This window comes from Eleutherodactylus coqui, chromosome 1, assembly GCF_035609145.1.
Source record: "Eleutherodactylus coqui strain aEleCoq1 chromosome 1, aEleCoq1.hap1, whole genome shotgun sequence".
Lineage (NCBI taxonomy): Eukaryota > Metazoa > Chordata > Amphibia > Anura > Eleutherodactylidae > Eleutherodactylus > Eleutherodactylus coqui.
Genome location: NC_089837.1, coordinates 482,755,650 through 482,899,828, shown reverse-complemented (window position 1 = coordinate 482,899,828; position 144,179 = coordinate 482,755,650). Strand labels below are relative to the sequence as shown.

General features: G+C 44.3%; 1 protein-coding gene across 1 annotated transcript; it reads left to right on the top strand.

The window, feature by feature from the left end:
* The first annotated feature begins 29,001 nt into the window (after positions 1-29,001).
* CACNB3 (calcium voltage-gated channel auxiliary subunit beta 3) lies at positions 29,002-116,806 on the top strand. Its single transcript, XM_066594064.1, has 13 exons — positions 29,002-29,128; positions 75,806-75,928; positions 84,040-84,162; positions 86,897-87,012; positions 87,096-87,169; positions 91,379-91,398; positions 98,780-98,860; positions 106,389-106,447; positions 108,928-109,037; positions 110,306-110,457; positions 112,184-112,279; positions 115,912-116,070; positions 116,296-116,806. The coding sequence occupies exons 1-13, from the start codon at positions 29,084-29,086 to the stop codon at positions 116,608-116,610; spliced, it is 1,473 nt and encodes a 490-aa protein (XP_066450161.1). The 5' UTR covers positions 29,002-29,083; the 3' UTR covers positions 116,611-116,806.
* Positions 116,807-144,179: the final 27,373 nt, after the last annotated feature.

Here is a 144,179-nt window from a genome sequence, read left to right as displayed (position 1 = left end):
CCTGCAATTCATCCAGAAATGTGTTAAAAGAGGCAGGTCTCACTCACACCCATTCATGAATTCATGTATGGGTGTGAGTGACACCTGCCTCTGATTGGCTCAGGCTGAGCCAATCAGGGGCAGGTCTGAGTCACACCCCCTTCACACCCACTGCAGGCCGGCCGCGCTGAACTCCGGCTGCCGGGAGCAGGTGAGTATGTATATATTTTTTTATTTTAACACTTTTCTGGATGAATTGCAGGGAAGGGCTTATATATTTAAGCCCTTCCCGACAATTCATCCCGCCCTCGCCCGCAGCGCATTGCTTTCAATGGAGTCGGCTGTATTGCCGGTTCCATTGAATGCAATGCGCTGGACAGCTCCGGCCTGTTTCTAATGAAACGCGGCTAGGAGCAGATTTTTGGGCGATTTTTGGGCATCGGTCACGCGATTTGCGGATGCGCATCCGTCATGCGATCCGCAAATCGCGCGTAAAAACGCCCCTGTGACTAAGGCCTTACGCTGAAGATAGTTCTTAATGACATTGGCTGGATGTTTGGGGTTGTTGTTCTGCTGCAGAACAAATTTGAAACCAATGAGACGCCTTCTATTTTTGAAAGAAAATGCTTACTTATACATTTTTGCGCAGTACTGTACGTCTATAGGACAATGCTCTGATGTAAGATTACCTGCAGGATAAAGGTGTGCATACACCCGCAATAGCTGTTGGCTAAATGATGTTTCAGCCAACAGCTATTTAACCCAACTTCTCCATGCACGTGAATGCTAGGGTGGGGATGAGTTTTCATTGGGGAGAGAAGAAAGAGCCTACCGGGCAACTCTGGAGTTTATCTCGTGAATCTAGTGTTGAAATTCAATATGCCCCATCCTTCTTTCGCAGACCTCATCTGTCAGGAAAAGAGTTGGGAGGCCACCATACAGATCAGATAGTGAGTCAGTGCTGCTGAAATTGGCAGGTTCGTTAGGCTTTTCACTAATATGTATATGAGGGCCTTAAGATAAGGTGACCAGCTTTTCCCAGGGTCAAAGCGGGACAAAGGGGTGTGGTCAGGGGAGGGCTTATCACAATGTATGATTTTACCTCCATCATTATAAAATGTATAGGGCCATTTCAAAAAATACGGAGCAAGTTCTGCAGCATTTCTGCATCCAAAAAACAGTCGAAATCTGTTCCATTGGTGCGGATTTTGACTGGAAATCAGCCACGTACCTGCAGCTGATTTCATACTACGTGGCACTCCCCCTCACCTCCTCTGTAGACTTCCCGCTGTCAGTGCTCCCCGGCTTACGGTTCCCAGCGACCTATAGTGGCCTCACCTGACCAGCGGCGCCAAACCTGACCAGACCTCTGGGAACTGGAAGCTGGGGAGAGCTGACAGTGGGAAGCCTACAGAGGAGGTGAGGGGGGAGCGCTGCATAGTATAAAACCAGCTGCAGGTACGTGGCTGATTTTCACTCAAAATCCACACCAATGGTACAGGATGCAGAAATGCTGCAGAATTTGCAGCGGAAACTTCTGCTGTGGACATACTGCAGCATTTCCCCCACATGTAAATATACTGTAAGTCAGCTTGAGGTATGCTGCCTCAAGTGGCCTCAGTAGTAACAGTGCCCCCTATACTGGCCCACAGTGGCCTTAGTAGTTATAGTGACCCCCACAGTGGCCCCAGTGGTAACACTATTACTACTGGGGCTGATATAGAGAACACTATTACTAATAGTGTCCTCTATATTGACCCCAATAGTAACAGTGACCCTCACAGTAGCCTCAGTAATAATAGAGCCCTCCCTTAAACTCACATACTTACCTCCTCCTGTTCTGCCGAGCGCTGCCACTCCTCTTCACAGCAGCGCCTCTTCCACTCTCCTCCAGCGGAACTAAGGAGAAGAGGTCAGGGGAGACGGGGGAGGCTGTCAGTGTGTGCATCCAGCCGCGGCACCACAAAGTGATTACCGGCTAGGGAGCCACAGCACCCCGGCTTGTAATCACCTTTTTGGTAACCCGGCGTCTCGAAAGCGGGACAAATGGCTGTCCCGCTGAGGTCCCTGGCAGAGAGCGGGACTCAGGGTCCCAAAGCGAGACTGTCCCGCTTAAATCGGGACATCTGGTCACCTTACTTAAGAAACACAAAGGTACAGTTAATGCCCACAGCAGTAGATCCCTACAGCATGGATCTGTAATATGGATGTAAATATGGGCCCTTATGCCTCCGCTCTCACTTGTTAGCAATTGTGGGTCAGAAAGAGCCCGCTTTCAAAATGTATATTATCTCTGTATTTGGCTCGTGTTTTGTGGACAGCAATACAGTAATATGGAGCTAATGCAAACCTGTGTATCTATGCACATGGCCGTATTTTTCCCGGACTTTTTTTTATTTTTATGGAGCATGACCTATTTTTCTTGTATTCATCCCTGTTTTGGTATTCTTTTCGGTTGGGTAAATATTGATCAGTATCTGTCTAGCATAAAATATATGGAGGCAAATACCAATCAAACAGTAATGAAATACGGATGACATACGGCTGTAATGTCATCTGTAAGGCTGTTTTCACATCTGCACTAAAACCTCAGTTCCAGATCTGGCACAAAATACCGGAAGAAAAAGCTGCACTTTTTTTATCTGGCAGCATGCCAGACAGCTGAACGGAAACCAAACTTACCCCATTATAGTCAATGGGGTCTAGTCTGCACTGCTCGATTCTGTCAAGGGATTACCCTTTCCTTCTCCCTGAACCGAGCTGGAAAATGGAACCTCCAACGCAGATGTGAAAGCAGCCTAACATGTCCCTAAGGCTTCTTTACACGAGTACATAAACGGCGTCCTTCTTTCGCCCGACCGATATACGCAATCATCTGAGCCATTGGTTTCCAATGCATCCATCCACATGGGCGAATATATACGGCGCATAAAAACATTGCACCGTGAAAAATGGGACATACGCGACCGAAATACAAGCCGATACATATATGCTGGGCAAAAAGATAGTTCTGGAACTATCTTTTGCCTGATATATGTCGGTGGCTCCCATAGACTCCTATGGGAGCTGGACAAAGAAAGGGAGGGGGAGGCATTTTTGTAGCGTCCAACACTGCGAAAAGCTTACAGGTGCCCCTACATAGGCATTGGAAAGCATCCCGAGGAGTGAGGGTTTTCTGGGTGCAACGTATGGTTTTGCTTAAAAACTACACTCACCGTGGTGTGAAGGGGCGAGAAAACGCTGTCTGTGATCGCGGAAATCAGATCGCGCTCTGATTTACATTGAGAAGGCTGATACAGAAGTATAAGTTACTAGAATAGAAAAGTCAACTTTTTCAATGCAATTTAAAATAGGTTTTAATTCTCCGCCGGTTACAACTTTTAACCATTTCGATAAATTAGCAAAAAAATCAATGCACCCCTTTAATGTAGGCAGAAAGAAATCTGTTCTGAAATCCTCTTTACATAACGATCAGTGTCAGTCATAAGCAGCTTAATTAACTGGCTTCTCATACTGTGCAGCTGCAAAGCAGTAATTTATGGCAAGCTTCAATTAGGTTTTATTTTTTATTGTTGCTGCCAGTACTGCATACAAATAAGTTGTCACTGGAAATTGTTACATTTGTGATTTGCAATCAGAATTTGCAACCTAGCATCGCTTCAGGAATAACTTAACTTCATGTCTTCGGCTCCTTCTTTTTTCTGTGTAAGAAAATCGGCTTTGCCCTTTTGAAGGGAAAGTCGCGCAATTATACTTCAGATTTGGTTTCATGACAATTACAAATGTCAAATATTTATTTGGAAACCTGAGAAACTAACTTTTGAAAAAGGCCAGCTTCACACGGGAGAAAAAAATCGCGCAGTATTTGTGCGCTGCGAGACGCACAAATCGCGCACACCTATGAACCCCATTCTTTTGAAGCGATGTGGGAAACAAATCGAGGCATGTCCTATCTTTGGGTGTGCCCTTGCATCGCCCATTGTTTCCAATGGGGTTGCACCATGTGCTAGGTGCATATAAGTACGATGCAATGCAAAGTTTTCCATTGAAAACCATCGCTACCTCCCCGAACTGATACAAGAATATGAATATATCGGTACACTTTCTTCATGGAGCAAAGGGGCGGGAGGGGGGCGCTGTGGAAGACTTTAGCTGTCCTGCTGTAAGACAATGCTCAGGCTTTTTTTTACATTGCGTTTGGCTTATTCCGGTGCAACGTTCAGTCCTCCATGCAGAAAACTGCATGGGGATGTAAAGTGGGCCTGGATCTGGAGATCTCATGGTCTCCCTCCACATTTTCACCCCTATGGTGCCATCCAAGTTCCATCCTGGTTTCTCTCCCTTTGCAGTTTTCGGCATAAAAAATGAAAACCAGGACACAATCAGCACTGGAGATTGAAAATACAATGTAAAAAACAGCATTACTACTCTGAAATAAAAACGGGTATATCCAAAGTTAACAGCCCATTGTGGTAGAATAAGAAGGTATCACAGTGCCGACAATGCCTGGTTTCAGATGCTGGTCTGATGTGACATCATAATGTTATCCCTGGACCACATGATGCTCCGGGCGGTCCATGCCCTGTGCCATTCAGCGCTAAATATCCAGGGATTGACATCTCCCTTTGGTTCCAGTGCCGATAGGCTGGCTGAGCTGTCTTTCAGCCCAGTTAGCCTATAAGGTTCTCTGTGAGGGTATTTTAACTGGCTCCTTTGTACAAAGGATGCCTGTTACAGTCTATATCTTTCTGGCTTGTTTTCTGTAGACCTGTGCTCAGTAATTTTATACAAAGCGGTTCTGTATCCAAAGGTCTAGTGCTATTTTTCCCAGGATTCCATGTCTAGTAATCTCGGAATCTGTGGCTTGGCGTTCCGTGGTTTCTGTATATTGTTAATCTCACATTTGAACTCGGCTTCTCTCCAGCAGCAGGGTCGCCCATTTCAGGGCGGGTGCTCTGCTTGAGTGATCAGTCCGATTTGCGTGATTCAAGATTCGTATAACAGTACCTTGTCCACATAGTCACAGTTCTTGGTTGTAGACTGTTTTAGTCTCCTATGTCTGACTAAAGATATCCAGAATTGATCACTTGTGGTTGCACCGACAAGTCTAATCGTATATGACAGAGGACTTATTGGACAATTTACACTGACCATTTTGGGAAAGTATTACTTTGTGCTTATGTCTTTAATACTCCTCCAGAATAAATGATACCACCAATGCCCTTCACTTGACATGTTTCCCTGGCATATCCGAGCAGTATCTGCATATAGTGGAAACTTCTGAGTCTGCTGAAAATCAAATGCATTCCTGAATATTTCAGATGTTATTTTGACTCTATCTCTGTCTTTATCAAGCTGAAAAGTTACCTCTTCAAAGCCATCTGCCTTCCCATCGCTGCTATTTCCATGAGAACACTCTGTAATTCTGTCTCCTTGTAGTTATCATTGCCCTTGTTTTCTCGGCACCACAGAAATTCTTCAGTTTGCTGCTGTTGACCATTAAATGTCACCAACCAGAAAACATTGAGCATTGTGATATAACCTAATTCAAGGGCTTTAATATGTGGAATGCAGATTTTACTGATATGTTGGCTTAGAGTTGGCTGTGACCGATGGCTGGGTGCTTTTCGTTATCCAAGGGAACCATCTGTATATTTTGAAGAGTATCATTTTGCTATATGGACAAGGCGGGGTATAGCCAAATGGTGAACTTGATATTGTAGGTGAAATATTATACCTTAATATAGTGCAATAACATATTCTAGCATTTCCACTCATCAGCAGAGAAGGTGAAAACAGAAGGTATTTGAAAGGACATATTTTCCAATGACTCACCATTTACGTAAATGTTTTAAGCACACGTGATAGCCAGGGTGGGTCAAGCTTTCTTATTGCATGAGGCCGGGCTTACATGAGCGAAAGATTACCGCATATTATGCATGCGCTGTATGCTTGTGTGATACGCGGTAATTTGCAGGCAATCAAATACATTGCCTTATACCGTTTCCTCCAATTTGTGTGTAAGAATTGCGTAATATGTGATCGCCAAACCCCCCCCCCCCCTCCCGCAGTATGTTGTATTTTGTGGCATATTACCACGAGAGAGTCAATTGTTCTCTATGGGCACATAGTCCATGCCGCCCATACACATTGTTCTCATACGGCCGTGTGAGCCTGGCCTAAGGGCTTCTTAACATAACCGTATTTGCGAACGCAAAATTTACACATACAATTAGCAGAGAATAAAACCCATTGATTTCAATGGGTTCATTTGCATTACTGTATTTTCAGTGTGCATTTCGCACGTGCACAAAAAAGTAGGGCCTGCTCTATTTTCCTGCATATTTGTGCACCAAGGACCCCATAGAAGTCCATAGGAGGTAGGCAAATGCTCACTCAATAATCACGCAATTGTGCAATCGCCTTATTTATCCAGCAGCATGCATATTTGAGTTTGCAGAACATGCATGTTATGTCTTCTATATAACTAGACACCGTTATGTCGTATAATATTATAATGTACTTTGATATGCCATCAATGGTGGCCACCTACTCTATCTACTGTAGACATGCAGTACACAGAAGGGCCTGCAGAGGGATGCAAACAGGACTTCTGTTGCTAGAGAGAGGTAAAGAAAGGGTTAAGACCTGTGGGTGTGGCAGGATCTAATATAAAAGGAGCAGATCCTGCTACACTTAAGGCCCTTTTACATGGGACGATTATCGTTCTGGTTGATCAAAACCCTGCGCTCCCGTGAAGTTTTGAACAATAATCGTCCATGTAAAAGCATGCAGAAACAATGACTGGACGAGAATCAACACTCGTCCCATGTAAAAGGGCCTTTGGAAGAGAGCTATAGCCCCGTGAGGCTGGGAATACTGGCTGCCAGCCAGAGTGAGAGGCTATAGGAGCAGCCATCAGGACTGTGAGCCTGAGATCCAGCGCGGACCAGAATTTGCATGCTATGTCTGTACATGTGGCTTCTATTTCACTATACACTGTTAAGTCGTATAATATTATAATTGTACTTTGATATGCCATCAATGGTGGCCACCTACTCGATCTACTGTAGACGTGCAGTACACAGAAGGGCCTGTAGAGGGCTGCAAACAGGACTTCTAATGCTAGTCTGTCAGAGGAGGACGCCCTCCAGACACCCCGGGCAGTGTTAATGCTGTACAAGTTCGCTCTGTATATAAAATAAATGCTGGCAGGCACCAGAGTTAAGAAAAAAGACAAATCTGTGGAGTATTTCTGCATGTGGTGCCCATTTCCCGGACAGAGAGGCCGGAGATTCAGAAGCGAGTAAACCCCCTCGCCACACTATCTATAGTCGTGGCATGGAGATATCGTCTGGTGGACTGGGTGGCGCATAATAAATCATTGGAGTATGGAATGGTCTGGAAACCCTTTGATTTCTAATTCAGCAGTGTTTGTAAACTGCCCAAAGCCTCAAATACACACAAAGATTCATGGCTGATCCAGAGATCTTTCCCTTGTTTACCTGAAGATGGGATCCTGCTCCCCTATCCTGTACATAGCACACACAGGTGAGATCCTGCTCCCCTATCTCTTTCCTGTACACAGCACACACAGAAGATGAGATCCTGCTCCCCTATCTCTCTGCTGTACATAGCACACACAGATGAGATCCTGCTCCCCTATCTCTCTCCTGTACATAGCACACACATAAGACCAGATCCTGCTCCCCTATCTCTCTCCTGTACATAGCACACACAGGTGAGATCCTGCTCCCCTATCTCTCTCCTGTACATAGCACACACAGAAGATGAGATCCTGCTCCCCTATCTCTCTCCTGTACATAGCACACACAGGTGAGATCCTGCTTCACTATCTCTCTTCTGTACATAACACACATAAGACGAGATGCTGCTCCTCTATCTCTCCCCTGTACATAGCACACACAGAAGAGGAGATCCTGCTCCCCTATCTCTCTCCTCTACATAGTACACACAGAAGAGGAGATCCTGCTCCTCTATCTCTCTCCTCTACATAGCACACACAGAAGATGAGATCCTGCTCCCCTATCTCTCTGCTGTACATAGCACACACAGAAGATGAGATCCAGCTCCCCTATCTCTCTGCTGTACATAGCACACACAGGTGAGATCCTGCTCCCCTATCTCTCTGCTGTACATAGCACACACAGAAGATAAGATCCTGCTCCCCTATCTCTCTGCTGTACATAGCACACACAGAAGATGAGATCCTGCTCCCCTATCTCTCTGCTGTACATAGCACACACAGGTGAGATCCTGCTCCCCTATCTCTCTCCTGTACATAGCACACACAGGTGAGATCCTGCTCCCCTATCTCTCTACTGTACATACACACAGAAGATGATATCCTGCTCCCCTACGTCTCTCCTGTACATAATACACAGAGAAGATGAGATCCAGCTCCTCTATCTCTCTCCTCTACATAGCACACACATAAGACCAGATCCTGCTCCTCTATCTCTCTCCTGTACATAGCACACACAGATGAGATCCTGTCCCCCTATCTCTCTCCTGTACATAACACACAGAGAAGATGAGATCCTGCTCCTCTATCTCTCTCCTCTACATAGCACACACATAAGACGAGATGCTGCTCCCCTATCTCTCTTCTGTACATAGCATACACAGAAGAGGAGATCCTGCTCCTCTATCTCTCTCCTCTACATAGCACACACAGAAGATGAGATCCTGCTCCCCTATCTCTCTCCTGTACATAGCACACACAGAAGATGAGATCCTGCTCCCCTATCTCTCTCCTGTACATAGCACACACAGGTGAGATCCTGCTCCCCTATCTCTCTCCTGTACATAGCACACACAGGTGAGATCCTGCTCCCCTATCTCTCTCCTGTACATAGCACACACAGGTGAGATCCTGCTCCCCTATCTCTCTCCTGTACATAGCACACACAGAAGATGAGATCCTGCTCCACTATCTCTCTCCTGTACATAGCACACACAGAAGATGAAATCCTGCTCCCCTATCTCTCTGCTGTACACAGCACACACAGGTGAGATCCTGCTCCCCTATCTCTCTGCTGTACATAGCACACAGAGAAGATGAGATCCTGCTCCTCTATCTCTCTCCTCTACATAGCACACACATAAGACGAGATGCTGCTCCCCTATCTCTCTCCTGTACATAGCATACACAGAAGAGGAGATCCTGCTCCTCTATCTCTCTCCTCTACATAGCACACACAGATGATGAGATCCTGCTCCCCTATCTCTCTGCTGTACATAGCACACACAGGTGAGATCCTGCTCCCCTATCTCTCTCCTCTACATAGCACACACAGAAGATGAGATCCTGCTCCCCTATTCTGTACATAGCACACACAGGTGAGATCCTGCTTCCCTATCTCTCTGCTGTACATAGCACACACAGGTGAGATCCAACTCCCCTATCTCTCTGCTGTACATAGCACACACAGGTGAGATCCTGCTCCCCCCTCTCTCTCTCTCCTGTATATAGCACACACAGAAGAGGAGATCCTGCTCCCCTATCTCTCTCCTGTACATAGCACACACAGAAGATGAGATCCTGCTCCCCTATCTCTCTGCTGTACAGAGCACACACAGATGAGATCCTGCTCCCCTATCTCTCTCCTCTACATAGCCCATACAGAAGATGAGATCCTGCTTTCCTATCCTGTACATAGCACACACAGGTGAGATCCTGCTTCCCTATCTCTCTCCTGTACATAGCCCACACAGAAGATGAGATCCTGCTCCCCTATCTCTCTCCTGTACATAGCACACACAGGTGAGATCCTGCTTCCCTATCTCTCTCCTGTACATAGCCCACACAGAAGATGAGATCCTGCTCCCCTATCTCTATCTCTCATACACTGAAGTCAACTATGTTATTCTGCCCAGACAAAATGCTGGAATCGAATTGAAAACTGCTAAACAGAAACCAAAGCTTGCCGTTTCAGTCTCCATTTTACTATTACCAGCCTATGATATCATCCAGGCTACCATCTGTATGTCCTCTTCAGCCGTCCAGACGAAGTCCTTTGATGGAAACCCGGAACAGTGTTCTCAACTGTATGTAAATGAAGCCTACATAAAGACTAAGAGGATTTTTCTAGCTCTACATGAAAAACAAATATCCAGTGATCCCACTTTTGCAATAAATCTTGTTATAATAAGGGGGTTTTCAAAATTAAAATCAGCGGGGGCAATGGGGGATGAACTGTGCAAAAAAAAACATACTACATACTCGCCCCCACTGCTATGCTGCTCCCTTGCCACCTCTAGTCTTCTGTTTCCTATGGCGGCAGTGGTCACATAGGATGTTTCCCCACGTGACTGCTGAAGTCAATAGGAGGCTGAACAGGGAAGCCATCAGTGACATGCCGTAAATGGGTCTGGGGCTTCTACAGTGTCAGACGCGGTGGCGCCAGAGAGCCAGTCCAGGGCCACAGTGAGTATATTGATTTTATATAGTTTTCGGTAAGGTGGCCCAAAACTATATTAAAAAAAAGTAACTTGGAAAACATCTTAAGAATAAAGTTATATGAGGAATAGCACCGTGTGTGGCCATTAGATGACTTGTATCCTCCATTTTTCACCAGTATTCCCCTCTGTAGGATGCATCTCTAATTCTCAGTTCTTCCTGCACTGGTGGATATAAACTTAGCTGCTATGTTGGCTGCATATGTTGAACACACATGAGAACAGAATCTTTCTTCATCTCTCTCTCTCTAGCACACCGTCCTAAGTAGCAGTATCATGTAAGACATGATAGAGAAGTACTGAGCAGTGTTGATGTGATTTCAGTAGCTGTGAGAAAGTAAAAACCATTAGCTGCAGCAGAGTGTCTGTGTGAACCTCTGCTTCTCTCCTACTCAGCAGAAGCTTTCTCTTCTCCCTCCTTTCACCATAGACTTTTGTGGGTAACATAAGACAAAACCCATCTTCATTTCCTGTAATCCAACTCAGTGTCTGTGTTACTAAAGACAGACTTCACTTGACAATCAGTGCTTGCCTGTGCACATTTATTCTGGCTCCTCCTCATTGATGATGATGATGGTTATACTTCTAGTCTGCAGGTGTTTTTGGTCTAGTAGGTGGCTCCGGTCTTGTTTCACTGTCAGATAAATCTTTTTGGTGTTAAGGATGTCTGGGGTGTTGTAGCATCTATCGCCTGACTAATTGCTATCTCTGCATCAGTATTTCTTTTGGTTCATTGCGTACATCTGTACCGTATATATTGTTAATTATTATAGCAAACATTATCCCTGTTTCCAACTAGGAAGTGTCAGGGTCACCCTCATCAGGGCGAGTGTTCCGCTTTTAAATAGGGTCTCATTACATTAGTAGGTCAGGGTAGATTTCCCATTCCTGCCAGTATTGTGTTCTCTGCGTTAGTATATTGTGTGTATATTTGTGTTTTTTTTTAACATCAAATTATGACCAATCCGTAAGAGGTGTTTTGGGTCCAGTTCAGACACAACAGTAACGATGGAGATCAACTCTAACTCAATGCATGTTACAAATGTATAAGACGAATTTTGGGGGCGGGAAAGTTTGGGATTGATGAGTCTAATAAACATGTCTCAAAAATATTGATAAGAACATATTAGTGGAGGAATAGTGCCATCTACTGTTTAACTTGCAAAGTGTTCACAGTAAGGGAGCGCAATGTTCCTCTGAAGTCACACGTAGTCATTACCGTGTAGCAGTGTCCCCCTTTCACTATTTACTCTATAGGCCATAACTGATCAGTAGTGAATTCTGGAGTTACTAAACCCCAGACATGAGGAGTGGGCCTACTTGGATACTATTCACATCATCCTGCAGAAGTTTTTTCTCCTGTACAAACCAGTGATTGACAAGTGACGCTTTTTTTTCTTCAAGAGGTTCTTCAGAAGCTGCAGTATCTATTATACAATACCGTGCCCAAGCTGCTGCAGAACACAAGATACAGCTGCTACAGGCTTACTTTATGGAAAGTGTTTCATATCCATCACCTTATATCTTTATTCAAAAAGATGTTCCTTCACAGATTTGCTGCACATTATAAATGAATAAAGTTGACCCCCCCTCAGGGGCGTAACTATAGAGGGTGCAGGGGATGCGGTTGCACCCGGGCCCAGGAGCCTTAGGGGCCCATAAGGCCTCTCCTCTCCATATAGGGAGCCCAGTACTATGAGTAAAGCATTATAGTTGGGGGCCCTGTTACAGGTTTTGCATTGGGGCCCAGAAGCTTCAAGTTATGCCTCTGTGCAGCATGGTTTAGGTATGGGTACGGGTACAGATACAGATAGAGGGGGGGCCCCAGCTCACCTTTTGCATCAGGGCCCCTGAGCCTTTAGTTACGCCCCTGTCCCCCCTATAAATAATTGAGAATATTAAGTTACATTAACACTTCCAAAAGCTTTATTTTATGCGTCTGTTGATGCGGCTGTTTAAAGAATAACTAAACTCTTTTTAATGTATTGAATTGGCGATTCTAAGCATTTTTGCAATAGGTTTTATTAACCTATTCTGTACATTTTTTTTTACAAAACCCCTCTTAAGCTATGCAGCTAAGTGAAGATGGAGCTGAGAAATCCGTCTTCTGCTAGCTACTGTAACTGTGTAGCAGAAGAGGGTGCTCCAGCTGTGCTTGCACTGTTCTCCCTAGTGCAGGCACAGCTGTTCCCATATAACGGTGTATTAATAAATGTCAACTTTATGTGATATTGATTTTTAACCCTACTTGGTCCTTGTTTGTATTCAAGATAGGTCCCTTAGCAATGATGTTACTCCTCTCCAGTCTCAGTGGCTCAGTTCCCAGGCGCTGTGTAAGGAGAAGCCATACTTTGCTGCTGATGGCTTCTCCCCTTCACATCGCTTGTTCCCCAATGGACCCGATGCATTAACAGAGACTCAGTACATCAAGTGTCCAGTATTGTATATCATTACCTAATGCACTGAGACCTTGACAGCGCATCAGGCCTGGCGGGAAATGGGCACTATGAAGGGGAGAAGCCATCTGCAACACAGAACGGCTTCTCATTGCGCAGCGCCCAAGGACAGAACCACTGAGGCCAGAGAGGAATAAAACCAGTGCTGTTTTCACACAGCAGACAGCGCCTGTTCAAAAACAGTATGTGGGGCCCCTGGCTTCCAGTAGTTCATCAATGAGCACCCCTCTATGTCTCTCTAACAATCCACAAGTGACTGTGAACCATGAGATTCACTGGTTTCGTCCGCCCGCGCACAAACGGGTTTTGCTGCGGAATCCACGGCGAGCGTCTGTACCGCGGATTTGCAGCAAATACTGTCCATAGCATGCTATGGAAAAAAACGCTTTTACTTGCACACTGGCGCAAATCAATTGCGGTTTCCGCAAGTGGAGGAAAAATCGTAACATGCTCCATTTTTGTGTGGATTCTGCACAGACGGCTTCCATTAAAGTCAATGGAAGCCATCCACCCTGCAGCCCGTTCGCAATTAACATTGTGGACAGGTCGTGAATTCCACGTCATCGCCTAGCAACGGCACGGAAAAAAAAAGAGAAAAAAATCTGTATTGCGCATGTCCGACAGCAAGCTGTCAGAGTTATCTGCAGTACAGATGAAGAAGTGAAAATACAGGTACGCGCGAACGCCGCTGCTGTCAGGGTTGGATTCCGTTGCGGGCTCCTGCATGCGGATTCCGTCTCTGCCATGTGCAGGCGGCCTTAGTCCCTTAGATGCAATCTAATAGACAGTTTAAGGTACCAGTGGACTCCTTAAATCCTGAGTCCTTGGGTAACAGCACAGGTTGCACATATCGTATTTCTGCCCTTGCATAATATGGTGTCCAGTGAAACATTACATTTTTCTTGTCTTGATTCATACAGAATCTTGTAAGACAGTGAAGTCATGCAGAAGTCTAAGACAACACTAATATAGTGAAGGTGCATCCTCTATACTCGACTCCACCTAGAAACGGGCAAAAATAACCATAGGGTGAAGATGAATGATAAATCTTAAAATGTAACCTTTAGGCCTCATGCCCACGGCTGGGTCAGATTCCGACTGTGAAGTCCTGCAGCGGAGTCAGACCCTGTGCCCCCGGCATTGACCCCCACGTACCTGTCAGTTGTCTTCTCTCTTTGCTCTGCGGTTGTGCCAGCTGGTGCGCCCGCTGCACATGCGTAGTGCAGAGAGTCGCTCAGGCAATGACGCAGATCCACCGCGACTCACAGCGGGACGGATGGCTTCCATTGACTGCAATGGAAGCCGTCTGTATGTGCCTCGCACTAGAATAAGACATGCTGCGATTTTCCCCCACAAGCGGAAAATCGCTGTTGATTTCCGCTCGTGGGAATGGAAAAGCGTTTTCCATAGTGTGTCCTATGCGGACTATTTGCTGCGGGATCCGGAGGCAAATGCTCACTCCGGATCCCGCAGTGCAAATACGGCCGTGGGCATTGGGCCTAAATCTGAGTGCATTATAATAAGTGATCCATATACTGTGTAAGTAACATAAACTTCCACAATGTTGCAGTCTTAAACCATACAGGACCTTGTAGACATATATAGGACGAATGTACGATAGCAAAGGAAATAGAGAATCAACAATAAGATATGTCACAAGACATGGAGCAGTCTTACTACAAAAGTGGAGGTTCTCAGGACAAATGCTGCAATAACGTTTTGGTCACCGTAGTTTCAATGTTCAGATACAGGGGGTGGACAAAAATATGGAAACACCATACAAAATGCATAGGATTTTAATCATTAGCACTGAGCTGCCCTTTTGACCCTTGCTTGGCTGAGAGCTTTCCCGACAAATTTTTGTTTACTTCACCTCTTGCCCTGCTCTGGATGGTTTTGGGAGCCAGCTGGTAACAGTAGCTGAGTGGCTCAAACCTTTGACCAATGGAACCTTGTTGCTTGAGCAGATGTTCCCTTCTGCCCGGCAGGATCTGTATCATATTACCTCCACTTAAATTACATGGGATTATAAATCATATTTCAATAAGATATGTAGAGACGGATTTTAAGGCATGCATTTCGTACTGTGTTTCCATATTTTTGTCCACCCCCTGTAGGTAGTCAATGCAGGGCTATAACAGGTAGAAATATATTTAAAAAAAACTGTGATGTGTACACACACTTACCCTATAACGCCCTAAATGTTAGACAACTCTAAGGTCCAAATACAAACGGTGCCACTGTTCTAAAGGTCTACCCCGTCCAAGGTCTGACCCTAGTTAAGTCACTCTAAGGCCGGCTAGACACGGGCGGTTCAGATTCCGCATGCAGAATCCGACCCTGTGCCAAGTCGGCATCCGTGCGTAGCTGCTTTTTCTTTCACCAACTGTACTACGGGTGATCCGCGGCTAGCCGTCAGAAATGCGCAGTACCATTTTTTAAATGTTGTTTTTTCTAAATCCTGGCTTCTCCCGTGTCGTTGCTAGGTGAGGACGTGGAATCTGCGACCTTTTCGTAATGTTATTGTGGAAGGGCTGCAAATTTGATGGCTTCCATTGAGTTCAATGAAAACCGTCTGTGGGGAATCCGCACTGAAATGGAGCATGCTGCGATTTCTCCTCCTCCGAGAACCTTTCCCACAATGCTCCTGACCTGGGGAAGAGGCAGGAACCGCTAAGGGCCCTTTTACACAGAATGATTATTGCTTAGTTAATTACTGCATTGTGTGAAACTAATGCACTAATTAACTTTAAGGCTTATTTAGACACAACGATTATCACTCAAAAGCCATCTTTTGAGCGATAACTATTGCGTCTAAACGCGCTATCATGCACTTTGCGTGCACTAATCGTTCATCGCTGATTTTTAGCATGCTAAAGATCAGCGATGAGCCTTATCAGTGCCGCGCACTGAGTTTTCAGTGAGACACCGCTGTTAGCATTCTTTCAGCTAGTATCCCTCTTGGACTTCTTAGCGGGCTAAAAGCTCCAAGAACAAAGCAGCTGTTTGCATATACAAAGCAGCTGCTGTTCTTGAAACTGTCAGTGCTATCCCACTCTGCCTTCATTTAACTCTTAAGTAGCTAATTAGCTACTTAAGAGTTGATGCAAAGATGATCGCTCAAAACTGTCACTCAAACTGTCGTTTGCACGATTTTTGAGCAATCATCTTTCAGTGTAAATGGGGCTTAAATGATAATTGTTCAATGTAAACAAGGCCAACGACGAATGATGATTCGTTAGCTTATCTTCTTTGTTCAGTTTATGCAGGCATAAGAACCTATCGATAATTGTCCCGTGTAAACAGGCAGTCGTTCATCAATGACTCCATCTTTACTCTGAATAGAGGTGGGTGGCCAGAAGAGATCTCTAATGCGCTGCGCCTACAGTCACTGAACAATTATCGATCCTATCTGAAAGCACAGGGACAACTTTCAGGGACTTAAGCGCTCGATAGTCGTCCAGTGTAAAAGTACCCTAACGCCTGTGGGAGCCATGTGTATGACAGTCTTATTGTTTTGAAGTTGTGGGCTGTAAGCCTGAGAGGAAAGATGCTAGATATATTAGCGAGTGGCCAGACGGCCAGGTTTGTTTTTATGTTCTGGCACTGAACTGTGTTTCTTGGCGTACGTATTTCTGCTATGAAAAGATGAATAAAAGCTAGTACAGACCAGTTCTTACCAAAGTCCATGGCATTCGAAGTGAATTTCAATGCCTAACAACCATGGATCCCATTGAGCTGACCTCACCTAAGTTGTCACAAGATATAGCAAGGACCAAATGACGATTTGCCGTGTTATGAACATTTGTTTGCTGCTACGAATATTCATCCACAGTTTGCGCAATGAGGCCACTCTAGTACAAAATGAATGAGCAACTTACTACATAAATTATATACCGTGTTTCCCTGAAAATAAGACAGTGTCTTATATTAATTTTTGTAAAAAAGTAAAACCTTTTTGAACATGTATAGCTGCCTGGACACTATTTAAATTGACTTTTTTAATTAACTGTTAGCAGGGCTTAATTTTGGAGTAGGGCTTATATTTCAAGCATCCTCAAAAAGCCTGAAAAATCATTTTGCATCCTCAAAAATTCTGGAAAATCATGCTATGTCTTATTTTCAGGGAAACAGGGTATGCACACTAAGCTAATACCATAATACACCTTGCCAGGTAACGGTGGAGATCCCTGCCACTTAGCTATTGTTGTTTGTACTATTTATGCCCACTTTTAACTAAACACCCCAAAAGTCCATTTTAATACTAGATTGGAATGCAACAAAACAGGAAAAGTAACAAGGGGGTGAATACTTCTGCAGGGCAGTGTATCCATTAGTAAACACATATTACTGCCTGTCCGGTTACTAAAACGTATCTCTACTGAAAAACTTAAAGTGCCTCTCTGGGGATAAAATATTGATGACGTATTCTTGCGATAGGTCATCAGTATCAGACTAGTGGGGTCCAATTCCTGGCAGCACCACATATCAGATGTATGAAGGGATGCTGCTTCTTCATTGTATACCACACATAGCGAAGTGCCTGGTATAACCGCTCAATCCCATGAATGTGACTGAGCTGTAGAAAGGCCAAGTGATAGATGCAGTGACATGGGTGTAAGACATCTCTCGTGTGGTTGACATGGGCACTATTATGTGGCTGACAATGTTACGATGGTTTCACATCTGTGTTTGAACCTCTGGATTATACTAGAAGAAAAAGTGCTGCATGCTGTGCTATCTCTTCCGTCCAAAAGCTGGGCGGTTAGCAGGCGGACACCATTATAGTCAATGGGGTCCATCTGTCACTGTTCAGTTCTGTCCAGTGACGGAAACGGTCGGCCGCCGAGAGACCACATTGCGAACCTGCGCTGGATCATGGAGAAGACCCGAGAGTATCAAAAGGACGTGTACACGTGTTTCATCGACTACAGCAAGGCATTTGATTGTATTGAACATGACAAGCTTTGGAAGTGTCTGAAGCAAATGGGCGTCCCAGAACATATTGAACAGCTTATAAGGTCGCTTTACAACAAGCAACAGTCAGGACAGCTTATGGAGACACGGATTGGTTCGGAATCGAGAAAGGCGTACGGCAAGGCTGCATTCTATCACCAGTCCTTTTCCATCAGTACACAGAAGCGATCATGAGGCGATGCAATCTGGATGAATCAGAAATCGGAGTCAAAATCGGTGGCAGAAATGTCAACAACTTTCAATATGCAGATGACACCACCCTGCTTGAGGAAAGTGAAAGAGACCTGGAATACCTTATCCAACGAGTGCAAAAAGAAAGAATGCATGGGGCTGTACCTCAACAGCAAAAAAACGAAAGTCATGAGAACGGTAAGCAATGGTACAGTGAACATAAAAATGAACGAAGAAGTCGAGTCAGTCCAAGATTTCATCTTCCTTGGATGCAAAATCGATTGCAATGGGCAATCTGAACCTGAGATCAGGAGACGGATTACAACTGGTAGGAATACAAAGCAAAGAATGGAGAAGATCTGGAAAAGCAAGGATATTAGCATTGCAACAGAAACCAGACTGGTCAATGCAATCGTCTTTCCCATAACAACGTATGTGCGTTTGAACTCTGGTGCTGGAGGAGAATGCTGCGGATACCTTGGACTGTCATGACAACAAACAAGGTAGTGTTAGATCGCGTCAAGCCGAAAATATCACTAGAGGGCAAAATCATCAAACAGTGGCTCTCTACTTTTGGCCACGTGATGAGTGCTAACTCACTGGAAACAGTACTGATGCTTGGCAAGGTCAGTGGGAAGAGAAGATCAGGATGACAAAGAACAAGATGGCCAGATGCAATCAAGGCCACCACCAACATGTCAATCGCAGAACTGAAAGAAGCCATGAAAGACAGAAATGTGTGGAGAACATTGATCTATGGAGTGAATGAGGGCCGGATGCCACTGAACGGATAATCATCATCATCATGATTTACTAAATCATTGTTTTGACAATTCCGGTAGAAATGTAGCTATAGTTGTCTGTTTTTACTACGAAAAATCTGCTTCCTGACACAGAGCCAGTGTATTTTCATACAACCACCACTAGGGGGAGCTCAGTGCATAGAGATTTGTATAGCATCCATTCAGCTTAGGCTCATCACACCAGCGTTAGGTCGGTTGCATACGAACGGGTCGGATTCTGCATGCAGTAGCCCACAGCGGAATCTGACCCTGTGCCTGACTGGTGTCTGTGCGTGCCTGTCACTTGTCGTCTTTTTCCGTACTGCGGATGGTCCGGATGTCTCGCTGTTGGACATGCGCAGTACAGTTTTTTTTTTTTAATCCCTGCTTTTTCTGTGCCATCACGAGGCGATGGCGCTGAATCTGCGTCTTTCCGCAATGTCAATTGCGGAATGGCTGCAGGTCGGTTGGCTTCCATTGACTTCAATGAGTGAAGTTATCGATGAATAGCTAAGCGCTGCCTGTAATTGGCTGAGCGCTCAGCCAATCAACACAGGCCTTTCAGGAGGTGGGGATTTTTAAATCCCCGCCTGCTGAAAGTGCTGGACAGCAGTGCAGGGGAGCCAGCCATGGGACGCGTCTGAGCAGCGGAGAGGTAAAGATTTTTTTTTTTTTTTTTAACCAGCTAGGGATGATTTTCAGGGACAGGCTTATATTTCAAGCCCTTCCGCGAAAATCATGTTGCAGGGGTTGCACAAAACCATTGCTTTCAATGGGGCCGGCAGCAGCGCCGACCCCATTGAAAGCAATGGGATAGCATCCTGGATTTCTGCCACAGCTGTGGCAGAGGCTTCCTTCATCCCCGCAGTCCCCACGGGGATGAAGGAAACTCCTGCCACAGCTGTAACAGAAGTAAGCGGTATTCTCCCTATGTTTTCAATGGGGCTAGCGCTGCTGCCGCTGGCCCCATTGAAAACACTGGCGATATTGCAGCGTTTTTCTTGCGCTGCGAGGCGAGTGTTTTCACTGGCTCTCGCAGCGCGAGGGGGAAAAAAAAGTCAGTGGGTGGGAGCCTTTAGGCCGGTTTCACATAGGCTACAAAATTGGGCAAGATTTGTGTGTTGCGAGACGCACAAATATGAGCCCCATTTCTTTTGAATGGGGTCATATACATAAACCTAAGGCCAATTTCACACGGATGATTCATGGCCCAATATCGTGCTCACCAACATGTGAATTCCCTGTGTATGTGAGGCGTTTTTATATCAAAACCGCCTCACATCACTTTGGAGAAGAAGCGATCCTCCACTGTGGGTGTCAGCCGTGGCGGAGGATTGCGGAGCTTCCCCCATTGTTCTTAATGGGAGACCTCGCATCGCATACACCTAGCACATGGTGCAATGTTGCTGCCGGCCCCATTGAAAGCAATAGGAAATGCGATGCAAAAGCAAGCTCAAAAATACCTGTAGAACATGTGGCGATTTGTTTTGTGCAAGATTTCTGCGTTGCGAGATGTACAAATCTTGCATGAATATGAACCCCATTCTTTTGAATGGAATCATATACATGAGCGATGTTCTATCTTTTCCCGTTCCTCGGAACGTGTCGCTCACTGTTTTCAATGGGACAGTAAAACACATCGCACACCGAGTGCGACGTGAGGTTTCCCATTGATACCAATGGAAAACAGTTACCAATCCTTTAACGCGACTGAACTCCGCACCAGAGGAGCGCCAAGTTTCTCAGCCTGATATTGTGCTTGCCCATGTATAGATAGCCTCAGTGAAAACAGATTAGCACTCATAAGCACCACTTATGGATTTTAAGGGTTCACAAGTACACTGACACTCCTGTAAATTCAGCTCTGTATGAGTCTTCTCTGTGGAGACTACTATGTAACAGCTCATCTTGATACAATGAATCCAGCTGATCCATGAGGCAGCTCCAAGAACAGACCTCCAACTCCTCTGACAGCTCACTGCTTCCCTGTACTTACAGAAGCTGTCACAGAGGCAGAACTTTGACACTTGTACCCAGAGGCGTAACTTGAAGCTCCTGGGCCCTGATGCAAACTTGTAACAGGGCCCCCAACTATAATGCTTTACTCATAGTACTGGGTTCCCTATATGGAGAAGAGAGGCCTTATGGGCCCCCTAAGGCTCCTGGGCCCGGGTGCAACCGCATCCCCTGCATCCTCTATAGTTACGCCCCTGCTTGTACTTGTGAGCACTAGATATGGTGACGCTTTTTAACATACATTTACCTTAGCATGGAAAGCCTGTAATAGTAGAATGGATTAATTTGCTTTTTAGGTGACATATAACATAAAAAGAAGTAAAAAAAAATATATTCTACTGTAGGTATGTCTAACAGCCACTAGGGGGTAGTATATCTCAGCTGATGTCAGACACTAGCTGGCTTATGTGCTACACTTTCACAAATTTCCTTGAGCATCATTATACAATACATCTAATACAATACCTAAATATTAGTTCACATAGTGGTGCCATACAGCGCACGAACAACCGTGCCAGATGATATTGCTATACAGTGCTCACATATCAGCGGCAGCAACCATCAATGTCCACAGCCACAAGCTAATACACAAATTAGGGCACATATATGAGGTTAGGGCTGGTTCACACTAGCGTTACTGATTTCCGTTTCTCTGTTCCATTTTGAGGGTGGAAACGCAAATAAAAAAGGATTAAATGTTGCTGGTCTTCCCCATTGATTTCAATGGGTTTAAAGAAAAAAAAACATCAATTTTTCCGTTTGTTTTCGCTACGTTTCATTTCCATTTTTAAAACAGAACAAGTAGCGCAGAGTTGGAACGGAATCAAACGGAAACATTTCCTTGTTATGTGAAAACTCATCGATGAGTTCGTACACATTTCCTTAAAGAATGCAGCATGCTGTATTTTTGTGCGCATTTTGAACTTATTGGGTTAAATAGTCATTTCAATCGGGGTGTGCTTGTCAAATAAAGATGTCCTCCGAGCGCAAAACGTACAGTTAAATACGCCGATAAGCACACAATAAAGACTTGTTCAGGGCTCCTAGTGGATGGGTGAAAACTGAAAAAAAAAGCCCTATTACTGCAATACCCCTTTAAGTACAGCGGAGGTGCTGTTGTAGTCTGAGGATATTTTACATGGCACGGCTCAATCCATTGGTTATACTGACAAGAATCCTGAACATGGAGGGGTGTATCTTGACAATTATGTGCTGCTGACAATGTGGCAATCCTCTGGGAATGGTCGGCCATACTTCCAGCGCCTTGTCACAAACCAATACTATTTTACGTTGGTTTAAGATTTAGTACGATTGGACTGGCCTGCCAGACCTGAACCCCAACTGCACATCTTTGGAACGAAAGGTCAGGAAGGATGAACAGTAGAGATGAGCGAGTATACTCGCTAAGGCACATTACTCGAGCGAGTAGTGCCTCAGCCGAGTATCTCCCCGCTCGTTTCTAAAGATTCGGAGGCCGGCGGGGGGCGGGGAGGAACGGAGGGGAGATCTCTCTCTCCCTCTCTCCCCCCCACAACTCACCTGTCACCCGCGCCGGCCCCCGAATCTTTAGAGACGAGCGGGGAGATACTCGGCTAAGGCATTACTCGCTCGAGCAATGTGCCTTACGAGTATACTCGCTCATCTCTAATGAACAGCGTCCATCTTCTTTCAGAGAACTCGCCAGATGTTTGCAGGATGAATGAAGGGAAATACCAACTGAAGTGTATCAGACATTAGTAGAAGGTATGCCATGGCGAGTGTCCAAATGAGCCTCACTAAGTATTACCATATGTAAAAAAATGCTACTTTTGATTCTTGCTCAGGCGTCCAATTCCTTTTGGTAGGATGGTGCGAGTAGCTACATCTATACGGATGTAGGTATCATTCATAGTCCCCTTCACACTATATTATAGCATTAGAGTAAGTCGTTTGCTCTAAGCTATAATTTTTGGGGACTTCCCCTTTGGTAAGTTTCCCTCCCTTGTGATGTATCTGGCGATATGATTTTAGGTTCCGATACATGTATTATTCCCATCTACGATTATTACTATGATTGAGCCTCTTTAGCCGGATCGTTAATTCAGTGTGTGTGTGCCCGGCGATCCGCTCCACGGGGTGCTGATGACGGCGTCTTTATTGCTTTATTAAATATGTGACTCATTGCAGTGTTTTATGATTGCAGATTAAACATTAGAAGCAGCATAAAATACTACACCGTACACCACCCACTCCTGCCATACTGGAACGCTCAGCACAATGCATATCCGTTTCTTATCTGCACAGAAGTAGGTCAGACAGTTGCTGTACAAGATGAAGTGGTCACGGATATTTCCTGCAGACTCATTACAGTAATAGGTACTACAGATGCAGCCTGGTTGGCTCCCACGAGACCCTCGGATAGTCTGTGCCATGCGAAGTTGTGCCCCTTCTTTCCGGCATCGCCACAATATTAACAGGATGACGCTGCCTGTCTCTCCAGAGCAAACAAAAGCTAAGACCTCCTCTTACCATACCGTAGGAGAACATAAACCACAGGACAGTATTCTAGAAATGATTTCAGGGCTGAACATATAGCTTTAACCCCTTCCCACCCCAGGACATAAATGTCTGTCCTGGCTGGGAATGGGCTTCCGCGAAAAGACAAACTTACGTTCTATGTGAGCTCAGAAGCTGAGCGCCATCTGCGGAGGAAGACGGCTGTGATTGACAATTGGCCTCCCACTGCAACAGCAGGGATCGGTGAGCACACTGATCCCCGCTGTTAATGTTGTTCGCGGCATGTAAAGGGTTCACAGATGCAGGGCGCTCCGTCCGGGACGTCATTGGCCCACCGCTATGTTATCACGGGCCAATGAGCTAAATCGGAATCTGCCTCGTTGGGGGAGGGGTTGCCTTCCTCTGGACAAGTGGTTCCCAAACTTTTTCAGCCGTGGAGCCCTTTTTGAAGCAAAAGTTTCTCGTGGAGCCCCATAGAGAGTGTGGTCTGGGGAGGGGTTAGGGGTGTGGCTTATCACAACATATGATTTTTACTAACTCCGTCGCTATAAAAAGGACAGGGACGTTTAAAAAAAAAAAAAAAAAAACCGAGGAATGCTGGATGGACTATTGATATACATTATATTTAACATTAACATGCTGCGGAATTAAATCCCGCACCACAGGCCAATATCCGTACGGGTTTTGTGCAGATTTTTTTTACAGTGTTGATGAGATTTTCAAAATGTCATCTACTTTGCTGCTACAGCTGCTGTGAATTCCGCAGCAAATCTGCACCATGTCGTATTGTGACCCCTTATATTGTTGGCTCCAGTAGTAATGGTGACCCCTATTACGGCCTCAGTAGTAATAGTGACCCCTATTTTGGCCCCAGTAGTAAAAGCGTCCCTAATATTGGCCCCAGTAGTAAAAGCATCCCCTTTAGTAATAGCGTCCCCTATAGTGGCCCCGGTAGTATTAGCGTCCCTCATATTGACCCCGGTAGCAATATTGACTCCCACAGTGGCCTTAGTAGAAATAGTGTCCCCCACAGTGGCCTCAACAGTAACAGAGTCCCCCACAGTGGCCCCGGTAGTAATAGTGACCCCCACAGTGGCTCCGGTACTTATAGTGGCCCGCACAGTGGCTCCGGTAGTAATAGTGACCCCTACAGTGGCTCTGGAAGTAATAGTGACCCCCACAGTGGCTTCAGTAGTAATAGTGACCCCCACAGTGGCCCCAGTAGTTATATTAACCCCTCAGTAATATTACCCCCTCAGTAATAACCCCACAGTAGCTACAGTAATAATAGCTCCCCAACCCATATACTTACCTTCTCCTTGCAGTCAGCGCTGCTCTTCCTCTGCTCAGCGCTGATCCTAGGTGCACACTGACGTCAGTGTGCGCGCCTGGAACGTTTCCTCCCTTGTCCTCTCCCACGGAACTAAGGAGGAGAGGACTCAGGGGAGGAGGATCCCGGGTGCACACTGACGTCAGAGTGAGCATCGGGATCAACATCACAGCGTGATCACAGTCGGGGAGCTGCGGCAGCTCCGCCGGCAATCACTATAGTGGTGAACCGCTGTCGGTGCTCAACACGGAGACCCTCGGTCAGAGCCCCTGACTGTCCCTCGCGGAGCCCAGTTTAGAAACCGCTGCTCTAGATCAACAGAGGGGGGGGGGAGGGGTGAGAAACAGGCTTAACTAGATGGGCATTGTCTTTATTCAGCCTAACATACTATGTTACTATGGCAGCCAGACAATGGCATCCGAGTCTGCCATGGTCTGTGATCTTATTGAGTAGCGATAATGCATTGCAGTACAGAAGTACTGCAATGTATTATCAGTGCAAGGATAACATTGCAGATTAATGCATTGCAGTACAGAAGTACAGCAATATATTATCACTGCAATCATAGCATTGCAGGTTCATGTCCCTACAGTGAAAAAAAATAATAAACTAAACTTTTTCCAATTTCGTTGCATAAAAATGTAAAAAATTAAAAAAAACACACATTTTGTATTGTTGCATCCTTAAAGACCCAAACAAAGTGAACGTACTTTTTATCCTGCATGTCAAATGTTATAAAAAGAAGCAAAAAAAAAAACGGAGCCAGAATGCTTTTTTGTGCATTTTGCCTTTCAAAAAAAAACACAATAAAAGCCCAAAATGGTACCAAAAAAAACTACAGCTCACCACGCAAAAAACAAGTCCTCAAAAGGCCGTGTCAATGGAAAAAACATTATGACTTTTGAAAAGTGAAGATGAAAATCTCCCAAAAATTGTTGCATCCTAAGGGCGCATTCAGACGACCGTATATCGGCTGGGTTTTCAGCCTGGCCGATATACGGCGTCCCTCTCTGCAGGGGGAGGAGGCTGGAAGAGTCGGGAGCAATGGACTGAGCTCCCGCCCCTCGCCACTATTTGCCATGGGAGGGGCAGGGTGGGGCTAAGTTCAGGGATGTAGCTCCGCCCCTCCCATGGCAAATAGTGGCTTAGCTCCATCCCCATCCCATTGCAAACTGCTTGGAGGGGAGGAGAGAGACAGAGAGCCGGTGAGGGAAGGTGGAGACAGCTCAGATGCAAACATATATCGGCTGGCCGTGAAAACGCCGTCCAATATACGCTCGTGTAAATAAGCCCTAATACAGTATGAGTGAATGGAGTATGTGTGTATGATGGGGGGGCAGATCACCGCGGGAACTTCTGATGTCACTTTTTCTGGCTAACATTTTCCGTTCTCCAGTTTCCAGTGCGACAAATTTATGAAATGTCGCCTTGTGATGTTATATTTGTCACGTCTTTCGATATGTCTGTGATGTGGCTCACAGAAATGAGAGCCCGAAAATGTCCCATCTGATAAACTGCGGGGCAGGGGCGGTGCCCACAGACCCTGGTAGTATGCAGAGGTATGGAGTCACTTTGTACATCGCCCGGTGACTGGAGGGGAATCGCGATAATGTTTGCGACTTTTAAAAAAGTTGCAATTTTAAAATTGGTCTAAAATCCTCGCGCCACTCAAGCCCCGCCTCCTTTCCGAGATACTTTTGTAAAGAGGAGTGAGAAGCCTAACATCTAGAGGTGAGCGAGCACTGCCCTTAGTGAGTACGCCCGCTCATCTCTAGTAACATCTAGAGGTGAGCGAGCACTGCCCTTAGTGAGTACGCCCGCTCATCTCTAGTAACATCTAGAGGTGAGCGAGCACTGCCCTTAGTGAGTACGCCCGCTCATCTCTAGTAACATCTAGAGGTGAGCGAGCATTGCCCTTAGTGAGTACGCCCGCTCATCTCTAGTAACATCTAGAGGTGAGCGAGCATTGCCCTTAGTGAGTACGCCCGCTCATCTCTAGTAACATCTAGAGGTGAGCGAGCACTGCCCTTAGTGAGTACGCCCGCTCATCTCTAGTAACATCTAGAGATGAGCGAGCACTGCCCTTAGTGAGTACGCCCGCTCATCTCTAGTAACATCTAGAGGTGAGTGAGCACTGCCCTTAGTGAGTACGCCCGCTCATCTCTAGTAACATCTAGAGGTGAGCGAGCATTGCCCTTAGTGAGTACGCCCGCTCATCTCTAGTAACATCTAGAGATGAGTGAGCACTGCCCTTAGTGAGTACGCCCGCTCATCTCTAGTAACATCTAGAGGTGAGCGAGCATTGCCCTTAGTGAGTACGCCCGCTCATCTCTAGTAACATCTAGAGATGAGCGAGCACTGCCCTTAGTGAGTACGCCCGCTCATCTCTAGTAACATCTAGAGGTGAGCGAGCATTGCCCTTAGTGAGTACGCCCGCTCATCTCTAGTAACATCTAGAGATGAGCGAGCACTGCCCTTAGTGAGTACGCCCGCTCATCTCTAGTAACATCTAGAGGTGAGTGAGCACTGCCCTTAGTGAGTACGCCCGCTCATCTCTAGTAACATCTAGAGGTGAGCGAGCATTGCCCTTAGTGAGTACGCCCGCTCATCTCTAGTAACATCTAGAGATGAGCGAGCACTGCCCTTAGTGAGTACGCCCGCTCATCTCTAGTAACATCTATTCTTTATGGCGCAAATTAACTGTAAATTAGTCTTAACTGATTTGTAACAAAAAAGGGGAAACATGTCAGAATATTGGTGCAGCACCCGCAATAAATGTGTCCCAATGTGTATACATGTATATACTGGCCATGTGAGGCAGTGTTTATACATATATGTGGTGCAGATGTACATGCATGTCTTAATGAATTGATGAAATATATTCACATTTATATGTGTAGTGATGACATGATACAGGTGTGCAGTCATGACATGAAGCAGTGTATACAGGTGTGTAATAATTACATGATGCAGTAGACACATGTACTGATGACATGACACAGGTATGCAGTCATGACATAATACGGGTGTGTAGTGATGACATGAAGCAGTGTATACAGGTGTGCACTGATGACATGATGCAGTAGACGCATGTAGTGATGCAGTGTATACAGGTGTGCAGTGCTGACATGATGCAGTAGACGCATGTAGTGGTACAGTGTATACAGGTGTGCAGTGATGATATGATACAAGTATATAGGGCTGATATGATGCAGTGTACATGGGTGTGCAGTGATGACATGATACAAGTATGTAGTGTTGACATCATGCAGTGACACATGTGACGCGGTGTATACAGGTGTGCAGTGAGACATGCAGTGCTGACATAATGCAGTGATACAGGTATACAGTGATGACATGATGCAGTGTCACATGTAGTGATGCGGTGTATATAGGTGTGCAGTGAGACATGCAGTGATGACATGATGCAGTGATACAGGTATACAGTGATGACATGATTCAGTGTCACATGTAGTGGTACAGTGTATACAGGTGTGCAGTGATGACATGATACAAGTATGTAGTGATGACATGATGCAGTGCATACAGGTGTGCAGCGCTGACATGATGCAGTGACACGTGCAGTGATGACATAATGCAATGCCACATACAGTGATGACATGATGCAGTGCATACACAGGTGTGCAGCGATGACATGATACAGGTTCACAGTGATGATATGATACAAGTATGTAGTGATGACATGATGCAGTGCATACAGGTGTGCAGAGCTGACATGATGCAGTGACACGTGTAGTGATGACATAATGCAGTGCCACATACAGTGATGACATGATGCAGTGATACATGTAGTGATGCGGTGTATACAGGTGTGCAGCGCTGACATGATGCAAGTATGTAGTGCTGACATGATGCAGTGACACGTAGTGATGCAGCGTATACAGGTGTGCAGTGATGACATGATACAAGTATGTAGTGCTGACACGATGCAGTGTATACAGGTGTGCAGCGCTGACATGATGCAGTGACACATGTAGTGATGCAGTGTATACAGGTGTGCAGTGATAACATGATACAAGTATGCAGTGCTGACACGATGCAGTGTACCCCCCGGTTCCTGGCACGGTGTGTCCCCATGGCTCCAGCAGCATGGTGGGCAGGTGCTTCCCTCCTGCAGCCTCCGCCCGCTCCCAGCTGTAGCCCCAGTGCTCCGGGGACGTGCCGCCGCCAATCAGAGGAGGCGCCCTCCGTGTGTGTGGTGGGTGGGGGCCATTGTTCCCTCGCCTGACTGTTAGCACGGAGAAGCAGCCCGGCTTCCTTATTCCTCCATCCAGGGTGGGACCAGCCAGTCAGCGCGGCCAGCAGCGCTCCATCCCCGGCTCTGTCAGCCAGCAGACCTGCCGTCCGGCGGGCGCTCTCAGCCTGGAGCCCCCATGTACGACGACCTGTATATCCATGGCTTCGAGGACTCGGAGGTGGTGAGTGCAGCACTTCTCCATGCTATGTCCGCCCCTCCTGCCACATGCAACAGATGCCGGCTGTCCCCACACTGCGGAGGACTCCGTGCCGTCCGCTACACGGGACACAGAGCATACAGCACTCGGGCCATAGAAGGAAATCTGTTGCCCATAGCAACCAATCACAACGCTGCTAGCATTGTACTTCAGCACTAGAAAGGAAAGCTGCGCTGTGATTGGCTACTATGTCTCACTGCTGAGGTAGCATGAAAGCAGTGCTGTAAATGGTTGCTATGGGCAACAGACAGGTTTTCCTATAGACAGCTCACATATATATATATATATATATATATATATATATATATATATATATATATAGGTTAATGTCGGCTTCACACGAGCCTATGTGTATTTGCATGAGCGCTGCATGTTTTGTGTACTGTACACGTGCAAAACCATACGCACCGATGCTCGCGGTCATTGAAATGGCTAATTAGTCTAATGAGTTCAAGATGTCGTCTCATTCCAGCGCAATGCTGCGTTTCACGGATCTCCTAGCGTGTTGTGCGCATTTGTGCATCTTCTTTTACTTCCTGTTTGGTGTGCAGGAACATGGAGTATGCTGTGTTTTGCGTGACTGAAATGTGCAGAAATTCGTGTGCTCAGTGCGTTTTTGCGTGCGCAGAAATCCGCCCGTGTGAAGTCGGCCTTAGTGTGAAGAGATGTACAAGTGATTGTTTAGTGATGTCACCGCAGATGTCATATTGGGGCGTATCCCTATGCAGAGCCTAAACTCATCACGATCCCATGTACGTGCGAGTAGGGCGCAATTTTTTTCCCCCGCTTGCATAGGGGCAAGTGGGCGATTCTTCAACAGAATCACCCCAAAATAGGTTGTGCTGCAACACTGTGAGAGAAACCGTACATACAAATGCACCCATTTTCCCGTGCAATTGCTGTGCATCTCGCAACACACAAAAATCACGTGAGGAAATCATCCGTGTTTATGAGATTTCCCCGCATGATTTCTGAGTGTTGCGGGATGTGCGGGAAAAGATCCCAACGTTTCTGATTGGTTCATTTACACGTGCTGTTTTTTTCTCTCACAGTGATACAGGAAATACACTGCAGCACAACCTCCAACAGAATCGCCCATTTTTCCCTGCGGGAAAAAAAAAAAAAAAAAAAATTGACCCGCGCTCGCATGTACATGCGAGTTTCATACAACTATGCTGCATTTTTGCTCCCATAGGAAATAATAGGTGATTTTCATATGTGTCTTTCACGCGTGTGAAAAACACAAGTGCAGCGATCCGATTTTATCTCAAGACGCATCGCACTGGCATAAAAATCATGTGTTTCTCTGTGCGAGGACGGGTCCGTGGGTTTCCGGTTGCGAGGGCGGGTCCGTGGGTTTCCGGTTGCGAGGGCGGGTCCGTGGGTTTCCGGTTGCGAGGGCGGGTCCGTGGGTTGCCCGGTCGCGAGGGCGGGTCCGTGGGTTGCCCGGTCGCGAGGGCGGGTCCGTGGGTTGCCCGGTCGCGAGGGCGGGTCCGTGGGTTGCCCGGTCGCGAGGGCGGGTCCGTGGGTTGCCCGGTCGCGAGGGCGGGTCCGTGGGTTGCCCGGTCGCGAGGGCGGGTCCGTGGGTTGCCCGGTCGCGAGGGCGGGTCCGTGGGTTGCCCGGTCGCGAGGGCGGGTCCAGGGCTTTCCTGGAGTCCTGGCAGCCCATTAAGCTCATGGTGCAGCTGCAGTGATTACTGACAGGGATGAAGGGTTAGGGTGAGGGGTAAGTGTAACAGTTAGCCTACTGTTATAATATAAGGCTAAGTGTCACACTTACCCCTCACCCTAACCCTCCATCCCTGTGAAAAATTGGCGAATGCTGTTTTTGCTATGCCTCCCCAATGACAGTGACATATAGGGCTATTTTTTTTAAGCTTTTTTGGATGTTTTTTTCCATTTCTAGTTTTGATATGGGTAAAAAACTAAAAAGCAATGATCTTTTTTATTTTAAAATTTATTTTTTAAATTAGTATATTTACGCTAAAATGAAGTAGGCTAATGGGTTCCTCATTTTGTTTCAGACGGGTTGATAAATAGTTTTTGGATTATAGGGCGCATGTGGTAATGGTTTTGGTTGGCATTGGGTCATTTTCTTTTTTATGTATATATTTTTATTTTATTCTGTAATTTTTTTATACTTATTTTGCAACTTTTGTTTTTTAACATCTATGTACCCCATGACATCATATAAGACCTCCTAGGGGTCATTCACCATTGGTCTACTTGAAAAAAAGTCAATCTACATAGCCCCATATGCTATAATAGGGCTGTGTATCCTCAACTCTGCCTTGGTTGTATGTGATATATATGACTGTAGAGCAGTAGCAGATGTTGGCATACCACCCTATAGCATGGGACCTTGCCATACAGAAATGGCATGTCTGAAGCAGTGCCACCAGATGGTTGGATTTGTGAAGCTATTTAATTCCTTGCTTAATTGGGAGAAATATATGAAACTGCACATGTGCTTCATGTTTCATGTAGGGTTGCATCATTGCATAATATAAAGGGGGTGGGGGGGGCTAGAGCTACCGCCATGTCATTGGTCTACATATTGTCATTCGTCGTGTCATTGGTCTACATTACAGTTTAGGAGGATCCTCCCATGACTTTAATTACATCTGGTACATTTATGTTGAATTCTTTTATAAGCTGAGTCGCAGTTCTGAACTTATTATTCTAGATAGTCTACATTTCCCATTGGGCAACCTGGTCTGATTAACACATTCCCATGGGTATCGGTGAAAATCCAGGCAACCCATACCATTTGTAGGTTAAAGGGGTTGTACCAAAATCGACATTTATCACCTATCCAAAGGAAAGGTGATAAAACTCTGATTGTGCTGATGTCATTGCTGAGACCCCTGCCGATCACAAGAACAGGGGTCCCGTATCCACCTCTTCTTCTCACAGTGAGGAGGAGATTGAATGGAGTGGTGGTCAAGCATGCAGCGCCATTATTTATCTTCGATGCAACTTCCGGAGATAGCTCAGCACTTTTCTGCTGTTGCTGTCTGCCCCATTGAAATGAGTGGTGTGGCGCTGCACATGTCCGGCAGCTGCGCCATTCAATCTCCACATCATTGCAGGTGGGTGCAGCGAGCCTGCAGTAAGGAGAAGAGGACGAGACGGGATCTGGTGAGATCCCCACAATCAGGTTTTTTTTATCTATCCTATGGCTAAGTGATTAAAGTCAATTTTGGTACAACCCCTTTAGGACACCATTATAGTTGCCTTGGAACTATCTAATAGTCTCAATTAGAAAACTAATCTTTAAAAAGGGGGTACCCTTATCAATAAGTGTAAGGTGTAGGTTACATGCTGCATAGCCCCATGTAAGTCTTGGGGGGATTGTTGACCTGTAAAGACCAGAACTCCACCCATACCCTGAGAATTGTTAGGGATTTAGAATGTGGACCCACTGGACTAACTAACTACCCAGATCTGGTATGGCTAGCAGCTGACCCCAGTGAATGGGGGTAGGGAAGCAGGGAAATCCCGGATGGGTAACTTGCCCTAAGGTAAGCTGAAAGAAGGGAAGGTCACTGCCTAGAAGCAGGGTGATCGCCCAGATAAGAACGGCCTCGCACAGGAACCTTGGTGCTAACTATCCCTGACAAGACACAGGGACACTGAAGAGAACATAGGACACATAGTACAGAACTGACTTGCCAAGGAAAGGGGAGCGTTGCACAGACTGGACAGAAATGGGCAGAGACATACAAAGGCAAAAGTATAAAGCAATGGACATACAAAATAAACAGATGCAGGAAAGGGTAGAGGATAAAACCGACAAGAGGTCAGAAACAGGCGACCTAGAAATGCAGAGTGTGAGAGACAAAACACACAACAACTCTGAGGCAAGGAGGAAGTGCCACAACCCAGCTTAAATAAAGGAGTAATGGCTATTAACCCCACAGGTGAGCTGAGAGCCAGAGAACTGATTAACCCTCTCAGTGATGGATGAAAACAGACATACAGGATCCATACACACAGGGAGAGCAGAGGGATGCCTGCAGCTGCCTGAAACCGCAAGGGAGCAGCAGACACGAGTGGCAGACCTTATAAGAATTGAGTCATGGCTTACCTATCATATCGTTGCTCCGTCACTGGCTGAGATTTGTAGCTGTTTGATGGAGTCCTTATACTGCAGAGCTTCTTAAAGGGGTTGCCCTTTGAAATAGTGTTATCCTTTAACTAAATGATAGGGGACAACTATGTGAAAGGTAGGGGTCCAACCGCTGGGACCCCCACTGTTTACAAGAACAGGGATACCAAAGGTCCTGAATGAATGGTCAATGAATTGGTGGTCACATTTGTTCACTGTTTCGCTGTTCATTTCAATGGGGCTGTTGGAGATAGCGGAGTGCTTGAACTTGGCTATCTATCTTCCAAACTCCCATTAAAATGAATGCAGTGATTTGTGCTCATTTTCAACTTCCTCCATATTTCCTGACCCAATTTTTTAAGTTCATCCCAAAGATGTTCAGGTGGGGGATTCGGTGCAGACCAGTCCAATCGTGGAACATCCATATCCTCGAACCAATGTAAAACAGCGTTGGATTTGTGACAAGGTGCGTTGTCTTGTTGGAAGTATGGCCGACCATTGCCAGAGTATTAGCACATTGCTGGCAGCACATTATTGTCTAGGATGTCAAGGTACACCTCCATGTTCATGGTTCTTGCCATGTGGATCAAGACCATGCCACGTAACACTTCCCCAGACCATAAGGCGTTGCCCAGGTGTCCTCCACACCCAGCTACATCCATCGGATCTGAAGATGGAATAGTGTGATTTGTCACTCCATAGAATGTTCTTCCATTGCTCAACTGTCCAATAACAATGCTTCTTGCATCATTGTAGATGGTTGGAGGCATCTTCTTTCAGAGAACCTGCTAGATGTTTGCAGGATGAATGGAGGGAAATACCAGCTGAAGACGTATCAGACATTAGTAGAAAGTATATCACGGAGTGTGTCTGATGTCATTGGGACCAAACGAGCCCCACTAAGTATTAAGACATGTAAATATTTACTACTTTTGATTCTTGCTCAGGGGTACAATTACTTTTCGTGGGACGGTGTATATTGCTGTGTGGCAGCATTTTCTATACTTATTCTTTATTATCACAGGGCTCATGAAGGGGCAGATGAGATTTGTTCTTACCCCTCTTGTAGAGAGATCACATGAATATGTATTTTCCCAGGATATATGTGTGTGTATGTGTATATGTATGTATGTGTATATATATATATATATATATATATATCATCAGATATAAATCCATACCTACAGTCCATCATCATGGCACACACTACACTGTTTTGTGTTACTACTACTGAGTATAGTGACAAGGGTACTTTACGTCCTCTACAATATATGAAATGTTGCATCAGTTCTATGACTGTTTCTTATGGTCCTTATGTCACATACGTACTCAGCCGATCATCTCCCGGTGTATTAACACAATGATGTTGGGTGGTTTTTGGCAACGGACAGTGTTGCATATTTTTTGGCTTATTTCCTCCCTCTGACTCAGTGCCATAGGGGACTGAACTGAATGATCTATGAGTACGGTAATGAAGAGAGTATAGGTTGTTCTTTGGTAGAAGACTATGCTGTTTGCAATAGAGATGCAGTCTTCCCGTTTCTAGAACAGCCCATCGTAGAGGATTGTAGAAATCCGCATGCATTATATAGATAAAAGCACATGTTATATTTTTCGTTTATATAAAGCACATATGTTCCACAGCACATTTATGGTTTAAAGGGATTTTCTGGGCATTAAAAAAAATTGTATGGGAAGTAATGGGCCATCAATTAAAAAAAAAGCTATACTCACAAGTTGGATATCCCCTTTTCTCCTGGTCCAGCGCAGGAGTCCCCATCCCCTGGAAGAAGCAGCAGTGGTCATGTGGTGTTCATTGCACCCGTCAAAATGTTATGCTGCCCAAAAACCTTAAATAACTGTTGAGCAATTACTCATTTGGCCAACATGTATTTCTCCCAACTATCACACAGCATGAAACCCAACTTGCCCAATTCTTCTATTCTCCGACATCTTACATTGGATTGGGTGGCCCATGTACGCCTAAGAATATGGATAGTTTCCTCTGAAATCAGCGAGTTTGGCCAACTTTCATTCATTTAATGTGTGTGACCCCTTTTATAGACTCCAGAAGTGAACCCTAAAAATGTAGTAACAGGACTACAAAAGTTAGGAATTAAAGGGGTTTTCCAGAACATCAAAAATAATTAAGGCTTAAAACGGTATAAAATAAGGCAAAAAGTATACTAACCTGCTCCAGCGGCTCCCTGTCCAGTGCTGAAGCCTCAGTCCCCTCCCATTCGAACTCAGAAGAAGGCACAGGGTAGTCATGTGCTGTTCATTGGCTGAGCGGTCACAGCCACAATCGCAAGCTTCAGCTGCCATGGACGAATCACCGCTGAAGCCCGTAATTGGCTGAGCAGTTATGTGCACAATGAATGGCACATGACCACCCGATGGCTTCTTCTGGCTTCCTAGTTTTGGGAACCAGGGCGCCAGCTCTGGACGGGTTGCTTCTGGAGTCGGTGAGTATGCGGGCTTTCTTTATAATATACCATTTTAAGCCTTTATATTTAAGTCCCAGAAAACCCCTTCATCCCTGCAATACTACATCTTCCAGGACAGATGGAAGATGGTAACTTTTTGTATTTCAAACATATAGAGAACTATAGGATCAGCGTTATTGGTGTCCCTCTGGCTGAAGAAGTAAGAGACTGGAGGGCTGGACATAGGGGGTTATTTACAACTACTGTATAACATTAGACAGTGCAAACATAGGGCTCTTTCCCACTAGCACATTTCGTCCGGCTGTTTTCGCGGCCCGGCCAATATGCACTGTGATCTGATGCATTGGATTCCAATGCATCTGATCACATGGGCGTATTTACGAGATGTAAAAACGCCCGGCCAAGCCAATATAGCACCGGGCATTTTTACGTCGGGCCCAAAACCTAGTCCTGGAACTACGTCAGCCCATGGCAGTGGCTGTAGGTGGGAGGGAGTTTAGCAGCGTGGCTGCTAAACTACCTCCCTCTGTTCTCCTCCCCCATGCAGGCTCACCTCTGTTCCTCCCCACTCGTTCTGTGCAATGGGAGGGGGCAGGACGTGGGTGGAACTAAGGGCCCATCTTCTCCCCACCCATAGCTATCAATGGGAGGAGGCGGGGCGGACCGTCGCTTAGCTTCGCCCGCCCCATCCCATTGCACAGAACAAGTGGGAAGGAACAGAGGTGAGCCTGCGATAAGGAGGAAGGGGAAATGGGCGATGGCCTGGTAAGCTTGGCGCATTTGGGACGGTTTCACCAGGCCATCTAAATGGGCGCACAAACGTTTGATTGGTGTGCCCATTCACCAGATTTTCTACTTCTAACTTAAAAATTGCGGACGATATGTGCTCGTGGGAATAAAGTCTCAGGGTGGCTTCACGTGGACATATTCGAGAATAGAACCCATTAATCTTAATGGGTTCATTCTCATTTTTGTTTTTGTGAGCGCAAAAAAAACCAAAACACAGCACGTTCTATTTTAGAGCGCATTTGCGCACTTAAGGCCCCACCTGCGTAATTTCTTATTACCCTGGGCAATTTTGCGCGAAAAACACATCTGGAACTAATTAGGCTAAATAGCCTTTTAAATTGGGGTGCGGCTCTGTCCCGCGAGCATGTGAAATGTCCCTATCCGTGCAAAAAGTACAGTAATATGTGCAAAAACGCGCACAACAGTGCGATGTTCACAGTGCAAATACGTTGCGCTATTGTGTGCGTTTTTGCGCCTCCTCCCATGTGAACCCGCCCTTAGAATAGACAGTAGCTCTGCTGAATGATACATTTGTTGACTTTTAAGACTGTCTAGTCTCAGTTTAGACACCTTTTAGGCGTATTTGCGTATGAAAATTTTGCGCACACAATATGCAACAAATAAAACGTATTGATTTCAATGGGTTTATTTACAAGAGCGTATTTTACCTGCGCATTACGCTCTATTTTCCTGCAGAATTGTGCAAGAAAAAAAACACGTTTTGAACTCCCTAAACTTACTAAAACGTATCAATCGCTGGGAGCATCGGCGCCTGTTTTTTGCATGTGCGAAAAGTACAGTAAAATATACCGATGCGCACGCATATACACAACACCCTTTTCAGAAAGAATGCGTGCAAATGTGCTTAAGCTGGTGTGAATCTGGCTTAATCGATGCCAAAAAGTGAACCAAAATTTTGGTGTAGTTTGCCACAATTGTAATTTTTGATGCAAGTTAGGCCACACTCCATTTTTGCAAATAAATCCACCTTTGTCGGACATAGGGAAAAAAAGTGTTTAAAGACATACTAAGCATGGAGGAAAGCATGTTTTGAGAGGGTTTTTGTGCAATTTGCCCTAGAAAAATTTAAAAATGTAACCCTTTCCAATCCACTGTCTGACCTGTGAAGACATTATGATTTAAGGCTGTACAGCTCCGATGTTGGAAGACGTCCGTCAGGGTTCTCTTACTGAATATTGCCAGCCTCTCTGCTGTCGGAGCCTATCCAACGTGTCACCTCATGTAGTACTGGCTTTAGCCAGCAGATAGCGCCGTTGTATAACGGCAGCAAAAGAGTAAGCCCCCTAGGAAAACCAGCATACAAATTGGATTGGAAAGGGTTAAAAAAAAGTATAGTAGCCCAAATTAGGCTGATAGATGGGCTCACCGTGGAGAATTGCAGCAAACCACGGCATGCCGCTATTTGATTCTCCGCTCGTGGACAGGGGGGCTGTGCTTTCCATATCACCGCTATGGAAAGCGTGCACTGCGTTACTCGCGGCCGGATTATCGCCGTGAGTACCGCAATGCACGATCGCTCGTGGACAGGAGCCCTAACTGTTTTTCTATTTGGTTGTTTTTTATGGCTCCTGTGGTTCTTTTTGCGGCAGATTTGTCACATTTTTTAGATTGGGATTGGTAATTAACCCTTTGTTTTATTTGATAGAATACTAATTATTCACACCCAGATACTTTACCCTACATAGCTGAAGATTAGAGCATAGAGAAGGCTTTTCCAGGGGAAGGGCTCTACTACTTCAACCTGGTGGGATTTCTTTCCCTTTGAAGGGGGGGCTATATAAGGTGTACATTTTTTTTCCTCTTTAGTAACCTGTTTTCACTTAGATTAATACTATATACAGTACAGTGTAAAAGTTTTAAGGAGGTGTGGGGAAGAAACTTTTTCCAAGTGCTGTAGCCGTTCTTCTGCCCCAGTTGTTACTCCTTGCATTGATTGTCTTGTAACGACTGTTCTAGCCCTTCTAACACTTAAGGTGTCGGCACAAGATGGTGTTGAGTGGTTGGTTCTTCCTGCTGTGTACAGAAATGAGGATAGACTACACTTGCGTCACGGCAGCCGTTTCCCTGGAGTCTTTACTTTTCTTGATGTCACAGCTCAATATATTTTTGTTTGTCTTTACCGCTTGTCATGAGAAAACAGGTCTGGCGGAAGCAACAGCCTTTAATTTTGTAATGGTCATTACGCCTCTCCCCACGCCTGATGTACAGCAATGGGGACGGAGGTAGTAGACTTCAGTGAATCCTCTGACTAATCAGTTTGGCTGCTTGTACCTCGGCTAATCCCTGGCAGAATTCAATTCTATGTGATTAACGGGGAGCAAAACATTGTTACATGGGAATTATTCTGACACAGTCCACCAGGTGTTGTAATACGTCTTCGTTCAGACCCCAAGATTATAGATTTCCCTAAAGGGGAATTATGGGCCAAAGTTAAAGAGAAACTTCAGAAAGTTTATGGGACAATTGATGCTTTAAATAAGGACATTATTATATGCCTATAAGACCAGCATTATCTGTGAGCTGTCCATTTAAGTGGTTATCCCTTCATTAAAGGGCCACTCCAATTACATTTTTTAAAAATTCATTATGTGACTATTCCCCCAGTACATATAAATCAGCTAGTATTACTTTGGTTAGTTATTCCTTTCTATTTGAAACTCCTGGCCACCTTCTCAGGTGATCTCAATTCTGAGCAGCTCGGATTTACTTGGGTTTATGCTATCTCAAACTAGTCAATTTCTCAGTCAACATAACTCCTGTGATGGACCCTACTACGGATGCCCTGCAGAGGGGAACACAGATACACCTATCTCATTTACTGATAATGATCACACAGCGCCTGTCACACAGTTATATGAAGGAGATCACAGCTCATCCTCCTGATGTTCTACTTATAGTCTGTAGCTTATTTAGGTGAATATAGAATACAGATGATAATGGCAGTGTCCTTGCAGGCAGAGATGGTACAGTCTCTAGCTTCTCATGTAATGCTGTGTGATGCATCATGGAATTGATAGCACAGAACAGTGAAAGCAACATCAAGATGGTGCGTGATAAGCATCAGACCAGAGGCTGCACTGCATGGAAGTGACTTCAATATAAAGAGGAGATCTCCAGAGTGTTACAGGCAATCAGGTCAGGGGGCGACAATGAAAAAATGTGTTTTTATCAACATGGCCCTTTCATCAACAATAGCTCCTCCCTATAAAGCCATCAATTATCTGAATCTAGGAGTTTATTCCTGTTTAGAAGGCTTATTACTCGTTGGCATGCTGTGCACCTTGTATTATGTGGTCATTCCTTGTTAGTGGGGGTCAGTCATTCCTTCCGCACCCATTTTTAATAGGCCCATACAGTCGCATAAAAAACTCTTTTTGTAGTAGTGGTCTCAAACTGTTGTAGTTTTGCAGCAGGCGGAGGACCATGGATTAACAACGACTGCTCTAGAACAACATCCCAGTATGATGGGTCATACCGTAGGACTGTCATAGGATGCCGTCTTCCCAACAATCTGTGTAACCAATATCTGCTCTATAAGAACTGACCTGGTTCACGGTAAGAGTGGCTGTAACCTGGCCGATAGTCGCTCAAAAGAGTGAATGCAGGTAATCGTTGTCCTGTGTAAACATGTCGCCTGACAGGGCAACCGCTCACTTGTTGTAGCCAAGTGACTATCAGCCCATGTAAGCAGGCAGTCGTTAATGGAGGTGGGTGGCCAAAGGGATCTTCGAGGCGCAACGGCTATCGAAGATAGTTTAACCCATTAAGGACCAGCCGCGGTAAATATACGGCGCCTGGTCCTGGGCTTAGTGCACCGCCGATAGTAAAATTACGGCGGTGCTTTAAGCCTCCTGGCTCTGCAATCAATCAGACGCAGGAATGGGTTATCAGCTGTTCTTCACAGCTGATAACCGGGAGCAGAAGGCAGGAGGGGTTTTTAACTCTTCCTGCCTTTCCTTCCCCGATACACGGCGCTCAATGAGCACTGTGTACTAGAAAGTGAAAGCAGAACTGTAGCTTTCACTCTGGGAGCCCGGGGGTCATGTGACCTCCGAGGTTCCCTGCTACAGCAGAGCTGGAGGGTCAAACTAGATCCTGATTAGCTCTGCCAGTGACTAATGTCACTACAGGGGTTGTTTTCCCCTGTAACTAGGGCTCCTATGGACGCCCCAGAGGTCTTATATGACGTAATGGGGGACATAGATAGTAAACAACATGATTACATACACAAATAAAACAATATTCCAGAAGCAAACAACAATACATACATAAGAAAGAAAATAACCCAAAGCAGACGCCAACAAAAACTGTCGCCATATGAGCCCTGTAAACCAAAACCATACATCCTGTATATCAAAGCGTCCAAAATAAATAGAGGAACCCGTTCCCATATTTTATTTTAGCATAAATATACTAAATTAAAGAAAATAACTATAAATGTTAAAAAAAACCAAAACATTTATTTTACCATTTTACCCTCAATAAAACTAAAAAAACGGGGGGAAAAGTCAGTGAAAAAGATATTTAAAAAATCATCCTATATGTCATGGAAAAAATAATAATTTTGGTAGCTAAAGGAAACAAAATAGGGCAGTGAAACCACCACATGGGTGAAATCCCTAAAAAGGGTCTGGTCTTTAAGGTACAAAATAGCTTGGTACTTAAGGGGTTAAAGCCATCCTAAGTATTGCTATTGTGAAGACACAATTGACGCTAGTTCAACACTGGCTATTGCTGTGTAAGGCCTGCTTCACACGGGCGACAAAGTCGCGCGATTTTGTAGCGTTGCTACAATGCTACAAATCGCATGTATGTGAAGCCCATGGTTCCCTATGGGTTCCTTCACACATGCGATATTTTGTAGCATGCTACACAACCACACACAAACCTCGCAGGTCCAGCGATATGCCCGCGACACACGAGGTTTTGTAGCCCATGTTTCTCTATGGAGCCTTCCTCTCTGTTGCATCACATTGCACGAAAACGCGGTTTGCATGCGATGCAACTTTAACAGTAGCAGATGCTACAAAGTCGCGTGATTTCGTAGCGTCACATGCGACTTTGTAGCGCTACAAAATCGCGGTATTGCTGCGAGAAAATCGCAGTGATGCGGTGTCACCCGTGTGAAGGAGGCCTAAAGGTAAGGTAAAGTCCCTTGGTGCAAGCACGGAGTCATGACTGACTGCATGGGTGACGTCACATCGTGACATTTTCTAGGCAGACTGTTTTTGTGGGGTGGTTTGCCATTGCCTTTTAACCCCCAGCAAGCTGGGTGCTCATTTTACCAACCTCTGAAGGATTTGAACCTGCAACCTTCAGGTCGTGAGCGAGAGCTTAGGAACGCATTTCTGCTGCCTTACACTCTGCACCACACACAAGCCCATGATTGTCATATGCAATGCAAAAAATCAGCTGAAATACTGGACTGATGTACCATTTGGCATTCTGGGCCAAAAATTGGCCCATTGTTTATGGGTTGCAATCCCCCGTGTTGATACAACCCTATCTGGCTTCCCATTCCTTCACTGTCCACGCTAAAAGTCTATGGCGTTGTCCATGCATTGATCGCATCTCAGTAGTCTGGCGCGCACTCCCATAGAGGACAGTGTGTTCTCCTGACTGCAGAGATTAGTTGATTGTACTTCGGATTTCACCATTTGTAATGCAAGGGGCGAAATTTGGGGCAACTCCACACCAAATTCCGTAGCAAAATCAGAACTTTTAGGTGCGACTTTTGCTGCTCTAGATTTTCCGCCGTCTCGGTTCCAGGTTACTATGCATCTATCCAATGGGTAATCAGGACCGTTGAACTCTGGACTACTTCTTTGGAGCTGTTCCTGATCTGATAAGGTTTAAGCTCCCTATTACAATGCATTGTTACCTTGTGCCACAGAACATGATGTGACAATCAATACGTATCCTTGATATGTTAAGGCCCATTTAGACGCAACGTTTATTGTCTTTGAAGCGATAACCGTTGCGTCTAAATGCATGGACATTGTGCAGTTTTCGTGCATGATTCGATCCTCGCTTAATTCTAGTTTTCTTGAATTGAGGAGTGAACTCTTATCAGCGGTGCATGGGTGTTATCACAGTCGGCAGCACTGATAAGATTCTTTCAGATCAGTCCCCGCTGGTAGTTCACAGCGGGACGCGAGCTGTAAGCGCGGAGAACAATACAACTGTTTGCTCATGCAGAACAGCTGTATTGTTCTCGTAGTGGTCGCGGGGGTGTCCCGCTCTGCCCGCATAGCCCTTAAGTAGCTACTTAGCTACTATACTCTATGCAAAGATGATCGCTCAAAACTGTAACTTAAACTTTCATTTACATGGGGTATTACATGTTGAAATGGGCTCCTTTTGTTTAGACACAATATATTAACATTTGGCAATCTATAGCTAATATCCTGGTAACATTTTTCTAAAATACCAATCACCATTCCTTGTGCTGCCCAACAATACATAATTGTATTTATGCAGATAATGTTATCAAATAGACGATGTTTACTACGGCAAATGTTTCCCTTCCGCGGGTACAAGTAGCAAATCTAGTAATTAGCAATATATTCAAGAGGAAGCTAATTGGTATTTAATAGTATTAAATGCTGATTCTATTAGGTTGAACAGATTTGTGGCTATGTAGAATTCCTTTAAAAAAAAAAGAGGTTCCCCCCCCCCCCAAAAAAAAAAATAAATCTTGGTTCCGTTAATTTTTTTAAATCATTTCTTAACCCCTTAGTGACCGGGCCAGATTTTGGAAATTTGACATGTCACTTTAGCATAGAACAACTTTTGCATATCTAAAATAATTCTGCCATTGTTTTTTTTCCCCCCATATTAGGTGGTAAAACTAGACTGATAGAATTGGTGTATATTTATGAAAAGCACCATAATTACAGAGAATTTTTTTTAAAATTATTATTTTCATATTTTCATCTGCAATATGTCAGATATGTGCAAAAATACTATAGAAATAGTTTTGTGCGTTGCAAGATCTTGCACAGAAATAGAACTCATTATTTGCAATGGGTGTATTCACATGAGCGAAATATTTTTTTCTCAGTGATGCTGCAAAATAGAATAATTGCAGCATAGCCTATTTTTGGATGCGTTATTGTCCATTATTTTCTATGGGAGCAAAAGAAAAAGGCATGCAGATGCAATTTTCCTACAAGTGTGATGTGATTTTTTTTTTAAAAACATTTTTTTCTTTTTTCCTATTGAAATAACGTATATCAATTGCAGGGAAAACCGCAGGTTTGCAAGTGACATATTGGTCTGAATTTCTTGGACCAATATCGTGCTCACCTGTGTACATGCAGCCTCAGGCTGGATTCAGACGAATGTATATCGGCTGGGTTTTCGATATGTCGTCTCTCTCTGCAGGGGGGAGCCTGGAAGAGCCAGGAGCAGTGCTCTGATCTCCCGCCACCTCTCTGCCTCCTTTTCGCCCCTCTGCACTATTTGCAATGGGGAGAGGCGGGACAGGGACCGGGCTAATTCTCGAAACTTAGCCCTGCCCCCATCCTGCCTCCTTTCATTGCAAATAGTGCAGAGGGGCGGAGAGGGGGTGGAGAGGAGGCAGAGAGGGGGCAGGAGCTCAGTTATTTCTCCTGGCTCTTCCATCCTCCCCCCCCCCCCCCCTGCAGATGAGGACACCGTATATCGGCTCGGCGTGAAAACCGAGCCGATATACAGTCGTCTGAATCCACCCTCAGAATTACTAAACTTCCTGAATAGAATCCCTCATAAGAGCACACTTTTGCAGGTCAGGCATTGTCTTAAGGACACCTGATGGAACTAATCAAGGGCTTCATAGTTGCATCAGGTGTGCTTGAGATAAACCTGGACTGGTTAAGGCTTTGCTAGACAGTGTAATTGCATCTAAGTTAAATGTAAATTCCGCAAATGAACCTGATTTGCAATTGGGGGGGGGGGGGTTGAATAATTCTGATTGCTGAATTCTATAGCCATTATGCTGATAGTTTGTTGGATGAGGCCTCTCATTAATATATACAGAAGCCGGTAAAGACATATGCGCTCACATCTTCTAGTCGGAAGCCTTGTGACTGTGTCTTTTTAAGACCGTTTAAGTAATGATTTCTGGGTCTCCGATTAAAACAATCGCCACAGAGCAGCACAATCCATGCTATAATGTGCTTGCCGGAGACAACTGAAGGTACGTTGGTTGCAAGTAAGCGTTTTCTAAAAAAGTGACTGCTACATTATGTTGCTGGAGCAGACGAGAGTTTGGCATCGCTAATGAGCTGTTTATGGAAATCTGTGCACGTCCCTTATACATTGGAGTGATTATGTTTTGGAAATTTGTGAGAATGCTGCAAAGCTATGGAACGTTCAGACTGCCCTCAAATGCTGCATTAGGGTGGATTCAGCGTTGAGTCCCAGCTCTTAGCTCCGCCCCGTCCCGCCCTTCCCATTGCATATAGTGGCGAGGGGCGGGGAAGGGGCGGGAGCTCATTTTTTTTTTTCTTCACTTATTGCTATTATTCCAAACATCTAAATCGCCAAACTGAACTCCAGTGCCTTTTTTTTGTGGACCTGCGCCACCGTCGCTCTCCAGCCAACTTCAGATTACCACATTCTTATTTATAAAGGACGCCAGGAAGTGCCAAAACTACATCTCCCACAATGCCCCATTGCCAGTAACCGACAAGTGCGCATTCACGACTGTACAAATCGTGTCGTCACTGACCAGTAAAACAGTGGAGTGTACAGGACGGAACCATTGGATACCCATGGAGAACTAGGGGGGTGGCACTGGTAAAGCGATAACTCTGCAGCTTTGTAAAACAAGTTATAACATCATATAGCAAATGTACGTAATCACCTTATAATGCAGGTAACCTTCACTTTCGAATTACGGTAATACCCCTTTAAGCTCTCGTTACACACAAGGTATTTAAATCAGGTTTTCTGTCAGTAAAAGGCGCAAAATATGTTTTAGTTTTTTTTACTCCATGCATGGCACTTTTTAAAAAGTGGGTGTGGCTTAGTGGAAGGGCATTGGCCAAACATGTTTACCTTCATTTATATCAGTAAGGCCTCATGCACTCGGGCGGATTATTGATGTGGAATCTGAAGTGGGCGTCCGCCTCCGGGTTCTGCAGCAATAACCCTCCACACAAAGCTATGGAAAAATGATTCTTCATGCATACGAGCGGAAACCAATTTCGGTTTCCGCTTGGGGATGAAAAATCGAAGCAGGCTCCATTTTCATGTGGTTCCCGCACGGACGGCTTCCGTTGAAGTCAGTGGAAGCCGTCCAATCTGTGGCCCATTCGCAATTGACATTGCAGACGGGCCGCAGATTCCATAGGAAAAGCAGGCGTTTAAAAAGATAGTAAAATCTGTATTGCGCATGTCTGACAGTGAGCCGTGTGGACGATCTGCAGTACAGAGAAGCCAGAAGAAAACAGGTCTGCGCGGTGAAGAAGATGACAGGCACACAGGGTCACCCGCCATGGTCAGGGCCGCATTCCTTGTGGGATTCCACAGGCGGATCCGGACCTGCCGTGTGCATTTGGCTAAACATCTGGCTCTAATTATAGCACATGTCTGTGCCAGTCCATAATTGCCATAGATTTGACGTCTAGTGCCCGAACTGAATCATAGAATGGTTGAGTTGGAAGGAACCTCCAGGGTCATCAGGTCCAACCCCCTGCTCAGTGCAGGATTCACTAAATCATCCCAGACAGATAATGTAATGTGTAATTGCATCTAAATTGCATGAGATTTGTTTGTAAAGTTTACAAAGAAACCTGATTTGCTATTAGCGGATTATTTAATTCATAGGTTTTTTGTAGCAGTTTTTGCTACAATTTTTTTAGCCAAACCCAGAAATGGATCCTACTACAGTACTAGTGGGGTGCCTAGGTACGCACGGCGCGGGCCTCCCTGATCTTCACCCACGCCACTGTCCCTTCCTGGAGATAGCCCTGATGGTGGACACGTCCAGGCCACCAACTCTGACCCTACACTTCCTAGGACAGGACAGGCAGGGACCGCCGTATCTATGCAAAAGACTACCACCCACTAGCACCGACAGGCAAGGCAGATGACAAAAACCAACATGAACAATACAAACAGGACAGAGGCAGATGGTAAAGCCTGGCTGACAACAGCGATTTCTAGCAGACAAGCTGACAGAAACAGGGTACAAACAAAGGCAGACTGGCTAGCACATTGAGGGCAAGGCACAAGGTACCAGGGCCAGACTACCAGCAGGTCAGAGTAGCTGGGCTACACAGCGGACACTGAAAAGTACACAAAGTACAGGACCGACACTCAGCAGGTCAGAGCCACTAGACTACCCAGAGGACACTGCAAACTGAACAATAATACAAGGTACTACACCTACAGTGAAAATGTGTTGTGTGAAGGTACCCTGGGTTCACAAGGGGCTGAATTGCTGCTTCATTGACAGTAGTAGCAAAGTGGACGAGATTTTCAAAATCTCATTCAAATGCTGCGGAAATAACCGCACAAAACCTGCGTGGAAAATTCAAATCTGCAGCATGTCAATTGTATCATCAGACAGACTTGCGCATCTTAATAAATCTGTTGGTCTTCGCTCCAGGGCACGTTGGACTTAGAGTAGCTATCCACTTGTAAGTTATGGTTGCCTAAACTCAGGTTAAGTCCTCATCAATAGTCGATCTGCTGGAGTCCGTTGCACGGGACCTCCACCAATTAGCTGTTCACTGAGCTGGTGTGCTCAAGCACTGAGCTGATGTTTACAGGAAGCAGACCGCTCTGTTCTCACTGCAGTGGCCAGGCTTGGTATTACAGGCAAAAGTTCCCATTCACTTCAATGAGAACTTGACCTGCAATGCCAAGCCTGGTCATTGCAGTGGGAATGGAGCTATGTGCTTCCTGTAGACGTCAGCTCAGTGCACAAGCTCACCAGCCCTAGCTGATTGGCGGGGGTTCCTGACTATGGATCTGCGCTTATCTACTACTGAGTGTAGCCCGTCAGTAGTTTACAACTGGATAACCCCTTTAAACTAGTGTATAAAATGCCGGTCTGAATCAATTTCCGCATGTAAGTCTTCAGCTCTTGTTTTTCCTATGTAGCACTCTGTCTTCATTAAATTTTCATCATTGGATCGCCAATGGCTAAATGAATGTGTTTTTGTACCATGTGCTCATCTATTCCATCTTACCCGCTTCTGTTTACCTGTCACCATTATAAATTACTCCTCAAACTCCGCCGCAACATTCCCCGAAATCACGATGTAATAACATGGGGAGTGGAACCAGAAGCGTGAAGCCTGTTAGAATGAGCACAAGTATTTCTTTTTACTATGGAAAAGACCATTTCCAGCACTCTCTTTGCTAGGGGGTCTCACACGGACTAATTCTAATTGCGGAATCGGCGATGGACGTCCGCAAGCGGAAGAAAAATCACAGAATGCTCTATTTTGCCGCAGAATCTACGCCAACAGCCTCCATTGAAGTCAATGGAGACTCTTCAATCCGCAGCCCATATGCAATTGACATTGAGTATGGACTGCGGGTACCTGCGTCATCACTAAGTGACGACACAAGAAAGACCAAAAATGAAAAAAAAAAGGTCATCCGCAATACAGAAAAATCAGGTGCGCAGGGTCAGCGGCTGAGCTCACTGACGGAGTTTGTTCCATGCGGAATCCAATCCGTTCGTGTGAGCCCGGCCTTAGGCTGACTTCACACGGGTGGGTGCGATATCGGGCCGTGATTCACGGCATGGGGAGACCTTGCACCGCGTGCACCTAGCACGTGGTGTGATGCTGAAGCCGACTCCATTGAACACAATGGCCTATGTGATGTGAGGGAACGCCCAAGATAGGACACATGCTGTGATGAGGGAAACCATCGCTCATGTGTATGACCCCATTCAAAAGATTTGTGCGTTTGGCAATGCACAAATCTTGCGCGATTTTTACGGCCGTACAATGAGCATGTTTATTTCAATATTTCGATTCGGAGCCCCCCCCCCTTTTTTTTTTTTTTTTTTTTTTTAAACACGGGACAATTGGGTGCTTAAACATCCGGCATTAATCCCAGCGATTTTCAGTCCAGTGCCTTCACTCAGAAGCGATGTTCGCTCAGTGAATGGAGGCGGAGCGGGCCGGAGATCACGGTTATTTTTCACTGTGTATTGCATATGCAAATTTTGCACGAGAAATACTTAGCGCAAATGCATTTGTGTGAATAAGCCCTTATGGCAATGTAAACAAGCCATTCACTTTTTCACTGGCACTATTTAATGTACCATATAATGTACTGAAAAACGTAAAAAAAATTCCAAGTGGAGTAAAATGAAAAAAACCCGACATTCCATCATCTTTGAGTGCGTCTTGTTTCTGCGGCGCACAAACTGTAACAAAAACGACTTGATAAGTTTATTCTATGGGTCAGTGCGATTACTACGATACCAAACTTGTATAGGTTTTTTTACTACCGTATACTACCCTTTTTTTTTTTTTCAAAGACATTTAATTTTTTTTCAATTATTTTCTGCGGTCATCTTGCGCGCACAATAACTTTTCTATTTTTTCATCGACATAGTTGAGCAAGGGCTCCTTTTTTTCTTTGCGGGATGTCCTGTAGTTTCCGTTAGTACAAATTTGGAATACATACGACTTTTTGATCACTTTTCATTGCACTTTTTCTGGGAGACAGGGTAACTGAAAAGGTGCATTTTTGTCGTTCTTTATTTTTTTTTTCGGATGTCATTTGCACTACTTTGATAGATCGGACTTTTACGGGCGCATCGATTTTGATTTTTTTATTATAGATATGGCAAAAGGGGGGTAATTTAAACTTTTATAACTTTTTTTTTTTTTTTACAATTGAATAAAACTTATTGATCTTTTTTTTTTTTTTACTTTTCTTTTAAGTCCCCCTGGGGGACTACAACATGCGATGCTTTGATTGCATTCTGAGAGGCAGCCTATCAAGCAACCCCACGGGAATGGCTTGTAAGGCAGCCTGGAACCTTTCAGAAGGCCCCTGGCAGCCATGACAGCTGCATGGCTCCCCCAATTTCACCGTGGATTCACAGCGGTGTTAAAAAGGGTTAATAGCCGCGATCTGCCGTACGGACCATTGCAGCTATTGCCCGAGGGTGTCAGCTGTAATAAACAGCTGACGCCCGCGCTGTATGAAGAGAGGTCGCCCCGCGACCTCTCTTCATACATACCCCGACGCTCCAGGATGTAAATGTAAGTCCTGGAGCGGTAGGGGGTTAAACAATGACCCCTTAGTAGAACCAGGAAACATTCAAGTAAGCCTTGTGGAATGTCCACAGCACGACCACACAGAAATTCCACGAGCTTTCCGCAGCGGAAAGGCCTGTTGTCTACTGCCAAAACCGCAGCGGAAACGTCAATACAATTGAGATGTCGCGGATTTGAATTCCGCACCGCATTTCAGTTTCCACAAGGCTTGTCCACAGTGAACTGTCAGCAGCATGCGAACAAGATTTTTGCAAATCTCATCCACTTTGCTGCTTAGTCTCAGGTTTAAAAATGGCCTTAACTAGCCAACGCTGTCACTGGCCCTATTCGTAAAGGGACCCATAGTCGCATGTAAGCTTTCTCCTATCACCTGTAACAAGAAAAAAAGTCAGCACTACGACCAAATTAATTAACTGTGAAAGTGCACGCAAGCCGTGGCTGCATCAAATATACCGGTAGTGACAGAAACACTTTCCTCGGCACTCACAATTATTTAATATCTGAATAAAATTGCACAACTCTTGTTTATACTAAGTACATACAAATGCAATGTTCTTAGTGCACCTTTTGATCAAAACATCATGGCCCATCTGCCACATCCAGGCAAACCTTATTAGATGGGTTCCTATGGATGGTTTGGACTTTACAGTTATGCAATTCCTTGAAGATTGTACTGATTCATACTGTAGATTTACAACATAGCATCATTTACTATGTTGGACTTTACTGCACAGTAGATGGTCCTGAGTGCCACTGTGCAGGGCATAAACCACATGGACCCCGAATCCTCTGCTCAGGACTCGAATCTGGGAGCTCCCATACTCCAGGCGGCATCTCTTCTGATTGAGCTATCAGTCCTCTGGATAGCGCCCATGCAAAACCTTGCTCCTAGTTCCATGCTCCTGTGTTTCCCTGACTGGCTCCACCCTGTGTTTTCCCTAATTATTCTTCCTATATAAACCTAGCCCTGTCCCTCTGTCCTTGCACGATTATTGTACTTCCAGTCTCTCGTCCAGCTCATCCACTTGTCTGCTCTTTTTACAAAAGACAATTGCTCCTGTGTACTGAGCTTCCCCTGACTATGCTACCTGCCTGCTCCTCTGTACTACAACACATACTACCTGTGTACCGACCTCTGGCTTGCCTGACTATGCTACCTGCCTGCTCCTCTGTACCTCAACTGATACTACCCATGTACTGACCTCTGGCTTGACTGACTACGCTACCTGCCCGTACCGATTACAACTAGGCGCTCTGAACCAGAACCTGATTGCTAAACCTCGGTTCTTATGAATTGGTGGGGGTTCCAGAGGTTGTACTGCCACTGATCATGCTACAACGTATATTCTAGTGGGAATAACCCTTTAAATTGACACATTGTACACACTGATATATGTGAGATATGGGGTAGATATGAGATATGAGATAGATGGATAGAATTAGAATATTATAAGGTGTGATACAGCAGCTTATGTAACGGAGCATGTTTTTTATTTAATTGGTTGGCTGACATTATCACGGCTGCTAGCATCCAAAGCCGGGAAACAGGCAGCAAGGGTGGAAGGGAAACACATTGACTGAAATCATGTCAGCTATTGCTATGGAAACTCTCCAAGGCACAGAAATGAGAAAGCTGATTATCCTTACTTAAGATATCTTCTCATTTAGTCTTCCCTCTCAGACAAGGAAGGAAAAGGTCCAAGGAGCGCTGAGAGTGATACAATGTATCTTCATAATTCATCTCTCACACAACATACTATGCATTGATTATTTCTAGAGCCCCTTAGAGTAAGAGATAAGCAATAACATAGGTCACATTTATGGGGTGGACGCTTCTCAGGACCACTGTCCCTAGTGTAAGGTCCTTCAGACCCCCAGTCTTTTAATTCATGTTACAGTAGATGTCATCAAAGAATGATTAGTTCGTAGTCTATGTGATGAAACTCTACTTAAAAATGGAGCACTCGCCCTGATGGGTGTGACCCCATATCAGGAACCTAGGATGAACCTGACTCTCCCTAGTTGGAAAACAGGGAATGCTTACTACAACAAATTAACATTGTATATAGTATAGATGTTAAACAAGCACTTTGTGAACCAGATGTAACACCAATGCAGAATAAACAATAAGTAAGGAGATGGATTTGTCCATGTGCTGTCCAATGTGAGTTGCACCTGAAAATCTTGGGCACAACTCGCATTCGACATTGGGACTAGGGCCTTTGTCTATGTTCACATTTGCATTGGAGGCTGCGTAATTACATTTATTAGATTTGATAGGGAGAATAACACTGCATGCATTGCTACTCTTCTTGTAACACTATGATGGAACCCTGATGGACCCCATTATAAGTAGATCCTGCATTGTTTGTGACTTCTATTATAAATGGAAGTGATGATTCAAATGTAATCAGAGCCTTAAGTCCCATTTACACAGGACAAATGTCGGGCAAACAATGCCTGTCCCTGTATCTCCGCGCTCCCGTGCTCCTGCACGGGAGCTAGCAGAGCTGGCTCGCACATAGAGCGGCCAGCAGGAGGGCGGGCAGTGCAGGAGATTTCTGTCTTCTCGCTCCTCCCCATTGACATAACACAGCCGCCGTTCACTACTGCTGTTTAAATTGCAGGATGAGCGATGAGCTTCATCGCTGATCTTTTATGCTGCATAAAGCTTATCGCGCTTCGTTCAGCTTAAACAGCCGCCGTTCAGTAGTGAACAGCGGCTGTGTTATGTGAATGGAGGGGGGCGGGGGAGCGAGAGGAGAGAGATCTCCTGCACTGCCCCGCCCCCCTGCTAGCCGCTCCGTGAACCAGCCTGTTCTGTTAGCTGCCGTGCGGGAGCGCGGAGACACAGGGACGAGGGGAGCGCGGAGACACAGGGACGAGTGTCGCGCATCGTTTGCCCGACATTCGTCCCGTATAAAAGGACCTTAAAAGTGAACCTGAGTTTTCAACAGGTTTTCTAAACAATAACAAGTTCTCCTCCTCACCCTCTAATTTGCTGCTATTTGCACCCTGCTTTATGTTTCTAGGTTCTGTTTTTCAGGTAATTTCCCCCATTTTCATGCTGTCCCACTGTTTGCAATCCACTTTCAGGCAAGCCTAACAGCAGTTCACTGTTTTGCACTTCCTTTCCTTTACTTGCCATGCTCTGTTGTCCTGTTTCTGGAAAACTCAGCAGGGAGGCAGTATGTGAATGCCCACCTCTCTACTTTCCAAGGACAATTCTGTCATTCATAGACATTGTGGCTAGATGGTTTGTGAACCCAACACAAACGTACTGTAACAGCAGGAGAGGCAGAAAATGTGATGATTACAGACCCTGGGGGAAATTTACTAAGCATGGCATTTTCAATGTCGGTCTTAGTATAATTTTCCCCAGGGGGCAGGATGCATCTAATACATGAAGAGGCACATCTTGACCTACACAGAAATGTACACCAGGTCCGACCTGGCATACATTTATGGCATAATTTACACCAGTTTACATACATATGAAAGTCTGCATGGTCACGCCCCTTCTTGACAAACTCTGCCCACTTTTGCTAAAAGTGGCAAGGCTGGCGAAAAAAGCCTAAAAGTTGCATGTGTTTGTGCAAATCCCACCTGCACAAAAACGTGCAATTTTTTTATGCCAGAAACTAGTGTACAAAACATTTTACATGACTCACTGTGTCTACAAATCTATCAGCTTGTGAGTGAAGGGAGTGCGCCTGTGAAGATAGCCCCTCCCCCACATCCTAGCATCCCAGTAACCACAGAAGCTCAGTGCCTAACAACAAGCAGTGGCTTGCAGAGGAGCCTGAAGGGAGACTCCTAGTGGCAGCCACTTCAAACTTGATTTACAGTAGTAAAGCAACAACATTTTTAATAGAAGTATATTACAAGATTGATAAGACACACAGGCTCATACATGAGTATGGGTTGTCTAAAAAGATAGCGCCCCTTTAATTGTGTTCATACCTCAAATAATAAAAATAACCATATAAATACAGTATGCTAAATGAACATGAATACACATTTAACCTGAATCTATTTCATTCATCACCATTTGTTGTTGTTGTTCTACTTTTTATTTATTTTAGTTGCCTGCAAAAGTATGTATCAACACAGCAATGTAAGGAAATAAGTTAATTAATTTTTAGTTTAGACACTGTCTTTAGGACTTACGGATGGAAAAACCTAGTGATTGCAAGATCTTTAAGCTTCATGAAAATGCCTGTAGATAAGTAGCCTGATAAACAGCAAGTAAATGTTTAATGTAATTTTCTCCCCTAATAAGGGAGGGGATGGGAAAGATGAAAGAGCAAGAGACATTTAGCTGTCAGGCCTTTCCTCTTCGGTTGGAAGTGAGCTGGCAGCAGTGGAGGGCAGAGGCCTCGCTGGGAGCGGAGGATGTGGTATGCACTAATGTTAGCGGGAGCTCATGAATAATAAATAGCACACAATGTTTGTGCGCTTCCCATGCTACTGTCAGGACGTTCATAATTACACCCTTGGCACATACCTTCTAATGGGCTGAGGAAGAATTAATGGACTACACGGATGGGGCTTACAAATATGATACATGCACAATATTCCATATGCAATATGTCTCACAATACACCAACCATACAGCTTTCATTGGTCTTGTTAATGTACAATTTCCCTAACGATGGGTAAAGAACACACTAAGTTATGTACCACTTTACTGTATTTTACAGCAGTGGCTAGATATTACTAATTACATAATTTAAGCATCTTTCATTGTTTTCTTAAGTCTCGCCACCCCTCCCCCATTTCCTTTAATGGGGAATAACCATAATCAAAGCCTTCAGAGGACACCATCCCCAAAAAGGCATTCCACTCTGCTTTTTGGGCCACTCGTAAAGCTGCTTGTGACGGCTGTTTTTGGCATCTATACTGGAATTCACGTTGCACTTGAACAATGGATTCACACTTGGCAAACTCGGGCACACAAAACTATTTCTCCTGTGATATCGCTATTTTGCTATAAACTGTCATCCACAAGGAACGGCGCTGCGGTATGGCGGTAAATGGAACTTACTGGTATGTTATAAAAAACTTTGAACCTTCCTCTTTGCAGTAATGTGCAAATTCTGTACCTGTTTTTTGTAGTTTGTCTGTAGTTTAAATCCCCTTTTAAATCAGCTTTATTCCCTAATAACCCTATAGATCAACTGCCCCCTAGGGCAGACCTTTTTTGTCCCCAAACCGGAGGGTCGCTTTAAGGCTCTGTTCACATGTGCATCGGAACCTCCGGTGAAAATCCAGCACAGCATCCCAAACAAAATAACGCTACATATTGTGCTATTTTGTCCAGTATTATGCCGGGCGGCATACTTGATGCACCCTACTATAGTCAATGGGGTTTGTTGGATGCCGCTTGCATCCTGGGTAGAGATGAGCGAACGTACTCGTTTAGGGTGATTTCGCAATCGAGCACCGCTTATTTCGAGTAACTGACTACTCGGGCGAAAAGATTCGGGGGGCGCCGGGGGTGAGCGGGGAGTTGCAGAGGGGAGGGGGGGGGTGAGAGCTCCCCCCTGTTTCCCACTGCTACCCCCCCCCCCCCCCCCCCGCTCCACCACGCCGCCCCCCGAATCTTTTCGACCGAGTAATCAGTTACTCGAAAAAAGCGGTGCTCGATTGCGAAATCGCCCTAAACGAGTACGCTCGCTCATCTCTAATCCTGAGTCCAGCACTTGGATAACTTTCGTTCTTCGGCTCATATGACGGAACTTAGAAAAAAACGGAAAAGGCGAGCACAGATGCGGTACTGAACGAACCCGCAGAAAGGATCGTTCTTCTCTCATCAGCTCCTGGCACTTACAATAATTTGCCGCCCTTCCTTACTTATCATTGACAGTACTGTTCTAAAATCCTTGCAAAAACAAGCGTGACCTAAAGAGCAATTTGCCGCGATCCCGTCGTCCGTCGTGCGGAATACATATACATTTTCACGCTTTCCTAAATGGCCCTTAACATCATTAATAGGCTCTCCGGCCATGCAATCTGCATATGATTGCGGTCTTGATGTGACGTCTTCTGTAGACATTCACGTACTCTAAGCTAATTAAGGATGACCCAGCAAACCTACTGCTTCCCGGAACGTACGTTCATGACATTAGAGGAGCAAAGCCGCAGACACGGATGAATTCTAACTCCTTTTGCTTCTTGTATCTCCATTTACAAGAAGCTTTTCCTCTATAAGGAACATCCAAAAATCAGGCGGCAGAAAGAAGCAAGTAAAGAAATCCCAGCACGAGTGCAAGAAGGAGCCTACATCTCTGCTTACAATTTCCTAATTACTGCTTCTCTGACTACCCTCTTTCTTGCTGCCCACGCAAGCGGTGTAGTATACAGTCAGCATGGTGTGGTGCCAATTACCAGAGCCTCACAGACTGCCGCGGGCACTCCATCAATGTAAACATTCAGTTACCCAATCACTTGAGGTTGAGATGCTACATATGGACAGAATAAATGCCAGGCCTCTAACAATCTGTTCAGCGGAGTGACACACGGAGGATTGTGTCACTGCCTCGCTTTTGTCGCCTGCAAATAATTAGTCATGTGACAGTCCTCTGCTCATTCCCTCGGAGAGCCATGGGGGATCTCTCCGAGGTTGCAGATGTAGCTGCTTCTTCTTGAGTAATATATGGGTGGGGATTAGCGTTCTCGTGAATTTTTCATGTTCATCTCTTTTAACTAATTAGTGCCTCTTCAGCTTTAGAGTCCTCCTTAAAGGGGTTGTCCCGCGCCGAAACGTTTTTTGTTTTTTTTTCAATAGCCCCCCCCCCCCCCCCGTTCGGCGCGAGACAAACCCGATGCAGGGGTTAAAAAAGAAAACCGGATAGTGCTTACCTGAATCCCCGCGCTCTGGTGACTTCTTACTTACCTTGTGAAGATGGCCGCCGGGATCTTCACCCTCGGTGGACCGCAGGTCTTCTGTGTGGTCCATTGCCGATTCCAGCCTCCTGATTGGCTGGAATCGGCACGTGACGGGGCGGAGCTACGAGGAGCCACTCTCCGGCACGAGCGGCCCCATTCAGAAAAGCAGAAGACCGGACTGCGCAAGCGCGTCTAATCAGGCGATTAGTCGCTGAAAATTAGACGGCACCATGGAGACGAGGACGCCAGCAACGAAACAGGTAAGTGAATAACTTCTGTATGGCTCATAATTAATGCACGATGTACATTACAAAGTGCATTAATATGGCCATACAGAAGTGTATACCCCCACTTTGTTTCGCGGGACAACCCCTTTAAACGAGCCGATTCTCGTTGACGTCACCGCTAACTCGTTCGCTGCAGTTCAGCCTATTTAGCTCTTCAGAATCGTTTGGTCTATGTCATTCGTTGTAGAAGCGAATGAAAGGGACTGAATGAGCGCCCTTTAAAGCGAACAATAAGCGAATGAGCCAACGATAATTTTTATGCCGGCGTGAAATGAATGACGAATGAAAAGTTGAAGATTCTCTTTCGTTGTGCAGCCATTGGCTCGCGTACGGATCAACGAATGATACGTTCCGTCTAAAAATAAAAAAACTCAGGCCGGTCTCACCCGACCGGATCTGTATTGCGGATTCCGCACGGACGATCTGCTGTAAAACGCGCCATTGAAAGGCATGCATTTTCCTTTTTTTTTTTTTCTTCACTCTCTTGGAAGAAAAATCGCAGCATGCTCTACTTTGCCGCGGAATCCGCGTGGACTGCCTCCATTGCGTGTGGGCTGCGGGTACCTGCGTCATCACTAAGCACTGGCACGGGAAATACAAACAATTAAAAAAAAAACTGTACTGCGCATGACCGCCTGCATGCCTACGCGTCACCTGCAATATAGTTTTGTGTGGTACGCAGGGTCACCGGCCGGGGTCACAGCCCGAAACCCCTGCAGGCCTCTTGCATGCGGGATTCGAACCGCTCGTGTGAGGCCTGCCTTACTGCTTCTTGTATGGACACTAGATATAGTGCTGGTGTTTGATAAAGAACTGAATTGCATGAGATTAGGAAACACGGCTGTTTATTTCTAGTAACAGCGCCACTCTTGTCAGTGGGCTGTATCTGGAATTGCAACCGAGTACATGATAACCATTTCTTCTATAACAATTATCAAGACAGTACCGAAAAATTCCAATAGTAAAGCGTGCTAGAATATTGGACTTTTTCTTTTAGTACACGATTTTTAGTAACACAAGTTATTCTTTATGGAGCCATTTATCCAAAAGCCATAGGGGCACTAAAGAAAATGCTAGACTGGTTGAGTTGGAAGGGACCTCCAGGGTCATCGGGTCCAACCCCCTGCTCAGTGCAGGATTCACTAAATCATCCCAGACAGATGTCTGTCCAGCCTCTGTTTGATATTTGTAGACAGCTATTAAGTCTCCTCTCAGCCTTCTTTTTTGCAAGCTAAATATTCCCAGATCCTTTAACCGTTCCTCATAGGACATGATTTACAGACCGCCCACCATCTTGGTAACTCTTCTCTGAACTTGCTCCAGTTTGTCTACGTCTTTTTTAAAGTGGGGTGCCCAGAACTGGACACAGTATTCCAGATGAGGTCTGACTAAGGAAGAGTAGAGGGGGATAATGACCTCACGTGATCTAGAGTCTATGCTTCTCTTAATACATCCCAGAATTGTGTTTTTCCTTTTTGGCTGCTGCATCACATTGCCGACTCATGCTCAGTCTGTGATCTATTAGTATACCCAAGTCTTTTTCACATGTACTGCTGCTTAGCCCAATTCCTCCCATTCTGTATGTGCTTTTTTTCATTTTTCTTGCCCAGATGTAGGACTTTGCATTTCTTCTTGGTAAATACCATTCTGTTAGTCGCTGCCCACTGTGCAAGCTTTTCTAGATATTTTTGAATACTCTCTTCGCTAGTGTTAGCTATCCCTCCTAACTTTGTGTTGTCGCAAATTTGATCAGTTATAAAAATGTTGAACAACACTGGGCCAGTATACCTGTCAAAGGATTGGAGGAGATTACGGGGTCAGAAGTACCAAATTAGCAATGCAGCCCATGTGTGAATTGTAGAAACTTATAGAAAGCATTTCCAGGCAAGTCATCTCGATCTCTCAGGTCTTCAAAACATCTTAAAACACCTGCATCATAGAAATGTCCCTTATTGGACCAGAGTTGTGGGTCCTGCAAGGACAAATGTTGGCAGAGTGTGGGGTTATGCCACAGAGGGGATAGTCCCCTTGCATTGGGTCAAGGATTTGGCTTGATGCCACAGTTGTCTAGCTGGTTTATGCAGAAGTAGTACCAGACTTGGTAGTTAACAGGAAGGTTCCGGCTACATTTTATCTAACTCTAATACATGTAGCAGGTGATGTTCAGAATTTGGTAACTCACTATTGGTAAACCAGAACTGAATGAGGCGTAATAGCCCTGCAAAACAATAGAATCGGCAAAGCCAACCCCCACCTGTTCTTTGGGCCTCTGTAATAAAGACAGCTTGAGTTTCCCTGCCCAGATAAAGGGATGCAAAAGAGTGTCTGACGTCTTAAGACATTAGGATTTAAGGCTGTACAGCTCCGAGGTTGGAAGACGTCCGTCGGGGTTCTCTTACTGTATATTGCCAGCCTCTCTGCTGTCGGAGCCTATCCAATATGTTACCTCCGGCAGTACTAGCTTCAGCCAGCATATAGCGTCGTTGTATAACAGCAGAAAAAGAGTAAGCCCCCTAGGAAAACCAGGATACAAATTGGATTGGAAAGGGTTAAATGATTGACCTACACTAGGAACTGGTATCATGCATGTAGGCGTTTGGGAAGTATGATCATATTAATTAGATTAATTATTCCCACTGTGATGAAGGCAGGAGTTTCCATACGGAGAATTTAGTCTTAAGGTCTGTCAGTAGAGGAAGAATATTAAGGCTAGAAGACAATGAAGAGTCTTTGGGGATCACCAATCTCCAAGTATTTAAATGAGGATACTATTTTAGGTTGTAGAAACACTTCTCCAATTGTCATCTTTGTCTTGTTTTACATGGTATTTGGGTGGTTTCTTCTTTTAGAGTTACCTTTTATATATTAAAAATGACTACTGGTGACATTCTTACCAAAATAAGAGAGCTGTGACGTCTGTAATATACGCAATATGCTGTTTGTGCACACATTATACTGTGTATGTGTATAATATATATCACACATGCACACGTAATGGCCCCGAATCTAACAACGTGGACTTGTATTTATTCTTCAGAACACTTCAGTTCGTCATGGCATAGATTGCATTAGGTGTGGAAATAGACTTACCTCAATATTGGCCATGTAGACAGTATAGCTGCTGCATTTGGTGCAAATTCAATAGGCAAATATAGCATTTGTGATTGGGAAATCGGAAAAAGTGGATAAACTAAATTAGTACAGTATAGTAGCTTAGTACATTGTTGTTCATAGCCTCACCTTGGTCCCCAGAGTAAAAAACGGGCGCATTCCCTACACTTTAAGTCATTGTCTGCCCCCTGCTGGGTAGACCGCAGCACCTTGGAAAGGAAAAGTTTGCTAATCTGATTTAGATCATAAAAAGCCGTTTCAAACTTTACATTTTACATAATGATGGTATATCATCTTTAAAGGGGTTGTCTGAGAGTTTTTTCTTAGAAGCTACATGTTCTAATACTACACAAAAATGGTAGTCAACTCTTCAAGCCTTGTCCAATCCAGCACAGATGTTCCAAAGGCGTACTGGCTTGTGGCCACTGCAGCCAAACAATGGCATCAATGGCTGTGCTGGATAGGTGGACGATTGAAAAAAAAAAAAAACAGTCCCAAATGGTTTTGGTCGCCTGCACACTGAAATAAAAGTTGATGACCTATCCTCAGGATAGGCCATCAATAGTTGATCAGCTGGGGTCCGCCACCCTGACCGATCAGCTGTGTGGGTGCATGCTGTCAGCGCCGCAATGACAGAGGTCTGAGCGGAAGCCTCCGTGCCGACCTCCCATGTAGTGGCCAGCGCTTGTAACTGCAGGCACGGCTCGCGTTGATTTCAATGAGAGACGTGCCTGCACTTACAAGTTCCGGCCACTACACTAAGGTCGGCGCAGAGTCTTCTGCTCCGATCTCTGTTATTGCAGCGCTAACAGAGCGGCGGACCCCAGCCGATCAACTATTGATGACCTATCCCGAGTATAGGTCATCAATAGTTTTTTCACGGAAAACCCTTGCTTGGCCTTTTGTTTAAGAGATCTGTTAAATCGCACTACCTATATACAGTTGGAAAATTAGCTGAAAATGGGAAAAAATATATAAAAGAATATGTTTAAGAGGGATCATAACTAGAGATGAGCGAACGTGCTCGGCCACGCCCCTTTTTTGCCCGAATACCGTGATTTTCGAGTACTTCCGTACTCGGGCGAAAAAATTCGGGGGTCGCCGTGGCGGCGCGGGGGGTTGCAGCGGGGAGTGGGGGGGAGAGGGAGAGAGAGAGGGCTCCCCCCTGTTCCCCGCTGCTACCCCCCACGCCTCTCCTCGCCCCCCTGCGCACCCGAGTACTTTTCACCCGAGTAGTGAAGTACTCGAAAATCGCGGTATTCGGGCGCAAAAGGGGCGTGGCCTAGCACGTTCGCTCATCTCTAATCATAACGCATAAGAAAGGGCGGTTTCACACCTGCGCCCGGGGTTCCACTTTCCTGCTCTATTCAGTTAGCAAGAAAGGGGAATCCCTGTGGCCGAACGGCTCCGTTTTAGGACAGAACCGATCAGCGCAGAACAAACCCCAATGACTATAATGAGGTCCGTTTGCTTTCCGCTCAGCTACCCGGCTTTAGGCTGGAAGAAAAAGCGCATTTTCTTCCAGTATTTTGTGCCGGAACTGAAACAGAACCTCCAATTAAAGTTTCCAACGGTGATGAGAAACCACCCAAACTGATGGAAACAGAAGCTTTTTTCATAGATTCATTTCACAAATCTGTCAAAATATCTGATCTGGTCTCTCCATTTGGCATCAGACGTCCATTTTTAAATTTTGAAAAGTGGGGAAAAATGGATAAAAACAAAGATGTGAACATCAATCACCTAACAGGAAAGGCATCTGCAGAGATAGTGGTTGGGATCGCCGTGTGTAGGGAAGTACAGCACTAAACCAATATCGCAGCCGCTTCCATCAAAAATGATGGCATATCTTAGCAGACGCCAACACTTCATGAGTTTTGAAAACTCTTTTAAGGGGGGCACTCGGTGGCATTGTTAACGGGCCCACTCTATATAGTTAATAGTGGTACCATGATGACCCCTTTAAGCCCTCTAGTGGCAGGTTTAGGTAGTCTTCAGCACATTTCAGTGCAGCAAGCCCCGGAGATTTTCCAGGCGTGCCACTAAAGGGGTTAATAGAGTGTCCCCAGATGGCACTGTTAAATATGGAAACGTGAAATGAAAACGATCGTGCCAGTTAACACATAATGTTTGTGACCTGGCAGGATCCGTTTCATTCATTCACCTCCTTATTAGTGCAAATATCAGCCAATCGCACGGCAGCAATTGCAGCGTGTGGAAAATATTCTGTAAGTTACTAGTTATATTTTACAAGATATTCATCTTAGATTTTCCTTGATCTAGACAAATATCATTATTACTCATTTGTGTCTTATCCACCAAGAAAAGCTAACATTTGCAAAAAAATCCTCTGATTCATCAAATCAATTCTGCACTAAGTTCAATCTGATCCGGGCTGAAGAAAAATCTCAAGTGAAGTGGTGCTTTATCATTAACCCCTTAGAGATGGGCCTATTTTGCGCAGTACGAGTAGGTACTGCAGGCTGAGTTCCGTTCATTTAAATCCCATTCAGCCTGCAGTACCAACCTGGGCCACTGTACAATGTATGGAGCTGTCTGAAAACCGCTAGAAGTGGGACAGCCCCTTTAATGACTAAGCCAGGTTCCTTGTTTTTTCATCATTCTATTGAAAGTTCCATAACTTTTTTGTTTTTTTTCGTCAACATAACCAGAAGAGGGCTTGCTTTCTGCGGAACAAGTTGTATTTTTAATGGCTCTACTTTGGAATACATAGAATACATGGTAAAACTTTTATTAATTTTTTCTTGAGGGGGTGATGTTAAATTAAAAAAAACCCTGAAATTCCACCCTTATGTTTTAGGTTTTGTTGCGCTCATTGTGCGGTAAAAAATAAATTCTGATGCTTTTTTTTTTAATCAGCACAATTCCAACGATACCAAGTTTATATAGCCTTTTAATGTGTACTACCTAAAAGCACAAGATAAGAGATGAGCTAGCGTACTCGGAAAAGCACTACTCGCTCGAGTAATTTGCTTTATCCGAGTATCGCTGTGCTCGTCCCTGAAGATTCGGGTGCCGGCACGGAGCGGGGAGCTGCAGGGGAGAGCGGGGAGGAACGGAGGGGAGATCTTTCTCTCCCGCCCGCTCTCCCCTGCTCCCCGCTGCGACTCACCTGTCAGCCGCAGCGGCACCCGAATCTTCAGGGACGAGCACAGCGATACTCAGATAAAGCAAATTACTCGAGCGAGTAGTGCTTTTCCGAGTACGCTCGCTCATCTCTAGTTACTACCTAAAAGCACAAGATAAAACCGTTTCTCGATGTCGCCGCATTTTAATTTTTTTACTGAGTTGTATAAGGACTTATTTTTTGTGGAACAAACTGTAGTTTTTATTGGTTCCATTTTAGGCTGCAGACTACTTTTTGATACTTTTTATTCCGCCCTTTGAGAGGTTGTTTTTGAAAAAATCAGCAAATCTAGAATAGTTTTTTATGGCATTCACTCTTCGGAATAAATAACTTTTTACCTTCATGATTACAGCGTTACCAAATTTATATACATTCATATTTTTTTTTTACTATTTTTACATAATAAAAAAAATTTTTTTGAAGAGAAAAATTGATTTTGCATCGCCGCATTCCAAGACCCATTACTTTTTTTATTTTTCCACCTACAGAACTGTATTAGGTCTTGTTTTTTTGCAGGAAAAATTGTTGTTTTAATTATTTTTTGGAGTATGTGCGACTTTTTGTCACATTTTTTGTGAGGTAGACGGGTGAAAAATAGCAATTCTGACACTTAAAAAAAACTGTATTATGTGGTTTACTGCGTGAGATAAAGAACTACATATTGTCCTTGTTGGGGTCATTATGAGCATGGTGATACCTATTATGTGTGTGAATTATTATTTTTTGTCTTTTTGGTGTTTTTTTATTTTAAAAGTATTGTGTGGTAGAAAATAATATATATCTTTTTATTTTACACTTGATTTACTTTATAAAACCTTCTAGAGTTTATTTTAAAGATTTACTTATTAGTGGCACTTGAAGAGGACTTGTAGATGCGATCATTTGATCGTTAACATAGTACACTGCATCACTGTAGCATTCTGTAATGCAGTATGCTATGCATATGCTGTTGACCTAGACTTTGCTGGAGGCAAAGTCAGGCCTCCTGCTGCCATGGAAACCCATTGGCATCTAGTAATCGTATCACTGGGCGCTGATGGGTAACAGAGGAGCCCCCTGTTTTCTGCTTAAGGGCTCAGTCAAATGAGCTGTCTTTTTTGCGCACATTCCATGCATTAGCAAAATGTGCGTGACCATAACCCTGGGGCCCATTGCTTTGAGAGGCAATGGGATACAGGCAACCCCTGCAGTTTTAAATATAAGCCTTTCCCTGAAAATCACCCCTTGGTGTAGAAAAAAAAACATTACTCACTTAGCAGCGCTGCCCGGGGTCCGGCGCGTCTTCTCTCTTTGCATGCTGGCACTGATCTAAAGCACTTTCTTCTGGCCGGGGATTTAAAAATCCCCATCTCTTGAAAGTGCTGGTCTGATTGGCTGAGCGCTCAGCCAATCACAGGCAGCGCTCAGCCATTCATTGAAGCTGCTTTAGATTAGTGCCGGGATTGCAAAGAGAAGACACTCCAGAGCCCAGATAGTGCTGCTAGTTGGGTAATGTTGTTTTTTTCTCTACACCCAGGGATGATTTTCAGGGAAGGGCATATATTTAAAGCCCTTCCCCGAAAATCACTGCGGGGGTTGCCTGCATCCCATTGCCTTCAACGGGGCCAGCGGCAGCAGCACTGGGTCCATTGAAAGCAATGGGAAAACATTGTGGTCCTCTGCCACAGACAGATGTCAAAGGATTCCTTCATCCCCATGGGGAGTCCCCTTGTCACTGAACTGTATGACAATGCTGTCACAGTGTTCAGTGATGAGGGGACTCCCCGCAGGGATTTTTTTTTACGCTCAGCACGGACCTTGCCGGCACACGGATGTCCTATCTTTTGCAGGTGCGAGTATTTTGCGCCTATAAAAGACGGACATGTGAACACACCATAGGGAACCAATGGTTCTATTAGACTCACTTTTTTTGCGCTCATAGGCGTGCGGAAAAAACGCTTGTCTGACTTAGCCCTAAATGCGCTTTTGCTATTGATTGCGCCATGGAAAGGGTTAAATTATCAGGAACTGAGTTTTCTCCCCTCACTGCTGTTAGATCAGGACCCTGGATATCATCAAATAGCTGGAACCCGGCTCTGACCGACACAGGAGACCTGTGTTCGCTTAAACCTGCACGGCCGTAAAAAGGCGATTTGTGTAGGTTTACAGTTCCTTAGTGACCGCCGTAAAAAGGCATATGGGCGGTAACTGAAGGGTTAAGAATAATTTATATTAGATAAGTGAGATGGTGTCAGGTTGTCCTAAAGGGGTATGGTAGCCGTGACCTTACCGCAATGTTATTGCAGAAGGGCTGCAGGTCGGACGGCTTCCTTTGAGTTTAACGGAAGCCGACCGCGTTGAGCTCACACAAAAACAGAGCATGCTGCGGAATCCAGAGGCGGGTGCCTGCTCCAGATTCCGCAATGCAAATCTGGCCGTGTGCAGCCGGCCTAAGGCTAGTTTCACACGGGCGATCGCGAAAGTCAATAGGACTTTCTAATGTTAATACCGCATCGCACGAAAATCGCAAGTTTGTGCGTTGTGGTGCGATTAAAAAAAGAATGCTTCTTATCGAAACATGGGAGATTAAAAGAAAAAAAAAAAAAGCGCAAACCGCGATTTTTATCTCCCGCAACATCGTGTCAGTTAAAACATCGCTAATGTGAAGGAAACGATTGAAAATCATTGGTTTCATAATTCTGCTTCTTGACTCATTCTTGCATCGCACAAAAATAGCGCAATTTTTATTGCTCGTGTGCAGGCACCCTGCAGAATTTTTTCAAAAACAGAAATTTTAATAGTTTTTTTTTTTTTTACTCCATTCACAACATGCAAAGTGAATGAACAAAAGAGAAATCTAAATCGGATCAATATTTGGCATGACCACTCTTTGTCTTCAAAACAGCATCAATACTCTTAGGTACACTCGCTCGCAGATTTTGAAGAACACTCAGCAGGGAGGTTGTTCCAGACATCTCGGAGAATTAAGCCCAGATCTCATATCCTTCTATCTCTTCATGTAATCCCAGACAGACTGGATAATGATGAGATCAGGGCTCTGTGGGGCTGAATCATCACTTCCAGGACTCCTTGTTCTTCCTTATAGTTCTTAATGATGAAGATAGTTCTTAATATTGGTGGTCATTAATACTTGCAGGTTTGCGCTACGGAACGGTACACACACTGCTACATTAACCCTATTTATGTTAGATCCTAGGATCTCGTAGAATGTAATTCGTCTGCATACATTTCTATTGGAAGGAGGTACTAGTGAATAATTGAAAATCGCGGAAGCTCTAGGAATGCAATAGATTGTTTCTGCTTCTTTTATTGCGGTTGATTTCATCTTTGAGGTTCCCCGACTTATTAGTTTGGTATCTCTCGTGGACCGTTTCCTTCATTTGCATTTGACGTAGGGTTTAGGTTTTACGGTTCTGCAGACCGCATCAACAAGCGCATTCTTAAGCAGCAAATAGATGCCGTTCTCCAAGACTTGGCGTGATTAGTCTGATTGTTTCTTAAAGCTCATTTTTGGCCAAGAAGGATTGAAAAAGACTCCTGTTCAAGGCTTGGAAATAGGGATTACATTTGGCAGGAAAACAAAAAGGCATTTCTTTCTGCTACGGAGCAATTTTAGTCCCTCGGAGTCTCATCTCAATGCCAGTGCTAAATTATGGATCAGAGCACTCTCGCTCTATTATGGTAATGCACCGAGCTTCTATGAAAACTGTAAAAATACGCATAGTGTTAACCTCAATGGTCTCATCTACCATCGGTACAACCATCGAGGGGTGTCCTAAGATGTGAAGGACACAACAAGAAGTCACATCCCAACAATTGGTCACACACCCAAAATAAAAGGAACGACCTTTATTAAGAAAATAGATACACGTGCTCATTAAAACCACTTGATCAATTCAGTTATATCTCTAACCTACATGTCCAAAGCCTGCATAGCAAGTAGGTTCTGGCTCATCCTCTCCGACCTGACTCCTTTCCACCAGCAGCATTCAACACCAGGTCATGTCTTCCAGACTGCCGCCCTTCACACCTCTGGCTTCCAGTAGGTCACCGCCCTAGTAGACCCACCATTGGTTCCTCCACTCTCCTGTCATGGCACCTCTCCACCCCGGAGATACAGTAGCATTGCACTTTATATCAGTGTTGTTTGGCGTAGGGATGTTAATTAAAAAATAATTTGGACAATGTGGTTTCTCTGGGTGCCACGAGCATAGAGTGGGTGAACCGTGAAGGTATATAAAATGTGATTGCTAGAAAAGCCAATCGAGTTAACATGTCTGGAAATCTGCAAACGCAAGTGACATCAAACATCGTAATGGAATCTATGACTGCTATGGTATACTTGTACTATAGGAAATCAGTAGATGTTACCATATTAAGAAACGGGAAATCTTTAACCCCTTAATGACCAGACACTTTTTGGGGATTTTACCCATGAGGCTACCCCCCCCCCCTTTTTTTTTTTTCTTCAGCTGCTAAAATTTATTTTATTTGCGTTTTTCTTTTCCTTGGCATATAGGGCTATTTATTTAATCTTTTTTCATTGACTGTTATTTCGGTTTTATTGGGGTAAAAGGCATCCATTTTGTAATTTTAAAGTTGTTTATTTTTAAAACTAGCATGATTATTCTAAAAAAAAAAAGTACAGGAATGGATTCCTCATTTTGTTTAGAACATTTCGATATAGAATTCGTATACTCTTGGATAAAGGGGCACATATGATGATGGTTTTGGTTGGCGTTGGGTCATTTTCTTTTACTAATATATTTTAGTACATTTTTAATTTTTTTTTTACTTTATTTTTGTAACTATTTTTTTTTTTTACATCTGTGTTCCCCATGACATCATATAAGACCTCTGGGGGCCACTGATATTGTGTTTTTTTTCTTTTTTTTCCATACTTTTCCACTGTAGCTGGGGCATTCATTTCATTCCCAGTTACAGGAAAAAACATCCCCCTGTGGTGACAATAGTCACTAACAGGGCTGATCAGGGTCTGCTAGAACCCTACAGCTCTGGCTTGGCAGGAGGCCCCGACAGTCACATGATTGTCAGGTCGAATAGTGGAAGCAACACTTCCTCTTTTTTTCCGCACTACATAGCGCTTATTGATCGTTATGTAGCCTGGAAAGGAGAAGGCAGAAGCAGTTAAAAACATCTTCTGCCTTCTCCTCCGGTTCCTGTTGATTGCAGGAGATTTAATCCCATGCCGTACGTTTGCTAATGGCCAGGATTAAAGCCCAGGACCAAGCGCCGTAAATTTACCACGCTTGGTTCCTAAAGTGTTAAATAGGATCTTGCTATTGGAAACGCATTTTGCGAACACTTGGTCTTAATGAGTAATTGGTTGTATAAAATAGGTAGCTGCTCACATTTTAGTACTATAATGGACTCTCCGCATTGTAGTAACCTGGGGTGACAACATATGATCAATACCCCTATAGGACCACTTGGACATTATATGGTTTTTAGTACATAATAGCTGCCGCTGGCCGCCAAGCGCTCTGCAGCCTGCGTGGTATTAACAAATCAGAGACTCGGGTCCTGTCAGACACGGCAATCCTATCTCTGCTGGCATGCTCCTACTGCTTTATGAGTATATTTTGACATCAGCTCTTTTATCACTCAAAGGTAATGGTTGCAAAAGTGTTTGCCTGCTATTTGCAGCCGCACCGTACTGCTGAGACAGGCCTGTAATCCTCCAGAGAGCTGATTACCGAAGGAGGAAGGGAACGCGGGCGGCTTTGTCTTCCCACTGATCTACGGGCAAATTAAGAACGCACAAATGTGTATATAGCAGAGACAAGTGACAACGTAGGGATTTACATGGGAATGCTAGAAATATTCTGCATTACTGAAAACCAAAAACAAAGTATAATGCAGAGGTTGGAAGATGGGCATTTATGCTTCTGGCAGATGTTTTAGATGTGTAGATGCATGGCAGATATTGCTTATTGTCCGTGGGGGTGTGGGGTGAGCCAGACTTTCTGGAATAGTTTTAGACAATTTACTCTTTCTCATTTGACCATCTGCATCCCCTATCATTTACAGTGGGGCATCGTTATAGAATCCTAGAATGGTAGAGTTGGAAGGGACCTCCAGGGTCATCGGGTGCAACCCCCTGCTTAGTGCAGGATCACTAAATCATCCCAGACAGATATTTGTCCAGCTTTTGGTTGAACACTTCCATTGAAGGAGAACTCACCACCTTCCGTGGTAACCTGTTCCACTCATTGATCACCCTCACAGTCAGAAAGTTTTTTTCTAATATCTAATCTGTGTCTCCTCCCTTTCAGTTTCATCCCATTGCTTCTAGTCTTTCCTTGTACAAATGAGAATAGGGCTGATCCCTCTGCTCTGTGACAGCCCTTCAGATATTTGTAGATAGCTATTAAGCCTCCTCTCAGCCTTCTCTTCTGCAAGCTAAACATTCCCAGATCCTTTAACCGTTCCTCATAGGACATGATTTGCAGACCGCTCACCATCTTCGTAACTCTTCTCCGAATTTGCTCTAGTTTGTCTATGTATTTTTTTAAATTGGTGGAAAAGTTTTTCGAAATATGGGAGAATTTTATCACCACACATCCCTCTAGGATACAAGAAAAAAATCAAATCCCATTTTTGTGATATACGAGGCAATCCCACTATCTAAAACTCAATCTAGTGTCTATATGTACGGAGCATCTAGGAGTCCATGGACCTTCTCCACATTGCTTTTTCTTCGTTTTTTCCCACTCCTTTTTTCTTGCTTCTTCCTTTTGTTTTATTGCCTTTTTATGTTCTCTTTCCATTTACCTTCCAACTGTCCTTTCAATCTTTAGGTTATTTGTTTTGATGATGTTGTGAACGTTGTTAGTAAGGCCGGTCTCATATCTACATCGGAACCTTCGGTCGGAGGTTCCATCACAGATCTGGCTCGGAATACCAGAAGAAAAACTGCTGCATGCAGTGCATTTTCTTCCATCCAAAGGCCGGCCAGCTGGGCAAAAAAACGGGTAGAACCCCATTCTAGTCAATGGGGTCCGTCCAGTGCTATTTAGTTCCATCCTAAAGATGGAGCCTTCACCCTCAGGGATTCCCCTTTCCTGCTCCCTGAAAGTGGCTTCCTTAATGCTGGTGTTAAACCACCCTATTATTGCTTCTACTATCCATAGTCAGAACCTGGTTGAAAATGACATCTTATACTGTTTTTAGTAGAGTGTATATTTCACAAAGACATGATTGATCTTGGAGAACACTTTAACTAATTCACATTCTCCCCATTAATGGACAATCGTCGTTCAATATTGAGCAACTCTTGAATTAATTTGTCCATATTTTGACTTTGTATCCATAGGTCCATCAAAGTATTGTATTGTCATATTGTTTAATACAAAAAAGTAAAAAAAAGAGTTTGGACATTTTTAATTACATAACGACCTTATTAAAGATAAAAACTTACAATTAATAACACAAAATGAAGAAAGATCACAAAAAGACAAACGCAGTATGGCTTAAGGGTAATGTAAAAGGTTAAGCCCATGTTTTCTGTGGCTTCCTTCTTGGTCATGCCCTGAGGTAGCCATGCGAAACGCGTGTCGTGGTGATATACGCTATAGAGATGCCGGGAGCATTACTTTCTATCTATGGGTGCTTTTAGACTGAACGATTATCCTTCAAACGAGTGTAACATGCCGGTCTTCATATGATCCCCGCCTGTGTATCATGCACCTAGTGTATGAAGAGGCTCCTGCCTTTCCGTAATTTAGGCAAATCTGGGCACTTTCTTGCACCTACACAAAAATCTACACCAGCTGGTATAATTTATGCCAGTATGCAAAATTTTGCAGCTTTTTTTTTTACCCCATTTTTGCTTTCATAAATCTTCCCAGCAGTCTGTAATAGAATCAAAAAAAAATACCAAGCTATAACATCTATTATGTATGCCATGTTTCCCCAGAAGCATTCCGTTGCAAAGAAAAAAGGAATACTTGATAGATTAGGGCAGAATCTTTACATCTGTGGCCAGCTAGGCCATACTGCGCCTCCGAGGACCATATGCTGATTAATCTGTAGACGCAGAGGGTTGTCAAGCCACTGAAATTGCAAATGCACTTCCCATGAATACGCATAAAGGTAGAAGCATCATATAACTACAACACTGTTACACTTAAAAAAATTAAAATCTCGTTAATTTGGGGGTGGGGGGGTCGATCTCTTTTTGATTTTAATCCCTATATTTTTTTTTTCTGCTAAACAAGCTAAAATACAAAGACACGTTTTTTTGGTTTTTTTGGTTTTTTTTTAAATAAGGGAATCGCATACATAATATTTCCTTAATATATGCTGATGATCACAATTGAAGGAGACCATTCTGATAAACAGTACTCATTAAGAAATTGCTGTATATGCGATTTCCTTATGTAAAACAATGAAGTACAAACTTTAGTCAGTTTGTTCACACTTGCTTTTATCTCCGTATCTCGGAACAGATAATTCTGTATCTCTGTTCCATTTTTGAATCAGAGAAACGAGTAAAACTGAAATAAACTGATCAGTTTTTATTTCCAATTGATTCCAATGAGTTTAAAAAAAGAAAAACCTGAATGCTTTCCATTCGCTTACGTTTACATCGGTTATGTTTTGCTTCCATTTTTTAACTGGAACAAGTAAGGGTTTGTTCACATCAGAATTAGGGAGTTCCGTTCTCCTTCTCCACTTCAGTGGGGCAGGAGAATGGAACTCCCTGACCACAGGGACTATAATGAAGGAACAGAATGGTTGCGAACGAACCCCTATTGACTATAATGCAGTCAGTTCGATTTCCGGCCTGCAGTTTGGCATTTTGAGGAGTTCACAGGATGAAATAGCTGCTCTGTCTGACTCTGTTTTCTACCAGAAATCGGCAGCCCTAATGCAGTATGCTGCGCTATTTATTCCAGAAAGGCAACTGAAATAAAACGGAATTGAAGCAAACTGAAAGAAACATAAGGTATTTCGTTTAAAAAAAAAAGACATTGAAATCAATAGGGAAAAACTGATCAGTTTATTGCAGTTTTAGTTCCATTTCTCTGCTTCAAAAACGGAACAGAGGAACAGAAATCCAAAACTGAGATGAAAGCAAGTGTGAACAAGCCCCTATATAAACATGAAGAATGGGGTTCTACAACCACACAGTCATCACAGTCCCCAATTTCTATGCACATACCCTACAGTCATCCCAGTACCCCCATGTACTATGTACACATCTGTCATTCCAGCCCCTTATTTACTATGCACGCACCCCCAGTCAACCCAGCCCCGTATGTACTATTCAAACACCAAATCACAGCATTCATATACCATCCTACACCCCCGCCTCCCCTCAATCATCACAGCCCCATTGTCCAGCATCCAGCATACCCCACTTCCCCACAGCCTGATATTAGTCCCACCCATAGGGGGCAAGGCTAATCTCCGTTTCAAGATTCTGGTGATTAATCAAAACTATGGTTTAGTAAATATGGGTGCATAAATCTCATACAGAATAGCCCTTTTATTATATGGTTTATAAGTGTATATGTTTAATTACTAAACAAATTACAGTAAAAGTCCTATAGAAAGAATATGAATAATTTATGTAGTGTTGCTTGTGTTGTATAACTGGCAATAGACCAATTGTAAAAAAAAAATAACTCCTTTAACTACATAAAAGATCAGCTGAGGCTCCTCTTAAAATTCTGTCCCATAAGCAAGAAACCACAGCAATACAAATTGATCGTCTACTGAACATTAGAGATGAGCGAGCGTACTCGGAAAAGCACTACTCGCTCAAGTAATTTGCTTTATCCGAGTATCGCTGTGCTTGTCCCTGAAGATTCGGGTGCCGCTGCGGCTGACAGGTGAGTCGCAGGGGAGAGCGGGCGGGAGAGAGGGAGAGAAAGATCTTACCTCCGTTCCTCCCCGCTCTCCCCTGCAGCTCTCCGCTCCGTGCCGGCACCCGAATCTTCAGACCCGAGCACAGCGATACTCGGATAAAGCAAATTAGTCGAGCGAGTAGTACTTTTCCGAGTACGCTCGCTCATCTCTACTGAACATCCATGATCCATTGGCATTACTGTTCATTGGCAATCTGACAAGCCATCAACTCCATGTTAGGATTACGGATCCGTCATAATTTTAAAACTAATTCAATAAGGGCTTCTAACGGTTAAAAATATTTCGGTTGACTGTGTCCAGTCCTTTTAGTTCCTAATCGTGAGGGATCGTCGTCGGTTGTATAATGTGCAGAATTACTTTGCTTATCTTGCACATTTTTGAATTATTCATCTATGTTAAATGAAGATAAAAATACAATTTTAAAGAGTCACATCTATTTTTAAAGATGCTGAAATTTGCAGAGTACCAGAAAAAAAAGACTATCATTTATTCAACGGCAGAGATTAAGTATCTTTTGTCCATGGTGGGAACAGGTCCAACTAAAAACTTATGCCTTTTCAAAGCGCCGTTGTTTTGGCTGGTAGTGGCATTCACATTGGTATTTCCAACACGTGAAGAGGAAACGGTCTTCGGTTCTCTTCACACCCCTGTCGAAATTTCAGTTTTTCTGTTCGTCAATAAGAACAGAAAAAACAAAAATAATGAACTGCCACATCCGCCACATGATGGACACCAAGGGCAGCCAACACACAACCCATTGACTCTAATGGGTTCTTTTGAATTCCTATTATGGTTTCCATCGTTTTCCAGAAAAAACCCAGCATGCTGCACTAATTTTTTCCCCCAGCATTTATGATGGGCAACATGGTGGCTCAGTGGTTAGCATTGGTCCTAGGTTCAAATTCAACGAAGGACAACATCTGCATGGCGTTTGTATGTTCTCCCTGTGTTTGTGTGGGTTTCCTTCCAAATTCATGCAGATAGGTGAATATACACTAAAGTATTGGGACACCCGTGAATCCTGTGCTGTCAGGTGAAGGGGATGGAAAACATCTGGTGGGTGTGCAGTGCAGCCACGTTCTTGAAGACCTCGTAAATTAATAGAACGTGGATAATAAAGCCTTGTGCAAGCTGTGAAGGCATTACACACATTGTCTGCCGAAACACTCACTCAGGAGGTCTCACAGGGCATTGGAACATCTATTAGCACCAGAACCATCTGTAGGGTACTGCATTTGAAGAGTTACGATGGACGGGTGGCTGTATACAAGCCCAACATCACAGCAGTGAATGCCTGTGATGGTGCTTGAAGCGTCGTTCTTGGACTGTAAATGAGTGGAAGCAAGTGTTGTGGACAGCTGAATCACAGTACACACTCTTCTGTTCAGATGGCAGCACATGGGTGTAGTGGTTGCCTGAAGGGCAGTCGAGACTACAGTGAAGTTTGGAGTAGGTCCTGTTATGGTGTCGGACGTTTCTGGGAAAGACGAGGTTCATTAGTTATAATGAAGTCCACCGACAACCCCAGTGGGCACAGAGATGTTCTGGACAATGTGGCATTACCTATCCTTTGGCAATACTTTGGTAGAGCTCTGTGTCTCTACCAAGCACCATGTCATACAGCAAACAGTGTTGGCCATATTTCATTGGCCAGACCAAAGTCCGGATCTGTCTCATCGAGCATTCTTGAGGAATGATGTCAAATCCCTCCGCATATCTATTGGAATTTGGTGGAAAGTATGCCTAGGAAGGTTACTGCAGTCATTAAGGCAAAATGTGGTCCATTAGTCTCAAAGATCAAATCTACCATTATGTGTACTCCGACACGGTTTCAACACATGCATACATCCAGTGTGTTGTGTCATGGCGTCCGCAGTGGACCATGTGACATACCTGCTGTTGCATGCGTATTGCATTTGGTGCTGGATGCTATGGGAGGATCCTCTCTTCTGTTATAGCGCTGATAAGCTGGCTGAGCGGTCTGTCATCTCAGTCAGCCTGTCCGTGTCTTTCTTAGGATATTTTTTCCAGCTCCTCCTTGCTTTGCAGAGGATGTCGGTAATATATTTCTATACTGGTCTTGCTCAGTAGTTAGGGTTTTTTTCTTGGAGCCTCTTAAGTATTTTTGTGTGACTTCTTTTTATGGACTTTGGACTGCGACTGCTAAGATTATTGTTGATCTTGTACTTTGACCTAGTCTTGGTCTTTTCTGTTCCACTCTGCCCTTCCCTTTCCTTCATTGTACACCTGGGCACATATAGCGAATCTAGTGAGGTTCCTGAAGTTGGGTTGCCCTTTTCGGGGCGGGGTAATCCACTTTATTGGCAGGTCCAATCAGGGCAGATTAGCAAAAGATTATAGGCCTACCCTCTATTTCTACCATCATCAGTTACATTGTCTCGCATGCCTAGCAACCCTGTAATCCCTTGTGTTCCACATGTCATTCGGCCTGTCCCAGAATCTATTGGTCGGTTTCTTCGACAGAACTGTACGGACGTGATAATAATTTTGCTGTTCAGCACTCTAGAAAATCTGAGCACCAATGTAATACCCAGGATGTTGGCCCAACAATGATTTCCATGTATTTTTGTACATAGCGTTTTGTGCACTGAATGTCTTTACCCACAATATGAAAATGTAAAATTAAATAGTGGTGAATTGAGGAGTAATGTTTATACATAATCTGTTTTCATTGCAGGGTTCAGCTGATTCCTACACAAGTCGTCCATCGTTAGACTCCGACGTGTCACTGGAGGAGGACCGGGAGGCTGCCCGCCGCGAGGTGGAGAGGCAGGCTCAGGAACAGCTCGAGAGGGCCAGGGTATGTATCTATTGGTCAGCTATACTCAGAGATGGGGCGCAATTATTTTCTTACATTTTTTATATCACTAAAATAATATTTTGGGAAACATCAAAGGCATTTTGTCACGCTGGTTTTTCAGCATTTTGTAATGATTCTCCTTAACATGTATGAAAGATGCTATTATTTTGTTTTTTCTTTCAATTTTAGCGTTATTTTTTAGGGCTTTACTCTTTGAAGGTTCTGCAGTCAGTTACAGAGAATCTTTTTACACTGTCAACCTCTATTGGTTTCTGTTGTAAAAAAGAAAATAGGAACCTATCTTTGTCTGTATTGCACTGAAGAACCTCGCTTTTGGAATCAGAGGAGCAAGCATGGCCTTATAAATCCTCCAATGCCTGCTAGCTGATTTGCGTAAGGCAGTGTTTTCCATCTCCAATCCTTAGGGCACCCAAACAGGTCATGTTTTCATATATCCTATAGTGGCAATGTCTCAGGCACTGACCATAAATAAGTACATCACCAGTGCAATACTGAGGAAATCCTGAAAACCTGACCTGTTGGGGTGCCCTGAGGACTGAAGTTGGATAACACTGGCCTAAGGAGAAACTTTACCTGTCTCAACTCATATCATAGGCCTCTCACTCAGCCAGCCAACAACCCACTGAACACTGACTAGGGGCAAAAAACCCCAAACAGTCTGTCTGTTCATGGTTATCTTTTCCTTTTGGAGATGACGCTGGTTTTGGCTTATAATTCCAGTCATTGTTACAAGGTTCGTTAAAATGTGAGACATCGACTCGTATCCTAATAGTGCCTGGAAATGAAATCCTGTGTAGTAGACCAGGAATTTGATTATTCAATACAAAACCTAAAACGGTTTAATACAAAATTTTACCTTCTGAATTATAATAAAGGCCTGCAAAAGATTGTATATTCGTAGATCTACCTGGATCAGAACATTGGTCATACATGCACCCTCGTGGACTTCACATACGAGTGAGCTGGTTACTTTTCGTCTTTTGTTTCTCTCGTTTGTGCCAACCTTAAAGGGGTTGTCCAGTTATAATTTACCTTTTAAAAATTTGAGCCAAATGGGTTAAAACAAAGGGTACTTACTAGAGATGAGCGAGCGTACTCGGAAAAGCACTACTCGCTCGAGTAATTTGCTTTATCCGAGTATCGCTGTGCTTGTCCCTGAAGATGCGGGTGCCGCTGCGGCTGACAGGTGAGTCGCAGGGGAGAGCGGGCGGGAGAGAGGGAGAGAAAGATCTCCCCTCCGTTCCTCCCCGCTCTCCCCTGCAGCTCCCCGCTCCGTGCCGGCACCTGAATCTTCAGGGACGAGCACAGCGATACTCGGATAAAGCAAATTACTCGAGCGAGTAGTGCTTTTCCGAGTACGCTCGCTCATCTCTAGTACTTACCCGTCCCCCATCCCGTCAGTTCTCCTGATCTGTGTTTACAGCCGAAGTCGGGTAACCACTGCCTGCCAATCAGCATCATTGCCCATTCTCCTGGCATCAGTGCCAACATGCTGCATGTGCCATGATACCAGGAGTTCAGAACAATGATACTGCAGAGGTTTCTTGACTTCCACTGTCAATAGAGACCGGGACAATGGCAGGGCTGCCGTGCTGGATCAACAGGGTGTAGGACAGGCAAGTACCCTTTGTTTTACTGTTTTAACCCGTTTGGCTCGAATTTACATTGTAACTAGAGATGAGCGAGTATAATCGCTAAAGCACATTCCTCGAGTGAGTAGTGCCTTAGCCGAGTATCTACCTGCTCGTCTCTAAAGATTCGGGGACCGGCGCGGGTGACAGGTGAGTTGCGGGGGGGGGGGGGGGGGGGAGGGAGAGAGAGATCTCCCCTCTGTTCCTCCCCACTTTCCCCCGCCGCTCCCCGAATCTTTAGAGACGAGCGGGGAGATACTCGGCTAAGGCACTACTCGCTCGAGTAATGTGCCTTAGCGAGTATGCTCGCTCATCTCTAATTGTAACCAAATAACCACTTTAATAACTGCCTTGTAAGTACAAGTCACAGTGACCCATCGAAGACCGTTCTAGTGCGCCCATGAGCACCAGTCTCCAGACCACCATCAGTACATGCCACGGTGCCCCCATTAGAGGCAGCCATGATACCCCCCATGAATACTAGAGATGAGCGAGTATACTCGCTAAGGCACATTACTCGAGCGAGTAGTGCCTTAGCTGAGTATCTCCCCGCTCGTCTCTAAAGATTCGGGGACCGGCGCGGGTGACAGGTGAGTTGTGGCAGGGAGCGGGGTGGAGAGAGGGAGAGAGAGATCTCCCCTCCGTTACTCCCCGCTCTCCCCCGCCGGCCCCCTCTGAGGGTACATATAGTGTATGCTCACCCGCTCATCATTTCCGAAGTTACATGCGAGCAAGCAGAGGCTCCTGCACATTCAAGGTTTAAGCACTTGTCCCCACAATTATCCCTGACCGGATGCATTAGAATTGGTTTTCATTACCATGACTAGATTCAAATGCAAAATACTAAATTTGCAAATGTGTTTCCCATTCCATGGTGGGCAGTGTAGCAATTTATCAGCGTTCTTCAGCAAAGCTCTCCTGCTGGAAGCCATGTCAGATACTACAATGGGATGCACTTGTAGATGTAATAACATGAGCTGTAGTTAACGGCACCCTTGCTGCCTGCTCTGTAATTATCACCCTGCATGACGCCTGTATTAAACTGCTATTTGAAAAAAATATACTTTGCCAGCAAATTGCTCCCATTCTACAGTCCACATGAATCAACAAAAGTGTATTTTTGGTGTCACAATAGGTAATGAAAACCATGTAGAAATCTTCGAAACATATCATTATTCGTGTTCTGCTGTGCCTCCTACTGTAATTTAGCCCCTTTCAACTATTCTGCTAATTTGGGGGATTACTGGGACCTCCACTGATAAAATACCGGTGGCTTATCCTAAGAGTCTATGATTTTAGACCGGATGATTGTCACAGACGAGCGATAATCGTTGAATGATGGCGGAACGGACGGAAATCGCTTCCGGCTACTGCCTTCCATTCATAGTAAACAGGCGGTTGCGCATAGAAGAGCGACTGTCTGTCTATACGGGCCGCTCTTCATTTGATTTTTACGCATGTGTAATTTGAGCAGCGCAAGAAAACGAATTGTCGTTCAGTCGCGGAGGGCGCCTACACTGAAGAGTTATCAGTCGGATTCGCATAATGCAGCGATAAACTGAACAATAATCGTTCAGTGTAAGGCTGGGTTCACACAGGGCCCGGAATTTCGCCGCAGCAAATCTGCCTATGGCCCCTAATCCTGGTATTGGCCAGCCATGTGGACGAGATTTCTCATAAATCATGTCCACACGGGATGGCGAATCCGTCACGGCAAAGCCGGCAGAATCCGGCGCTGCGACGCGGATTCGCCGGCCGCAGCATGTCCATTCTTTTTTTTTTTTTTTTCTGCTGCGGCCGGGCTCTCCTCTATGGAAGCACCGGCCAGAGCAGAAAACCGCGTGGCCAAGCCGCTTCAAAACCTGCGGCTAAGTGCCGCAAGTTTTGAATCAGAGCTTTACCGGCAGAAATCTTACGGTTTTTCGCTGTGGCCAAACCGCGATATTTCCGCCGGGAATACGTCTCGTGTGACCCCGACCTAAAAGGGTCCTAAGCCCCAGAAAAGCCCAATGCTGTGGCTTTAAAGTTTTATTTGTCTTATTTTTATGTAACTGTTTTCATTCACTGGTCTACAGCATTCGGCTGTCCAGCTTTATTAACCCCTTAAGGACGCGGCACTTTTTTTGTTTTTGCCTCTCCACTTTTAAAAAGTCATCAGTCTTTTATTTATCCATCAATTTAGCTGTCTGAGGGATTGTTTTTTGCGAGGAGAGTTGTATTTTTAATAGTACTGTACTATTTAATGTACCATATAATATACTGAAAAATTTGAAAAAATTTCCAAGTGATGTGAACAATCTCTGTCCCGCTCCGACTTCATTCACTGAGTGATCCTCGCCTCTATGTGAAAGCATAGGGGTGATCGCAGTGTTGACTGTCTGGCACTGTAGTACCCGATGGTTATCTAGTGCAAAAGGACCCTTAGGGCCATTTTACATGGGCCGATCATCATTCAGATTCTCCGTGGATGGTGGGATTCTGAATGATATTCAGTCAGAATAAATGCGGCCAGCGACTGCAAGACGAATGATAATTTATTTGTAGTTCAATTTATGCAGGTATAAGAATCAAACGACAATTGGCCTGGGTGTAAATAGGCGGTCGTTCATCGATGAATGATAGAATCCTAGAATGGTAGAGTTGGAAGGGACCTTCAGGGTCATCTGGTCCAACCCCCTGCTCAGTGCAGGATCACTAAATCATCCCAGACAGATATTTGTCCAGCCTTTGTTTGAACACTTCCATTGAAGGAGAACTCACCACCTCCCGTGGTAACCTGTTCCACTTATTGATCCCCCTCACTGTCTAATATCTAATTTGTGTCTCCTCCCTTTCAGTTTCATCTCATTGCTTCTAGTCTTTCCTTGTACAAATGAGAATAGGGCTGATCCTTCTGCACTGTGACAGCCCTTCAGATATTTGTAGACAGCTATTAAGTCTCCTCTCAGCCTTCTTTTTTGCAAGCTAAACATTCCCAGATCCTTTAAGCGTTCCTCATAGGACATGATTTGCAGACCGCTCACCATGATGGCCTCTATAATGTGAATGGACGTGGAGGCGAAAGCAATCTCCTACCCGCTGCACCTCCTTTCACTGAATGATTCTCGCTCCTGTGTAAAAGGACCCTAATCCCAACTGCCTCAGTCTAAGGGCCCTTTTACACGGGCCAATCATTGTTTAAATCACAGTAATTTGAACGATATCATTTGGTGTAAATGCAGACAGTGACTAAACAACAAACAATAATTCATTCGGTGTTCAGTTTCTGCAGGTATAAAAATCAAATGGGTGGGGTAATGATATGTTTCATGTATACATTGCTCACCTACAGTGGATATAATAAGTCTACACACCTCTGTTAAAACGCCATGTTTTTGTCAGGTTTCAAAATCAGACAAAGATGAATCCTTCCAGATTTATTTCCATCTTCCGTCCGACCCATTATAATTACAGATAATTTTCTGTACAATTCCATTGAAAACTTTAATGTTGCTGCTGGCCTGTTGGCCTCCCAGAACAATTTTCTTCTGCTCTTTTCATCAATTTTTGAGGGACGCCCAGTTCTTGGTAATGTCACTGTTGTCCCAAACATAATCCACTTGTTGATGTCCGTCTTCACTGTGTTGCATGGTACATGTAATGCCTTGGACATTTTTTTGATCCCCATCTCTTGGGCAGATTGCGTTGACTATCCAGCATTCCGTTGCAATGCAATGTCTTTGTTTTCTCAGATCTTATCCATATATAACATGTATGTATGTAGCATGATTCGTCATTTTATTTTCTAGATTGCGGTCAATTTTCGATCCGACGAAGATGAAGTCTTGAACCGCTTTGAGTTCTTCACTGTTGATTTTTCCTGTACCGCTACCAGCTGTTGTCATTATCTTAGTTTTCTTGATGTTCACGAATAGGCCGGTTTTTTAACTTCCTTTTTTAACTTTTAGTATCAGTTGTTCAAGATCTTCCTGACTTTCTGCCAGGAGGGTTGTATCATCTACATATCTGAGATGAGATCATTGATGTTTCTTCCACTGATCTTGACTCCGATGTTGGAATTCTTCTAAATTGCATTGCCTCAAGATCGCCTCTGCATACAGGTTAAACAATGCAGGGGATAAGATGCAACCTTGGCAGACCTCTTTTCCAATCCTGAACCATACCTTGTTACCCATTGGAGGTCCTGATCGTAGGCTCTTGGTTCGCATATAACAATTATAAGAGTTGCCCCAGATGTTCCAAGACTCCCATTAGTCCTCGACAAGGGCACAGTTTGTCATGTTCAATGCAAATAAAGGCTTTGCTATAATCGATCAAGCATATGTACAGCTCCTTATGGTATTGCTAGGCCATTTCTATGATCCATCAGAGATTTGCAGTTTGATCTCTTGTTCTTTGCGAAAACCGGCTCGTGCATCAGGAAGTGTCCGTTCCACCATCGCCGTCATGCACTTGTATATAATTTTCTGTGGGATTTTACATGCGATTACAATCAGATCCCTTTGAAATTATGTAAGATCTTTACAGACTAACTAAGAAAATGTCAGGAAAATCCTTCTAGAAGAGCCGAACTTTATATGGGGGAAATCAGAATCCCTGTAAATAACGGCAGCGGAGTGTTGACTACTATTTTTCATGAGTTTACATGTGATTAGCTAATTCTGAACACAACCACATCCCCGAATATAAGAGGGTGTTCACAATTAGGCCCCCTGTCCACGGCGAATCATGCCGTCTGAAGCTTTCCATAGCATTGCTATGGAAAGCGCCGGCCCCGTGTCCATGAGCGGAGAATCATTGCAATTCTCCACTCGCGGGCGTCAATTTGCTGCATGCTGCGAATTGCCCCGATTCTCCGCGGTCAGCCTATCAGATTAGGCTGACCCTGGAGATCCGTCTGCGGCTGCTGCTCCCGGGCGGCAGAGATCCTCTGCAGGATACCGCACCGACCGTGGACAGGGGGCCTTATGCAACCAGATTATTTTAATCTTGTTGTTTTTATTTCTCCACCCTAAATGATTTCAGTTTGTTTTTCACTGGAATTGTACAGATAACGGGTCACATTGAAGGTGGAAACAAACCTGAAATGATTAATCTTCGTTAGATTTTTTTAACATTACAAAAACATGGCGTTTTACCCGGGATGTGTAGACTTTTTATGCCCTCTGTATGTATAATCTATGTATAAATATATAGGTATTAAGGTGTAATTGTATTAAAATTATAATTTCAATAAAAATGATCTGATTGAAAAAAAGTAAGCTAAGTAGTGATCATCGCTGGGACGACTGTTAAAGACTGAAGCGCCCAACGGTTGTGCCGTGTAAAAGGACCCTAACGCAGTAACCTAATCTAGTATTAAAAAAATAGATTGATGGATAGATATGAGATAGATAGATAGATATGAGATAGATAGATATGAGATGAGATAGATAGATATGAGATAGATAGATATGAGATGAGATAGATAGATATGAGATAGATAGATAGATATGAGATAGATAGAAGATAGATAGATAGATATGAGATAGATAGATAGATATGAGATAGATAGATAGATATGAGATAGATAGATAGATATGAGATAGATAGATAGATAGATAGATAGATATGAGATCGATTTAGAGATATGAGATAGATATGAGATAGATAGATAAATATGAGATAGATAGATAATAAGATAGATAAATAGATAGATAAAAAACATTACAAACAGCAAGTTCCCTGGGTTCTACTGCACAGATTCAGCAATGAGAATCTAAAAGGGATATACAACACCACAATGCGTGACAATTGGATTTTCACAATCCTAATCACAAACTGTGAAGAATTCTGTTTCTACAGTATTTCAGCAAGCGCTGCCATTCCTAAACCCAGCGCAGATTTCACAGTGATTTGCGGATTTCATGTGAATGGAGTAAAGTAAACCCACATGACATACAAACACACACCAACTGTGAGCAGATTAATACATCTCAAATACTGTGCTGTTGGTAAGGCGACAACGTGAATGGGGTTTGTGTCATGCAATGGACAAAGTGTCCACTACATGAGACAAACTGTTAATTTCTGCAACATTGTCACCCGCACCGGGGGCCGGCGCGGGTGACGGGTGAGTTGCGGCGATGAGCGGGGGGGGAGAGAGGGATCTCCCCTCCGTTCCTCCCCGCTCTCCCCCACCCCCCGCCGGCAGCCGAATCTTTAGAGACGAGCGGGCAGATACTCGACTAAGGCACTACTCGCTCGAGTAAAGTGCCTTACCGAGGATACTCGCTCATCTCTAATTGCCACTGATTTCATGGTTTTGAAATGGGTTAAAGCCGCATGTTTCTCTGCAGACAAAGTCCTCAGTATGTGAGTCCACCCTTACCATCTGGATATCAAGTGATATTTGACCATGTAGCTTCCAGCTTGTGATGACAACATGACTATTAGAAACTTTTCCACTTCTTTCTGCAGCTCAAGCCGGTTGCATTCGCTGTTAGGACCAATGTCAGTTACTGTGGAGCTCTGGATGAAGAATGCCCAGTTCAGGGATCTGCTATCAACTTTGAAGCCAAAGATTTTCTACATATCAAAGAGGTAAGCAAAAAAAAAAAAAGTTTAATTTCTTCTAAAGCTGCAACATTTGCGCAGTAGTGTGTAATGCTGTCTAATCACAGATGCAAAACAGCAGAAACTAAGTGATATAATCATGTGGAAGGTGTATTTTATTATGATTTTATAGATTATTTACTTCAACGCCTGTGTCCATATTGTTCTATTAATGTGCTACAATGTATATGGCGAACATGAAGAACTAGTAACAGATGCTAATGGTTTATTTGGTAGACAGTACAGGACAATATACTATAGGTCTACCGTTTAAGTTGTCATTCATATTCCTATACATGCTATACAAATCCACAAATATTGCTCTAATAAATACATTCTTAATTCATGCACACAGCTTACGGTTCAAGAAGTATTCCGAAATCTCATATCCACATAAGTTACAGATAACATTGCTCAATATAGTAATTAAGAAGAAGTGACCCTCTATTTTGGCATTGTCACATCCAGATTGACTTCTTTGCACAACCGGAGGTGACAGGTTTCAGATACTAAGACAGAGTAAAACCAGTGACTGGTAATACAGGTCTTTTTTCGAACTGCTAATGATTTCAAATATAGTCTGGTATGAAGGTTTTCACAAACTAGTATGGCAGAACTGCTCGAACCAGCCAGACCCTCCAGCGGAGCACCTGCCATGAAAAGGGGGACCCCACTACTGAAGAGAGACCAGTTAGCAGGCTGATACGGTCTGTTGATAAATGCACTCAACACTAGCCTTTCGATATTAAATAAACCGTAAATGACTGTACAGCATAGACACTCTCCTGAACCCTAGGATTACTAAGAGCAAAAGTATCTTCTGGAGCAAAATGGCCAGTATACACAGTATAACCGGCGGCCTTAAAATCTTTCCAGTCCATTGTCCTGATGTCTAAAGACATTCTGATTGAAGGCTGTACAGTTTCCGATGTCGGAAGACATCCGGCAGGGTATTCTTACTGCATATTACTGGCCGCTCTGTTGTCGGGGGCCTCTCTAGCATGTCCAATACCGCAGTACTGGCTCTAGCCAGCAGGAGGCACCATTGTATAATGGCAGAAAGAGAAAGCCCCCTAGGAAACCCTGATTCCAAAATTGGATTGCAAAGGGTTAAAAGACAATCCATCAACCCAGCCATCAATCAACACTGGCACCAGAAATAGATCTGGTCCGGATCACATGGTCCAGGGTGCCGTGCTGACGTCTACTCAGAGAACAAGGAAGTTAGCACCATGTTAAGCATTTACCAGAGCATGTATCATACAAAGCATCATTGAGGGGTAGGAAGATACCAATAAACAATGACATAACACGAAGATTAAACATAGTACGAGAAGGAAGAGAAGATGGAAAAAGGAGTAGAAAAGAAATAAGAAGATAAGGTGCCGCTAACTGTATTCAGGCTACAGCTCTATTGCTAAGATGGGAGTGTACCATTGGATAGCGCCAAAGAGAAAAGACAGGTGAGTCCACATAGCCCAGGAAGAGTACAAACTAGAGGAGTAATTATTATCCAGTGATCTGAGGTCTTACATGTGCCTTAAAGAGTCCAAGGCTTCAACCCATAACACCCTCGAGGAAGGTCTCAAGAGACCTTTTGCTATAGTGCAAGGAACATGGAAGGAATATCATTAGAATATGCCATCATTTTAGGATTCGTGGGAATCCGACCTCTAGCACCCTCGAGATCCTGAGAAGGGGACGCAGTGATCAGATAGTATGACTCCATAAGACCCAGTGTTATTAGAAGACATGGCTATATTCTGATTTAAAGAGGTGTCATGAGAATGCTATAAAGCACAGTTTTGTGTTAAATATTTTGTACGAATTTTTAGTGATTCTTTCTTTTTTTGGTCACAATCTATTTATTTATTTATCTTTTTAATCCTAAAATCCTGCATTTTTCACACTGACCAAAGAGCCCAATAATACTCTAATGCTTCCTGTTCTGCAACCATCACGCTAAGGGCTGGCCGCGACTGACCAATGAATGGGAAGTCCTTTAGTTTCTGCAGGCACAAAAATCGCCGATCAGCCTTTGTAAACTAAGCCATCTGCAGCATGCCCTGCCTCCATATACTGAATGATCCTTGCTTCAGTATGAAAGCATAGGAGCGATTTATTGCTGAGATGACTGAAAGGTGCTGAAGCGCCCAACAGCTATCCCATCTAAAAGGACCCTAACATCACAGGCAGGATTACACTGAGAGGTGACACCTATATGTAGATCACACAGGATCCACCATTCACAATAGGCGATCAGCTGTGACCATCTACTCCCCTCCCTGTACAATGACCTCTGTACAGATCACAGAGCAGGTCTAGAACAGTCTCCATACAAGTCAGTGGACCCTTTCTTGTCCATTGTGTGAATGGCCCATGAAGCTGCTGTAAAGCATTTCTCTAAATGCTGTTAAATCTTGCTCAGGAAAGATATTCGCCCCCATAGTCACGTAAACAAAAACATTAGAAAAATGGAAAATGTTTCTCATCTGGTTTTATATCAATAAAAGCGAGGTTTTGGTGATCTAGTCCTTTTAATTCAACTCTTAGCAATGGCTTGAGCAGACATGGTCAAACCCATTATTTTTAAGAGGTTTCCACATACTTTTGGCCATGCTGTTGTGTATGTGTGACTACTCACACTCTTCTCTTTCTAGCGATCACAATACTATACCGACGTTTGTCCTACCTAACCTCACTTGTTTTACCCATTTCCTAGAAATACAACAATGACTGGTGGATCGGGAGGCTAGTGAAAGAAGGGGGAGACATCGCCTTCATTCCAAGCCCTCAGAGGCTAGAGGCCATTCGACTGAAACAGGAGCAGAAAGCGAGGTAGCGAGTCATTCCATTGCTCTTTTTTTTTCTCAATGAGACATGTGGTCAATTGTCTAAGTAATAGTATTCCTTGCATTCAGACGGTCTGGCGGGAACACTTCTGGTTTGGGAGATATGGTCTCAATCAATCGGCGTTCGCCTCCCCCATCCATGGGTAAGGATTGAGTTTTCTTTTCTTTGCTATCTCTATGAACAGTGTTTGCCGCTATGAAGTGGCCATTATTCACAATGAAATGTTTCAGTTTTTTGGTTACTTATCATTCGTGTATTTCCGAGTTACTAATTGAAGCTGTAATGAATGCTTGGAACCCTCCTATAGATTATACTAAATAGGCTGTTTATATGTAAAAGCAAAAGTAGATACTTGAGTGACTGCTTTAGGCAACTTCTCCAGTTTTTTGCTTTGCAGTAATTCTAACTTGCAAACACTACGGAGCATTCTAGCGTGACACCATAAAAGCCACCAATTTTGTCACACAGAGCTGAACTCAATTGCTCAAAGACAATTAAAAAAAACCAATTTATCAAAAAGTGTCTTTTGTCCTCTGCAGCATCCTGCAATAGTTCAATTCATTAGGCTTTAATGAGGCCTCAGATCATAACTTAAAAAAGGAAACCTTGACTCTCGCTTGTTGGTATGGGCCGCCAGTTCTTATACATGGGGTTCAGATTAGAGATGAGCGAGCGTACTCGGTTCGGGTGTTTTTGCACTCGATCACCGCTTTTTCCAAGTAACTGACTACTTGGACAAAAAGATTCGGGGGGGGGCGCTGGGGGTGAGCCGGGGGGTTGCAGAGGGGAGTGGGGGGGGAGAGAGAGCTCCCCCTGTTTCCCACTGTTACCCCCCCCCCACGCTCCACCACACCGCCCCACGCCCCCGGATCTTTTCATCCGAGTAGTCAGTTACTCGGAAAAAGCGGTGCTCGAGTGCAAAAACACCCGAACCGAGTACGCTCGCTCATCTCTAGTTCAGATATTGATGCAATCACATCAGGTGTGTGGCATAATTATATTGAAAAAAGTACTTTCAGCATCAAACATTTTCTGCCACTACAGAGAATAAACGCTGATAAAGAACAGCAGTTACAATCTAACATTGTTTCTTATCCTGCCCTGTGTTCCATGAAAGGCATAATTAGTTATGTGGGGACTACAGCGCAGGGTAGCGCAGTTCTTTAGACTGACATACTTCTTAGCATTACTATGGATGGATTGGGAGGGGTATCATCTCTCCTTAAGGAGAGCACCTAGAAGGTGAGAGGAGACTTATAAGGCCATGCAAGCTCCTCTGGGTAATATGCAAATAAGGAACATGGAACAATACCTCTGTAGCACCACCTATTGGATGCTAGAATTCCTGCAAATCAAAGTCCAACCCTTTATACAGGTCTATAGAACAATGCTTTGGAATTGAAAACCAAGGCAGAATCCATACACTTGTTTTTTGTCCCTCATCAGTGTGCAGTAGGATCCTGGCTTGGCTAGTGAGAGGCCTATGACGTGGGTCGGGAGACGTAACTTCTTTCCTTAAAGAGAGCACCTAGAGGTGTGTGAGGAGCCATCTTCCTTATTTGCATATATTTGGATGGTTGAATACGTTACAACCCCAGATTGGAGTCTTCCTCAGGCGACCTAAGGTTGCCTGAGGAAGGCTCCAATTTGGGGTCGTAACGCGTAGGTGTATTTTAATAAAGTTCTTCATAGTGAAATCCAACTTGGACCTTACTGGATATCTGTGAGCAGCGCCATTTTTTTTTCTAGTTCTCTTCAACCATCCAAATAACTTGAGCAGGGGGAAACCCAGGGAAAGGCCATTCCCTTGGTATCCAGCAGAGGCTTGCCACTCTGGGCTCCTGTATGCTTCATAAGACCTGTATGGCTCTGGGATAAAACGCTAACTGTGGTTGTGCGCACATCTTGCATGTCCAGGTGAGAACATAACAGTTTTCAGACGCTTATCTCTATCTATGCCCTTTGGAACACCACCCTAAATTGCGCATTTGCTTCCCCCCCTTCTTTTCCTGATTCTTTAGTGGCCTATTCAGCATTACGCAATACTTCATAAATATGCATTCAACTTTCTTTTAAATAGGAAGTCTGTGTTGATCGTCTTGTTAATCAGTCATAGTGAAATATTTCATTAACGTCTTTTCTTTCTGAGCCTTTTGACGGTGTGCCATATGTATGCCACCTATTATGACAATAAGCCTATTATGCTTCGTCACCCTGCTGTACTGAATGAGTCAGTACAATACATAATAAGGATGAAGTGCCCTTCTTCCAACAATATAAGCTCACACAGAGACATAGCTTTCACTTATTATGTATGAACAAACCAGGAAATGTGTCCTTTATTATGTGAGATGACTCCCAATGACTCTGGTGCTTCATTATCTCGTCTTATTTTGCAAATCCAGAAGAGATTTTCTAAGAGGAAATTAATAAAAGACAGCAGTGATCTTATTTTATTACAGCACTTCTTCATCCCTGTTCTGTTTAATAGATGGTTATATTTGCATTGATACAAAATGTCAGCCATGAGAACAATGTTACAAATATTCTGCCTATGGCTAAAATATGCCACCAACATATGACTTTGATCACTTGTGACCTCCATCGATTACCAGAATTTTTGCCTTACCCAATTGGGTTGTAGCACAGAAACAGCCCAGTGATATTCCCTGCAGTAGATCCGAGTTGGAATGCTAGACACAGTGCATGGCCAAAGTTGGCGTTGTGTATGGTGAGAGCAGAAGTGGTTGGGGTACCACTACTAAACATTGGAGCCCCTTTAATCTTGTGATCAATGGGGGTTTTCAGAAACCAGATGGCCCCAATCACCAAGAGTGGACACTGACAGCAAAGGGACCTTAACCTTGTGCAGCAAGTGTGTATGGGCCGCCTGCATTCAATGCAAAAAAACTATGTAAATATAATATATAAAAAGAATGTACAAACTGAAGTCGTACTCTGTGCATATCATTAACATTGTGCTCACACAGCACTCATGCGTTTAAAGGGGTTGTCCATTTGTAAACTATTGATGATCTATCCTTAGGATATGCCACTAATATTAATATTAAATCAGTGGGGTTCTGCCTGGGCAGTGTATTTATGCGTTGAGCTGATTTCTGAAGGAAGCGGACAGCTCCATTCCCATTACAGTGGCCAGACTTGGTATTGCAGGTAAAGTCCCCACTGAAGGGAATGGGAGCTTTGCCTGCAGTACCAAGCCTGGTCATTGTGGTGGGAACAGAGCTGTGTGCTTCCAGCAAAAATCGGCTCAGTGCATGAGTGCATTGGCCATGCGAACAGTTGATTGGTAAGAGTTCTGGGTGGCAGACGCCTGCTGATCTATTATTAGTGGCCTCTCCTAAGGATAGGCTGTTAATACTTTACAACTGGACAACCCCTTTAAAATGTCCTCGCTCGCGCAAAAAAAATCTACTCCACTAAGACATTGGTCATATATTGCAACACATTGGGTACACGCTAAACATGCCAGTCACAAATTATCATACACAACAAACCATGTGTCCACTCATACTGGACACATGCCACCTTGTAATGCAACAGGTCGTAAGGATTGAAGGACTGTGCCACCATACATGATGGCATACATGCATATACCACCATACATTTTCTTTGCACTAGGTCCAAGGGCCTAAGTGGATTAGTGCACTAAACGTTTCTTTACTAGGCCTCACTTGTGCCATAAAACTAAAGTAAAACCCTATAAAACTGTAATTTGAGTTTATCTATAATGCTACGTTTATCAGTCCAGCAATGTAGTAGAGGGCGACCTTTCAGCACGCCCCACTAAGTAACCTTATTATAGCAAGAGGAGAAAAGCCGGCTCCTTAAAAACTGTACTTTTATTTTACTTTAACCACAAAAAATCCATAAAATTATAAATGATGGGTAGCGTGCAATACCATGTCAACGCAGACGCGTTTCGAAAAACACTGCTTTCTTGATCACAGCTAACAAATTGACATGGGACTTCCCCTGTCTGTTAGCTATGATCAAGAAAGCAGTGTCTTTCAAAACGTGTCTGCGTTGACATGGTATCACACAGTACCCATAATTTATAATATTATGGATTTTTTGTGGTTAAAGTAAAATAAGAATGTTTTTTAAGGAGCCGGCTTTTCCCCTCTTGTTGTTGCTATACAAGCTGTTAAACTCGCGGTCAGTCTGAGCACCTGAAGACATTCAAGCCAAACCTGGGTAACTATTATCTACTAACCAGTTGAAGATAACGTTGTTTTGTGTGTTTTGGAATCTTTAACCTTATCATACATGTGTAAGTTTGTATTGTGACTAACATGTTCTGAATATCAATGCTTTTCTCCCCCATAAGCCAAACAGAAGCAAAAACAGGTGAGTTTTCTTAATGGAGGTAGCATGTCATAATTGAATTCACTGACAAGTTCTTATAGCAGTTCTGGGGTTAAACAGATGCCCACTATTAGACAAATTCATCTAGATGAACGTAAAGGCTATGGTAACCTTTGTGCATGAAAAATCAATCTTGCTATATAAGTCCCTGCAGAAAAAAATGATGCGTTTATCTACTTTTGTGATTAGTTTTCCTTCTCATGCATTTAGAAAGCTTCATACTTGGTTTCACAATACTAATCAACTGGTCTCTCTGATGATGCACACAAGCTCAACACCCGCTCTCCTCTTTCAGATGCTGAGTAGCATAACCCCGCCCACACTGTACTACACAGCTTTTTCTCATATTCTCTGTGAGTAGCAGCTTGTCTGATTCCCCTTCACTGCTGATAAGAGCAAAAAATCCACCCACCCAGTGTGAATTACAGCCCTCGGTATTAGTAGTTTTCTCTGCTTGGCTCTCCTCCACCATTCCTCAGCAGGGTCATACAGCCCTATGTAACAGCTCAGTGGAAAGGCAGTGAATTCACGTTCACAACAGAGGCTAAGTCAAACAGTTTACTCTGACTAACAGAATTTGCTAAGATTTCAGTCCTCCAGCCTGCAGTGCCTTGGAAAACAAATCAAGCATAGAAGTCAAACAATCAGAAATTTTAATGGAAACCAATTAAAAAACAAATTAATTTCCAAAAACACATTGATTAAAAAAAGAATGCAAAGATGTAATAGTAAATGTAAAGGAATACATTTATTAATAGAACATTGTTACCTATTAGAGATGAGCGAGCGTACTCTGTTCAGGTGTTTTTGCACTCGAGCACCACTTTTTCCGAATAACTGACTACTCGGGGGGGCGCCGGGGGTGAGCGGGGGGGGGGGGGGGTTTGCAGAGGGGAGTGGGGAGGGAGAGAGAGAGAGCTCCCTCCTGTTCCCCACTGCTACCCCCCCCCATACCCCCCCCCCCCCCCCCCCGCTCCACCACGCCGCCCCCCGGGGCCGCCAAATCTTTTCGTCCGAGTAGTCAGTTACTCAGAAAAAGCGGTGCTCGAGTTCAAAAACATCGAACCGAGTACGCTCGCTCATCTCTATTACCTATGCTTCCTCTTTTGAGAGCCTCAATGTCCCTGTTCCTACTGGGATCCAAAGGCACCACCACAACAGAATTGGACGGTTCGTTCATGCAACATGGCTTGCGGATCACAGTGGGCACAGAGACTTTAAAAAATAACTATTTTCAACTAGTGAATATAGTTTTTCCTAATTAAAGTTCATGTAGCTATTCTTATATAATAGTAACCAACCCTTTTGTTGAATCACTTATATACCAGAGTAAACTGTATGCAATAGTCACTCTAGGCAAAAAAAAACAAAATGCTGCCTTTGGCCAAATGGTGCCGTTAGAAAGATCCCCTGCTGTCCCATAATTGGCTGTAAACTGGCAATACCTAAAGAGCAGTGCTGTACTGAGACACTTGGGTGTCAGTCGAGAAATATACTCGAACAGTATCATATAATGTTACAGTGATGAAACTCTCTGCAGGGTACTAATAGTAAACTAGTGATGATCGGGCTTGGATAATATTGAGATTTAACAAGTCATCATTTTTATATCTGTTGGGCTTTATTCACGATGCATCGTTTTTGCCTACTGACAAATATGTAGAGAGAGATAATATACAACTGACTCAATTGCTGGCCTGAAAAATCTTGAGTCATGGAGATAGATTGCAGTAGCAGCCAGTTGCTGCCACATTGTAAGGGAAATATATAGATACACGAGGTCTTCATTTTTGACCAAATTGTTCCTTTCACGCTGACTCACATTCAGCTTCTCTTCCAGATTGCCAGCATACTCTTGCCCACTGTGTTCTGGCACCTTATGACATTATCTCCAAAGCCAGAAGCTCAGCAGTAAACTAATTTCTGTTGCTCTGAAAACATTGCAACGCTTTTTTAGCCCCAGCACAAAACTGCTGGATGAGATCGTTATGTAGAAAAGTTGGCTTCCTCGATTTACGTTTACAGAGTAACCATTACAATTGTAATCTTTCTTCGGCTATAAGCACTGTGGTTGTCAAGGAGGAGTTTCACTTTTTGTTATATTTAGTCGATTTTTAAAAAGCTCATACATTTACTGTTGCTTTTCTTCAGCATCCATTTTCAACTGAAATCAATAGATCCTCTGTGACACCTATTTCTGTACTTTTATAAGAAAATGTAGATGGAAACAAGGGGAAAATACTGAAAGGTTGGATCATACAACAAAAAAATCCAATTCACACATAGCCTAAGATAAAAGATAAAGGCCATGTTGTCTTAAAATGTTCTTTAGTCACTTATCGCTTGTTACGGATAGCGAAAGTGGACCCACTGTGCTAACCAGCCAGCCTGGCTTTTGGACCAGACCTGCTGTGGCTGGCAGCTAACCCCAGTTGCAAGGTAATCTCAGATGGGGATTCTTGCCCTAAGCTTTTCAGGAAGATGGGAAGACCCCTGCCTAAAAGCAGCGTAGACGTCCTGATAAGAACGGCCCCACACTGGAACCTCGGGGCTGACGCTCCCTGACAGGACACAGGGATGATATAATGAACACAGGGCACATAGAACAGGACTGACTTAACACGTAGACGGGAAAGATGCACAGACTGGAAGGAAATGGCAAACACACACAGGCTAAAGCACAAGGCAAAGAACATACGGAATACACAGATACAGGACCAAATAGACAGAACAGTCCTGAGACAGGCGACCTAGATGTGCTGGGTGTCTTGAAACAAACAATACTGAAGCAAAGAGGAATTACATCACCCAGCTTAAATAGGAGAGTAATACATATTAACCGTGCAGCTGGGCTGAGAGCAAGGGAACTGGTTAACTCCTTCAGTGCTGATAGAAAATAGAAAAAATATGTACATTTATACAGAAGGAGCGGAGTGATGCCTGAGTCCACCCGGAACAGCAAGAGGACAACAGACACGGGTAGCAAACCTAACATTGCTAGGGTTGTGGTTTAATATAAGCAATGGATGGCCACACGTCTCGAACCTAGGGAACCTAACCTGTCCCTAGATGAAGGATAGAGAAGAGTATATAGCACATAGAAACACTAACAAAGCTAGGCAAAATTAAATAAACCCCACACAGAATTAATAACCACAGGTTGATAACTGCCAGGAGTCTACTTCCACACTAAACACCTCAGACAGAACTGGGTACAGACATCCAACAACCAATCATATGGAGGGAACAGACAGCACATGGTCGTCAGATGGAGGGAACAGAGTGGACAGGACTCGGGTGTCTGACCATTCATATGGAGGTAAACAGACTGGATAGAACTCAGGCATCCGACAACTCTTCGAACTAAGGGTCAGCAGTCAGGGCAGGACAACGACATAGACTAAACTGGATCTAGACAAACAGACAGCCATCTGCACAGCATGCATACACACAGGAGAATAACTGGTGCTTATGTAGGGGTGGGACCAGACTAAATACACTTCAGTTATGGCTGATTGGTTGGCTAGGGGAAACGCCTCCCTATCGGCCAATTAGTGCATACACCACAAGAGATGTTAACTGTTAACACTAAGGAATTCCCAAGAGACCACCCCTAAGGGACATTCTGCAGCGAGGGATTTCTGCCAGACAACATCTAAGGCACCTTCTGCAGGAACAAGAAAGGCACTCATCCGAAACCAGCTCCAAATGACAGGGGGCATGCTCCTAAGGTGTGCTCAGGTGGACCGGGACTGACATCATGACACCACCCCCGACTTCACTTCCTGATTGCGACCGACATGCCGCAACAAGCATGCCTCAAAATGTCCTTAATCCAATCAACTTTATACTGCACGTAAAAATATGTAGCCGTTCAGTTACATAGTGGATGGCGTACACACAGTATTAAGATAGAGACCGTGTATAGCAAAAAATATATATATACAATACAACACATTAAAATAGATTAGTAGCCCTCAATTAGACGGTGGCTTACGAATTGCGCCCAAGAATCTCGTGTGGAACTTCCACTGAACAGTACATGGACAACAGTTTGTCACGGTCAGATCTGCGGAGACAGTGGATATTGCGGTGATATGGACCAGAATAGGCATGATAATGCACCCACATGAATGGCTCCGTAGGCTATAAAGCATCGTATGTCTGTGAGATACACAGACAGCATTCGGACGTCAACTAGGGCCATCTGAATAAGGTGTTGGAGCACACCGAATTCTACAAAAAAGTTATAAAAACATCCAGAAAAAAATGTACAAAAGCCTTATATAGAATATGTTGTATAGGCACAGTGACCAAATGAAATAATAAACTGGACGTAACACACTAAATGCACTTAAGTGGTGGAAATCCTCCAGCTATCTGACAGCATGCATCACAGTACAGCCCGGAGCATTCATTCAATGACTTGCTGTGAACTGACATTGTGACAGATGTGTCACTCGCATCCAATCTCCGCTTTAGAAAGTTTAGTATGTATTTGGGGTTTTGGTGGCACTTTAAATGCTGCATCAGTAGAAGAAATCGCAGTAGAAATTAAATTACACCCAAATAGTTTTTAGATTAAAATAGAGTGAGAAGTAGTGGGAATGTTCATCATGCAATTAATGATCCTGAACGTAACTAGAAACCAACTGGCAGAAATGGAAGGAAAGGGTTTCTATAAAAATACTGGCAGATGTCAAGTCTGTCATTATTACAAGTCTATAAGAAACTTCAAAAAGTGAGCTTCTCCACACAGATTATGTGGAATACACATGAAAATAATGGTTTTATACACCATGGTTGGATTGACACAGGCAGCATTCCCCTCATTATGTCTAGAGTTAGCCAATTGATTCATTTGAAAGCCAATTGCATTGGGATTTGGGGTGTTGTGTGGTGGCTCTTCCTTCAGAGATCTGGAATTAATGTGCATCTGTATTGTAAATAAGGAAGATGGAACAATACCTCTGCAGCGCCACCTATTGGATGTGAGAGTAAACTGACAGCTTCTCCTCTAGCCTACTCCCAGGTGGTTCCACTGAGCTATTAAAGAGGGCTGTATAACAGTGCCGGAGGATGGCGGAGGAGACCTGGAGGACAGAGAGCAGGAAAGCTACTATTACAGAGGGGTTACTCTGGATCATTACGGGTTAATTTTATGCCTGATCAGCAGTGAGGGAGAATGGGACTAACAGCTACTCATAGAGGATGAGATGGACTAAGAGAGAGCTGTGTAGTATTGCGTGAGCATGGTTATGCTACACAGCCTCTGAAAGAGGAGAGGGGAGGAGGAGCTGAGTTGTGCACCTTCTCAAGAGGGACCAGCTAATCAGGGCTAGGAACACCCATGAGCCACAAACTTGAATGTGGAAATCCTGCAAACCATGTATGAGGCTTTCTTAATGTATGAAAAGGAAAACGCAATGCAAAAAAAACAGAAGTACATCTTTTTTTTCTGCAGGGACTTAGTGAGCCATGTATGTATTGATTTTCCACGCACAAAGGTTTCCATAGCCTTTATCCTAAGGCTACTCTTACACAGGCATCTGTTAAAAAAGCAAAACACGTTTGACAGCATTTTTAAATGCACCCCATCGTTGCAATGGGTGATGACGTGCATTACAAAATCACTGAAACGCGCTAAAAAAAGAGCAGACAGCGTTAGAAAATTGCTCGTTGGAAAGCCCCATTGAAATCAATGGAGGGGTTTTGCAGCGTAAACAAAATGCATCAAATTGCTATTTATGAAAGCCGCCTTCTTACAAGAAGTCCAGTTTACAAGGAGCAATTACAATTAGTGTCATTGTACTTCTTATTATGACCTCGGTTTACACTTCAGGTGTAACAGGCTCCATTTTGACTATGCCCAAGGGCACCCAATCTACCACACCTTCATTTTACCAAGTTGAGTGCATGTTTACCTAAATTGCCATCAGCCGCCCCCGGCACCAGTGTACTTTGGTTTCTGCCCATATTTACTTGGTGTTGGTTCTGGCCCTGGGAACAATAAACTTGCACACATGCCTGGGAGTTTATTCTAATTTTAGATATAAATGATGAATTTGTTGTTTTCCGCCTGACCATGCACCCTAGTCTAACCCTTAATGAATCCCATGGTGGTCATCAAGGGGTGTTGCTAATTTTTGTAATTGCACTGTAGACCGAGGGCTCCTTTCCACTGACGATAGCAATATCGGTGCGAGAAAATCGCAATGTTAAAATCTCATCGCAAGGCTACAAAATCACAAACTTTTGCGCTGCAATGCGAGAATCTGTTTTGCCATTGCACTGTATGGGCGACAGAAAAATGCAAAAAGCTGAAACAATCCCCCTGCTGCGATTTTTAATCCTCATATCGCAGCTTGCCCTTAAACATCGCTAGTGGAAAGGTTGTCATAGAACAACATGTGTGGGACTTTCCTGCGAGCGCTCGCACTCTTGCATCGCATTGAAAACGTGTGACTACCTCGCCAGTGGAAAGGAGCCCTAAGGGTGACTACTCACTAGTGGGTTTTTTTCCACTGCAAGTTCGCAAATTCCAAAAATGCACGTTGCGTTTTTAACATTAGAAAGTCCAATTGACAAATAATTTTGCATAAACTACTACTTGGTGCTAGTGCCCATTAGTACCAATTAGTAGGTGGGAGCTGCCAGCAGCTGTATTCAAAGAACAGACCACCCACTGTTCTCTGAATAAATTCCCTTTGTTCTGCCACAGGGCTGACAGCTGAGACAATGTAATCAGCGTTCCCCGGACAGAACACAGCATGCGGTCCATCTCATCAACTCTTCTTCTTCATCATCATCCCGTAGAAAAGTGAAAGATGGGCACATTTGCACCCAACGATTATCGCTCAAAAGATGGCTTTTGAGCGGATTCTGAGCAATAGTCATTGTGTCTAACTGGGCGTTAAGTCTTAACAGGCGTCCCATGCTGTCCTAGAGTGGGTGCTTGCTGGTATAATGACAGCGGAGCTCCTGCTGTGATTGAAGGAACCTCCGATTGCAGTCAATTAACTCTTTAATCACAGCTCTTATTTACAGCATTAGATTGCAGTATGCACAAATATTAGCTATCAGTTGCCTTTGCAGACATGTTTGGATCCTACCATAGTCACTACATATGAATGCACCTTTCATTTGCCTCTTAAGTAGCAAGGATTTAGCTTGTGCTTGGATCTGTACAGCAGGGTTTAGATGTACACGGTCTCCAGTGTAATATTAATTATGTACTGTAACCATAAAACACTAATTGCAGTGGCAAGATGCTGGCAGGCGTTCCATAAGGCACTCAGCACACATCTGTTAATTTGTACCATGCTTCAGCAAGACTTGCTAAACGGATCTGTTTGTCTTCTAGACAGAGCATGTCGCTCCATATGATGTCGTTCCATCGATGCGCCCTGTGGTCCTTGTCGGACCTTCTCTCAAAGGATATGAGGTACGATTATACGGAGGTGGGACGGAATGTCACATTTTTAATTGGAGAAATAATGTACTAGGAGCCTGAAATTATATTCAAGAAATGAATGCAGAATGTTCAATTTCATTTAAACTTTTCCCACAAGTCTGGAAAGTGATGGGGGGTGGAGGGTGGGGGTGGGGGGTAATTAAAGGGAACGTGTCAGCACAAGCTAGTGACAGGCATGCTGATGTCAGTGATATGTCTGCTGTATGTATCTGTGCAATAGTTTAGGAGAAACTTACATTAGTAGCAGCCAGAAATAGTCCTTGATATTCATGAGCTGTAGGCTAGACCCATGCTGGTGCATCATAAGATACTGCTGGCGCGTCATGCGCTGTAATGCAGAGCCCATCACGGCTGTGTGCATAAGGCCTAAAGTCGACGCAACCGACCTATCACAATATCTATTCTGCTTCTTTTATTGTTGTGATACCCTGTTTCCCTGAAAATAAGACATAGCATGATTTTCCAGAATTTTTGAGGATGCAAAATGATTTTTCAGGCTTTTTGAGGATGCTTGAAATATAAGCCCTACTCCAAAATTAAGCCCTGCTAACAGTTAATTAAAAAAATCTATTTAAATAGTGTCCAGGCAGCTGCACATGTAAAAAAGTTAAACCTTTTTGAACAAAAATTAATATGACACTGTCTTATTTTCGGGGAAACACGGTACATTTTTTCAGAGACAAAGAGAAAATCTAAATGCATGCGTTTATAAAAGCCGACAATACTGCTAGAGCTCTCCCACTGCACCTACCATGGTCCTGAGGACCGTCCGCTCCACTAAAACGTACAAGGAAAAAATGGGGACATTTTCACTGTAATGCAATGAATTCTGCAGCTTATATTCCAGATGTATCAAACATGTTAAATATAATTCGGTTATTGATTTACTTATATAATTCAGCAGACCAGTATATGATAAACTGAGTATTTTTCGCTGCATGACTTTTGCATAAATGCCTCAGTTTCCTAGCAGAAAATATATTCGTTAAAGGGGTTGTCTAGTTGTAAACTATTAGTAGCCTATCCTTCAGTTAGTTCATCAGTGGAATATTGGTAGGGAGCTGTCAGCCAGGTACCCACGCCGATCAGCTATTCTCTGGGCCAGTATGCTGGTGCGCTGACCTGATTTTTGCAGAAAGCGGACAGCTCCGTTCTCACTCTAGTGGCCAGCCTTCGTATTGCAATGGACACTTGCTAATCTACTATTGATAACCTAACCTGAAGATAGACCATCAATAGTTTACAACTGGACAACCTCTTTAATAATAACATCTAGAACACCAAAATTCCTAATTTTCCATAGGCTAATCCTGTATTATACAATGCATACTAAGTAACCTGAAATTGTTGCCCACTTTTTATTTTGTGTATTTGTTACACGCCTCATACGTATTCTGTGGATGTTTTCTGTCCTCTGACCCATGATCAAACCAGAGGTCTCTATCTTCACATATGATATTCTTATAAATGGTTCCACAAGTCCCCTTGCATAATGCTTTGGTGAAAACGGCTACAGTACAAAAACTTTTCATCTTCCTGCATTAACAGTGTATACAAGAACCAACTCTGAGAAAAGTAATGAGAATGAGACGCCACATCTCCATACTGCCATAGGTGGTAGGGTCATATAGAATTGTACATTTTAGGTGAAGCTTTTGTGCGCCGGCTCAAGAGATTCACCTCTGCATCTCTGTATTGGAGAGGTATGAAGATGTGTAGTCCATAGAAAGTAGTAATAGCCAAGTTCTGTTTGCCAGGTACATTTGTAAGCGGGACAGTAATATTGACTGCATGAGCGAGAATCTAAGGATTCAATTCCTTCATTGAAGAAAACATTTAGTCATTTGTTATATTCAATAAACTAGAAAATTGGAACAAAACTAAATAAAATGGTTGATCCAAAAAACAAATAACAGTGTAGTTGTTACATTGTAATTCCGCCTCAGCAGTTTGCTCTCCTTGCAGTTTTTTTTCATAGCATCAGCTAACTTCCTAGGAGCCTGGAAATACACGGTGTCAGCAAAGACACGGGTTTAAATGGTTCACTATTGTCCATGTGGGAATTCTAGCAAGAAGGAAAAAAAAATCTAAACAGCAAAAAGTTTGAATACCGTATCTGTACTTTGATCTACATCTACACAAGTAGGTGCGGTGGATGCAGTATAACTGTGACCTACGCTGAGGTCAACGCAGATTGAATCTAGGGTGATAAGTGACAGACGTTTTATGGGCATCCTGACATCATGGCGCTCAGGATATGAGCACTGATGGCAGGAGAATGAGTGGCAAGCGGTGGTCATCTGACTTCTGCTGTCAACAGAGTCCAGATGAATCGTAGGGCTGCAGCGCTGGATCACCAGGGTGAGGAGGGTAAGTACCCGTGTGTTAATGGTTTAAGTGATGTGATTCTAAATTTTAAAACTGATTTTCTCCAGACAGCCCCATTACCTACATTGCTTGCCCTCCTCTGCACCCGCTCTAGTTCCTCTGCACCCGCTCTAGTTCCTCTGCACCCGCTCTAGTTCTTTTGCACTGGTCTAGTTCCTCTGCCCCCACTCTAGTTCTTTTGCACTGGTCTAGTTCCTCTGCACCCGCTCTAGTTCCTCTGCACTTGCTCTAGTTCCTCTGCACTTGCTCTAGTTCCTCTGCACCCGCTCTAGTTCCTCTGCACTTGCTCTAGTTCCTCTGCACCCACTCTAGTTCCTCTGCACCAGCTCTAGTTCAGCAGGTGCAGGGGAACTAGAGCGGGTGCAGGGGAAGTTCCTCTGCACCCACTCTAGTTCCTCTGCATCCTCTCTAGTATGCGGGATATTGACACAATATTTATTTCCTATGTTATGCTGCTTATTCTTTTTTAATTTTTTGTAAGGTTGGCATCAGTGCACATGGCTTTGTACCTCATTTGATATCTCAATTAGAGAAACAATTATGATCATATATAGAAAATATGAGTCTTCCTGATATGAGACCGTGACCACTATGCTCCCTAATGATCCTTACAATTAAGGGGTTGTTATAATAAAGAATGGAAAACCTATTTTAAAAATGTCTTAAGATAGGCCATTCCTAATTTACATAATACCCATTTAGCATAGCGGCATAACACTATTTCAGTACCATGGGATGCTGCTGTATTGTTTTACTAGTACCATCATCAGTAAAAGTGAAAAATAACAAGCAGTCTTCCCTATTTCTGTGGCAGTACGGCACACTGAGTTCCTGTTTTCTCCCTCATTTGTCAGTGAGATCAGGCTTGCATCAAGTCAAAGTCAATAATCTTCATTCGGATTTGCTGGCAGCATGTTATTAAGTGTACTTGTCATTTCAGATGAGTTTTCAGGATAAGCGGCAGTGTGTGTGTACATGAGGAATAATACTATTTCTAGCCATGATATGATTTGTATACTGCACTTTTCACCAGTTTTCCCCTTTGCAGGCTCCATCTCTTATTTTCAGTTTTCCCTTAGCTAATGGGTGTAGAATAGTTCTCATGATGCCTCCCATACACTACACACACAGCAAAGAGGAGATCCTGCTCTCTTATCTCTCTAAAGCAGCAACAATTATAGAGAAGTGCTGAACAATGTAGGTGTGATTCCATTAGTTGTGGGACAGTGAAACAAAAAAAATGAGCCTAGCTGCCACAATTGTGTGTGTCTCTGTGCTTCTATCACTCTCTGTGCTCCTCCTACACCTACCCTCTGCATAGACTTTTAGGAGCAGCATGTAATCTGATTCCTAAGTGAGCTGAATGTCTGTCTGGGTTCTCAAGATGCGTATTTCAGAGAGAGAGTGAACCGTTTCGGTGGGAGGGGGAGGAGAAGGGTCTAATAAGTGGAGGAAGCCTTTGTCTCTGATAAAATATATTCTAAAGATTCACTTATACTATTGACTCATGCAAAGTTTGTTAAAAGCTCATTGACCATTTAAACTTTAAAGACTCTTTGCAGATGCCCAGTGATACAATTTTATGGCAAAGTAGGATAAACACCGTATGAAAACTTATGTAATTTATGCCAATGGAAAATATTAAAAAGTGATGCATTTTTTCACTTAAATTTGCACTGTTTTCGCATAAAGTGTTTATGTATCAGCCGTATAGACAGTGCTCCTGTAAATAATACCCCTAGATTAGACAAAAATGTAGTAGACCACATTTTTAGGAAATATGCTTGAAGAACTTCTTCACACGAAGATGAAGTTTAAACATTCACCACTGTATAGTCATCCCATGAAAACTGTCATTTATTTCACTAAGGCTATTTCACTTAAAGCTGACTTGTCCCGTCCCCACAGCACCGTAAACTAAGTTATAGTGCTATTAAGGGACGTGAAAGGGAGTCGGGTGAGGTATTTTTTATACTCCCTCAGGATCCTGTGGTGACCCCCTCTAAAGACCGCATCGGCACTGCAAATCTGACTCTTTTCATAGGACCGAGTGCACACTTTCCCATACAAGTCCGTTGGAGAGCGCAGGCACAGCACTGTGAAAAGAGTCGGATTTGCAGTTCCGGCATGATTTTCAATGGCAGGCACCACAGGAACCAGAGAGCGGGTGAGTATAACAAATACCACACCCAACTCTCTGTAACATCCCCTAACAGCACCATAACTTAGTTTATGGTGCTGTTGGGACGGGACTGGTTCCCTTTAAAGCTTCTGTATCATTAACCCTTTCCAGTCCACTGTCTGACGTCTAAAGACATTATGATTTAAGGCTGTACAGCTGTGATGTTGGAAGACATCCGTTGGGGTTCTCTTACTGTATATTGCCAGCCTCTCTGCTGTCTGAGTCTATCCACCGTGTCACCTCATGCAGTACTGGCTTTAGCCAGCGTATAGCGCCGTCGTATAACAGCAGAAAAAAAGTAAGCCCTCCTAGGAAAAAACAGGACACAAATTGGACTGGAAAGGACTAAACAAATGGGGGTCCCACCACTCAGACCATTCCAACCATCAGCCATTCATATCATTCTGTATATCCTATAGCTGTCTTATATCCTATAGCTGAGTTAATGCATCCTGGCACCTTATTTTCAGTTGTGCGTAGGTTAAAAGATTCCGTATGAGTTCAAGGCTGGAGCTCATAACTAGCAGATGCCCATCAGGTGGTTTATATCTCTGTCACAGTAGGGTGCTTACAGATGGACCCCTAGAGTTTAATTGGCAGGAGAAGGAGCTTGGTACAGTGTACTGGGAAATGAAGTTCTCTCTTAAGCAATGTGAAAACTGCTCGGCTTTGTAACTGTGTTAATTTACTGATTGAAAGTCATCTATCGTGAGCCACTTACTCCGCTTTGTGTTTCCTCCAACTTCAATAAGCAATTGGATATAGAAGACATGTGCTGAGTCAGACTTCATTCACAAGGACCATAATAATAAGTGACAAGAAGCCGCCACTCTGCGGTCCTTGCGCCACACATGATTATACAAACCGTTGGCTTCTTCCAGGAAGATTCTAATACCCGCTTTGGGGGGACACCAGCAGGAGACTCACTTCTCCACTTATTGGGTTCCCTGAAATACCTTTTAATCATTAGTGCTATATCTAGTTGTTTCCATTATGCCTTGTCTGGTAAAATGGGATTGGACAATGTAATAGTATTTGCCAGAATTAGTCAAATTGTGGCAAAGTATGGATTAGAATTATTTAACCACCTATTAGTAAGGCACCTATAAGTAGACAGGCAGTTCATCCATAAAGATCTGCATGAATGCAAAATACAGGGGATACGTCCCTGGAGATCTGCATAAATGGGATGTAGGAAGGATGGGTCAATGAAGGTCTTCATGAATGAGGGAGGATGAGTTCATGACGATCTGCATAAATGGAGGCAGAGAGGATGTGCCCATGGAGATCTGCAGGAATGGGAAGAAAGAAGGATGATTCTATGGAGATCTCTATAAATGGAAGTAAGGAGGATGGGTTCATGAAGGTCTACATGAATGGGACATAGGGAGGATGAGTCCTTAAAGATCTGCCATGGAACTCTGCATGAATGACAAGAAAGGAGAGAAGGATGGAGACCATCTGTATTAATGGGATGTAGGAAGGATGGGTGCATGAAGATCTTCATGAATGAGGAAGAAGGGAGGATGGGTTCTTAAAGATCTGCATTAGAGATGAGCGAACGTGTCCGTAACGGACACATCCGCACCCGGACACCGGCTTTAGCGAACACTGGAGTGTTCGCGCGTAAGTGTCCGGGTGCCGCCGGGGGGCGGGGAGATGCGCGGCGGCGCGGGCGGCAGTAGCGGGGAACAGGGGGGAGCCCTCTCTCTCTCCCTCTCCCCCCCACTCCCCGCCGCACCCCCCCCGCGCTGCCACGGCGGCCCCCGAACTTTTTCGCCCGAACACCGAGGTGTTCGCAAAGTTCGGTGTTCGGGCGAAAAAGGGGCGGGGCCGAACGTGTTCGCTCATCTCTAATCTGCATACATGAAGGCAGAGAGGATGTGTCCATGGAGATCTGCATAAATGGGAAGAGAGGAGGATGACTCCATGGAGATCTGTATAAATGGAAGCAATGGTACCAGATAAAGTATCGGGGGAAAAAAAGTAAAACATTTTTAAGTGTGGTAGAATGGAAAAGAAAAAAATGCAATTCTGCCATTGTTTCTTTGAGTTTATTTTTCACAGCGTTCACTGCGCGGTAAAACTGCCATTATCTTTACTTTATGGAGATTTTGTCATGTTTTACTACTTTGCTACCATTCTGAGGTGCATACGACTTTTTGATCACTTATTTTTCAGCTTTTTGTGAGATGACCAAAAACCTGCCAGTCTGCTGTTGTTGCGTATTTTCTTTTTACTGCATTCACCGGGCAGGATAAATAAATAGATATTACTAGTTCAGGCATTTTGGGAGGCAGTGATATCTACTACATTTCATATTTTTATTGGTTATATATTTTACAAAAAAAAATAGGAAAAGGAGGGTTTGACTGTTTAATGTATTATATATACCTTCAAAAATGTTATGAAGCTTGAAATTTTGTAGTCCTGTAGAAGGGCTTGAACATGTGATCTCTTGCTTTACAATAGGTAAGTACTGCAGTGTACTGGGCCTCTCTATGCTATCCTGTTAAGCTCTACACCTTCATTGGGCCTCCAACTGCCATTAGAATTGTGCAATAGTGATATACATATACTTTAGATGTCCAGAACGTGTTGATAGTATCAGCATTCAACTGTTCACCTTTAAATGTAAATATTTCAACCTATGATGAATGGCAATGAAATAGTTAGCAGCTGGAAGGACATGCAAAAAAAAAAATCAAGCTTCTTGAGCCAAATGGCAGCCGCAGTGTATGGAACAAAAATTAATACTATTATAACCTGACTTCTTTCCAAATGTTGTACAAATTTAAATGCAGTCTTGTCACAGCCCCATAGACTTCACTGCAGTCTCCATAAATATACTGATTACATTCTGCAGAATGTCTGATCATTTCTTGTGTCCTTCATTGTTCCTTTTTTTCACCTTTTCTGTGCCTGTAGGTGACTGACATGATGCAGAAAGCTCTCTTTGACTTCATGAAGCACAGATTTGATGGCAGGTAAGATCAAAATATTTCTGCAGCTCCGAGGTTGGAATTTACATTATCTATAGTGGGTGTCTCAAGATGTCCATTTTGCAGGTATTTTTATTGTTGCTGTTCTCATACAAGGATCACTATTATCGAAAAAATGATTGTCAGACACACTTCCCAGCATGTGAGGTGGGTGTGACTGCAAGGGGTTAATCTATTTTCACTCATTCAATCTTGCACTTACCCTCTACTCAGGTTGCAAATTGAGCATAGATCGCACCCCAACACAGTGCATACACCCTCAGATTCACGTTGCCACCACTTCTATCCAGAAGTCCCAAATACACTCACTCGCTGCTCTCTAGCAGTTGAAGGGTTAACACTATTGAGGCTGTAGGTTCAGAACAACAAGGACTAGGCTTATTAAAGTTTTAAGCTTTAATACAAAAATAGATGCAGCACTTATGAAAAAGTTAAAAAGGATGACAAAATAAAATTACATACCTATTTCATTATAATAATCTTAGTAAACTGGATCCATAGATTAGACAATGTATAAGCTTGAATTGTTGAACTCATAAGTAGAGATGAGCGAGTATACTCGCTAAGGCACATTACTCGAGCGAGTAGTGCCTTAGCCGAGTATCTCCTCGCTCGTCTCTAAAGATTCGGGGGGCAGCGGGGGGCGGGGGAGAGCGGGGAGGAACGGAGGGGAGATCTCTCTCTCCCTCTCTCCCCCCCGCTGCCCGCCGCAACTCACCTGTCACCCACGCCGGCCCCCGAATCTTTAGAGGCGAGCGGGGAGATACTCGGCTAAGGCACTACTCGCTCGAGTCATGTGCCTTAGCGAGTATACTCGCTCATCTCTACTCATAAGTCATAGGGTTTTTATCCCCTTCCTATAGCAATACCACATGAAAGTTGACTTATCATAAAATCAAAAGGAGAAATGCATAAACTAAACTACGTTTTGAAACTACACAAGAAAATGTTATGGTTAAATGTTTCATACAATTTATATGGTCCTGAGAGACGTACTTGCTACTGTTTTATTTTATTATATATGCACACTTTAATAAAAAGTGATTAAACATAAAATTACATATAAGTGTAAGGAAATTGTTATTGTAAAAGAAAGGGAGAAAAGGCAAAAGACATAAAACTTACAGTCCTTAAAGCCTTCGTTTCCCAGAGGCTAGGAAGAAGCAGGTCAGACTTGGCTGGCCTCTCAAAGTGTGGACCTTTTTCTATTATCCAAACATGTTCTATAGTTCTAGTCTCTGACTCAGATTCCAGAACTGCCCATTATTTCATTAAGGAAATTCCATGATTAAGACTAGACAATGGGGTAGTAAGTGGTCAAATACCATGAACACTCAACAGTCCATCTTCTTGAAATCCCCCTTACTATCAGGCGATGAGAATTATTCAGTCTGCACAAACAGTATCCATCTGCCTTTCCTGCACAAACTATATTTAGGTGGCAAATATGACATTTCTCCAGGGAATGTGTTAGGTCTAACCCGAACACAATAATAATGTCCTGAAAGGACGAGAATATATACTCTAGTACAAACATAGATAACACAAAAAATTATATTACAAAATAAAGGGAAATTGACTCTGACCTCACAGATGCCGGAAGGTCCTACCTAGAAGCAGGGCGATTGCCCTGTTCAGGACGGCCCCACGTCAGGATCATGAGCAACCCTGGCTCTCCCTAGATGACAGCAGGGAATGTGGCAACTGTTCGATGTTAAGCAAATTTAATAACCACAATTATCCAGGAGATAAACAACCCATATATTATAGTTAATGAACAGCAGACTTAGCTCTAACTTGAGATCCAGATCATACAGGGAACTGCAAACCAGATCAGATAAACGTTAAGACTTAAAGTCTACAGCCAGGCAGGGGTCAATCTGACAGGGAGTCGCAGACAAGACCAGATATTTAATACTGTGACCAAACAAGAAGTCAGACCAGACCAAGTAAATAATTGGCGCCTTCTGTGAGGACTAGCTGGAATAAATTTACACAAACCAGTGTCGATTGGTTGGCTGGGATGTCCCACCCTTCAGCCAACCAATCTGCCTCCACACAGGAGGAGAAGTATCACTGCCAGCCTCCAACCACAAAATTATAGTAAGCCTGCACCGTCATGAGGATTCCGTTAGTTACGTCACCCCGGTCCCTGATCCTGAGTTGGGGCAAGCGCACTGTAACAGGATGATACGATTCTCCACCCCTTTTTTTTGCAATAAAAGTCCTTAGCCAGTTCAAAGCATTTAAAGAATACAACCAATCTACGACCCATTGGACACCAAATATGTACATATGTATGTAGTCATGTTACCTTTCCATCACAGTGGTACAAATAGATTAATACTGTACCATGAGGAGATTTTGTTTCCAGCATTCATGTCATTAGTATTCATAAGGCTATACATATGTTGAAATGTAGACAACTAAGGGATCTGCAAACCGTATTCATTATATATTTTCAGGATCTCCATTACCAGAGTCACAGCTGACTTATCTCTAGCCAAGCGTTCTGTACTCAATAATCCAGGCAGGAGAGCCATCATCGAACGATCAAGCACTCGCTCCAGCATTGGTGAGAAATAACATTTTCTCATTGAAGAAGATGATGCCATAATGGGTTCTGTAGAATAGTGGGGGTCTAAATGTTGCGGCTGTAAGCCCACAATTTAGTGCATAGGGGAACTGTGTAAAGGTTGGAACACTAAGGTAATTGTTATCAGATGCCAGAAGAGCGTTCAGTATTAAGGTGGCCATACAAATTAGATAGTTTGACGGTTGAGCAGCCGTTGGGTGAGCAATTCTCCATTCGGTGAACCATAGCTTTGCAAGCACAGCCATACATGCTTTAGTCCATATTGGCTGTTACTGTTGTTCAAATTGGCCATACATGTTTAGTGACATTGGATGAAAGATCTTTCTGTCAAAGAAATATCGTTCCTGGGCAAACGATCTTTCATTTGACAATAAAGTTAAAATGTTAAACATGGCCGACTTCTTTCCAAGCAATGATATTCTGTCATTGGTTGTCTGAAGTGAGTGTTCATCGTTTAAGGGGTTGTCTGGGACTTTTTGATTTATTTTTTCTACTGGTGACCTGTCCTCAGGACAATTCATCGATAAATGATCAATGAGGGATCGGCGCTTGGATCTGCGCCGATTATCTGCTGATTATTGGCACCACTGTCACTATGGAAAGTGCAGGAAGCATATTGTGCTGACCATAGCACAGTGGCCTGAGTTGGTATTGCAGCTCCTATTGAGTTCGGGAAGGGAGCATCAAGCATGATGGATTTCATTAGATGTGCCCGGCAGTGGCTTAGTCCCCTGGCCCCATTGAGTGTGCACGTCCGCAGAGAGCTATCAGAGGTTCATGGTCACCTTGTTGTCACTATGGAAAGTGCAGGAAGCGTATCGTGCTGACCATAGCACAGTGGCCTGAGTTGGTATTGCAGCTCATATTGAGTTCAGGAAGGGAGCTTTAAGCATGATGGATTTCATTAGATGTGCCCGGCAGTGGCAGAGGTTCATGGTCACCTTGTTGTTTCTCTGTTCAGTTGAAAAGTTTTCTTTGTTTATCATGTTTTTTTGTTAGACTGAACAGATACAGCAAAATGATATTTGTAGAAGCCTTTTAAGAGTGACGTATACAGTATAACTCTATACCAAATCAATAAGGAACAAAAATAACCAAAAAAAAGTGCTAAAAGGGCCGACATTTTTTAAAATTTATTTCAGAATTTTTTTCTGTATTTAGATATAGATTTTAAGTATAATCACAATCTGAAAATCCTCTTCAGTTCTCTTGTGATTCCTAATTCTGTTCAATATTCTGTTCTACAGCTGAAGTACAAAGTGAAATAGAGAGGATATTTGAGTTGGCTAAGACACTCCAACTAGTTATCCTTGATGCGGACACAATCAACCATCCTACTCAACTGAGCAAAACTTCCCTGGCACCCATCATTGTGTATGTCAAAGTTTCATCACCCAAGGTGAGCCAAGGTGTCACTAAGTTGGTATTTTACCATCTCATTCTGCGTATTATTTAGCTCACATGGGTAAGCTCTGTGACCGAGGCTGCAGCAGAAGGCATCTAGATGTGGTGCAATGACTCACCAAGTTACTGATTGGGCACCAGCGCTCTTGTACGCTGGGCTCTGCCAGCTCATAGAGAGCAAAGGAGCCGTTTCTGTCTTCCGCACCAAAACCATGAAGAAGCAGAGAGCAGGACTTCTTGGACTCTGCTCCCTCTTGGCATTGTCTACCTAGTGCGGCTTCTGATTTCCTCACAGTGACTTCATGCTAGAGGAGGGCAGAATGGTGCATGAAGAGGTAACTCGGGGGGCACTCTCTGCTTCCTTTGCAAATATATAAACAAGTGCACACTTGGCAGGGGGAAGTGAGAAAACTTTTACTTTGGGGAAAGTTTCTTTTTTTCCATCTTCCTTATTTGCATATTACCCAGAGGAGCGTGCATGGCCATTTGAGTCTCCTCATTTAGTTTATAGTATAGTTGCTCTCCCTGAGGAGAAAAGATAGCGTTTCTGACCCCCATTAATACTAAAGTTATTGCAGTAGTTTTGCAGTGATGTAGTGTGTTGTGTACATCCTGTCTTAAAGGGGTTGTCCGGTTACCAGACAACATTCCTTGTACAGGTCCGAGGGTGCTAAAATAACAAAAGGTGCTTACTTACTTATCCTTAGACCCCTTGATTCAGTACTGCGGCCTCGCTGATCTCCTCAGCGTTTGTTGTGGAGTATGATGTCACCTGACTGCTGCAGCCAATCAGAAGCTACAGCGTCAGTGTTCTAGACTCCTGGCGTCTTGTGAGCACTGATGCCAGGAACTCAGAAGGATGGCTCTGCAGCCTCTGATTGGCTGCAGTGGTCAGGTGACACCGGGTGATATCCTTCGCCACAACAAACACCAGGAGATTGTTGGGGTCATAGTTTCCTGATTGCTGAGCAGATGGACAGGTAAGTGCAGCTTCTTTTCTTTCTTTAGAACCGTTGGACATGTAAAGGGAATGTTGGCCTGTAACTGGACAACCCCTTTAAGGGAAGTTTCCATCACAGAAATTGATAACATATCTTTAGAACATGCCATCACGTTTGGATTGGGCAGTGGCCAATCAGGCTGCAGGATTAGCAGTGGCCCTTTCATCAGCAGTTGTGCAGCTCTACTTCCTCAGGAATGGGTTGGGTCTTGACCAGTGATCCTTTTCGATAGTCCATCACTTTCTATGATGGGAAAACCCCTTTAATTTGCCTTTTAGGTCGTCTTCTCACACAGTTTGGCCCAGGCGTTAGTACAGCAATTGAGAACTTAACCAATCTTGCTGCACAAATTGCAGTAGAACTCTGCTTGACATCTTTTATACTTGTCTTTATCCGGGTTTTCCTTCTCGGAGACCGTGAACCATCTCAGATCAACAATAAAAGTTTGCTCACAAAGCAATGGATCTTAAGATGGAAATAATGCGCCTAGTAATGTGGAACAGTCCGTGCTCCTCCCCAGTGGAGAGATGCCCAAATATTACCAGTTTATTAAGTTTATAGCTCAAGTGTCAGCAAAGTGCCTTCTGGAATAGAGAACAAGAGATACAGTTCACATTTGCCTTTTGCACACAAGAGAAGTACAACTGATGCATTTAGTCGTGTGCCAGGCAGCTGCACGAAAGCTCTCTGTCCTCAGTAATCTCTGCTGCTTTCTTTCAGGTGCTACAGAGACTAATCAAATCCAGGGGCAAGTCTCAAGTGAAACACCTCAATGTCCAGATGCTGGCAGCCGACAAACTGATACAGTGCCCTCCGGTAAGAGAACAGGAGACATGCCCGGTGTTACTAACATATTGCTTATAGGTGGAGCCTAGAAAAAATAGATTAATGTGGATTGTAATTAGGGTTGCCACCTTTTTAACTAGAACATACCATCTGGGGGTAAAGGAGGGTGTGGTTTAACATGTCATGTAATTTTCTCTCTATTATACCACCTTCCATATATTTTGGTTCAGGATATAGTAGTAATAGTGTCCCCTTCTGTGGTATCACATATGTTTAGTGTCCCCTTGTGTGGCTCCACTTGGGTAATAGTGTGCCCTTGTATAGTCCCATTCAGGTAGTGCTGTCCCCTTTCATGACCTTGCATAAGTACAGTGTCCACTGTCTATGCTCCCACGTAAGTAATAGTGTCCCCTTGTGTGGCCCCACTTTTGGTTATAGTGTGCCCTTATGTGGCCCCACTTAAATACATTCACCCCCCACCTAAACTCTGACAACAATAGCATGCACTCCCTCTATCATACAGGAGGGTGGCTGCTGCATGCCACGCTGTTCTAGTCACAGTATAACTAGACTCCTCCCCCCGTCTCCTGTGCACGCTATTCTTCGGGGGACGCCGCAAGAAAAAGCAGTGATATTGTACAGAACTCAGAACAAGCCGCGCGGCTGAGCGGGGCTGTTAACCCTTTAAATGCCGCTGTCAATTCTGTTTAAAGGTTTTTAGTACATTATATGGTACAATAAATAGTACCATTGAAAAATACAACTCAGGATGCAAAAAACAAGCCCTCATACAGCGACGCCGATGGATAAATAAGGGAGTTGTGATTTTTTTAAAAGGGGGAAGGAAAAAACAAAAATAGAAAAAAAAACAAAAAAGCTTTGTCACTAAGGGGTTAAATATTGTTTGCCTACATTTTTTAAGAGGACTTTCTTATTAATCATGACATTACCGTTAACAAAAGGAACTGATGCCATACTTAGACTTAAAGGGGTTGTCCATTTCTAAACTAATGATGGCCTATCCTCTGAATAGGTCATCAATAATACATTAACAGGAGTCTGTCGCATGGGATCTCCGCCAAACTGCTGTGTGCTAGGTTGGTGCCATCATGCACTTAGCTGATTTATGCAGGAAGCAGACCTCTCCGTTCTCATTGCAGTGGCCAGACTTGGTATTGCAGGCCAAGATCTCATTCATTTAAATGGGATCTTTGCTTACAATACCAAAATGGGTCACTGCAGTGGGAATGGAGCTGTGTGCTTCCTGCAGAAATCAGCTCAGTGCATTAGAGCACTGGCCCAGAATACAGCTAATCAGTGGCAGTTTTTGGTGATGGACAACTGCCAATCTACTGTTGATGTTATATCCTAAAGGCTCATTTACACGCAAAGACAATCTTTCAAACTATTGAAAGATTGACAGTTCTAGCGATCATTTTGCATGAAGTACTAATGGGCAATGATGTCCACTAGCACTTTATTACCTTTTGCATGTAAATGAGCCTCCAGCAGCTGTTTGCAAATCCCAGCATGTGGTCTGGATTTTGCACTCAGCTATTTTGTCTTTGCATGGGCTGCCTCGAGCTGTCAGCTTAATACAATGTTATCAGCTGCTCCCATGGAAAACATAGCTTGCGGTCCCTGCCGTCTCTCTCTCTGGCTGAACGATGGATTTTATGCTCACATAAAAATCATCTTTCAGCCGAAGAGTGAAAGATGGAAGCATTTGCAACAGTTATCACTCAAAAGCCATCGTTTGAACGAATTTTGAGCAATAATCGTTGCGTGTAAATGGGGCTTTAGTATAGGCCATCATTAGTTTACAACTGGACGACCCTTTTAATATGAAAGGGTGAAGAATCAACCTTGTCTTATTACACCAATGTCTGTTATGCTGCACATTGTGTTACACATAATATGCAAACCTATATTATCACTAAAAAAGTAAAACCTTCGGAAAGAGGCAGAAAAAAAGGAACAAAACGGCCGCAGGCTGCGAGTCCCAGTTCATGCTGAATCGTCACCATTTTATGTTGCTTTTTACAAAATGTTTTAATGGGTTTGCAGTAAATAGTTTTCATGACTCTGTATTTGGCCTAGATATTCTTTGACTTTGGTTTGTTGTATTGTCAGGGGATCCTGACCAAGCTCTTTTATCTATTCTGTATTTAAATGTGTTTGCTGATTATATGGAAACAAAAATGCAAAACACTAATAGTTCAATCGTGGCTACAGGGCTTTAATCCTGTCCTATTCTTAGAATCAGGAAGACCTCATGCCGGGCAAACTCCCTGGAGAGAACAGGATCCTTTACCAGTCAGGTGGATGGCGGATGGCCTTTATGGTTATCTATGTCATTATGCTTTAATTATTGTCCAGCATACATGTTATCCTTCGCATATAAACGTGATACTATTTGTTGTCTACATATAGTTACATATCAGAGCCATTGGAGGTGGTATATACTCTAGTATACATTGGAGGTGGTATATACTCTGGTTTGTCTACACTGAGATATTTGATATTGTAAGTGAAAATTGGCTTACACTGGCGGTTCGTCGAAACCACACAATGACTTTTTTTAAATTTTATTTTAATAGCTTTTTGGCTAATTTTGCATCCCTTGTAATATTACATGCCTATCATGGCTCAACGTCGTGTCGGAGGATCGGGACTGGGGGTGACGTGACAGCATCAGCCCTAACTCAGGCGATCCTGGGCGCCAATGGAGACACTTCTTTGTCAGTGTGGATTGATTGTTCGTCTAGGAGCTGTTTATCCTACCAATCAGCTTTAGTTTGGACATATTTATTCCGGCTCCTCCTCACACAGGCACCGGTTATACTCTTAGTAGGAAGGTGTTTCTGGTCAAGTTGGCAGCTGTGCTTCAGTCTTGTATCTCACTTGGTTTGGTTGTCAGTGTGATCTGGGGTGTCATTACTTCTTATCTCCTGAACAGTTGTGGTCCTTGCACTTCGGTAACATCTAATGTGCCATTCAGATGGGACGAGAGTCGTCTAAACAATTGCGCGAGCGCCGACGTCACCACTGAGGTCATTAGCGCTTGTGCAGAGCTGGATCACAAGCTTCTCGCTCAGAGCTTCACCTTCTATGCAATGCACTGAGCAAGGAGCTTTTACACACAGCGAGAAGCCCGCAATCCAGCCATGTTTTTTTATGCTGACTGAATGTCAGCGATAGCAAGAAATGAACGAGTAGTAAACAAGTTTTTTGCATTTACACGGGACTATCACTCAATTATGTTCTTTTGAACATCCTGTGTAAATGGCCCTTTACTCTAAATGTGCTTGTGTAACATCTAGCTTCCCATATATGCATCTAACATCTGCTGCAGCCATATTCCCTGTTTTCAAATGGAGGGTTGCCGAAGGTTCCTGATGTGGGGTTGCCCTTATCAGGGCGAGCACTCTGCTTTTAGATAGGGTTTCTTGCACTTGTACGTTAGGGTCAGATTCCCAGTTCCCCCACTTTTAAGTTATCCTATATGATAGTTTGTATTATTCACGTTTGTACCTGGTGTGTATGTTCATACTTTAAGGACGTAACATTACATTCAATCCGGATGCGGTGTCCTGCGTCTGGCTCGGACGTAACAATACTGATGTATAATAACTATTTTAATCATTATTTTCTTTCTTTAGGAAATGTTTGATGTGATTTTGGATGAGAATCAGCTAGAAGATGCTTGTGAGCATCTTGCAGAGTACATGGAAGTGTACTGGAAAGCCACACATCACCCATTGCACCCACATACTGGCCAAAATCTCATGACTCCTCCTACTGCCATTCCTGGCCTACAGGTACATCCTTGTTGAATCAATAGGGGACTGTTATATTATATATGCTCATCACACCATAGCTCACATTACCACAATCCTATTGGTCTCCTAGAGAAATCTGAATGCTTTTTACTAATCTTATAACCCAGCAATGTCCTCTGCTCTGCTTTACCCGTATTCTTCCTATGTTTATGCTTTATTACTATGATCGACCTGCATTTCACATTTCTATAACCCACCCAACAGAACCAGCAAATTATTTCGGATCGAGCCAGCGAGCACTCTCCATTAGAGCGAGACAGCTTGATGCAGTCAGATGAGGCCAGCGAAACCTCCCGCAAAACCTGGACAGCCTCTTCCCAAAGGAGTTCCCGCCACATGGAGGACGAATACTCCGACGCCTACCAGGACCTGTATCAGCCTCATAGACAACACAACAGCGGACTGCACAACACGAATGGCCATGACTCCCAGGATCGTCTTCTGGAACGAGACTCTGAGCAGAACCACAACGACAGGAACTGGCAGCGCAACCGTCCCTGGCCCAAAGACAGCTACTGAACGGGGTCTCTCTACACACACCTGATAACACATCCACACACTATTCCTGCATGGCGGTGCATGCCATGAGGCACAGCCACTAAGTGTAAATTCCAGGGTAGCGGCAAGAGTCAAGAATGCACTATGGAGAAAAGCAGCCTGCTCCTCATCTGCCATTTGCTTGGTATCTTCTGCCTGCAAAATGTCATGGCAGACGGGCTGTTAAGAAGTAGTTGCACTTCTGCAGGACCTGGCTGCAATCTAATACTGCAAACAGCAGAGCCAAGACACACAACATGTTCTGGCGGTTTACAGGCAGAGGCAGTAATATGCTGGAATCTAAGAATCAATCCTAATAGCCACTAAATCTGATAATATTCCAGATCCTATCCCGTTGGCCTTATTGCATTCATTTTAAAGCATTTTCGAAACACTGTAGCACCTCTAACCAGTGGCGTCCAAGAGTTTACAAGCCGAGGGCCACATACAGTGAGTGTGGGCCAAGAATACCGAGAAAGCATCACAAGCTTAGAGTCCGTGGAGGCCGTCGGGGATGGTTTGGGCCAGAAACAAACCTTTTTAGGGGTTGCATCCACTTCACATCACACACCTGCTTGAATACCCTGATCTATAGAATTCATAACCCCCCCACCCCCCCCACCCCCCCACCCCCCAAAAAAAAAAGTTTACAGGACAGGTCATGCAAAAATCTTTATAGACACCCAATTTTCAGACTGAGTCCGTGAAGAGATGGGATGACCACCTCTTCTTCTAGGCCAGTCTGAAAATCATGGGCCCAATGTACTCCTACAGGTGTATGCCAGGTCGTTGTGTTGTATTGCCATAATATACTGCCCTTCAGGTATGATCGTCTCCCGCAGATCTTGTTTACAGCAGGTATGCTTCAACAAACATTTTGTATCTCGAAAAGTTATTGAGTTTCTTATCCAGATAATACTTTATCGAAAAACACAAGTTTACTATTTTCGAAGGAGAGGTGACTACATTTATAGGGGAAAAAACGCAGCTTGCCTTAGAAGGAGTCATAACTTAAAGGGGAAATTGTATACCAGTTGCCTTTGTGGCTGGAGGAACATAGAAATAGAAGTCCGCATGGCCAGTACTAGCGATATCAGCCTGCGCTTTCAGGAAGGAAGCAAGCACCGACATCTCAATAGTCTGTAGGACCATCTTACAGAATATCAGCATTTACACATAAGGCACTACATACTAGTGTTTGTGGGAGTTCAATAGTGAAGCTGCCAAATGCACAGTGTTACTGCTACATTGCAATCCATAACCATTAGACTGAAGCTCTTGGCACTGTTCTTTTTTTTTTCATGTATTTTAGAATATATAAGACCTGCTCAGATTAATATATGGAGTAATAGGCATGCAGATAAGTGTAAGGGCCAGTCTGAATCCGTAAAAAGGTCCCACTTCTAAGCTGTTTTGCTGCAGGAAGCAGACAGCTCTGTACATTTTGTAGTGGCCCGAATTGATACTGCAGGCCGAGTCCCATTCATTTCAATAGAACTCGACCTGCAGTACCAACCTGGACCACTGTGCAACATATGGAGCCGTCTGCTTCCTGCAGCAAAACAGCACCCAGAAGTGGGGTAACCTGTGTCCGTATAGATTAGAAACAAATATTGAATGGTTGTAGGTACTGTAGATACTTAGTTTCCAGGAACTGCGCAGTACTAAAATGATAATGTGGCGTCATAGAGTGATGAAGGTTCCCCCTCCCCTTTTATACACATAACTGCAGCTTATTGAGGTCCATCATTCACTGCAGTGGGTTAAATTAAATTGGGTCTGTTCTCTTTGCTTGTACATTTCCCACCCAGACATTGTAGAAGGACACATCATTACTGTGATGTAACAGGACTGATGTGACATGTCCGTGTGTAAGAGCTCCAACGGGTCGAACTACTAGATGGTAGTTCTTTGGGAAACTTCACCTAAAATAATTCTGTGGCTCTTGCACTTCATGTAAGGATGTGTGTTCCTGAAGCTCCAGGACCATGCTTAATCTGCCAACTATTTAACTTCTACCATATACTCATTTGGAGGCATCTCCGATCATCACCTTCTTGGCCCGTTACTTCTTGCATGTCTGTAAATATCTTGAAACACGTTCATTCTTCTTGCATTTATGCTGCTTGCAATTTCTACTTTCATAATAGTCCCCTTTGGAAAGGGGTTTTCCAGGGAAATACTATTGATCACCTATGCTCAGAATAGGTCATCAATAGAGATGAGCGAGCGTACTCGGATAAGCACTACTCGCTCGAGTAATTGGCTTTATCCGAGTATCGCTGTGCTCGGGTCTAAAGATTTGGGTGCCGCTGCTGCTGACAGGTGAGTCGCAGCGGGGAGCAGGGGAGAGCGGGCGGGAGAGAAGGAGAGAAAGATCTTACCTCCATTCCTCCCCGCTCTCCCCTGCAGCTCCCTGCTCCGTGCCGGCACCCGAATCTTTAGACCCGAGCACAGCGATACTCGGATAAAGCCAATTACTCGAGCGAGTAGTGCTTATCCGAGTACGCTCGCTCATCTCTAGTCATCAATAGTTGATCAGCTGGGGTCTGCCGTTTGGAACTCAGGCTGATAGGGTGCCCGCTGTCAGCACCGCTACACACAGAGGGGCCGGAGTTGAAGCTTCTGCTCCAACCACTGTGTATCAGCCGGCAATCGTAACTGCAGCTGCTGCTGTAACTGGTTTTAATGAGAGCTGTGCCTGCGGTTACAAGTGTCGGCCACTACATAGGGGTCGGAGCATCCGCTACATAGGGGCTGGAGCATCCGCTACATAGGGGTCGGAGCATCCGCTTCTGCGTTGTACAGTACTGTTTTGTGGCGCTGACAGCGGGCTTCCGATCTACTGATTGGTAAGGTTCCCGAGCTGCAGACTGCAGCCGATCAACTATTGATGACCTATCCTGAGGATACATCATCAATATTATTTCCCTGGAAAACCCCTTTAAGACAGAACTCCGCATGAGACCTAAAGAGCTTCCTTGAAGATGTAATCACCAGATCCCAGGACACCAGGATAGTTTATAGTGACTGCACACACGTCCTTGTAATGTTTCATCTTCTAAACATTTCAAGTATTCTGTCAGTCCATCTTGGCAGTACTATGAATGTCAGTAGTGTAGTGTACCAACTAGAAAGATGTGTCCTAACTGAAGCTTTAATGGAAAAGTCCACCATTAAATGCCATTTTACATGTTTAAATAGATAAAATCTGCAGAGTTGAATAACTTATTCATTCAGTCAGAAAGCTACATTACATTCAAAATTCTGCCGCGTTCCTCTTACGTGGGACAAGTACATAGTGGGAGCTCCAATGACAAAGAGATAACAAGGGCGGCTATTACACGTGTCTATGTTACAGCTCATTTGGTATGAGCCCTTTACTGTACCTCCTCATGCCTCCAAATTCATACAAAACCATATGAAGGTTGTATCTGATAAAGAAAATTGTGGGAGGGCTATGTGGTGAATCCGTAGTTATATACATTTAAAAAATAAATGTAGTTATTTGTATAGCGCCAACTAGAGATGAGCGAACGTACTCGTAATGAGTACTTACGCACCCGAGTACCGCCATTTTCGAGTACTTCAGTACTCGCGCGTAAAGATTCGGGGGGCGCCGTGGGGCGGGGAGAGGCGCGGCGGCGCGGGGGGTAGCAGCGGGGAACAGGGGGGAGCCCTCTGTCTCTCCCTCTCCCCCCCACTCCCCACTGCTACCCCCGTGCCGCCACGGCACCCCCCGAATCTTTACGCGCGAGTACTGCTGTACTCGAAAATGGCGGTGCTTGGGTGCGTATGTACTCGTAACGAGTACGTTCGCTCATCTCTAGCGCCAACGTATTCCACAGCACTTTTAGGTAATTTTGTTATTTATTTGCCACCACCAAGCTGGGTACTCATTTTACCGACCTCAGAAGGATGAAAGGCTGAGTCAACCTTGAGCCGGCTACCTGAACCATGTGGGGATTGAACTCGCAACCTTAGCGAGAGCTAAGGACTGCATTCCTACTGCCTTAGCACTCTGCGCCACACTTAGTTGTTAGATCACATGTTTTACCAAAACAAAATGAGGTCATGGGTGGGCTTTCACTTTAAAGGGAACCTGTCACCAACATCTCACCGCTAGAATTTAAGGCCCCTTTACACGCAACGATTATCGCTCAAAATTCGGTTAAACAGCCAGAAGTGAGTGATAATCGTTAAATGTAACCGTAGGCAGTCGTGCACTATTTGTTCAATTGGCGTTAAGAGCTGGTTTTTAGGCTGCATAAAAACCATCCCTTGGTTGTTCAAAAGACTTTCTTAACAGTGCGCTGATTGTGTCTGCTTTGCATACATAATGAGTACACTGTTGACTATGCCAGGATGACAACCATGGAATCTGCTGGTCAGATGTTTGCTCAGCTGGGCATGTGTTTAAGCGTTAACCATTGCATAAACACACGCCCAGCTGAGCAAACAACTCCTGGAGGAAAATGCAAAAGATTAGAGCCATTATCTGCACCTGTAATTTTTTTCAAAAATTTCAGTTGTGAGGTTGTTTAAGCGATAACTGTAGCGTGCAAAAGGCCCTTACCTTTGCTAGCCAATGGGGATTGAAAAATCGATCACTTTTATTGCTCTTTCATTTGCTAATGAGCCCATGTACCTCTGCAATTTGGGTTCAAAGTTATAGCTTGCAAATGAGGAGAGAAGAGTCCTATGGCCAAGAAGAGTCGTGTTGATTTATGATCTGCCAAGCTAACCACATCCTTTTTCTCTTGATAGGCAGGTTGTCAAATCTCCCATTATACAGTAAACGCTGTCCAGCCACAGAATGATGATGTGGTTAGCCTGGTAACTTATAAATCAATGCGACTCTACTTGGCCAGATAACTATTCTCTCCTTATTTGCATATGACAAGCTATCATTTTGGAACCTAATTGCAGAGGTATGTAGGCTCACTGTGATAAGAGAAGGCATTAGATTTGATTGAATTTTTTTTCCCTACTGGCCAATAAAGTTAGTTTTAGGGGTGAGCTGTTGCTGACAAATTCCCTTAGAATGTTCCTATATCATGGATGCCATTATTAGTAATACATTACAAATACATTCTCACATTTTATTTTTGTGAACCGTTAGTAGCAGTCAGTGATCACCGGCAGTCAGACAATCAGATGTTCTCCACTTCTTTACATAACTGATTTTTCTGACCATAAGATGCAATTTTTAGCAAGAATAAAGTGCTAAAGTGTCCCTGCATCTTGTACTCTGAGTGTTCTCTCCCCTTCCCTGTCTGTTCCTGTCCAGCCAAGTGCAGAACAGTGATAATGTGGCTCCTGCCTTCTAGACCCCGCAGAGCAGTGATAATTCGGCTCCTGCTGCTAATGCAGTGGATCTAAATACAGGTGACCTCTTCAGAGATGCGAAACTTGGTCTTTTGCGACACCCTGGTTGCTGCTCATCAGAAATTGGGACCCCCGCAGAACAGTGATATCGCGGCTCCTCCCTTTTAGATCCTACAGTGATAATGTGGCTCCTCCCTCCTAAACCACCGCAGAGCAGTGATAACGCGGCTCCTCCTTCCTAGACCCCGCAAAGCAGGGATAACGTGGCTCCTCCCTAGTAGACCCAGCAGAGCAGCAATAATGCAGCTCCTCCCTTCTAGATCCTGCAGTGATAACATGGCTCCTCCCTCCTAGCCCCTGCAGAGCAGTGATAACACGGCTTTTCCATCATAGACCCCGCAGAGCAGGGATAACATGGCTCCTCCCTCCTAGACCCCGCAGAGCAGCGATAATGTGGCTCCTCCCTTCTCGATCCTGCAGTGATAACGCGGCACCTCCGTCCTAGACCCCACAGAGCAGCGATAATGTGGCTCCTCCCTTCTAGATCCTGCAGTGATAACGCGGCTCCTCCCTCCTAGCCCCTGCAGAGCAGTGATAACATGGCTCCTCCCTCCTAGCCCCTGCAGAGCAGTGATAACATGGCTCCTCCCTCCTAGCCCCGCCGAGCAGTGATAACGCAGCTCTTTCTTCTTATTCCTCTCTTACCTCACTCAGTCTCTTGAATTCTGTCTCCATCCCTCAGCACACAGGCAATCTGTGAGAGTGAGTTGAGACAGAACTTATAGACAGAGCAGTAGTCATAGGAAGAAGCCATGCTGTTTAACCCCTTCATGAACACGGGTCATTGATGTGCCTGCATCCAGGTCACATTCTGCAGTTCTGGTATTCCCGCTTTCAAAAAATCATGACTTTTTAAATTCTCAATCCGCACCAAACCTGTACGGAAATAAACATCCCACAGCTTGCCAATGTTATCGCATTCCCAATCGGGACATTTAAGTGCCGCTCTCAGAACAGATAGTTAACAGCCGCGAGCGTAGTTGAGCATACGCCCATCTGAAGAAGCCCTAAGTTTGCAATCCATGTCAAGGGTCATCGTTGGCCTGCAAGTCCCTACACTAACATTACAAAGACGAGGGCTCCTTTACACGGACGTATGTTTCATCAGTATCGTGTGAACCATAACCAGAAGTGGAACGTACAGAGGGAAGGCATAATGGAAAGATTTGCATTCCTTCCATATTTTAGACCCAGTTCTGGTTTTTGCTTACAAAATACTGATAAAAAATACTAGTGTTTGAAGGAGCCCTTAGGAATAGGTTGCCTCTGATGGTTTTTGTACATGTTACAGAACATGTGAAATAACTTTTTTTTTTTCCAATGGAGAGAATGCTCATTGGTCAAGATTAGAGATGAGCGAGTATACTCGCTAAGGCACATTACTCGAGCGAGTAGTGCCTTAGCCGAGTATCTCTCCGCTCGTCTCTAAAGATTCGGGGGCCGGCGCGGGGGAGAGAGGGAGAGAGAGATCTCCCCTCCGTTCCTCCACGCTCTCCCCCGTTGCTCCCCGCCCCCCGCCGGCCCCCGAATCTTTAGAGACGAGCGGGGAGATACTCGGCTAAGGCACTACTCGCTCGAGTAATGTGCCTTAGTGAGTATACTCGCTCATCTCTAGTCAAGATCACTCCCTACATTCACATGGGCGAGCGCGATACTAGGCTAAGATCCTCAGGCTGGACAACATAAGCAGTCTTATGGTGGCTCTCCATGGGATAATGATCATCTGGTCATCTACTAGTTAGGAGGCGTGAGGTTCTTTGGCGGGTGTGTATTTGAACTTTCGATCCCTCCCCAATGCATGCCCATTGACGGCTAGCAGCAACGAGTGTTCTTTCAAAGACCAGCGGGGACTGTTCAGTCGAGGATCACTCGCACGTATTTATGTGTTTTCAGCAACCAATAAATGTTCAGTGGGAGGGCAAAATATTCAAAAAAGGCGGGAGCCAATCAGCATTGAGTGGGGGACAAGCGCACACCTCCCTGCAAAGTTGTTGGCTAGTTGTTGAAAACACCAATTATATTTGTTTACTCCAGACGATAATTAATCAACAAGTGACTATTTTTAGTTGAGTTGAAACGAAGTGACTAGTGAACAAAGTCTTGTACATCACCCACTTGGTGGCCATGTTTACACGGAACTACTTTTGCTTACATTCGCGCTATGAAGCGACTATTCCGCCGATAGTTGTCCCGTGTAAATTTACCTTTACTGTCAGACAGTTTTGATAAATGAGACCGAGTGTTTACACATCCGTATTCACAGTGGGAGACTTTTGTGAAAATGTTTGAAAGCAATGCCCTTAGCAGCCAATCACATCTCAGCTTTTTTTTTTCTTTTCTTGGAGTTCTTTTTTTTTTTTTAATGAAAGTTGCGCTGTTATTGGTTGCTAGGGGCAACAAAGATACTTTCTGCTCTAAAGTATATTTACATAATCCTGAACATTCCATCCCATGTGAAAGGTGCCTTAGGGCTTGTTCGCGTATTTCGCCTGCTCCAGCATCTACTTGTGTGTGCAAATGCACTGCATGTTTGCGCAAAAAAGAAACACATCCAAAATCACGCTGATTTTGTGCGTATACGTGCAGTAAATATACAGGTTTACTGTGTACGCCATGTACATTTACGCACGCCTATTGATTTCAATACGCAATAAGATGGTCATGCGGCATATTTTTTAACATGATCAAGGGGGTCTATTCACCGTGTATTACGCCCGCAAAATTTGAACAAGCCCTTAGAGGTTCTCCAGACAGGGCGGAATTTACAGTAGCAGCATAGTGAAGGACATTTCTCGTCTACAAGCTGCGGAAATAATCCGCACCAAACCGTGTGAAAATAGACAATTCAATTCCACAGCATGTCAATTTTATCGGCGTTTCCACTGTGGAATTAATCTTCTCAATTAGAGGTTGAAGTCCACACAGAAATACGCAATAAAACCCGCTTCAAACGGTGCCGGTTTGGAGGCAGGCTTTCCGAGGCTGATCTGCAGTGGATCGCCCATTGCGGTGATTGCGCTAGAAATCAGCTACTGTGTGAACAAGACGTAGAAAATCGTGATCGCCTATGTGAAGCTAGCCTAAGGGATCATACCTACCGCAGAGCTGTGTGTACAGCCTTCTATGGAAGGATATTTCTGTACGCACATAGAACTATGGAGCATGCCACCGTTTTGCTATTTTGCCCGATTCATATGGAATCCAACTGTTTATAAACTGTTAATACCTGCATTGGAGACAGGTGGAGGTACAGTAGAGGGCTCATGCACCTCTGTGGAACACTGGCCCAAATAGGGCTGGGTGTATGAGTTCCGATGGAATCTAGGCCAAACCTTGAGTCCCGAACAACATCCCCTTTAAGAGTGAGTATCTTGCTCTTTATGATATAGAGGTAATGTCCATCAATACCTGAATTCTGATCATATCAGTCGGAAAATACTTTACTTATTCGGTGAATCAATGTAGTGCACTCTGTCAAAAAAGAACTGCCAACAGCTGAAAGAGTTGGACTCCCCTTGTACTGACTAGAAGTGATGATACTATATAACACCCGCCATACATTCTCCTGCATTCCTTTAGAAAATAACTGTATATCTGTTTATTAGACAATCAAAGAGTAGAGTATCTCTAGTTGGATATGAAGAGTCTCATATTCTAGGCTAGAGGGCGCACTGGTAGAGGAGTTGGGGTACCAAAAATGTTCTGCTACTTCCAAGCAAGACACCTTTTCTCAACCAGACATAGGACACAGGGTTAGCGAAATTACACTTCCTGAACTCAGAGGCCTCTGGAGGGTGTCATGCTGTTCCAAATGAGACGAAATTCAGACGATGCACTCACTATTTATGATAAAAATACATTTTAGTTAAAAAGTCGCCGATAGGTGGCGCTGTAGCTTAACCCTTTCCAATCCAATTTTGGAATCAGGTTGGCTTTCTCTTTTTGCTGTTCTACAACGGTGCCATCTGCTGGCTAAAGCTAATGTGTGTGCGCCAGAGAGGCCCCGACAGCGGAGTGGCTGGCAATAGACGGTAAGAATACCCTGTCGGACGTCTTCTGATATTGGAGCTGTACAAGCTTCAATCAGAATGTAGGAAGACATCAGACAGTGGATTGGAAAGGGTTAAAAATCGTTCCATCTAAACGCAAGCCGATGAATCGTTCCCCTTTCGTTCGTCATTCTTTTGATGCGGGCATAAAAATTATCGTTGGCTCGTTCGGTTTAAACAGCGAATGTGAGACTGAACGATTTTCGTTTGAAAGAACCAACAATATATCTGTGTGTTTTAAGCGTTGCTCGTTCAAAGGTAACCTGCTCGTCTATAAGGACTCGTCCTTCGGAGCGGGCACTGATGCAGATCTGTCACAGGCATATCTGCTACAGCACCACCTATCGGCGACTTTTTTACTAAATTTCATTTTTATGCATCGTCTGATGTGGACGAATTTCATCTCCTTTAGAGCAGCAGAGCGCCCCCCAGAGGCCTCCGAGTAGGGGAAATTTAATTTCGCTAACCCTGTATGTCACCTCTATTCCCACATTTATGAGATGCCCACTATCTACAGTATATTGGATGTACTCCAACGTGTGACTATCGCAACCATTGGCTGTGCCTCTTCTGACACCCACTGGGTAATGGGTGGTTCTCTACAGGAAGGGCATTCTGATATCCGAAACACAAGGCTGTTCGTCCCTATTAGGAAATGTGACGATAACCTCATGAAGTATCATTTATACTAATAATCATTTGTACGTGTTACTAGCAAAGGCACATTGTATATGAACAATTTAGCTATAGGTTTACCAGACACAATCAGCTTTAAGTAGCAGTTTTGCACAAGCAAAGAATAGGAAACCTGTTCTCTTTCTTAAAAATCTAGGGCTAGGGCAATGAGACGACTGTGTTAATTTCTGTCCATTTACTAATTGCAATTAAGGTTCATATTTTGTAACCAGAACAAGTCACAGGAAGTCAAAAATACACACAGGCCATATGTACAGTTAAAACAAATAGTTTGAAAGGTTGTATTTCTGCCATAAAGGACCGTGCAACAAAAAAAATGTTTAAAGGGGTTGCCCAATTGTAAACTATTGATGATTTACCTTCAATGCTATGCCTGATGCCAGCCAATCAGCTGTTTCTGGGCTGGTGCACTTAGCTGATTTCTGCAGGAAGCTCAGTTTCCCACAGCTGTGGCAAAGTTCCCATTCATTTCAATAACTGTAATACCAAGCCTGGCCACTGCAGTGGGAACAGAGCTGTCTGCTTTCTGCAGGAGTCCCTGAACGTACTATCTCTGTAAACAGCTGATCGCGGGGGACCTTGGTGACAGACTCCTGAGGATAGGCTGTGACTCCACTGATTCACTAGTTTCAGGAGCTGGTTTTGGTCATCCATGAGGACTGCAGCAATTTGCTAATGTTCTCGGATTGGCCAGTGCTGATCATGTGAGCCACTCTATCCAATCAGAGAGCAGATATCGTCTGTGGTAGTCTAAAAGCCACTTCTTTCAAGACAACAGTTGGGCACCCAACAGCTGTCCCACCGACTACTGCTCTTGTGCTCTCATACATGAGTGGTAATCATGCAGAGAATGTAGGCGGAGCGCGCTGGAGATCTCTTCCAGTTGCCCACCTCCATTCACAGCAAACAGGCAGTCGCTCACAGATGAATGACTACCTGTTTCTATAGGCCAGCGGTCGCTTGGTTTTGAGATCTGCTAAAAACCTAATGACCCTGACAAGTAAGCGATTTCTCGCTCAGTGCCCGTTTAGTGGTCACGTACATGTGACAACTATCGCCTGAATTCGCTGCGATTATTCGAGCGAAGGTCACATGATACCTTACCTTAAAAGGTACCTTTACACTACTACTAGACGTCCAAAACAGGACCCGGAACCAGTGGATCGGAGGGACAGCTGATCTGAACAACTAAAGATAATATACCTCTACTCCGTCCTGTCCTGGAACAGAATTTTGCTCCGAAACTGGGGGTCACTTTAAGAACTGCTATATATATAAAAATAATCTGATATTTGTAAGTGTTGGACACATTCAACAACAAGCTGTCATAGGTGTTCCATGCAAGACAATGGGGAGAATTCCAGTATCCCCTGTTGATAGATGTGGTATGGGATAAAACTAATGCTAAGAATGAGCGAATTTTGTTAGAGGTTGCCCAATGGTAAATTATTGAAGGCTTATCTGCAAGGTAAACCATCAATAGTAGAGACGTGGGGGTTCATCACTCAGAACCCCAGCTGTACACCAGGCAGGTGCGTTTGTACGCAGATTTGATTTCTGCAGCAAGTAGACAGCCCCGTTCCCACTGCAGTGGCGAGTCTTGGTATGACAGACAAGGTTCCAATTGAAATGAATTTAAATCTTACTTGCAATACCAAGCTGGGCCACTGCAGTGGAAACGGAGCTGTCTGCTTCCTGCAGAAAGCAGCTCAGTGCATGAGCCCAACAAACAGCTGATTGGTGGAGATCCCTGGTGACAGCTCTCCACCAATCTACTGTTGGTAGCCTATCCTAAGGATAGGCCATCAGTAATTTACAATCAGTCAACCCCTTTAACTCTTTATATGACATGGAATGCCTGCCAACACAGCAACATATGCCCGGAATACCCTATTTTCAGTGTATCTATCCCAATCTGCCCCAATGTTATGCAGATAACACATGACACCCCTTTTGCTTCCAAATCCGACATCACGCGCGACACCCAAAATATTTTCACTCTAAAACATTACAAATTCATTGTAGAACAGAATGTGTCCTTTTAAAAGGTACAAAAGAACCAATCAGGAATGTGAGCTTCATGTTAGTATCACAAGAAGAAGCCGATAACCATGCAGGTCATCCAATGGACAAGATAGTCTTCCTGATCCTGTTACAATGTGGGGATTAGACATGCACTAGGGTAGCGGGACGTTTTCTACGTGATGTATGTAGCCCGGCTAATTTCCTGTGTCCTTTCATGCATCAGTTCAGTATTCTGTAGGAACTCTTGTAGCCTTAGGGCCTCTCAGCCTATATACAGCTCTGCTTCAATGTAACAGTTCACTGACGTCAAGCAGATGGTTCACTTCACCTTTGTCATTCTCTTCCTTCCATCCCCTCGGCAGCTCCTGCTCTTGATTACATTATGGCTTCCTAATTTTCTCTATGACTATGAAGAGCCCTCATGATGCGCATCACCGAACACTCGCTACAAAAACAGGTTTCAGAACCAAGTGCAGGGTTAACTCCGTAATGAATATCAACCTACTGCTGCTGAAGAGACTATTCTGTATAACATATCTAATTATTAGAGCCTTTGCTCGTCATGCTGGATCAATCAGGAGTGCTACTAAGGTGCAGGAATTGTGCAAACACTGTATTTTTTTTCCATTGTCAAAGCATGTTTAATTTGTACAGTAATGTTCCTTTCTGTCCACGTACCACTGGCAGAACACTGCACACAGTAGCATAGAACAAATGACACTCATTTACTTTCCAAAGGCATTGGAAGGGACTCGAAATTAAAGGGAAGCCAACCCCTATATGTAGTAGAAGCAGCCGTTTTGTTTTCTGAAACCCATCGGCTTAAGGGCTTATATCTCAGCTCTGTATTCTCTTGCTCCACTTGAACGTCATACAGTTTGCTCCCCACCAAAATGTATGAAAGGGGTTGCCCACTTGTAAACTATTGATGGCTTATCCTCATGGTGGGTTGGCCGAACCGACTAGGGAAGCCTTCATGCCTCAGTCGATGTCTCGCGCAACGCGATTGCCGCAGTTGATTTCATGGATCTACCCTCAACAGGAGAGAGTTGAGCTGCGCATGCGCCAATTACATTGCGCAAGATGTAGACCGTGGTGGTGATGACTTGAGAACTTCCCACGTCACCAGCACAGAGTGAGTCTGTGTTTGGGGAGGCACGCAGACCTCCTGGAGACTGACCGGCTAGCCCACCACAGAAGGTCCAGTACGTCAACAAGGATACTTTGCATGTGTCATGGGAAAAACTAAAGTCTTTGATTTTAGAGGTATGTTCGGCCTTGGATAGTTAGAAAGCAGCTATGTAAATGCCCATATTATCACCTTTAAAATATGGGGTTTAATAGGTCGAAAAATGGTGATGGATATCCTTTAAGCTAAACTATAAAAGTCTGAGTCAGCAACTATAAAGTCAGACTAGTTGCTAGGGAAATACTGCCTAACAACCACAACTATTTCCTTATATGGCCTTGTCAGGAACTGCCTTCATAGCAACCAGTGTGGCTTTGATTACTAGGTCTTCAGTACCTTTTCACAGGGCGGAATCGCTACGGACCTCGTGTGAAGACTATTTCTGAAATCTCCTCCACACGGCTTGTACGGTAAATGCCGCAGAATCTCTGCAGTGATTCCGCTAGCGGATATCCTGCAGCATTTATTGCCTGTGTGAAGGCGACCTTACAGGGGTTGTCAGGTTTAAAAGAATTCTTTCCAAAAAGTTAAGGAGGTATTCCTATTTTGGGTATTCATGGCCGAGATCCTCTGAGCACTCTGGCCGGGAGTACAGAAAACAGCGGAACGGCTCGTGCGACGCTATTTCTGTAACTCCCAATCACATCTATAGGCACTATGGGAAAAAATATTGGATAAATTGCTCAGCTGTGTCCATTTTTCCACCTCCGGACACCACATTAAGCTGAACTGGGGAGGTCAGATCTCAAGATACGGTAGATGTAGGTCCCACCTCTGAAACCTACACCTATCAGGCTTTACGGCATATCTTGTGGATACGCCATAAAAGTCTGAGATGGGAATATCCCTTTAAAAGAGTGAGACCCTTTTTCAAGACTTTCATCTATTAGCCAGAGTGGAGAAGGCTACACACTACATGGACAGCCAATTTGATTTTAATGAATGCTGTGTAATATTTCATTTTGCCTGTGGTGGCGCTGCAGGGAAATTGAACACTTGCTGTCAGTTTACTCAGCTGATTGCTGGGGATCCCAAAAAAGGGACATGCAGTTATGAATTTATTATCGGAGAACTATTCTAAGAAAAAGGGATTTGTCCAAAGTGGAATTCTGTACTGCACTATGGGCACAGTAAGTACAAGGAGACGCGATGCTACACAAACCAGGCTCTGGTCTCTCTCGTACTGCTGTGCTTTACTCATTTAGTAAGAGTAAACTTGGATTTTAAAAAATGTATTAAGAATAAGGGATTGAATATGGAGCTGAGGAATAATCCCTACTGGAATGGTGGACTACTGGGCAGCTGATCCCACCGCAGGGCTGAATGCAGAGGTGGCTGGTTCGCTTTAAATCTATCTTCTACTCCTCTGCCATTGTCTTTACAGTCATTCCTTCTACCATTGTAGAACGCTATTCTTTGTATGGCATGTTTGAATGTTTTGATAAGTTTGCACATTACAAGATGGAAATAAATGTTGCACTTATATACCAGAGCCTGCACGTCGGATATGTAAGCTTCTTGCTATGGAGAACTTCCGCCTTTCCTTATCTTTGATGTTCCGCCTGTTATATCTCGTGTGCTCTCTCTCTCACTCATTTTTTTTCTACAGCCCATTAAAAGATGTTTCTGGATTTCTAAGAAATGAACAAAGGATCTAATATTACTAATATTGGGTTTTTTTCTTCAAAAGGAAGGAAAAAGTGTATTACTATGAAACTGATTTGGCGTTTAAAGGGCTTGGTCCGGTTTCCGGACACCATTGCCCCTATAGCTCCAACTCTGTTAAAATAACAAAAAGAACAGTATTTAACCCCTCCCTCTCTGCCACAGGGATCCAGGGAGCCCTGTCGTCCCACTGTGGTCCCAGTGTTTGTTGTTGCTGATGATGTCATCAGGAGCGACCTGTCTGCTGCAGCCAATCAGAGGCTGCAGCCAATCAGAGGCTGCAGCATCACCTTTCTGAATTCCTGGCATCATGGCACCAAGGATGTGAGCAATAATGCCAGAAGAATAGGTGGTGCTGCTGCAGTGTCTGATTGGCTGCAGCAGTCAGGTGACTTCAGATGACATCACCAGCAACAACAAATACCAGGACCACAGCGGGGCTACAATGCTGGATCACAGCGATAGTTAAAGGGTAATTGTTTCTCTGTTGGATTTTTTTTAACACAGTTGGAAGGTAACCAGACAACCATCTGTACTTAAAAAGGTTGTCTGCCCTCTAGATTGGTCAATGGTAGTTGATGGATGGGGTCCACCACTCAGGCCCCCCATCCAGTAGCTGATTGTCCAGCCTGCTGGCCAGTGCTCAGGTTGGACATTGTCATTAGTAGACTGTAAAGGAAGTGAAGGTGCCAGCTTAATTGAAATCAATAGGAGAGCCACACTGCTACTCCACTTCCTGCTCCTCTCCTCTTTAGAACGGAAGTGTAACGTCCTCACCAGGAGAGGATTAGGAAGGGCTGTAGCAGCGCGGCTCTCTAATTGATTTCAATAGGAATGAAGTTGGCACCCGCACTTCCTGTGGCGTCCGCTGATGATTACATCCAGCCTGCTGCACTGGACAGCGGGCCAGACTATCAGCTGATGGACTGGATTCCCGTGCGTTGGCTCACATCCATCATCTACTGATGACCTCTTGGTAGGTCATGCATGGAAAAGAGGACAGACAACCCCTTTAAATGTCAGTACAGAACTTAAAGGATTATTGAGGTCCCCCAACTGGTGAAGCCACTGGGCAAAATATATGCATGTTCATATGTTACTGAGCCACATTGTAGGGAGTAAAAGCAACATGCAGGGTGTCCCAAAAATGTACACACACTTCTACATAAAACCTTTATTACTGGATCTCCATAGACGTCAATGATCTCTGTAAGTCATGGGTGACTTCTGAAATCCTGTTTCGATGTCAGTAGTGACCACTTTGAGCACCAGATACTTCTGATTTCAACTAACTATTGCGCAAACAACACTAAGACTCAAAAGATAAGTGGTGTTGGCCATGAGGTGGCTTTAGCAATCGTGTGACTACTGGCCTCTCTAAAGACAACATAATACTACATATTGCTGCCATATATTCAATATGGATTTTAAAAGAGGGCATAGATAACTGCTGGAAGTGTGGATAGATTTTTTCGGCACACCCTGTATATGCCATAATCTATGTGGGTTGTAGGTAATACGTTTTTTTTAGCTGTATAGAAGCCATCAATAAAGGTGGTTTCACACAAAGCTACAGTTTTTATGACTGTTTTTGATGTAGTTTTTGAGCCAAACCAAAAGTGGATTCAGAAGGAATGGGAAATGTTATGGACAGACTAGTTGCACTTCTGGCTTTGGTTGTAAAGCTGTGTGTGAGAATAGTAGTCAGATTGCTACATTTCATTACTATACAATGTAGCCAAAATCGCCTGCAGACAAAGTTTGACTTAAAGGGGTTGTCCGGCCATAAACATTAGGTCTCATTACTTCTGTTTGCCAATTTCCATGCACTTTGTAATATACATTGTGCATGGAAAATGAAGCAAACAGAAGTTTTGGACTTACCTGAAGGGATGCCCCCCCCTGTGTTGCTGCTCCGTCGTCCCTGGTTACCACAAGAATCTTCTCTTCTTGTCGGGCCAGCTCTTGTCGGCGCGGGAACGAGCCCCTTCTCATCCACGCATGCGCAGTTCTTCTCTCTGCAGCCGGGACCGATATACGATCTTCTTGTGTGCAGGGGGGGGGAGGATGGAAGAGCCTCAGAGCAGGAACTGAGCTCCCGCCCCCTCTCTGCCTCCTCTCCGCCCCTCTGCAGTATTTGCAATGGGGAGAGCCGAGACGGGGGCGGGGCTAATTCTCGGACCTTAGCCCCGCCCCCGTCCCGCCTCTCCTCATTGAAAATAGTGCAGAGGGGCGGAAAGGAGGCAGATAGGGGGCGGGAGCTCAGTTCCTGCTCTGAGGCTCTTCCATCCTCCCCCCCCTGCACACAAGAAGATCGTATATCGGTCCCGGCTGCAGAGAGAAGAACTGCGCATGCGTGGATGAGAAGGCGCTCGTTCCCGCGCCGACAAGAGCTGGCCCGACAAGAAGAGAAGATTCTTGTGGTAACCAGGGACGACGGAGGAGCAACACAGGGGGGGGCACCCCTTCAGGTAAGTCCAAAACTTCTGTTTGCTTCATTTTCCATGCACGATGTATATTACAAAGTGCATGGAAATGGGCAAACAGAAGTAATGAGACCTAATGTTTATGGCCGGACAACCCCTTTAAGTTACCATTTCATTCAGTCTTCAGTTCTTTGTATCCTTTTATCAAGGGGTTAATATTGGACTTATAATACTAGAAAACAGAATACAAAATCTAAACCATTAATCAGCAGGGTCATTTCAAAAATATTTAAATGTAAATGGGGTAACGGAGGTTTGGGGGTGCTTTGAATAAACAAACATGTGACACGAATACCCTGGAGGTTGAAAATTATTAGAGTTCCCATTAAGAACATCATTTAGTGTCTGCTAAAGAAGATTGCAAATGAAACATATGGATTTATAGGTACGGTACCAATGTTGGAATAATGGGAAGATGTTTTTTTGATTATTAGACAGTTTGTAATTAAATAGATTATCCAGCTGTAGACTATTGATGGCCTATCCGCAGGATAAGCAATAGCAGATCAGTGGGTGTCTGCAGCTTGGGCCAGTGTACTTATAAAATAAGTTGATTTCTGTAGGAAGCAGACAGCTCCATTCTTACTATAGTGGTCAGGCTTGGTATTACAGGCAAAGTTCCCATTGAAATGAATGGTGTGAAATACCAAGCCTGACCACTGCAGTGGGAACGGCGCTGTCTGCTTCCTGTACAAATCAGCTCAGTGCCTGAGCACAATGGTCTGGCAGTGATCCTGGGGCGTGTACCCCTGCTGATCTACTATTGATAGCCGATCTTAAAGATAGGCCATGAATAGTTTACAAGTGGACAACCCCTTTAGGCTATGGTTATGATGTATAATGGTTTCTACAAGGTTGGTAACTTCTACAACATTTTTAGCCTATGAGTGTTAAGTGATACAGGGACTAAAATGAAGCAGTATGGAGAATTAGAGGTCTGCTTTGCCCCAATTTCATCATACAACATGTCATTCCGCATTTAATGTTGGATCCTTCTTTCTTACATCATAAAAATAAAAGTTACTTTCTGGCAAGTGGGCAATATATGATCAGCTACTTGGCACACGTCGATGGAACAAAGTGGTCCGATTGGAGTAGTAGACATCTGGTCACACTCCAAACTGAAAATGAGCTTAATTAGTTTCCCAGTTAAATGTGCATAGGCACTGAAGATTGAGAACTGGCACGGCCCAAAGTAATGCAGAACACGCTGCACCCTGATGCTAGACTGCCTCATCGACATTAGATATCTCTTAGCAAAGATGTACATATAATGATTTTTAGACCAAGAATAGGGGATAATAGAGTGAATGTTGTAAATGATCATAATGGCCTGAATTTTAAAGGGGTTATCCAGCCTTACCAGTATACAGGGTGTAGTCAAAAAGACTGATCCAGCAGTACTGTATATTTTACTACTGGTGCATAGGAAGCCATTGGTGCGCTACATGATGGTATCATTACTCATTGAGGAGAGCACCTTGAAGGTGAGCGAGGACACTTATAAAGCCATGCATGCTCCTCTGGGAAATATATGCAAATAAGGAAGATAGAACGATACCTCTGCAGCGCCACCTATTGGACAGTAGCATTCCGGCAAATCAATGTCTAACCCTTTATACGGGGGCTGATGGTATGGCACATGAGCCCCTATGGGCCATGGAACATAGATTTCAATTTTGTGCTGGGTTGGCCCTTGTAAGAGATTGCAATTGGGTTTTACTTTCAAAGTTGAAGAGTAGCACGTGAGAAGCAGAAATCTGCTATCACATCCCTCTAAGTCCTAAGGGAGCGCTGCTATGACCAAAGTAAGTAAAGCATACTATAAATGGCCTCCTCCTACTAGGATACATGCATGGAGCAGTCATTGGACCTGTGGTCTTTCAAGGGAATCTCAGCCCGGATCGGTACCTGCACCTTCTGCAGATGGTGGTTGGATGACTTCCCAGATGGTCTGCCCCTATCGTAGCAGAAAGAGGCCACTTTCAGTACACTTTCCTTCAGTTATAGCAGCGGTCCCGCAGGTATTAGAAGCAGAGATCAGCTTCCCCTGTCTCTCTCACATGCTGCTCTGTAACTTTGCAGTTGGGTTTTACTCTCTCACTCATACAGGGGCCACAACACAAAAGTGAGATCCATGTTCCGGGGCCCCCAGCGGTACGTGCACCAAATTATTTATTGCAAAATGTGAATTTTTTTTTTGCTAAAAATTGGGTCGATGATCCCTACAAGCGTCACTATTTAGTAACAACAGAGAATTGAGTACTGATCGTGGTAGACATGGACCCGACTCCAGAACTGGAATTACTATGCAGACAGTGTTCCAGTATGGCAGAGGTAAGCTGGATGCCAGGCTCGGTGGACATCACATCACAGTCAGCTTTATTCTGCGGTGAGGACGATGGGGGCGATAACAAGCTTACGTGACCTTTTGTGTTTCACTGCTTTTGCACAATAAAATTACTTTGAAAAAAAGCCATTTGTCATCGTAGTCTGAGACCGATGAAGGAGCCATGTAGGGACTTGTTCTATGCGTGATGAGCTCATCTTTATTGGTATCATGAGATTTTTTGACTACTTTTTTTCACTACTTGTATTCCTAACCAGGAGTGGAACCTGCAGCAAAAAGTAGAACAGAAAGTTTTGCATCTCTTAAAGGGAAGGGCTCAGCAGTTTTTGCCAATATCAACCAATAGCAGCGCTACAATGCTGATGTCTATGAATGGTGGTTAACACATACCTGAGCATAGAAGTTTAAAAGTCTCCCGTGCCGCATGTAAATGATGTAAAGCAGTTCGGTGGATGACGTAGTGGGCGCCTTATGGTAGCAGTTAAGTCGGCAAGCGGCACATGTGCATATAAACTGTCTCGTGTGCAGAAACCTGGTGCCTATCTGCGCATGCGCCGGCAGCCGACCTCCTGGCTAGGGCAAGACTTTGCAGCGGTGCGTGGATGAAGAGGTCAGAGGGGTGGCAGAAACAAGCAGCTAGCAGAAACAGTCCGGCAGGCCCACCGGACCACCCAGGCGGCGCAGAAAAACTCTTAAACTTCTCAGGTATGGGAGTGCTTTAATCATGATTCATAACAAAATAAGCCTTTATTCGCACGATTGTTTTTGCGCGGCTATGTAACCTCGTTTTCACCCCGGGGCGAAAACCGCAACCATCTGAGGCAATGCATTGGCTCACAAGGGCGAATTTGCGGCGCATAAAAACGTTGCACCATTAAAAACAGAACATACGTGATTGAAATCGGCGGGCAATTTTACGCATGGCCGAAAAAGATAGGCCTGGATGTATCTTTCGACCGCTATATGCTAGAAGCTCCCATAGACTTCAATGGGAGCTGGAAAAATAGGGAGGGGGAGGCAGTTTAGCAGTGTCCAATGCAGGGAAAAGCTTATAGGTGCCTCCATTTAGGCATTTGAAATAATTCCGAGGATGGATGCTGATGCAGGGATTTCCAAGCTGCGGCGTATTTTTCCGCTAGTACGTCGCACCCGTATGGATGAGAAAACGCTAATTAAGCTCGGGACTTGAGCGAGTAAAATTGTCCATTCATGTGAATTAATCGCCAGGTATACGCAAACGTAAAAATGCATACGCTTGTGTGAAGAAGCCCTGAGTGTATGAAAGAGAGAGCTAGCAGCATTGAATCACTGGTATTGGTTGCTGTCGGTGACAATTGCGCACAAGTTCCCTCTAACTACTTTGGACGCACTCCTGGTTTTGGCTTGCAGATACTAATGCAAAATAATGCCCAGAATACTGCCATGTGAATGAGGCCTAACGGTCCTTTTAGACGGGCCGTTATCTGGCCCGGACGTTCCTCCAAATACTCGTACGCCTGATGATTGGGCAGTGTAAAAGGACCAATAAATCAGCTGCTGAATGAGCAAATGTTCCTTCCTTGTCGGATCGTTCAATTTCAACGAGCATAAAAATGCTCACTAATCGGTCTGCAGCTGATCATCTCCGCTTGTGGATGGAGCGATGTACAGCCAGCCTACGGGCACGAACAATCCTAATTACGATCGTTTGTCTCCATAAGCCAATTAATGGCCCATGTGAAGGAAAATTAAACAATCATCAACATGCGTTTCACTTGGCACTTGGCCGGTGTAAGAGGACCATAAATTCTGGACACTCGCAAAACGCAAGATTGCTGCGGCAGCCATATGTGCCCCGTCTACTCCGTTCGCTGCCTTTACTGGGGGTGGACAGCAAGCAACGGGATGTGGGGCAGCAAGTATAAGAGACCTCAGCGTTATGGAGGTGGGTTGGAATGACACAGTAGGATGCTGATGTTGTGTGATCCCATGGCCCCCTCGACTGTATGAATGGTGTCCTTGACAGACTCACATGGTGGTTGGTGGCAATGGTTCAATACAATCTTGTCTATACCTTGATGGACAGTTTGGGGGGGGGGCCATGGACCATTCTGGACCCTCGGCATTTGTGGAAGCCACCCCCTTTATAACCAGTGACTGCATGGATATGATAAATGACGTTATATAGCAAAGTAGCAATGTGTCACCCCGTCCTGAGATGGTCTGACCCGTGATATTTAAGCATTGTTCAATACTATTTACTGCAGTTTTTATTTGGCCTATTTTATGCTTCATTGGAAAAAAAATTCACACGCCATAGACCTTTTTGCAATTGTCCTAGGCATAATGAATGCGTCTCACAGAAACCGTGTGCTCGCTGCACAAACAACCCCAATTAGATGCGCAGAACAGATTTTCCGAAATTGCTGCAACAAATCTGGTGTGTGTAAATTCCCCCTGAGGGCTCAGCTATGATCACTGCCGCTCAGCTGCATGGTAGCCTCAAACACACAGTCTAACCCGTCAGAGGCTCATGCTGGATCCTGCAACCCTGTGAACACATTGACCGTGGTCTAGGACTACAAGCTCAATAGGACATCAGTGCAGGTTCAAATGATTTCCCCTACACCGCTGAGAACGTGAACTGCAAGCAATTAAACCTCCAGTAAGAAAAAAAGAATACTATTAGGTAACGGACACACGTAATGACTCCCCTTTCATAATTAGGAAAGAACAAAAATAAAAAGCAGCTAGCGCAAAGGGACTAATGGGCTTTTTACAGGAGACTCTTATCATTCAAATTGCCGCGGGAGAGTGAACGATAAATAACCATGAGTGTTTTAACAAAAGGAGAAGCAGGTCACTGACTAAACCGGGAAGGTCCATGGGACCGGGGGTAGCTATTAGGTGGAGCCGTGTGCCCTGTTCCCTGTGTTGACGCCACCCCATTAGTTGAGTCTGTTCCAACAGTGTTTGTTGTTTTTCTTGCTCTGCGAGCACTGTCTACTTTTGCATTTCTATTCACCATAACTAAGGACTCATTCCGATCAGTATATTGTCTCTGATTAACCCCTTAGTGACCAAGCCTGTTTGCACCTTAATGACCAGGCCAAATTTTGGAAATCTGACATGTGTCACTTTAACATAGAATAACTCTGTAAAGGTTTTGCATAACCAAGTGATTCTGACATGGTTTATTTGTACCACCTATATGAAGTACAACATGTAGCGAAATAAACCAATAGAATTTGTGTATATTTAGTAGAGCCTTGTGGGGCGCAGAGTGTTAAGGCAGCAGCATGCAGTCCTAAACTCTCAATCCCCGCATGGTTCAGGTAGCCGGCTCAAGGTTGACTCAGCCTTCCATCCTTCCGAGGTCGTTAAAATGAGTACCCAGCTTGGTGGGGGGTGATAAATAATAATTAACTGAAAGCGCTGCGGAATAAGTTGGCGCTATACAAATAACTAGTCCCTTACCTATTAAAAGTGCCAAAATTAGGAAATGTTTGAACAAACTCATTTTTTTTTCACATTTTCAATTACAATATCTCAAATATGCGCAAACATGCTGTACACATTTTGGAAGAGATACTGTACAAATTTCCCCCAGCACGACTTTGTAGCGACACAATCACAATGTCACCTTGAGAAACCGCAGTGATATCGCACAGAACACAGACGTGATATTCTTGTGCTTTTCTCACGGCAAGATCGCTGTTGCCCGTGTGAAAGAGGCCTTAAGGATGCTCTGCAGGTTTTCAAAAGGATTGCGGTCAGGAGACGATGGTGGCCAAACCATGATTTCATCTCCTTTTATACCCAGAGTAGCCAAGAAGTCAATGTTTTTTGGTGCATTGCCTTGCCTAAACATGATTTTTCTTTTTATACCATAGCAGAAAATACTCAGGTAAGAACTCCATTAACCATTGAGATCATTTTGACTCCCTCAGTGACCCTAAAAAGTCCTTCCATCACATTTACCAATATTACATCCTTTACTCCGCCACCTCCTTGCTGAAGTCTTAGTCTTGTAAGAACAGGGTGGTCGTTCACCAGCCTTCCTCCATCTAGACCATCCAGAGTCGCACGGCCTTCATCAGTGATACAACCGTCTGTAAATTACTCTTCATGTATTGCTGAGACGACTGCAAACACTTCTCTTTGAGAGCTTCGCTTAGGGATGGTGGAGCCACAGCTATATGCACAACTGCCAGCCTTTATACAGCTGCTCTTTTAAGAAGATGAAGCTGTCTGGCCGAACCCTTCCTTAATAGGGCTTTCTCAGATCATATTCACCTGGGCTGTGAATCACACATCTTTTTTCAGGTTGATGATGCATCTTCAGCTTCTGTAAAATAGCAATTCTTTCCATGGCTTCAGGAACGGTCTTTCTTACCCCCCCCCTCTTGCATGAGAGCTGAAACATTCTCTTCCCACAAGCGCTGTTTTCGCGCATTAAAGGAGCATAAAAACAGAGCTTCTATAAAAGACCCAATGGAAGCGTTCCCATGAAGTAATTTTAGATGCGGTAAATACTCACAGCAATCAAAGATAGGACATGCGTGGCTACAATGCCCGCATCTAAGGTCCATGCTGCGAGAAAAGATAGGACTGGACCTATCTTTGGTGCGAGCTGCACAGGAGTTTCCATTGAGGAGTCTATGGAAACTCTGCAGGGAAAGAAGATTTCTGCTGCCCAAGGGAATGTTATTCCCTGCAGGGATGGGAGAAGGGTGGGAAGCCCCAAGAGTTCTCTTAGTCCCCACAGGGATTAACAGGAATTTAGAACAGAACATTTAAAATGTGCTTCTGGGTAGCAGGTTCTAAATGTCCTGCTGTAAGCAGCAGATATTCCTCCAGCCCCGATGCTGGGCAATTCCATAGCAGCAGGGAATTCCCTCCACCACACCACTCTCCCCACGGGATTTCCCTATAGCAAGGAGAGAGAGGGGGGCAAAATTACAGAGATTCCCTGAGAGCATGGGAGGAGGAACAGAGCTGGGATCTGCCCTCTAGCCCCACCCCTCTATACTTGCTATGGGGAATCTCTGTGAGAAGCCTTATAGCCCAACCCCTCTCTCTAGTCCCACCCACTCTATGGGGATCCTCATAGCAGGGAGAGAGAGAGCAGAGCTATGGGTTAATCCTCTATAGCAGTGTTCCTCAACTCCAGTCCTCAGGGACCGCCAACAGGTCATGTTTTCAGGATTTCCTCATTATTGCACAGGTGATGTAATTATTGTCGGTGCCTCAGACATTGCCACAGGTGTTCTTACTATAGGATATCCTGAAAACCTGTTGGTGGTCCCTGGGGACTGGAGTTGGGGACCCCTGCTCTATCTCCTTGCTATGGGGAAATCCCAAAGCCCTCTTCTCTCCATCCTCCTGCAGCAGCTGCCCGTTCACGTGATTTTTTTCACACACCTACTTGTTTTTTCCAACAGCTGTCCCATCTTAAAATAAAAGCAATATACTTTGGATAAAAACCCCTTTAACATTATACCGTTCTCCACTCAAATCAATAGGCTGTCCATGTAATCCATCGTCCTCCAGGGAGTTTGTCTAAACCGGACTCTCGCAGCGGCACCCGAGCGCCTGCAGAGAGCAGCGTGTACTCACCTGCTCCCGCAGCTCCGGCTCTTTCATGTGCCAGCTGTCGGGCAGCCGGCGCATGCGCAGAGTGGAGACAGCGGCCGGTAAGTGACGTTTCTGGGCGGGGCTCTGAGAGCCCCGCACAGAATTACAACATGCCGCGGTTTGTTTGCTGCGCATGATTTCGTGCAACCAAACCGCGGCCGTCTGCATAGGATTGCGTGCTGTAATGCAATCCAATGCAGGCGTCCAGGGGCGGAAATTCTGCGGGGAATCCTGTCGCGGAATTTCTGCCCGTCTGCAGGCGGCCTTATATGTTCATGGGATGGAGTGGTTGAGGGTCAAGGTGTAGTGTCAGCAGCAAGGAACCAGACTTATGACTAGCGAGTAAGGATGAGCGAGTATACTCGCTAAGGCACTACTCGTCCGAGTAATGTGCCTTAGCCGAGTATCTCCCTGCTCGTCCATAAAGATTCGGGGAGCGCTGCAGCTGACAGGTGAGTCGCGGCGGGGAGCAGGGGAGAGTGGGCGGGAGAGAGGGAGAGAGAGATCTCCCCTCCGTTCCTCCCCGCTCTCCCCAGCAGCTCCCCGCATCTTTAAGGACGAGCAGGGAGATACTCGTCTAAGGCACATTACTCGAGCGAGTAGTGCCTTACCGAGTATACTCGCTCATCCTTACTAGCGAGTCAATGCAGTGGTGTTAAAATAAAAAAAATCATTAACCTGATAAATCCCTGTTTTTGGTAGAAGTGATATTTCTACATAGCAAGTAAATTTACTAGGGCAGAGCTGCTGTGTACAGCGTTCAGTGTGAGCGTTTGCCCGCTTTTGGTGACGTCATCACTTTCCCCCCTGGTGGCATAGAACGCTGCATTCAAAAACATGGTAAATGCTGTACACCGCGTTTTACCACATTTTTGACAATTATGAAAATCCTCCCAATTTCAATGGGCGAAGCCTGGTGTTTAGAAACACTTAAACGCTTGAAAATAGAACAAACAGCGCTCGAAAAATGCCATGTTCGGGTGCCAGTCTGAAAAGCCTCATTGAAATGAGTGGAGGCGTTTTACAGCTCCAAAAAGTTTTTAAAATAATAGCAATGAGGAGTTAAATTGGTGACGTCATTAATTCTGTAGAACAGGGGTTAATTTTGGCTCTTAGTTGAGGTAGGAGGGAGACAAATGTTAGTTATGGTGCATTTCCTTCTGAACTACTGGCGAAAATTGGTCATTCCAGACGTTGGTCTGATGTAAAATGATCTCAAATGTGGCAAGACAAACCTGTAAGACATGGAAAGAAGTGGGGCACTACTGTTCGAATGGATCGAAGACTCAGCCAATGATCACCTCCAGAAAGATCAAAGAAGATCGGAACTTACCAGCGAGTATTGCTACAATCAGAAGATGAGCAAGTGAAGCCAAATTACCAGCAAGAATTTCCTGCAAAGTCCCTTTGTTTACAAAAAAAAATATTCTGAACAGGTTAAAATTTGCAAAGGAACCCATTGGCCGGCCCAAAGAGAAACGGTGCAACATTTTATGGACTGATGAAAGTAGAATGGTTCTTTTTGCCAACAGACGACCCCCTGAGCACGCACGATGTCCGGACCGAGCGTCTGATGACGTCACAAAGAGCAGGAGACCCCAGGGATTTTCAAAATAAAAGGAGACCCTTTGAACTATCAGCAAGCTTGATAAAAGGTATAAGGACCCCGAAACGCGTTGCTCCGTATGATATGCTCATCCCTTAAGATATTTAAGTAATTGTTTTGTTTGCCAGTTGTATTTAAATAACTTCATCAATATCACGCTGTTCTGGTTGGGATGGCCTTTGGAGATCATCTGGAGGACTTCCCTTGGCTATGACTGACATTAAAGTGGTTTTGTCATTAAAAGAAAAATTATCTAAAGTTACCTATTCCTTCCCTGTCTGTCTCCTTATCACATCTTCTCCTGGTTGAGCTTCTCCAGTGCCGCAGATCAGCTCACTGCAGGCTGGGCCCAGCTTGTTATGAGCTTGCTATAGCATTACGTCATTCTGCAATTTAACAGGCAGTCTATCAAGCCACCGCACAGGGATGGCTTGATAGGCAGTCTGGTAAGGCAGCCCTGGGGCCTTTCATTAGGCCCCCA

Coding starts and splice junctions, on each gene's coding strand:
- CACNB3 (XM_066594064.1), top strand. CDS start 29,084: ATGTACGACGACCTGTATATCCATGGCTTCGAGGACTCGGAGGTG. Junction 109,038..110,305: donor AAGCACTCGCTCCAGCATTG/GTGAGAAATAAC, acceptor TCTGTTCTACAG/CTGAAGTACAAAGTGAAATA. Junction 116,071..116,295: donor CTGCCATTCCTGGCCTACAG/GTACATCCTTGT, acceptor CCCACCCAACAG/AACCAGCAAATTATTTCGGA.